Source organism: Melanerpes formicivorus, unplaced genomic scaffold (genome assembly GCF_026170545.1).
Source record: "Melanerpes formicivorus ecotype bairdi unplaced genomic scaffold, bMelFor1.0.p_v2 SCAF_49, whole genome shotgun sequence".
NCBI lineage: Eukaryota > Metazoa > Chordata > Aves > Piciformes > Picidae > Melanerpes > Melanerpes formicivorus.
The window spans coordinates 2,390,693-2,496,104 of record NW_027142401.1 but is presented as its reverse complement, the minus strand read 5'-3'; the positions used below and the strand labels follow the sequence as shown (position 1 = coordinate 2,496,104).

General features: G+C 42.8%; 2 protein-coding genes across 7 annotated transcripts; both read left to right on the top strand.

Moving 5' to 3' along the window:
- The first annotated feature begins 2,502 nt into the window (after window positions 1–2,502).
- Window positions 2,503–20,787, top strand: DTD2 (D-aminoacyl-tRNA deacylase 2). Of its 4 annotated transcripts, XM_068160336.1 has the most exons (4): window positions 2,559–2,872; window positions 3,375–3,462; window positions 9,965–10,034; window positions 13,075–13,084. In XM_068160336.1, the coding sequence occupies exons 1-3, from the start codon at window positions 2,597–2,599 to the stop codon at window positions 10,009–10,011; spliced, it is 411 nt and encodes a 136-aa protein (XP_068016437.1). In that variant the 5' UTR covers window positions 2,559–2,596; the 3' UTR covers window positions 10,012–10,034; window positions 13,075–13,084. The 4 variants fall into 4 exon arrangements, with proteins under 4 accessions (XP_068016435.1, XP_068016434.1, XP_068016437.1 ...); XM_068160334.1 differs by lacking the exon at window positions 3,375–3,462 and having other exon boundaries at window positions 2,503–2,704; window positions 13,075–20,787; XM_068160333.1 differs by lacking the exon at window positions 3,375–3,462 and having other exon boundaries at window positions 2,503–2,872; window positions 13,075–20,787.
- Window positions 20,788–24,046: 3,259 nt separating this feature from the next.
- Window positions 24,047–103,118, top strand: HEATR5A (HEAT repeat containing 5A). Of its 3 annotated transcripts, XM_068160329.1 has the most exons (38): window positions 24,047–24,210; window positions 34,870–34,953; window positions 37,373–37,644; window positions 40,333–40,544; window positions 44,685–44,793; window positions 45,326–45,475; window positions 45,740–45,911; window positions 48,190–48,350; window positions 51,257–51,512; window positions 52,698–52,853; window positions 54,022–54,272; window positions 57,736–57,847; window positions 59,375–59,527; window positions 61,867–61,966; window positions 62,786–62,895; window positions 68,684–68,847; window positions 69,741–69,916; window positions 71,285–71,390; window positions 73,185–73,375; window positions 73,814–73,973; window positions 75,296–75,485; window positions 76,055–76,224; window positions 78,725–78,751; window positions 80,642–80,780; window positions 81,887–82,066; window positions 83,069–83,308; window positions 84,492–84,673; window positions 86,415–86,483; window positions 86,881–87,060; window positions 87,540–87,774; window positions 89,319–89,567; window positions 91,215–91,342; window positions 92,411–92,558; window positions 94,035–94,307; window positions 95,480–95,704; window positions 97,765–97,916; window positions 100,333–100,546; window positions 100,820–103,118. In XM_068160329.1, exons 3-38 carry the CDS (start codon window positions 37,519–37,521, stop codon window positions 101,119–101,121), a joined length of 6,168 nt encoding a protein of 2,055 aa, XP_068016430.1. In that variant the 5' UTR covers window positions 24,047–24,210; window positions 34,870–34,953; window positions 37,373–37,518; the 3' UTR covers window positions 101,122–103,118. The 3 variants fall into 3 exon arrangements, with proteins under 3 accessions (XP_068016430.1, XP_068016431.1, XP_068016433.1); XM_068160330.1 differs by lacking the exon at window positions 78,725–78,751; XM_068160332.1 differs by lacking the exons at window positions 24,047–24,210; window positions 34,870–34,953; window positions 37,373–37,644; window positions 44,685–44,793 and having other exon boundaries at window positions 40,463–40,544.
- Window positions 103,119–105,412: the final 2,294 nt, after the last annotated feature.

Here is a 105,412-nt window from a genome sequence, read left to right as displayed (position 1 = left end):
AATGAACAGAAGGTATTTAAGAAAAAATTAGTGGAGTTTAAATAAAAACAGCTTATACTTAACAATACCCTACAGCTAGAAAAAAAAATAGCTAGTTTGTGCACTAACCAGCTCAAGTGATTCCTTCCTCCTCCTCAGAGGCTTGCTTTGGGATGAGCAAGCTCACTGAACACTCACCCAAGAGAAGCTGAATATCTCTCTATGTGTAACTCTGGCTATTCCTGAGTGCATACCGCCCTTCACTGTGCAGTAATAATCTTCACTAATCTTACTCTGTGATGAATGCCAGGTAACAAAATGTGGCTTCTTACCTCTGCTGCTTTACATTACTTTTGTGTTTGGTTTTTAAACATATTTGTAAAAGTAAAATCTTTAGTCTTAAAGCTAATTCAGAAAGATACACTGGTTTCTGCATCACCCTATCCTGCCCTTGCTGAAGCCAGTGTCCTTTGAAACTTGTATCTGTCAGAGTTCAGACAGGAGGAAGGCACACCTCTTCTAATTTCAGTGCTATTCAACGAGTATCACTGTGTTGCCAAAAACCTGAAAAGGAAGCAGTTGCAATACTTTAACTTTTCCCATTAGCAACAGAATCTAATTACAGATATAATTTCCAGGTGACAATTTTGACCTCTGGCTACCCAGAACCCCCTCTGCTGCAGTATTTCCACCTCCCTCTGATCCAAAGTTGCAGCACTGAAAAGAAATGCTCCAATCTAGTAAGTTCATCTCAGTCATAGAGCCATAGAATGGTCTGGGTCAGAAAGGACCTCCAAAGGTCATCTAGTCCAATCCCTTCTCCAAGTAAGCAGGGGCATCCTCAACTAGATCAGGCTGCCCAGAGCCCAGTGCCTTGCCAAGCCTCTCTGACTATCTGTAGGGATGGGGCCCCAACCACCTTCCTGGGCAACCTGTTCCAGTGCTCCACTACCCTCCTGATAAAGAACCTGTTTCTAACATCTAATCTACATCTACTTTTCTCTAGTTTGAAGCCACTGCCCTCCTTGTCCTATCACCACAGGCCTTTTCAAACAGTCTCTCTCCATCCTTCTTGTAGGCCCCCTTCATGTACTGGAAGGCCATTATTAGTTCTCCCTGGAGCCTTCTCCTCTCCAGGCTGCACAACCCTAGCTCCCTCAGCTTGTCCTTGCAGCACAGGTGCTCCAACCCCCTGATCATTTTCATGGCCCTCCTTGGGACCTGCTCCATCAGGTCCGTGTCCTTCCTATACTGAGGGCTCCAGACCTGGACACAGTACTCCAGGTGAGGTCTCACCAGAGCAAAGTGGCAGAATGACCTCTCTGGATCTGCTGGCAATCCATCTTTTGATGCAGCCTAGGATGCCATTGACTTTCTGGGCTGCTTGTGTCCAGCTTCTTGTCCATCAGCACCCCCAAGTCCTTTTCCACAGGGCTGCTTCTAGCACCTCATCCCTCATTTTCAGTCACCTGAAACACAAACGTTACTTGTTTTTCAAGATGCAAATGACAAACAACAGATTAATACTTTTCTTTCATGCAGAACCAACACTCTATATTATTCTTAAGCATGTAACATTTCCTCATCAGAAGAGCTGTCATTTCCCATGTAAAAAACAATTTAAAAATCAAAACATCCAACAAAAGGCCACTGACTGCTAACTATAGTGCACAAAGAGAGCTCTCTAAATACTTTCATCTTGTTCCAAAGCTTGCATCCTTCCTGCCTTCCCCCTCCTTAGAGATCACCAACAGACCACAAGCCCTGTTTTACCTTCTGCAAAAGGTATAGAGTATTTGCAGATTTTCTCTTACATTTTTAGCAATTAGTTTATTTATCGTTCACGTGTCACAGAATCACAGCACGTTAGAGGTTGGAAGAGACATCCAGAGATCATCGAGTTCAAGCCCCCTGCCCAAGCAGGGCAGGCTGCACAGGAACGCATCCGGGTGGGTTTCCAAAGTCTCTACAGCAGACTCTGCAACCTCTGCGGGCAGCCTCTTCCAGTGCTCCGTTACCCTCACCGTAAAGAGGCGTCTCCTCGTGTTGAAGTGGAACCTCCTGTGTTCTAACTTGTGCCTGTTGTTCCTTGTCCTATCACTGGGCACCTCCGAAAACAGACTGGCACCTTCATCTTGACACCCACCGCTCAGATATTTATAGACGTTAATAATCGCCTCTCAGCCTTCTCTCCAGACTAAACAGTCTTTCTTCATAGGTGAGATGTTCCAGTCCCGCTGTCAGCCTCGTAGCTCTCCGACAGACTCTCTCCAGCAGATCCCTATCTCTCTTACACAGACTACTTTCAAATACTTGCAGAGCAAAGCCGCTGCCGTCCTGCAGACCCCATCGCCGGTCTCTCCCTTGGTGCCGGCTACAGACCTGCCGCGCCGTGCTAGTCATTCCCCCACGGGATGGTGGCGCTAGCGTCCAGTCCTACTCCTCTGCGGTCCCCCCGCGCTTCCATCCGCCTCCGATCCCAGCCTGTGACGCGAGGGCTCCTCTGGAGACGGGGTGCCGAAGCCAACAGCCTGCGGCGCCGGAAAGGCGTTACCCGGCTTGAGCGACCGGCCGCAGTACCGTGCCCGCCCCGTCTGCAAGCCGCACGGGGCCCGTGATGGCGGCGGCGCGGCCAGCGCTGGCTCGGGCTCTGCTGCAGCAGTGCGTTTCCGCCCGGCTGCAGGTGAAGCCGCCCGAGCACGGCTCCGAGGCCGAGTGGGTGGAGGTAACGTCTGCCACGGGCTGCCTCCCTCTCGATCTCGACCTTTCTTCTCTCGGAGGGGCGGGAGAAGGCGGCTCGGAGCCGCTCCAGGGCGAGCGACCGGGAAACGCTCCCTCTGCTGCGCGCAGGCGCCGACGGAGGCAGTGGAAGGCTGCGCGCTGTGAGGTGGTGGTGGGTCTGCGTTTAGAGAGGGTCCTCCCAGGGACAGCGAGGGGGTGGTGCTGCCTTCTTTTTCTCAACACATGCTCAGATCGGCAGTCCCTCCAGGAATGCCTGTGGAATTTCAGGAGATCCCTGTCTGGCTTACCGTCTGTACTCGCCTTCAAAACCTGCGCTCTCAGTGCTTGGGTTCGCCTCTCGGAAGCCTGCGTTGGAGGCAGCCCCGGGGTAAAAGGGCTGGCTCCTGCGGGCAGCCAAGCGCCCATCCAGGGTTTCTCTATCCCCGCCAGGACAAATGGGTCAAAGTAAAGACAGGGAAGTCACTTATCCGTTACCATCGCTAGCAAAACGGCTTGACGTGGGGAGGTTAAGTTAATTTAATAACAGCATAAATATTTCTTTAGAGATTTGGATACTGGGAAGTGAAAGAAAAAAAAAAAAAAAGTAGCCACGTCAGCTACGCCGCCCTCTTTTTCTAGACCAAGCTTCACTTAAGAGACATCTCCTATCTAAGTTTCCATTCCAGGGCCCTCTCCTCACCCCTTTGTTGCCAGCCAAAGTAACACTGAAGCCCTTCAGCAAGGCAACGAGCAGCACAAGAGGTTGGGATCAGTGCGTTGCAGTTTCTGTCATTCTTTACCTGCAATCCAGCTTGGGAGCTCCACAGGCTTCCGCCCCCTCAGGAGCATGGCTACTCCACCCAAACATGTTATTCCCTCTTTGGTGTTAACTTGCTATCTTAAATACCCTTCCATAGAGGCGCTACAAGCTTGGCTAATGGGTCCAGCTGTATACATTGTTAATTGTGTGACAGGGTACATTTGGAGAAGGCTGGGTAGAACAACAGAACTATGGCAGCAGTAGTTCTGATTAACCAAAAATTAAATTGAGGATGCAGACCACCACACACCTTGAGGAAAACATTGTAATTTCCCCCTTTTCCTCCATGCATGTCTTCTGCTGGGAGAGAGAGGTAGGTCTGCAAACTCCTTGGGCTGTATGCTGTGCATCGAGGTCAGAGCTGTCCACCCAAGAATGAAGGTTACCCTTTGGATGTGCTGTCCTGCTCTAGTTATCACTGTTTATGGGTTACCTAGGCTAGAATAATTCATCTGTGGAACTATCAACTATTTGTTGCTTCGTTGTTGTTTTCTCTGTTGTCCTTCTTAAAGACTACTACCAAATAAGGAGCTATATATGGTCACCTGTATAACTTTTAGAAAGTAAGACTCTAACCTGCTTAAAGGGCTTGTGAGTTTGTTCCACAGACCTGGAAAGAGCTTTCTTTTTGTTTGTTTGGTTGTCTTTTTTTTAATGGGCTGTCCCTAGGTGTTTCCACAGTTTGACTTTCACATTGTTCTAAAAACATTTCTTGTTCGGAAGAGAGAGCTGGATCCACATGAGTCCAGAGGAGGGCAACGAAGTTGGTGAGGGGTTTGGAACACAAGCCCTATGAGGAAAGACTGAGGGAGCTGGGATTGCTCAGCCTGGAGAAGAGGAGACTCAGGGGTGACCTTATCACTCTCTACAACTACCTTAAGGGAGGTCGTAGACAGGCAGAGGTTGGTCTCTTCTCCCAGGCAGCCAGTACCAGAACAAGAGGACACAGTCTCAGGCTGCACCAGGGGAGGTTTAGGCTGGAGGTTAGGAGGAAGTTTTAGACAGAGACAGTGATTGCCCATTGGAATGGGCTGCCCAAGGAGGTGGTGGAGTCGCCGTCATTGGAGGTGTTCAGGAGGAGACTTGATGGGGTGCTTGGTGCCATGGGTTAGTTGTTTAGGTGATGTTGGATTGGTTGATGGGTTGGATGCGATGATCTTGAAGGTCTCTTCCAACCTGGTTTGGTTTATTCTAAATAAAGGCTTATTCTAAATATCTACCTTGAATAAGTCCAGGCTCTGTACAAGAGCTAGTTTCTGCAGCATGGTCTAGGAAGCCAGCACACTTAATTCAAAGGAAATGTGTGTCATCTCACAGATACTGTTTGCTTGAAGTGCATCTGTGTATTGGAAGGTTAAGTATAGTGGAAGTTGTTCAGCACAGCATAAATGCCATTTTGTCTTCAATCTAAAAAGAGGCTTAATTTCTGGGTTAGAGATAGTATGATAATTACAGGTAGGTTATGCTTTTTGTATCTCTTATTTGAAGTTTTGAATAGCTTAACCAATATCATTGCAAAAGTAATAGCATTAAAGGAATCTGCAAGAGATGTAGGTGGTTTCAGCAGCAGGTATTTGTCAGACATGTACTTTTGTCATGGGTACTTAGGAATCTTGCCTGCATATCTGGGGCTTTTAAAAAGAAATCTGTTTTAAGAGCAACTGCAGCAAACACCTGGCAGCATAATCCTGTGGGAAATTTGTAGGTTCTTTAATATCACTACTTTAGAGTTTATTGAAAGGAATCTTTGCTGCTGATGTTTGCTGGAAAGGTGATGTTAATATATGCATGCTAATGCAAACATAAAAAATACAGACCCCATTAAGTTATTATTTATATAAACCATTGTGTTCCTGATGATCTGTAACACCTTAAAAGTAGGTCCTCGCCTTGAGAAATTGTTAGTGTGCTATAAATAGCACATTATTTAGGTGGCTTTGAGTAGCTTCTGAGCTTTAAGAGACCCCTGTAGGTACTTGAGGCACTTCAGAGCAGATGTTCTTTGTCTGGAAGAAGGGTAGGAGTGTACTTTATATCTATCCACAAATCATTGCCTTCGTTGTGTTTTCATGATTGAGTTTTTCTGCCCTGTTGAATATTACTGGGGGTGGGATGTCTTTTTTTAATGAAGAAGTGTTGGTTAGGTAGCTTCCAGAAAAGCTTTATGTATACAGCAGAATACTTAGGAAGGGAAAAAAGGAATTCTCCTGTTAAAGACAGGGGAGAAATAAGGAGAGATTTGGTGCATTTCACAGTTGTGGGAGAAAAGAAACATAAGATGAATATTCAGCTAAAAATTGTAAGTGCAGTGAAAACTGTCTGTCCCACACATTCTTTCCCTTGATTTGTTTTCTGGTTAAGATAGCAAAAAAAGGTGCAAAGTACCAGGCACAGATTTATGCTGTGACCTCTGGCAAATGATGTAATCTCTCTTTGCTGCATCTGAACGTTAGAAAGGTGAAGAAAACTTCTCACAGGGCAGCAAATCTGCACTTGAAATGGAACTGTCAAACAATAATCTATGGAAGTTAGTTTCACAAACTGCCTTCCTCAGGATAACACAGAGTACCTGTTTTCATTATTATCATAGTATCATAGTATCAGTCAGGGTTGGAAGGGACCGCAAGGATCATCTAGTTCCAACCCCCCTGCTATGGGCAGGGACACCCCACACTAGATCAGGCTGGCCAGAGCCTCATCCAGCCTGGGCTTAAACACCTCCAGGGACGGGGCCTTGACCACCTCCCTGGACAACCCATTCCAGGGTTTCACCACTCTCATGGGGAAGAACTTCCTCCTCACATCTAGCCTGAATCTCCCCACCTCCAGCTTCATTCCATTCCCCCTAGTCCTAGCACTACCTGACATCCTGAGAAGTCCCTCCCCAGCCTTCCTGTAGGCCCCCTTCAGATACTGGAAGGCCACAATTAGGTCACCTCGGAGCCTTCTCTTCTGCAGACTGAACAGCCCCAACTCCTTCAGTCTGTCCTCATAGGAGAGGTGCTCCAGCCCTCTGATCATCCTTGTGGCATTACATTTGCCTGGGAGGGGAAAAAAACCAAAGAAACAAACAAAAAAGCTGGAGAAGAGATAATTAAATCCTGAGAATTTTAGATGATGTATTTAGTAAAGAGGGTGAGGAAGGAGTTGCTTATTTTACCTGCAAAAGAGCTTTTTGGCAGTGTTTGGAGGCAGCATTACTAAGGCTGGTTGTATGGCCATAGGGGCTGGGCACTTCAACCCTTCATGATGCAGGTTGCCTGGTCTGATGAGTACTTACATCAGCTGTATAATAAGTGGCAGTGTTGCAAAGTCACTTGCTCATATGTATGTCTCATCTTGAGATAAAAAATATATTCCAAAATAGGTACCAACTCAGGAGAGAGGCTGGGAAAATAATGAATGTTTGCAGTTAATCTCTCTGGCCTTAGGACTTGCAGATGTCACTTTATTTACCTTTTTTTGGTGTTTTCAAACAAACTCATTGCAGAATATTGCTACTTATGTGTGTGAGACTGTGCAAAGACACATTCACAAGTCTCATAATGATTTTCTGTGATGTGTACTGCATGGCAGAGTCAGTTACTTCTAATGCAGTGGTCAGATACATACAATGTCCATGTGTTTGGCCTGGTTCATCCCAAATATTTCTATTAGAAGGTATGTCTGCAGTGTTATTCTCTATTAATATCCTCACACTGGCCTGGTTTGGGGGTGAATATTTGGCTAAACATGTACTGATATTTGACTTTTGTCAGCTTGCACTTCTCTCCCTTATTCAAACATGATTTGGAATGTCATTGGAGGTTCAGGACATGGCATTTCTGACAGTGTTTATGAAATATGGTAGTCATTTGGGAACCTATCTAATATTCTGCAGTGGTCAAAAATTAATTTTGAAAGGAGTCATTTAAAGCTTTCAAAAGTTCTCAGCATGTGACATTTGGGCTGCAAGAAGCATTTTCTTTTTTCTAGAAGTTAGTCCCTTGAAAAATAGTTGAGAAGTCATAGTTCTTCTCAGTCATTGCCTTCAGCATTTTGTTTCATCTCTGCAATACCAAAGGGATAAAATCTCATGTGTATAGCTAAATTTTCCTCACCAAACCCCTTTATCTTTTGAAGAACAGAGGAAAGGAAAAATGAAGAAAAGGGGGGGAGGAGGAAAGGGTATTTTTAAGAAACTGTTCACATTTCTTATCCTGTTCACAGATTCATAGAATGGTTTGGGAGAAACCTTGAAGATCATCTAGTTCCAAACTCCCTGAAATGGGCAAGGACACCTTCCACTGAACCAGGTCACTCAAGGCCTTATCCAACTTGGCCTTGAACACCTCCAGGGAGGGGGCATCCATGACATCCCTGGGCAATCTATTCCAGTGTCTCACCACTCTCACTGGAAAGAATTTCTTCCTAATTTCCAGTCTAAATCTGCCCTCCTCAAGCTTCAGTCCATTCCCTCTTGTCCTGTAACTACAAGCCCTTGTCAAAAGGTTCTTCCTGGCTTTCCCTTAGGCCCCCTTCAGGTACTGGAAGGCCACTATAAGGTCTCCCCAGAGCTGCCTTCTCTTCAGGCTGAACAACCCCAACACTTAGAGCCTGTCCCAGGTGTTCCAGCCCTCTGATCATCTTCATCACCCTCCTCTGGACCCAGTCCATCAGTTCAGTACCTTGTTTTGATACCAGCAACGTTAATGACCCCTTCCTGCCCCCCTCTAGTTAGCATCTCCTCGGTGCCATTTCATAAACTGACATTCATTTTTCTTCTAACAAAAATACAGAGATACTCTTGACAAAGCAGTGCTGAGGGTCTTTTAGATACTGTATATAGACGACAGAGATTGGAGTCAATACAGCTGACCAATATGATGGAGTATTGTTCCTTTATTGTTCCAGTATTGTAGGACTATAGTATAGCACAGTAAAGTAAAGCAAAGAAGAAGAAGGGAAAGGAAAGGTAGAAGTGCATTTCAAGGGAACTTCTACAACTTATATAAACTCAGAGTGCCTTGTTGGCATGGCTTCATTGGTTCCCTAGGAGTGACCACACATTGCACTATTATAGATTATTGGTCCAACTACTAACCACACGCAAGGTTTGTTGATGCAGGTGCATGTCCTGTTGTCCCAAGATAACTTTCTGTGTTTATAGGTGTCCTGCTTTAGTTACATGCTGCAGGCACAGCACTGTTTTGCTACACTGCTAGCTGGCTCTGCACTTATGCTGAGCATGGCCTAGCATCATGTCAGGCTCTAGGCCTGCACTGCCAGATTGCTTACACTGCTTGTTGCTGGCATTGCCACACTGTATGCCTGTGGATATTGTGGTTGTTTTCTCATTAAATTAACTTTAAATTCCTCAGGTGTACCTGTTAGAATAGAATTAGAATAGAATTAGAATTAGAATAGAATAGAATAGAATAGAATAGAATAGAATAGAATAGAATAGAATAGAATAGACCAGGTTGGAAGAGACCTTCAAGATCATCATGTCCACCCTATCATCCAACACCACCCAACCAACTAACCCATGCAACCAAGCACCCTGTCAAGCCTCCTCCTGAACACCTCCAGCGATGGTGACTCTACCACCTCTTTGGGCAAATTGCTGTTGGCTGCAATGCCATCAGTTTGTTTTAATAAAGCACACACATTCCTTGTGAAAAGGGATAGACAAGAAAAGATAAACAAGAATATCATTGTGTTTTCTTCTCAGTGCAGACCTAATTCTTCCCTCAGATACTTTTTCCAAGTAGTCTCTCTGAATGTTAAAGAAGTGGTATATCCTTTATGCAAATCAGAGGAAAGGTCCTGTTTCACCAAAAAGATTTCCCCTAAACTGATATATAACATTCTGAACCACTTTATAATATTCTGAATAGCTTCATAGTTGCTGGCCATCATATTTAGACCATTAATTAACATACTCTGTGGGGTTTTTTCAGAGTTATCCCATGCTAGATTACTTTTGTCATCAAAACATAATTCAGTACACTGACGAGTCCTGTGGTGTTTTTCAAGTTTCATAGTGGGTAATAAACTCACAATTCACATTGAAAATTATGTTCTCTGTATGTTTAATAGAAGGGAAAAAAAAAAAAGCTTAAATTATTTCCCATGCTGGATTTAAGTAGACTAATTCATCTTGTCACCTTGTCTGTGTTAATAGTGTGCATTGTACATTCCAACTAAATTTGGCTTCACATGGAGCTAATAAATGGGCTTAATTGTGTGTAGAGGCATTGTGCACGTAATTGGTATGTATCTCATAAGCTTCCACAGTGTGGTGTGGGAACTTTATGGCTAATGCTGTACTTAATAACCAAAGCTACTCCTGGAAGCTTACTTTGTTGTGTAATTTTTTTCATGTTTTATACCAGTTCTAATCATCAGTGTGCATGGTGGACAATGAGAAACGTTGACATAGTGTTCTGTAATCTTTCCTAGATCCAGAGAGGACTTGTTATCTACATATGCTTCTTCAAAGGTGCTGATGAGGATCTTGTTCCAAAAATAGGTATGGTATAATCCTTATACACTGCACTGGTTAGGCCATGCCTCGAGTACTGTGTCCAGTTCTGGGCCCCTCAGTTTAGGAAGGAGGTTGACTTGCTGGAACGAGTCCAGAGAAGGGCAACAAAGTTGGTGAGGGGCTTGGAACACAAGCCCTATGAGGAGAGGCTGAGGGAGCTGGGGTTGCTTAACCTGGAGAAGAGGAGACTCAGGGGTGACCTTATTGCTCTCCACAACTACCTGAAGGGAGGTTGTAGACAGGCGGATGATGGTCTCTTCTCCCAGGCTGCCAGTACCAGAACAAGAGGACACAGTCTCAGGCTGTGCCAAGGGAGGTTTAGGTTGGATGTTAGGAAGAAGTTCTATACAGAGAGAGTGCTTGGCCATTGGAATGGGCTGCCCGGGGTGGTGGTGGAGTCACCATCATTGGAGGTGTTCAGGAGGAGACTTGATGGGGTGCTTGGTGCCATGGGTTAGTTGTTTAGGTGGGTTGGGTTGGTTGATAGGTTGGACACGATGATCTTGAAGGTCTCTTCCAACCTGATCTGGTCTATTCTATTCTATTCTTATAAATTGTTATATTGTTTGAAAAAGAAAAGCAGTGAAGGCAGAGAAGACAGGAAGGAATCAGAAAGTCATCAGGTATCATTATTGCAAATCAATCACCTGGCTGTAAACAGCTTGATTGGCCTTGTTTCTGCTGAGAGCTGTCTGTACAGAATCACAGAATGGTAAAAATTGAAAAATCCTCGAGTCCAGCCCCACTGCCAGAGCAGGATCATCTCAATTAGGTCACAGGAATATATCCAGGTGGGTTTTGATTGTCTCCAGAGGAGGAGACTCCACGGCCTCTTTGGGCAGCCTGTTCCGGTGCTCTGCCACCTTTTCACAGTGAAAAAGTTCATGTGGAACATTCTCTGCTCCAGCTTGCACCCAGTGCCCCCTGTCCTGTCACTGGACATTACTGAGCAGAACCTGACTCTGTCCTCCTGCCACTGCTCTCCACATATTTAGAAACATGAATGAGGTCACTCCTCAGTCTCCTCCAAGCTGAAGAGACCCAGCTCCCTCAGCCTTTCCTCATAAGGGTCACTCCCTTGATCATCTTTGTGACTAACCACTCACCCTGTCCCTCTGCTCATTATCAACCTATTAGAAAACCAGTTCCCATGATGATAATATTCTAGCAAATAAAGGAAGAACTGCTGGTTGATATATTGACAGGTATCAGGCCGCAGACTCAGTCCAGGATGGCACTGAATTTAGAGAAAAAGATTTTCAAGTAATGAGTGGCTTAATTTGAGAAATATTTTAACAGTGATCTCACTGTATGTGCAGAATATTTAAAATTACAGCCAGTAGAGGGAGTGGATACTCCCTTGAAGTGGGTGACTAAACCTTTTCCATCTCATTTCCATGATGCTATGTGCAGTTAGCATTTCAAGTGCAGTTTTCTGCTTCAGAAGTAAGCCCAACAATATCTACAGTTCTTTTCTACATGCACTTTAACATTTGCATCAAAGCAGCAAAGATGCTGTGGATAAGGTCAAATGGTAGTCATTTGTTACTTTGGCTTGAGGGTTTTTGGGGTTTGTTTTCATTTTTACTTTTATTTCATTCCTTCCACCTCCTCTCCTCCATCAGTTGCACTGGATCCCCTGGGAAATTCTGTATTCCAGATAAAAGTGCCCTTGCTCTGTGGCTGACTGACATTAGTGGTTTTGCAAAAGGTTGTGTAACAATAGCCTGTTTCAGGCTACTTGCTGGGACCAGCAGAAAGAGCTGGCAGTGCACAAGCACAGATACTACTGAAAAAGCTGAGAGCAGCTCCTGGGCAGTTCTCTCTTGGCCTCGGAGGACACAGTCTTACTGTGATGCTAAATAAGATGAAAATCTTTAGTTGTATATAAAGCTATGATAGGAAAATGGATTTTGTGCTTGTGAGAGTTTCATGAGACTGTTACTTGAGAATAAGAACCTTTTCAGCTGTGTGGCAGCTAAAACAGGCCAGAAAAAGAAAGTTCTGTTTCCCATTAGGAGATTCATGTGTGAGCATCTTCTTTAAGTTCTGGTTTGCAGAGTATTTTTTCCTAAATTCATTTAAAAGCTGGTTAAATGAAGTATTTTGGTTCCTGAATCACAACTTTGCTCCTTTTGCTCTGACCTATATTAAATGTTTCTGGCTTTGGAGACATGACTAGAATCCTCACACCTTTTTATAGGTTTGGAAGAAATTTGGGAGGAATGATACTCAGACATCATAGTTGATTAATAGGATCACAGGATGTTAGGGGTTGGAAGAGACCTCTGGAGATCATTGAGTCCAACCCCCCTGCCAGAGCAGGACCATAGAATTTAGCATAGGTTGCACAGAAATGCATCCAGATGGGTCTTGAAAGTCTCCATAGAAGGAGACTCTCTGAGGAGCCTGTTCCACTGCTCTGTGACCCTCACAGTTAAGAAGTTCCTCTTCATGTTGAGGTGGAACTTCCTGTGCTGCAGTTAACGTCCATTGTCCATTGTCCTATCACGGGGCATGAGTGAGAAGAGGCTGTTCATTCCTTCCTGACACCCAGCCCTCATATATTTTTATATATTTATTAGATCCCCACTCAGTCTTCTCCTCTCCAGACTAAATAGCCTCAGGGCTCTCAGCCTTTCCTCATAAAGCAGTGCTCCAGTCCCTTCATCATCCTTGTAGCTCTCTGTTGGACTCTCTCAAGTAGATCCCTGTCCCTCTTGAACTGGGAAGCCCAGAAGCAGATGCAATGTTCCAGGTGGGGCCTCACCAGGGCAGAGCAGAGGGGGAGGAGAACCTCCCTCAATCCCTCAAACATGCTTCCTAATGCACCCCAGGATACCATTGGCCTTCTTGGCCACGAGAATGGTATTTATTGACTCTGTATTTCATTAATTGGCACTTTCTTGTACTCAAATAGTTTGTCACACATTTCAGTGTTTGTTGAATCTTGTTTGTGATGTTCTATTAGGTCCTTTTTAGTTTGTTTCAGTTACACTAACTCTTATTTCATTTTTATTTGCAGTCAGCACACTGCTGAGTGTTAAATTAAGTGAAACTGAGAGCGGCGAGTACATCTCTGTTCTGGATTTACCAGGCGATGTGCTAATCGTACCACAAGCCACCCTGGGCGGTAAACTGAAGGGAAGAAGGATGCAGTACCATGCAAATATTGAAAAAGAAAAAGGGCTGGAACTTTATGCTCAGTTTGTGACTTTGTGTGAAAAAGAACTGGCTGTCAATGCCAGATGCAGGGAAGCAGGTGTTCTTGTCAAGCACGGTACGTATGGAAACAGGCAGGTGTTAAAGCTGGATACAAATGGACCTTACACTCATCTGATTGAATTTTGAAAAAAATAAGTGATAACCTGGATACAGAACTGGCTTGCAAGTGATGTTTGTTCATTTTTAATATCTAAGCATTAATGTACTTAAATGGTTTGGGAGATAAGAGTGTGAGAAAGATTTTTCACTCATCTGTACTGGTGTTGCCAATGCCATTAAATAGAAGGATGCCCGAGACTACTTTGCGATAATGAGTATGTGGTTTATGTACATTCTCATCTGAAGTGTGCTCCAAATAACTGTTAGTATTGATGCACAATCTGGAAGGCTTTATTAAAAAAAAAGGGGGTAATGCATGCATTTTTTACTACAAAATAATGGCAAAAGTATTACATGGACCAGCTGTTGTAAAGTGTGTTTGAAGCAGCAAAGTTTGTAGATCAACCAAAGAGAACGCTGTAGGTGTACTTACTGCTTCCCAGATTTCCTGAGTCAGACAATTTTTCCCTGTTTTCTAGCTATAAAATACCCATGTTTTCTAGCTGGCAAATCTGTTGAAAGCACAAATGCATTGGATTTTTAGCCTCCTAGAGAGTAGCTATTAAGTAAGAAAGTCCACCCCCTCATCCAGTGTGTGGGGCACTTAAGGTAGTACTACAAAAATGGTAGAGCCATGAAAATGATCAGGGGTTGGAGCACCTCTGCTACAAAGATAGGCTGAGGGAGCTGGGGTTGTTCAGCCTGGAGAAGAGAAGGCTCTGGGGAGACCTAAGTGGTCTTCCAGTACCAGAAGGGGGCCTACAAGAAGGCTGCAGAGGGATGGTTTCCAAAGGCCTGTAGTGATAGGATAAGGGGCAATGGTTTGAAACTAGAGTAAAGAGTAGATTTAGATTAGATGTTAGGAACAAGTTCTTTATCAGGAGGGTGGTGGAACACTGGAACAGGTTGCCCAGGGAGGTGCCTGGGGCCACATCCCTGCCTATATTCAAGGTGAGGCTTGACAGAGCTTGAACAACCTGATTTAGTCAAAGATGCCCCTGCTTACTGCAGAGGGGATTGGACTAGGTGACCTTTAGAGGTCCCTTCCAACCCAAACCATTCTGATTCTATGATACTAGGACTGAACATGGGCTATACAGGGAAGAAAAAGTGCCTCTAGAAACTGTGGTAAAGGCAGTACCACTGAAATGCTTTCTCAAAGTTCACACTCTGAAATCTCCTCTGATGTGTTTTGATAGGCTGCTTGCTATAGCTTAGTCTGTGTCCTTGTTACCATGGTCTTGTCTGTTCAACTCTTTCATAACAGAGCCTCAGGAAAAGGATAGAAATATTCAAATGAAAACAACAAGAAGAAAATGGTACAATGTATGCTGCCATCTCATTGTGCTCTCTGCCCCTATTGCTTCCTTCCAGATTTTTGTTAAGCAGAGACAGGCTCACACTTCTTTTTTATACAGTGTTGGCACATCTGTGGCCCTGACTGTCATAAACATTATTAAGAAGATATAAAGGGAAATTCTGCCTTGTAAGGAAGTAAGAACAGAACAGCTACATTAAAATGTGGCAAATGTAAAACTGATTCAAATCCTTTTGAGTCAAGTTCTCCGTCACTGCAGCGTCATATTTTTTGAAGTCAGTAATTTAGATGAGTTCAAGCTGCAATTAGACATTGATATGGTTTGCAGTAATTATCCAGAATTCTCATTTCAATAATAAATTCCTTTGGGAAAAGATAGAGAGGCTCATGGTTAGCAAGCATGCCAGCCTGTTCAATCATAAATTGTAGGTCAGTAGTCACAAATACTGTGCCCTTATCTTTATTTAAAACAGACAAACAAACAAATGTATCTGCAGGCTCAATCTATGCCATGAGAATCACATTTTTTGAGCACATACAAAGCTCACAGTTTTGGTGAGGGCATAATGAGATATTTTTTTTTCAGTTTAACATAATGTATGGTTAATAATTATGAAATCTCTAAGAATGTTGAAATCCTGGCAGCTAGCACTCTACAGTTGAAAATAACCATTCACATAAATGGCCTGGAAATATTAGCCAAGTCCCAAATGACATATTTATTCATTAATAATTAACAATTATGACAGATACAATATGAGTCATGTTCTAAGTCCTCACAAGCATCATTTCAGTAAGAGTGCAGTAACTAATACAAATTCATTATGATCTCTGTGCTTGAAAAACCTTTTTGTAGTCCTTTTTCTGTTGGAAGGACAAATCCTAAAAAGTGCTGAGCAGTACAACTTTCCCCTGACCTTACAGGAATTGCAAGAATTGATCCTTTGAGATGGAATACAAAGCCTGCAGGTTTTAATTTAATTTTTTTCCCCTGGCTCCAGAAAGATCCCTGGCAGCCCTTGCAATTCATTGTCCGTGTTTCCAGTTCTAAGAGGGATGAGCTTGAAAACGTGCAGTGAAAAACAGACTTGAGACCAAGCTCCATCCCACACTAATGGAATGGAATGGAATGGAATGGAATGGAATGGAATGGAATGGAATGGAATGGAATGGAATGGAATGGAATAGAATAGAATAGAATAGAATAGAATAGAACAGAACCGAACCAGACCAGGTTGGGAGACCTTCAAGATCGTGTCCAGCCTATCATCCAGCACCACCTAATCAACTAACCCATGCAACCAAGCACCCTGTCAAGTCTCCTCCTGAGCACCTCCAGTGATGGCGATTCCACCACCTCCCCGGGCAGCCCATTCCAATGGGCAATCACTCTCTCTGTGTAAAACTTCCTCCTGACCTCCAGCCTCTCATACACGTGTATGATCTCTCATACACACATACAAACTTCTGTATATGTCAGTGGTGCTTGGAACAAGACAGAACTCTGGATTTTCTGCAGAAAGGTGGCATTTTTGTGTATTACCTAGTTCAGATTTTTTTTGGTATCCATCTCAGGATACTGATTTCTCCTGTCTTCCGCTCCAACAATTGGTAGCTTGTTGAATGCTGTGCTCCTCGTGCTGTTTTATTTATGTCTACTATTGATTCACAATCCATTTACTGAAAGAAGGCATTTCTGAATAATATGATGGAAAAAATTGATTGAAATTATTTTTCAAAGCCAAAAGCTCATTCCTTTCTGCCATGAATGTATACTTTAAACAGATGACCTGACACTGCTTTAAATAGTTTCTATTCTATGACTAGACAAAAGCTCAAATAATTATCCTGTTCTATACTTAGAGAATATCTATTGGAAGATGCTTAATATTCCTCAGTTTCTTAAAATAAACTACAAACCCAGGAGTCATCACTACGCTATTCTAGTATGGCCTCCAAATCAATTGTCACAGAGTAAGTGTTATATAAAGGTTTTTGTGACCTTGTTTGCAGCATACACACCCAGTGTGTCTAAGGTGAGCCTGCATGGACTATGAACTGTGCTCATAAAATGAACGAGTTTAGGTGCAATAGGTTGTTTTCTAGTCAGCAGTATTCCTGCTTCCTTTCCATACCCTTTGTGGAATTACCTCTGCTGCTACATACAATATGCAGCATACAAATGTTAATCCAGAACTGGAAGGTAATGGGCAGATTGTAGCCCAGGAATAGTAGTAAAAAAGCTGCAACTGGATTGCTGTTGCTACTAACAGACACAGACAACAGACACAGAATGTCTTGAGGTTACAAGACCTAAGGATGGAGCCTTATCACACATGCCTTGTCTGAACTTCCCTTGATATTCTTGGAGCTTTGGTTTTACTTGATTTATCTGTTAACAACGTTTGTTTTTTTCCTAATGACAGGAGACTACTGGCTAATTTGTTTTATTTTGGCTTTGTATGGTGTAACCACAGTTGTTAGGCAGGTAGTAATAATAAGCAGTTAGTCTGTGTAGAATAATATATGACTCTTACGTAATGTTACAGTGTAGAGAAATGAGGGCTAGTTAGAACAGCAATAGCCTAGAGAAGTCAGAACACCAGCTGCAGTGTTAGAGTGGAGGAATGGGATGATATGACACAGGGCACAGGCTGGCACTGGAGATCCCAAGGCTATAAAGGACTTGCCAATGGTCAGTTAAGGACATGCAGACCTGGAGCTGGACAAAAATAGTTTTAAGGGTAAAAAAGAAGAAAGAAAAGTACCTAAGACAATTAAAATACAAAATAGACAGTTACAGACTAGTAAAGAAAAAGTAAGGTGTAAAAATTCATGAGAAAACAGAAAACAGGCTTTCTTTTTGCCTGCAACAAGATTTTGCACATAACAGCTTCTGCAGAGAGTTACTTCCCTGTGCTGAAATGGCACTCACTTGATGGGCTTCTAGATATTAGCCAGGCTTTATGGTGTTTTTCACCTGGTCCTTTAATGCAGCTGTGATGTCTGATCTCATCTCATTTACCACAAAAGTGCACAGAAGTTTCTTTCTTCATTGTGACTCAGTGCCCTCCTTGAGTTCCATCAGTATGAAGCATCTGCTTAGATTTAAAAGTATGATCTGGTAACCCTCAATCTCACCTCTGGTATAAAAAGAGCTTTTTTTATTTGCAGAAGGAGCTATGATGCTTTTAAGCTTCCATTATTTTCTGCTTTTAGTCTCTCATAGTCTCTCTACTTTGCTACATGCTCTCCTTCAAACACATTATGGTGGGTTTTTATCCCTAGGGCTGGAGTGGTCTCTACACACTGGCATTACCTGAGGTCTACTACTAAAGCCCTATGGGACTGGATTAATTTTTGAACTTCTATGTGTTTCAATTCTCATCTAATAAAAGGGTATTTACCTTTTTTTTTTTCAGTGTGTCACTGCTTAAGACTCTGCATTGAGCAAAGCAATGACTATCACTATGCTTAGTGTTTTGCATAGCACAGTGAAGCTGGACTTTCTATGAGATCCACCAGCTGCTTTATATTAGAAATCAGGGTCACAGCTGCTGGATGAGAACAGAAATCCTTAATCTTTTTCTTGAGGAAACAGCAAAACTCTCCAAATTCAAGACTTTCTCTTTAAGAATTTAGTGAATTCAGTATCTCCTATTTCTTCTTATTTGCTTGAAGTTCCTTCAAAGCAACTCATAATTTGGGAATCTCTACAAGATTCCGTTACCAGAAGTGCTATGCAACTACAGTTGAACACGACAACTGTCCAACTCCAGTGGATAAGAAACAGCAGCTAAAATAGCCTTAATAAATATGAATGTGTTGCATTTTCTATTTAAACCAATGCTGTCTGCTAGTTCAATTACTGCCAGTGTGTGGCTTTGGGCAAAGCAATTTTCTGCTCCACTTTTTCCATCTGCAAGACAAAGAAAGAGTGAAAACAGGGTAAAAAGAGGTTTAAAACTACTGTTTTGGTTTGGTTTGTTGTTTTGGTTTTTATCCCCCCCCCTCTCTTATTAAAGACACAAATTCACCTCTGTTCCTGTTTTTGCATCTAAAAGGCAGAAGGCTCTCACCTCTCTTCACCTTTACTGGAGCTACAGCAGTGTGCCTTTTACTGCTTCCTACTTTATCCTCTGCCTCACAAATGTGACTTAAGCTAATGGCCACAGAGCACTCTGAGTACCTCAAGGGACAGCATCGCATCACTACAGATAACACCTCCAAACTATTTCTAAAATAGGAATGACTCAGACAGCATGGAAAAGGCAAACAAATGGTATTCCTGATGCACTGTTCTATTCCATATGTATTTATGTATCTTGTTACTCTGAATTTAAGATTGCTTTCTGTTCACTTTCCCTTTGTCTCTGTCAGTGCCACAATATATGCCCTGTCAAAAATGTGCAGGTAAGGAGCTTAAGGCTATTTAGATGTGCGCTGTTAGAGATTGCAATTAAGGTTTTGGACTAACAGTGAAAGGAAAAAGTTCTTGGGAGGCCTTAATATTTGTCTGGCAATCCATTTTTAGATGTCAGTGTGCAGCTAATTCTTGTCAGAGTATGTTATCCAGGATTCTTCAGATTTTCATTTTAAAATGTAAAACAAATGTATTATTCATTTTTCCCACTGAAGGGTGATCATTTATTCACACATTAAACTGAAGTGTTTGTCATGGTTTCAGCAGGACTCATTTCCCTTTCTTATTTCCTGCTCCCATTTTGGTAGCTGTATTTAACATTATCTAAGCCTCCATAATACTTTTTTCCCCCTTTTTTCTTTATTTTTTTTACATTTTAAGAATAAAAATAAGAGGAGGACTGTGTAATTTCTTGGCCAGAATTCAGGCCTTGTATTTTGTGATAGCACAAAAAGCAACTGTGTTGGGAATGAAAAGGAGTCTAGCGGTATTTAAGCACGAGATAAAACCATACATTAATTTTGATATTCAATGGGTAAAGAAAGATTTGTAACTATGGGTTTGCAAAAGCTGGGACAGACCAAATTATTCAGGATTCTATATCCTTTCAGAAGGCATCCAGGGATCTGAATGTTTCACTTTGGGGATTAGAAACATTTATATTGTTACCGTCACAACCGAGGGAGCACTGATGAGCAGCCATGGGCCACGGATGCTCTGGGCTGCAGCAGTTCTAGCCATGAGCATGAGTGTTTACAGGCAGGTTAGTAACCTTACTTAACCCTACATTAATGCTAAATCTAAGTTGCCTGTTGCTGGTGGGGTAACTGTTTGCAGAATCAGACCTTAATGATCTGACTGTACTTAAATGGGCATACTGTTCAACGTAATTGCTAAAAGAAAGTAAAATTAAGTGGTTAATCTTATAAATAAAGACATCCCTCCTTACTGATTTTTAAGATATAATGGAGTTCATTTGGTTTGCTGTGCAATTATCTGGTGATGTCTCATTTGCTTTAAATCAGGCCCCTAGTCCTGCAATTCTTACCCATGCGCAGACAGTCCCACTGAATTCAAATGAATACATCCTTTTTCTTTTCCTCTAGTCACTGAGGATTATAAAGCTGTTAAGAAAGAAAATATTTAGCTCAGAGGCATATGTGACTGCACAGATATTCTGCTATGACTGGAATTTGTATGGCAGAACTGATTCATGCTCTAAATCAGTCAACCCACTTTACCAAAAGAGACTAACTAATGAGAAGTCTAATCAGTACGTTTGTGCATTGTAATTATTTGCCAGTTGCTTACTTTATTAAGTAACCTCCAGTTGCTTATTTTATTAACTAATCTGTTATTGAAGCTCAGTCAGAACTAATGGGGAATGTGGAAACTGAATTAATATATGGTGAATACATTTAATTGTCCTAATTTTTTGTCTGGTTTGGATCAGAAAACTATAAACTTGCATGACAATATTTTGTTTACTTCAGCTTGGAAAGGGGAAAGATAAAAATGGCATATATAACTGCTGAAGTAGATACTAATTTGAAGCAGTGCATGGTTAACACTTTGTTGACCAGTTTAGAGGAGGAAAAAAAAATCTCATTAAAGAATCAAGTATAAATTAATTAAACCCTCCCATAAGCACTGCTGGCACAAAGTGAACCCTGAAGCAGATGTACCTGGAGACAGGATGGACGTGAGGAGGAAGTTCTTCCCCATGAGAGTGGTGAAGGCCTGGAATGGGTTGTCCAGGGAGGTGGTTGAGGCCCCGTCCCTGGAGGTGTTTAAGCCCAGGCTGGATGAGGCTCTGGCCAGCCTGCTCTAGTGTGGGGTGTCCCTGCCCATGGCAGGGGGGTTGGAACTAGATGATCCTTGTGGTCCCTTCCAACTCTGACTGATACTGTGATACTAAATTAGAAACAGATAGAGGATTGATATTAAGTTACACTTCACTTTATTTGCTTCACTATATAGTAGATGTAATGGCCTTAGATTCCCATCTAGATCCTCATCTGAGTATCGTGCTCAGAGAGCTGAGGCTGATCAGATTTCTGTTTGAGCAGTATTTGTTCCTGACAAGGAGAGAGAAACTGCTGGAACAATGAGAGATCAAGTGTGAGAAATCTTAAAAGCAAATGAATTTGTAAGCTCATAGTTGATCTGCGTGGTAGTTTCTATTAGTTGTGCTGATTGTCCTTGGAATAATGAGTCATAAGGTGGGTTGATAGGTTGGACAGGATGATCTTGAAGGTCTCTTCCAACCTGGTCTATTCTATTCTATTCTATTCTATTCTATTCTATTCTATTCTATTCTATTCTATTCTATTCTATTCTATTCTCTTCGGAGTATCCTGCATCAGTATCTCTTGTTATTCCAACTGATTCCTATCAGTTTAGCATTAAAATAGCATTACTTGGAGCTGGCATCATGTATACTGGATCATTCTTGGGAAAAATGGAGCATGAGTGTAGTTCTTAATGAGATTTTGTCTTGCTCTGTGCTCATGTAGCATTCAGCGTTATCAGATACTAATCTCAATCAGGTCCTTGCCACAACAAAGTGAGTAATAGGCATAACAACGATAACAATAATAATCTAAAAATGACTCCTCTAGATTTGGGGTTGGTTGTTTGTTTCTGTGCTAAACCGACTCAATCCTTCACAAACGTTACCAGGTCTGTTACTGCAGGACTGTCAGTGCAGTCAGAAGCTATGGGGAATGTCATAGCACCAACAGGTTTAGAATATAAATGGTTCAGCTGACCTTTCTCACAAGTTGAATGGCAGATTGCTTTATGTTGAGCAGCAGCAACTCATTATCTGATCAGAGTCAGGTTAACTGAGGAAATAAATCTTTCCTGGGGGTGTACATTATTTTCAATGCTGGGGTTAACACCTCTACACCAGTAGGAGTTTGTGGAGTTGATTTCTGTGAGATGTAAGTATGGGAATAGTTTCCTGCTTGAGGTGTGAGGCATTTACATGTTTTTCATTACCACATCCATTGGCAGAATTTGTTTCTTGTAAAAGGCCATTGCTTCGATGCCAGTGTTTGTTTATCACAGGCTATTTAGTAAAAATGAAACCAGTATCCATATAGGGTCATGTAGGCTGATGCCCTTGGCATCTATAGCAAACTCTAACTGGGCAGTCTGCTGTGTGCCTTTTGAAATACTCCTCAGTGGCACCATCTATATCTCTTGGTCTCTTCTCCCAGGCAACCAGCACCAGAACAAGAGGACACAGTCTCAAGCTGTGCCAAGGGAGGTTTAGACTGGAGGTGAGGACAAAGTTCTTCACCGAGCAACTCGTTCGTCATTGGAACGGGCTGCCCAGGGAGGTGGTTGAGTCACCGTCCCTGGAGGTGTTCAAGAGGGGATTGGATGTGGCACTTGGTGCCATGGTCTAGTCATGGGGTCTGTGTTGATAGGTTGGACTCGATGATCCTCAAAGTCTCTTCCAACCTTAGTTATACTGTGATATTTGACTGAATACAGATGCTCGTAGGAGATCTCACCTGCACGTAAACTTTGCATATTGAGCCTATTTGAAGATGAATTTACAAGCTTATGTAAGGGCCAAATACAATTTCAGCTCTTACACATCCTAGGCATTAGTCCATCCCATGTGATGGTCTGCACCACTTCAAAGAAGACGGCCTCTGAGAACTCTATAGAGAGGAATCTTAGTTTTCCACTCAGAGGTTTAACCAATAAGCAGATAAAAGATCATCTTTAAGACTCGTGGTATGGTCAAAAAGAGTTCTTAATCCCAGAAGGCATTATTTCTTCATGAACTTTTTAGCAGCAGCCTAAAAGAACATACCAATCCCACCAAACTAAATTGTTGCCAGCAGAAACCAGACTGGATCTCTGTCTTCCAGTTTCCTCTGCTGGGTAGTTGGTAGGATGCAAAAACAACCCACACGTGGCTGGACATCAGTTACAAAACTACAGTAAGATGGTTTGTTTATTTTAAAACAACAACAACAAAAGGCTGAGAGACATGTATTTCCCCTTTAAGACGAAACTTAAATTCTGATGACAGAATTCATTAAAAAAAGGGCCCCCAAGAGGAATTTTGTGATGACTGGTGAATTGGCTCATGAAATTTTCAAAGGGCAGAAATAATTCCCAACAACAGAGCAATGACCTCTTTCAATTGGAGCAATTCTACACAGTAGAAAAAAACCTAGATGAAACTACAGCAAAGGCCATGTCTGACCTTGCCAGGAAGACACCGAATGACTCGGTGACTGGGGATCTCACCCCCATTCGGTTGTTACACTGCTGAAACACAAGGGTAACGGCTTTCTCAAATGCTGAGTTTGACAAGCGGTTAAGAGTAATAAATGGCAGGTTTCAGTTACCGTACAGGCAGAGTTCCAAGGGCCCTCTCCAGAAATGGAGTGAGTGCCTGCGGGGTGGAGTGAAGATCAGCAATCAAGACGACTCTGATCAGAACCAGGTACAAGACTCAACAGTGCCAACGGAGCTATCATAAGAACCGCTAGCTTACAAAACAAACAAACAAGCAAACCCCTAATTCCCCAAGAGGGTTTGCTGCCGTTTTCGGTGGGAGAGCGTAGCTCCTGGCCGTGCCCACCTCAATCAAGCTGCTTTCAACAGAGCAGAGCGGGAGCACAGCGGAGCCACAGAGCGACCCTCGGGGCGGTGGCTCCGTTCCCTCAGCACCACGACACCTCGCTGCGGCGGTGCTGCTCCTCGCCGCCGTCCCGGGACTCCTCGTTCCGTCGAGCACCTACCGCCTTCCGGAGCGCCGAGGTCCCCGCTGGCCACCGCGGGCGCTCGATGGCTCGGGGCCCGATTGCACAGCCCTGAGCAACGCCGGCACCCTCCTCTCCCGCCGGCGGGCGGCAGCGGCGACGGCCCGGGCGCAGGCCCCCGCCGTCCCCCCCCTCCCCCCCGCGCCGGAGGAGGGCGGACGGACGGAGCCGAGCCCCGCAGCGCTGCCGCCGCCCCGCAGAGCGGCGCGGGAGCCTTGCCGAGCCAAGCCGTGCCGTGCCGGCCAGGTACCGCGGGCGGGAGGGGCGGAGGCGCCGGTCCTGCCACCCCAGCTGCCGGAGCAGGTGAGGAGTGGGCGCCAGAGGGGGTCGTCAGGAAAGGGGCGCGAGGAGCCCTGTGGGGCGGGTGGGTCGGGGCGCCAAGGCCTGGAAGGGGACACGGAGCCGCACGGGGAGGAGGGCGCGGATGGCCCTGAACCAGCGGAGTGCGAGCCCCACCCGCCCGCACTGGGCGCGGGGTGAGGGGCTGTGTGTCAGCGGGCAGCAGGGCCGAGGGGAGCCGGGGAGCTGGCCCAGGGGCTGGGGCTGCCCGAGGCCTGCGCCTGAAAATTGCTCCATCACCCCCGGAGCAGTCTCTGTGGGTAAGGCAGAGGAGCCGGCTCTAAAGCTAGTGGCCGGGTGGCTCCCCCAGCCCAGCCCTTTCCCCAGCGTTACGGGGCAGGTCTAAGCCCCGTGGGGGGGAGCGGAAAAAGGTCTTCTCGGCGCGGGGGGCGAGGCAAGCCGGCCACACGCGTGGTGCCATCCGAGAGTCGCCCCGTTACGGGGAGGGGTGAGAGAGCCGCCGTGCCGCCGGGCTCGGGGTGAACAGGAAAGGGCTGCGGGGCGGGCGAGGGTGAGCCTCTGCCTCTTAAGGGTCGAAGCAGATCGTATGGCTGCGGGGAGGATTCGGCATTCACTTGCGGCGACGTTGCACGTGTTTAGGGTCTGGTTTTATATTTTCTTATACATTTTGCTAATTAAGAATATTCTGGGCGAAAGGCACCGATATTCGACCGTCTGCCGAAATGTTATTGCAGGCTTTTGCGGTTTGAATTCTTGTCCAGATAGGTTGACAAGCAACGCCGTATGCGCCGTATAACCGGTAAAAACTTTACACGGGGTTGTTAAAAACCAGTGAATTTACATTAGTGTTGACATTCTGGAATGAAGGAAAAAATAACAGACATTGTGAATTTAGTTAATCTTAAAGTTTCTTGAGCTATGGATCAAAGGTGGTAAGAGGGGAGCGATGCAAGATGAAGTTATGTAGAGCTCAGCTGTGTGCGTCTTTGAATGAAATTTGGAGGGTCTGGAAGTTTGGGTTCATTATTTGTAATATTTCTTCAAGTTTGGGACTTGATTTAGTAAGAGTAAGTATTTATAGGTGTGGCCATGAATTCTACTGAACTGTTATTTTAGTCTCGCATGTCAGAAATACATTTCGTGTCTTCAGAAACAGTGAAGCTATATGGTATGTTCGGGTGGTGCTTTGCTGCATGGTGTGCAATGTTCTCCACTGCTGTATGAAATAACAATTGAGACCCGGAAGATGGATTACTCTGCTTGTGTGCTGAGCGGAGTTGGAGTTTCTTTTCCTTTTCCTGATGCTTTGATACAATGAAAAGGCGATGGGGGGAGGGAGGAAGCCAGTTCAGTGTTACACTAAGTGTAGCAACATATTGAAAACTTGTGCTTGGTTCTTGAACAGAGAATTGGGTTTATTGTCAATGCATCTGAATTAACGACTACTTCATGACATTGTATCCCAATATGTCAAAACATTTGTTAATCAATGCAGGAGGTCTGCTGTCTTTACATTCAGAACATCCTAGTGAGGCAAGAGGTTAGAAACACCTCATAAAACCATTTTCAGATTGTGGGGTGTTTGTTCTGTTCGGTTTTCACTGCTGCAGTTTTTACAGGTTTTAAGGCAGGAGAGCCATTAAAAAGACATGAAGTATCCCTACATCTACATTGCCAACCAAAATAGCATCAAATCTCTTTGTGTTTACTTTCTTTGTTTTGTTTTGTGTTCTCTTTGGGGAACAGCCATTTAAAACATCTAGAATTTGAGCGAGGTATGTCAGTGATTTATGCCTGGATAGAGGTCTCTGATCTGCCAAACAAGTGTCCTGCAGAGTCTGCACCTGTGAGGGCTTCTGCTGCTGCTAAATTACAGCGCTGGTGTGTTTCAGTGCAGTTGAAGCCTAGCCATAGTACTAGTTAAGCTGGTCCTATGATGACTATAATGATTTTCATAAGAAATAAATATACTTTCCTGGCATTTCATGATACGTTCAGCAAAAAAAGTTCCTGTGGTTTAATTTAATGCCAGGATAGACTGGATTCAGCATTTACCCTAAGAGAAAATGAGTAGCTAAAATCAACCTGCAATTTGGATTATCCATATGGATATGTATCACCTCCTGGAACTCAGTTCAATGTGTTTGCAAAGAATTTAATTTCTTGAAACTCTTGTGACCAAAAAATAAAAGGAAACCCAAAACCCCACCAAGCAACCAACCCTCTCCAAAAAAAAAACCCCAACCACCATCACCACCTATCAGTATATTCACTTTGATATCTTTTGTCTATATTAAATAATGTCTGCAGCATTGTCAGGAATAAAGCTGTGTTCAGACCTACATGAAATGATGGGGTTTAGGTGGATGTTTATAGTTCTGTGGGTCTGGCCTTGCTGTCACACCAGCTTTCTAAACCTGCAAGGAAATAAACCCAAAGCATCCCATGCATTTTCATTCAGGCTGAAGCTAGCTATTGCTTTTTGACATTTGGTTAGTCAGATTTTGGGGGGAGGAAAATCTTCTAAACACACTTTGTCAGAATCAGACTTCTGGTTTTCTAACTATTGAAAGTATTTGTTAACTATTTATATGCAGCTTGTTGGGTACCCTGTCACTAAACTAATGTTCTGAGGTCCCTGTTAGGGAGCCAGCATCATCTTTTGACTGAAACTTTCAGAAATGAACCTAAAATCCAAGAGTTGTGGGGGGACAGCTTGTGCCAGTAGCGCCTGCTGTGTGGAGCTCAGGAAATGGCAGGTTTATATTTCTCAGTAACTGAATGTAACTGTTTCTTAGTTTCCTGGAATAGTTCTTATCGTGCTGAGATGAAGATTAAAGTGATAATAGGAAACATGAAGCGAAGTATAGCTACTTTTTAACACAATGCATTTATGTCTTGCAAAATCTGAGTTTCCAAACATGTTTTGGATGCTCTGCATTGCTGAAGCAGCTATTGCATTTCCAGGCACTACTCTGCTGGGTATTTTTTCAGGGTATTTTTTTTTCTCTTTAGCTTTGTCAAGCTTTGTCCTGAAGACTTGGCAGAAATCATTCAGCATCCTCAGAAGACATTGTCTCGTCATTTCTTTCACACTTCAGCAGATGTATATTGTGTTGCAGTTCCTATCAATGTGACTGTTATGTATGAGGATTGTGGGTGGTCACATTCTTTGTGTGAATATTTGGAAAACCAGCAAGCCCAGAACAAGGATTCCAATAGATTTCACTTGGATCTTTGTTGCCTATAAGCCTTGCTGCTTACAAGGTGATTCTTCTGAAACTTTGAAAACAAGGTGGCATTTTGCTAGGAAAACCAGCCATTTGGAACTGTTCTTGTGGGAGTAAGCAAGTACTTTGTATGAGCATCATTGTTCACACAGTATCAAAATACAGCCCTTCTGTTTTGCAACACAGAGGAAGGTAGCTGAGAAACTAATAAGAAACCTGTTTAGGCTGCGAGATATTTGTTCTGTAGCACAGTGTGAAATGCTGTGTGAACCTGCTGGAAGCTGGAATAGAATAGAATAGAATAGACCAGACCAGGTTGGAAGAGACCTTCAAGATCATCGTGTCCAACCTATCATCCAACACCACCCAACCAACTAACCCATGCAACCAAGCACCCTGTCAAGCCTCCTCCTGAACACCTCCAGTGATGGTGATTCCACCACCTCCCCGGGCAGCCCATTCCAATGGGCAATCACTCTCTCTGTGTAAAACTTCTTCCTAACCTCCAGCCTGAACCTCCCCTGGTGCAGCCTGAGACCGTGTCTTCTTGTTCTGGTACTGGCTGCCTGGGAGAAGAGACCAACCTCTGCCTGTCTACAACCCCCCTTCAGGTAGTTGTAGAGAGCAATAAGGTCACCCCTGAGTCTCCTCTTCTCCAGGCTAAGCAATCCCAGCTCCCTCAGCCTCTCCTCATAGGGCTTGTGTTCCAAGCCCCTCACCAACTTTGTTGCCCTTCTCTGGAAACGCTCCAGCAAGTCAACCTCCTTCCTAAACTGAGGGGCCCAGTATTGAGATGGACTTGGTTTATGTCTTTAATGAGTACCTGTGTAAATGCTGCCAAATTTTCACTGACAAAATACCGATGCGTAGCTAGAATAATGAGGTAGAAAACATAGCTTGCCTGGAGCAAAATGCTCTAGAACACCATTAAGCAGAGTGCCTGAACGAAATGCATCTTGTTTCAACATCTCTGATTTCAGAATCAGGTTCCTGAGCTGGATGGTTGCATGTGAAAATATAATGTAAGCGGAAGTTGTCCTAGTCTGAAATCTTCAGCAGCAATTAGAGGAAATGGATGGTTATGTAATAAACTGGGCTTGTTTTTTCACATTGCTCTTAGTCAAACAGATCCCTGGTTGCTTTTGCTGCTTGGCAAGTGATGCAAGTACGTATTTCTGTTGAAAAAGGAAAACAGCTTTATTTGTGAGTGGAACTGATTCCCTTCTTAACACAGAACGTGCAGTGTAACATAGAAGATTTACTATCTGGTGCATTTTTCACCTGCTAGTGCACTTGAATTCTGATATGCAGAATTACAGTTCAGCTTGATTTCAAAGTCTTAACATTTTGGATCTTCTCTGCCAGGTCCTCATGTTCTTTTTCCATGTGCTCTGGGTTTGTGGTCTTGTGAGAACTTTCTTTTGTGGCCTCTTCTTGTAAACTGCAGTCCCAAGTTTGGCTTCAGATTTCCTCACTGCTGACCAATATAACATTATGCTGCAAAAAGCCTGGCATATTCATTTTGGATAAAAAGCAGTCAAGTCTGTTTGATGCTAAGAGGTCGTTTGGTCCAAACTGATGACACCAATTGCTAGTAAATTCAAGCATGTATGTATATGCAGTTTCATAGTCCTTCTCATCAAGGGTTTAATCAATTCAGCATAGCAATGCTTCTGCTAAAGACAGAATCTTCAGGGGACTTAACTTTCTCTTTTTTTCTTCTTCCCCCCCCCCCCCCCCTCTTGGTGCTGAAATGCCCTAAATTTGCTTTTGGTTAGATTTTTGTGTTTTTGCAATACATACAAAAATGCAATGAAAGGGCACATGAAATTCTCAGCTTTTTTGTCTTTCTCAGTTGAATGAGAGGACAAGAGTGAATAGCATAAAAAACTTTTTCACTGTGAGGGTGACTGAACACTTGAACAGGCTGCCCAGGGGAATTGTGGAGTCTCCCTCTCTGGAGATATTCAAAACCCACCTGGATGTGTTCCTGTGTGATCTGGTATAGGTGATCCTGCTCTGTCAGGAGGGTTGGACTAGGTCATCTTTCAAGGTCCAACCTCTAACATTCTGTGACTGTGGGAAAAAATGTGTTCAGAGGAGCCACTGGTATGTCAGACCAGCAGTTACCTGACATCGCTTCACTTGACTCTGTGGAATGAAACATTTAAGGCTTCCATATATAGATGAAAGGCACGAGTTGAGTGAATGCTGAAGATCCTGCCACAAAGGATATTGAAGTCCTGAAGTACTTAGGCTGGCTTTTTTGTTTAGCTTTACCTTTGCTTACTGAAGGTTTTGAAGCAGGCTTTGATTCTGTGTGTTAGGTGCTAATAGTCTGTAGAAGGCAATGAGGAAACAAAGGCTGCCCTGTCTTTTGAGTAATACTAAATATTCTTCTCTTGGGTATTCTGACTTCAATATATTTCCAATGTCTAAACTCCAAGTTCATCTGAGCTGGAATTGTAGTTGTTTTTCAATTTCTTATAGAAGTATTAAGATTCTGTAATTGTGGTTTATTTAAATTAGATGATTTCTATCTGTGCTATACATTCTAGCTAGATTACAGCTGAAGATAACTCAGTCTTTCATTCCCCCTTTGTTCCCTGAGCAATCAGGTCTCCTGTTTGAAGTTGCTGGGAGTTTGATCCTGCACTTTCTGCTTCCTTTGGACCTTGTCCCTCCTTATGCTTGCCTACTAGAATAAACAACACACTCTGACTACTGGATTTTGATCTACATTTCATTCATTAGCAGCTGAATTTGGTTGGTGCCTTAAGGTGCTTTTTTTCTGACCCAGCTAGCCAAAAGAGCCTTTTGTCTTGTCAGTTTCTCTTGTCAGAAGTAAGCCCAAGGGAGCTGGGCAGGAGTTTTGTTTATGTTTAGGAGAGACTGTAAACAGGTATGGTGAAGGGCTTAACATAGGCTTGAACGTTGATTCCCTTGCTGTGCAGTCACCTCGGATACATGGGTGAAGATCATCCCATTAAGCTTTTAAAACAGTGCTGCAAGAGTAACATTGATCTGAACTGCTAATGACTAGAACTTAACATGGCAAGCTGGAAGGCTTTCTCTTAAGGATGGTGGTTCAATTTTAGACAGATGATGATAAATCTTGCTTTTTGAGGGGGATAAAAACCCCCAAAAGAATCTGAAGTCAGTTAAAATACCACTGTGATGCAGTAAAGGACAACTTGAACATGTTTCAGCTCTGTTTTGCAGCAGTGTGATGGTTATGGCATTGATTGTGTAGTCAGCCCAATAGTAGCTCTTATGAAAGCACTAGTAATTAATACTAGTGATTGTTTTAATCTTACTCATTTCTATTACTCATGACACATTTTCCTCTATTACTCATTTTTTTGCTATTGCTCATTACTGGCAGTGAGTAACAGCCACCACTTCTTAGGAGAAAAATGGCCTTTTTACTTTTAAGACCAGTCTTCTTTACCAAATTGAATCCACTGGTTTACTGTCTTTGTCCTTTTTATGCAGAATTATTTTAATACTTGTGAAAGGGCCACGAGGATGATCAGAGGGCTGGAGCACCTCTCCTGTGAGGACAGACTGAAGGAGTTGGGGCTGTTCAGTCTGCAGAAGAGAAGGCTCTGAGGTGACCTCATTGTGGCCTTCCAGTATCTGAAGGGAGCCTGCAGGAAGGCTGGGGAGGGACTTCTCAGGATCTCAGGTAGTGATAGGACTAGGGGCAATGGAATGAAGCTGGAGGTGGGGAGATTCAGGCTGGAGGTGAGGAGGAAGTTCTTCACCATGAGAGTGGTGAAGCCCTGGAATGGGTTGTCCAGGGAGGTGGTTGGGGCCCTGTCCCTGGAGGTGTTTAAGCCCAGGCTGGATGAGGCTCTGGCCAGGCTGATGTAGTGTGGTGTGTCCCTGCCCATGGCAGGGGGGGTTGGAAGTAGATGATCCTTGTGGTCCCTTCCAACCCTGACTGATACTATGATACTAAATTAGAAACAGATAAAGGATTGATATTAAGTTACACATCACTTTATTTGCCTCGCTATATAGTAGATGTAATGGCCTTAGATTCCCATCTAGATCCTCATCTGAGTATCGTGCTCAGAGAGCTGAGGTTGATCAGGTTTCTGTTTGAGCAGTATTTGTTCCTGACGAGGAGAGAGAAACTGCTGGAACAATGAGAGATCAAATCTGAGAAATCTTGAAAGCAAATGAATTTGTAAGCTCATAGTTGATCTGCATGGTAGTTTCTATTAGTTGTGCTGATTGTCCTTGGAATAATGAGTCGTAAGGTGGGTTGATAGGTTGGACACGATGATCTTGGAGGTCTCTTCCAACCTGGTTTATTCTATTCTATAAGATAAAGGCTTCGTTTTGTTTTTACTGAGAGATCATTTAGGAGTCTGCTTATTGCAGGTTATTTTTTTCCTTTAACATAGGGACAGAATATGTCATGGGGTGGGAGAAACTAAAAGTAAAACTCCTTAAGTTGCTACTGTTGCTTATAGCTTTTCATTTGTTGTATGTTAATTTTTGTCGTCTTCTTCCCTGTGAAAGAAACACAACAGTCTGCTAAGGGCGTTCCTCAGCTTTTAAAGCCTGAGGAGATTACCTATCTCAGGGCAAACTTGATACATGTAATAGATCTGTTTGTTCTTTTGGCTCTGCTGTAACTTTGTCACGGATGATCCGTCGGTTCTCATGTTGTAAAGCCAGTTGCTAAAGGCAGCTATCCAAATCAGTCTTACGGCGGTGCAGTCACCTTCTTTTTCAACAAGACTCTAAATTTGTCTTTGTGGGTTTTCAAGGGCTTTAGAACTCAATTGTTGTTGCCTTTTAATGCTTGATAAACTGTATATCCCTTCCAATTCGCAGGTCAGTGTTCCATCTATTGCTTGTGCTAAGAGCTTTGCTGAGATCTTTTCTGCCAAATGGGCAGTCAGCAGATGAAAAAAAAAACATTGATTACTGATAAGCTGGAAAGACTTCTGCCTTGTCCAATAAATTTTTGTGACCTTTTTTTGTAACAGAGTGTCAATATAAAAGAAACTTGGCTCTTTGGAAGAGCAATGTGCCCTTGTGGCCAGGAAGACCAACAGTGTCCTGGCGTGCATGAAGAGTATGTCCAGCACTCAAGGGAGGTTCCCCTCCCCCTCAGCTCTGCCCTGGTGAAGCCTTATCTGGAGTACTGTGTTCAGTTCTGGGCTCCTTACTTCAGAAGGGACAGGAAAATGCTTGAGAGGGTACAGCAAAGGGCTGCAAAGACAATTAGGGTACTAGAATATCTATCTGTTTCACCAAGAAAGGTTGAGAGTCCTGGGGCTTTTTAGGCTGGAGAGGAGAAAGACTGTGAGGGCATCTTATCAATGCTTGTAAATACTTAAAGGGTGGGTGTCAGGAGGATGGGACCAGTCTTTTTTCAGTGGCAGGCAATGACAGGACCAGAGGTAATGGGCACAAATTTGAATGTAAGAATTTTCATCTAAACATGAGGAGGAACTTATTTATGTTGAGGATGGTGGAGCACTGAACAGGCTATACAGAAAGGTGGTGGAGTCTCCATCTCCAGAATCATTCAAAGCCCACCTGGATGCCATTCTGTGCAACCTGCTCTAGGTGAACCTGCTGTGGCAGAGGTGTTGGACTAGACAATCTCCAGAGGTCCTGTCCAACTCCTGTCTTTCTATGATTCTATGAAGAGGGATTTTTGATTGATCTGTAGCATAGATGGGAAAGTAAATCTTGTAATTACTTCAGTTATCTAAAGACAAAGCCAAAAGGATGGTGCATCGTGCTAGCTAGAAATTGGAGATTTTCTTCATCAGCCATGTGTGCCTTTTCATTTTTGTTGATAGTGTAGTATGTCACAGAATCACCAAGGTTGGAAGAGACCTCAAAGATCATCAAGCCCAACCTGTCACCACAGACCCCATGACTAAACCATGGCACCGAGTGCCATGTCCAATCCCCTCTTGAACGCCTCCAGGGTGTTTCATTTAATTCAATTGCACATTTGTTCTTAGTATTCAGTATCACTAAGGTTGGAAGAGACCTCAAAGATCATCGAGTCCAACCTGTCACCACAGACCTCATGACTAGAGTAGGGAGGACACTACTGCCCACTGCAGGCTTGAACTCACAACCTTCCCATTAAGGGTCTTATGTGCTACCGATTGAGAAAGATCAAAATTCTAACACCAGGGAAAGGGGCTATCAATTCAGCATTTTAAACATGGCTTTCATGTAAGTATAGATTCCTCTTCACATGCTTAGGTAGTGCTTGCATTGATTTACTTGTGCATGATGATGTTCAAGGAACTGCAATACCTGCAGCTGCTGGTGTAACTCTTTCATCATGCTTGCCTAGCCCACCATGAGGCTGTGCCATGCCTCTAATTAGAAGAGAATTGCAATTGCACCCATGTCTGGATGATGTATGGAGGTGACCTCATTGTGGCCTTCCAGTATCTGAAGGGGGCCTACAAGAAGGCTGGGGAGGGACTTCTCAGGATATCAGGTATTGACAGGACTAGGAGGAATGGAATGAAGCTGGAGGTGGGGAGATTCAGGATGTGAGGAGGAAGTTCTTCACCATGAGAGTGGTGAAGCCCTGGAATGGGTTGTCCAGGGAGGTGGTTGAGGCCCCATCCCTGGAGGTGTTTAAGCCCAGGCTGGATGAGGCTCTGGCCAGCCTGATCTAGTGTGGGGTGTCCCTGCCCATGGCAGGGGGGGTTGGAGCTAGATGATCCTTGTGGTCCTTTCCAACCCTGACTGATACTATGACACTATGATTGTTTTTAAAATAGTATGCAACCTGTCTTTCATGTCAGAATAAATTTGGACTTAAAAAGGGGTTAAAATGAAATGGTTTTGCCCATTTGTGGTGGGTTGAAAACTGCCCCCCAACATTAAGTTTGCCAGACCAGCACAGCTGGAGCAAATGAAAGCTGTATTTAGAAGCAAAACTACAATATACAATGAAATGCAGTGAATATGTATAGAATGTGCAATATTTACAGGTATCTGGTTAGTTATGATAATATTCCAGACTAGTATAATGAATATTTTGCACCTACCTACCTTTTTTCCCCCCTTTTTTTAGAGGTATTGCTGTAATATGGGCCTTATGAAGGGATTGGAATCAGCTTACTAGAAAAGCTTTTTGAGCTTACTTGCTTTTTTCCCCCCTTGGAATTAAACTGAGTTAACAGTTTCAATAGTGGAAGGAACCAGTTTGTGTGGTGAGTGTGGTGCATCTGCCCAAGTCAAATATAACATATATAGAGCTAATAATATCTAGGAAGCTGCAGTCTGGTGCCTTTTCGCTGAGCTATTACTTAACAAAAATTGTCAGTATTTCACATTTGTAACTTGGGGATTCTTGTTTTCTGTAGAGCAGTCAGTTGTATTCCATGTGCTTTCCTAAAGTTGAGCTTTGTGTTCAATATTTTTCTAGAACATCAAGTTCTTGACATCCTGTATCCAAGAACTTGGAGCAGCAGAAAGACAGTTTTCACCATGATGAGAAGTTGTCTGCTGGGTAAGTTAAGTGCCAGTATCTGGCACCAATCTGTGATCTTTTCAGTTGGGGAAAACAGCTACCAGTTGTAATAGTATCACAGTATCAGTTGGGGTTGGAAGGGACCACAAGGATCATCTACTTCCAACCCCCCTGCCATGGGCAGGGACACCCCACACTAGAGCAGGCTGGCCACAGCCTCATCCAGCCTGCTCTTAAACACCTCCAGGGACAGGGCCCCTACCACCTCCCTGCACAACCCATTCCAGGGCTTCACCACTCTCATGGTGAAGAACTTCCTCCTCACCTCCAGCCTGAATCTCCCCACCTCCAGCTTCATTCCATTCCCCCTAGTCCTATCACTACCTGATATCCTGAGAAGTCCCTCCCCAGCCTTCCTGTAGGCCCCCTTCAGATACTGGAAGGCCACAATTAGGTCACCTCTGAGCCTTCTCTTCTCCAGCCTGAACAGCCCCAACTCCCTCAGTCTGTCCTCATAGGAGAGGTGCTCCAGCCCTCTGATCATCCTTGTGGCCCTTCTCTGGACACATTCCAGCATCCTCAGATGCACATGCCAGCTGAATGAGTTGCAGTGGTAGGGTGTGGTTTAGAGATGGTAGACATTAGGACAGGAAAACAAGAAGTGTTTGGGACTTGTACATGTAATTTCCATGCTGTGCAGTGATGAAACTCTTCTCAAATATTCTGTGCAATATGTCATCCTACTTTTTTTTAATGTTGCAGAACCCATGGGGTCAAGCCCTGTGATGAGTGTTCTAGGAGTGAGATAACTGGAAAATTGTTAACATCCATTTACTTAGGCAGGCAAAATATCTCTATGTATAATAAGCTATGTATATTTATCTCTGTCATTTTATGCTGTGGTGCCTTGTCAAGCTGCCTGGTATTTCAGGTAAATTTGAAGTAGCAGTTCATTATAGTAAATTAGATGTGACTGATTTCCTTTGTTAGTGAATTTTACATCAAAATGTGTAGAAAGTAAAAATGGTTAGCTTCTGCTCTGCATTTGGTGGCAACTGGAGTATTGAATTATTGCACTGTTGTTTTGTACCTCCATTTGCTGTTTGATGGATCATTTTACACTATAATACTGTTACTGCATGGGGGAAAAAACGTGTTCAGCAGTCTCAATGACCTCTGGAAAAGATAATTTCTCTGGCAGTTTGAAATGTGGTTGATATTTTCACCTGAATAGTCTTGACTATTTTTGTTCACAAAGCCTACAGAATATTAGATCTGTAGTTTAAATAGTAGGGGGGAAAGCCCAGCTTACCATGAGAAATATTTTTCATCTTGGTTTACTTCCAGTTACTGACAATGTGGAAATTCCTCAAATAGTCTGAAAGGCAGAAGTAAAGCTTGCCTTCTTCTGAACTTGAAGGTTTTGAAATAGGTTTTTTTTCTGGTTTCAGTTTTTGGGTTGTGTTTAAGATAGCATTAGAGGTTTGTTCAACAAGGAAATTCTGATTTGCCTTTATGCTTTTTTTGACATTCAGTGTTCAGTATTCCTAAGGTTGGAAGAGACCTCAAAGATCAAGTCCAACCTGTCACCACAGACCTCATTAAGAATACATAAACTGTTTGAATGATATGGTGGTGTGAGGCTCGACAGGGCTCTGGGCAACCTGATCTAGTTGAGGATCTCTGCTTTGCTGCAGAGGGGCTTAGACTAGGTGACCTTTGGAAGTTCCTTACAACCCAAGTCATTCCATGATATTTGTGAATGTAATGACCAGGAGTTTGTTAGTGTAGGTTGCTGGAAAGGAACTGTTAACAAAGACCTGTAGTGATAGGATGAGGGGCAGTGGTTTGAAATTAGAGGAGAGTAGATTTAGATTGGATGTCAGGAGGAAGCTCTTTACCATGAAGGCAGTGGAACGCTGGAGCAGGTTGCCCAGGGAGATAGTTGAGGCTTCATCCTTGGACGTATTCAAGGTCAGGCTTGGCAAGGCTCTGAGCAATCTGATCTAATGGAGGATGTCTATTAAATTCTATTAAATGTCCCTGCTGACTGCAGGGGAATTGAGCTAGTTGAACTTTGGAGATCCCTTCCAACCCAAACCATTCTGTGATTCCACAATTGTTGAACTGAGTTCTAGGTAGCAAAAGTCATTATGTTTGGGGCTGGCTGCTTAATACTTTCAGGCATGAACAGGTACTAGAAAACTTCACTGTATGCAAAACAAAATGAGGGAAAAATAGTTCAGTGAGAACCACTCTGATGTATTCTGAAGTATATTTAACTTTAATTAGCAAATTACATCTTATTTCCCAAAACATTAAGCCACCTAAGCTGCTATATTTCTTCTTTAGTTATTTCAACTTTTCCTTTGACAATCTAGTTTTAATAAGCCAAGCACAAATATAACAGGACTGCTCACTCTTAATATTTTTCATGTTTTGTCCTTTTTCTGTTTAGATGTTCAGACTTCTGATTTGGGCACCAGATACTCTGGTTTGGTCACCAGATACTAGCGAGGAAGAAAACCTGTCAGTTCTGGGAGCTTGTTGGATTGTTCTCTTTCTGCAGTGTTTGAGGAGAGATTTAAGGCAAAACATCAAGGAATGGAGTTAGCTCACAGTTTGCTACTTAATGAGGAAGCATATACCCAGCTTGGTGAATTTCAGAAAGCAGAGTTCATTTTTGAATGGTTACAGTTCTTGGAAAAACTTTTACCAGTGACTAGCAGAGTAAGTATAATGAGACTTGAGAAGAAAAGCACATTGTAGAGCTGTTTCTTTTTGTCATTTCTGTTACTTTGTTTAAAAACAGAGCAGCATTCACTGTCCTTCATTTCAGGTCTTTTCTGTACATACAGTGAAAGCATGTTCAGTGTTAGCAGAAGCTTTCTAAACGTTTCAAGGTTTTGATAGGATAGGATATAATAGGATAGGATAGAATAGAATAGAATAGGATATGATGGAATGGGATGGAATGGAATGGGATGGAATGGAATGGAATGGAATGGAATGGAATGGAATGGAATGGAATGGAATGGAATGGAATGGAATGGAATAGACCAGACCAGGTTGGAAGAGATCTTCAAGGTCATCACGTCCAACCTATCAGCCAACACCATGTAATCAACTAACCCATGGCACCAAGCATCCTATCAAGTCTCCTCCTGAACACCTCCAGTGATGGTGACTCCACCACCTCCCCGGGCAGCACATTCCAATGGGCAATCACTCTCTCTGTGTAAAACTTCCTCCTGACCTCCAGCCTAAACCTCCCCTGGCACAGCCTGAGACTGTGTCCTCTTGTTCTGGTACTGGTTGCCTGGGAGAAGAGACCAACCTCTGCCTGTCTACAACCCCCCTTCAGGTAGTTGTAGAGAGCAATAAGGCCACCCCTGAGTCTCCTTTTCTCCAAGCTAAGCAATCCCAGCTCCCTCAGTCTCTCCTCATAGGGCTTGTGTTCCAAGCCCCTCACCAACTTTGTTGCCCTTCTCTGGACATGCTCCAGCAAGTCAACCTCCTTCCTAAACTGAGGGGCCCAGAACTGGACACAGTACTCAAGGTGTGGCCTAACCATTGCAGTGTACAGGGGCAGAATGACCTCCCTGTTCCTGCTGGCCATGCTGATCACAGCCCTTCAAGTTACAAAGCCACTTGTCCAATGAATGGAATTTTTAACTATTTTTCAATTACTTTAAAAATAGATAAATTAATATTATTATTTTTATTACAGATTATTACTGCAAGATTTTACAACCCCATTGTGAAAAATGGCAGTCATGCTCCCACCTAGCATGGCACATTTTTGTAGCTCTCTAGCAAACATTTTACTCTGGGTTGGTTTCTTAAATTTTCCTAATCAAATGCTAAAATATTTGTTTCCAGCCAATTCCCCAGCTGTTTGGTTTACTGTTTGGTGTATATTAAGTAGAATATGTGAGTTCCAGGCTCATTTTTGTTTTAAGGAGCATTTTAAGGCCAGTCAGTAGTGGAGTCCCCCAGGGATCAGTGCTGGGCCCCATCCTCTTTAACATCTTTATTGATGATCTGGATGAGGGCATTGAGTCCATCATCAGTAAATTTGCTGATGACACCAAGCTGGGGACAGGAGTTGATCTGCTAGAGCGTAGAGAGGCTCTGCAGAGGGACCTCGACAGGCTGGACAGATGGGCAGAGTCCAACGGCATGAGATTTAACGCATCCAAGTGCCGGGTTCTGCACATTGGCCACAACAACCCCATGCAGTGCTACAGGCTGGGGTCAGAGTGGCTGGAGAGCAGCCAGGAAGAGAGGGACCTGGGGGTGCTGGTTGATGGTAGGATGAACATGAGCCTGCAGTGTGCCCAGGCAGCCAAGAGGGCCAATGGCATCCTGGCCTGCATTAAGAACAGTGTGGCCAGCAGGAGCAGGGAGGTCATTCTGCCCCTGTACACAGCACTGGTTAGGCCACACCTCGAGTCCTGTGTCCAGTTCTGGGCCCCTCACTTTAGGAAGGATGTTGACTTGCTGGAACAAGTCCAGAGAAGGGCAATGAAGTTGGTGAGGGGCTTGGAACACAAGCCCTATGAGGAGAGACTGAGGGAGCTGGGGCTGCTTAGCCTGGAGAAGAGGAGACTCAGGGGTGACCTTATTGCTCTCTACAACTACCTGAAGGGGGGTTGTAAACAGGCAGAGGTTGGTCTCTCCTCCCAGGCAGCCAGCACCAGAACAAGAGGACACAGTCTGAGGCTGCGCCAGGGGAAGTTCAGGCTGGAGGTCAGGAGGAAGTTTTACACAGAGAGAGTGATTGCCCATTGGAATGGGCTGCCCGGGGAGGTGGTGGAGTCGCCGTCACTGGAGGTGTTCAGGAGGAGACTTGACAAGGTGCTTGGTTACATCGGTTAGTTGATGAGGTGGTGTTGGATGATAGGTTGGATGTGATGATCTTGAAGGTCTCTTCCAACCTGGTTTATTCTATTCTATTCTAAAAACGTGGCTATCAGAGTAAAGGAGATGATTGTTTTTAAAGGAAGTTCTTTCTAAATGCTCAAATTCTTGAAAATCTACTATATTCCTGTGATTATTTTGGTTTTACTTTAAAACAGGCATAAAAGAAGCCAAAAAAAGGCCAATTTTGCTTTTAGCAAGTTATAACTATACAGATGCCATAGGGAAAATGCACTTGGAATGCTATTAGGAAGACTTGTGCTCTGAAAAATGTGGTGGGTGGGTTTAATTATTTCTGTTGTAAAGAAGAATAAAACAGTCCCATACTTGAGATGGCTTCTCTTTAAGTGGAAAAGTGCAGTAAAATGTTGGGGTTTAATTAAGAAGGTCAGATTATCTGAGTGGCAATAATGAAAAGTCAAGACACTTAGCCTTACTTATCATTAACCTTTAAATTGAACTGAAATTTGACTGGTTACTGATTTTTGTTTCCAGGCTGATATACGGGAAAACCAGAAGAAACTGGTTGAACAATTGACTTCTTTATTAAACAATTCACCAGGCCCTCCTACCAGAAGGCTCATTGCCAAGAATTTAGCTGTTCTTTATAGCACTGGTGACACTTTTTCTGTTTACCAAACCATTGACAAATGCAATGAACTCATTCGGAGCAAAGATGATTCCCCAAGTTACCTGCCTACAAAACTGTAAGTATACATATGTATGTATTTTAACCCAAAAGTGAAGTCCAGTGGTAACAAGAGGGACTGATAGCGTGGTGAGATGTTCATGTGTGATAGAGTAGGCTCCCACACTTCTGCCCACTGTGCTTTCTACCACATAACACAGAATTTGGGACCATTCCTGTTTGGGTGGGTTGGATTGGTTGATGGCTTGGACACGATGATCTTGAAGGTCGCTTCCAACCTGGTTTGGTTTATTCTAATAAAATGGAATAGAATTAAACAAGTTGGAAGAGACCTTTGAGATCATCAAGTCCAACCTAACATCCAACACTCTCTAATCAACCATGGCACCAAGCACCCCATCCAGTCTCTTCCTAAACACCTCCAGTGATGGTGACTCCAGGTATCATAGGTATCATGACTGTGGGTTTATCCAGCTGTAAAAAGAAATCTTTTCTTTGGTCTTACATCTTTCAGATTTTTAGACTTGGCAATTACAAAGAGAAAAGTAATTCATGAGAAACCTGCAAGCACATTCAAATTACTTCCTTCCCCCTAGGTTTTATAACAGTTTTATTTTAATCATTTAGTATATGCTGCCTTCAGGGTAGAATTATGATGAGTTAAGTACTTGTGTAGGGTTTTATTATATTCTTTTATGTCTCTTTACTGGAAAATTTTGAGCAAGAAACTCAGCTGCATGTTGGGAGGAAAAAAATCCAGGTCAGTACTTACAGCATAAATTGAAGTTTAATAAACTTCAACTATGTTTTTCTTCCTTATTCAGAAGTTTCTTGTTATGATTCACGTAAATATAGCATCAAACCAATCCCATTCCAATGCTTGAATGTCACATTACTTTCAAAGCATTTAACACACAGGCAATATGGTGGCTGATGGGCTTTGATGTAGAGTGCATATATCAGAACAAAATGTGACCTACCTAGCCAGCTAGTGTTTACTGGATCCACTGGAAAGAAATATCTTGAGTGATATGAAAGCTAACCTAAATTAATTTATTTAGGAGTATAGGAATGCTGAATTTGTTGTTTGTTGTGTTTATAATGACTGAATATGCTTTAAGGTGATAAACTGAGGCCAGTTTATGCTTTGTGGCTTTGTTCAGTGAGGGAACAAAACCAGCTTGCCATATTTACTGAACCATGCTTTACAGCAAGTCAAACAAACACTGCTTGTTACAAAAAAAAAGGGGAGTCAGAATGTTAGGGGTTGGAAGGGAACTCGAGAGATCAAGTCCAACCCCCGCTGCTAGAGGAGGTCGCACAGGAATGTTTCTAGGCGGGTTTGGAATGTCTCCAGGTCCACAGCCTCTCCGGGCAGCCTGTTCCCAGGGCTCGGGCAGCCTGTTCCCAGCGCTCTGCCACCCTCACAAGGAAACAGTTTTTCCTTGTGTTCATGTGGAATCTCCTATGCTCCAGCTTGCACCCATTGCCCCTTCTCCTATCACTGGACATCACTGAGCAGAGCCTGGCTCCATCCTCCTGACACCCTTCACATCTTCATAAACATGAATGAGGTCACCTCAGTCTTCTCCAAGCTGAAGAGACCCAGCTCCCTCAGCCTTTCCTCAGAAGGGAGATGCTTTCCATAACTAAGTTATTAAACATCAGTAAAATTAAAAAAAATGCATCTGAATTGACTGCCACAGGACACACAAAAAAAACAGTGAATGTGGTAGTGTTGGACACTCTGTGTGTACACCAGGAACCAACAGGGTGGAAGACAGTTGGTGATCTGCAGTTGCATAACTGAAAATCAGCAATGAAAAACAGAGTCAAAAGGGGCAGGTGTTTGAAAAGAAAGTAATAACAGTACTGAGAAGAGCAGTAAGCCAGAGAATTCCAAGTACAAAATACAGTTATTGAGTACACTCCTTAATCCAACTGGAAAACTGGATATAGTTCTGTGATAAATGGTTGTGTCCTGGTTCCACTGGGGTAGAATCAGAACTGGTTTTCTGTTCAGGAAAGCTGCATTTTTGAGAAGACTGCAGCACTCCATTTGATGAGAGCAAAGCTGATAAAACACTTTGTTTTCACTTGTGGCCAGCCATTGTATGTGGATCTCCATAGTGATCAAGGTCTTCATCAGTTTTGTGTTAGCCAGGTGCTAAAGCATGGAGGAGTGAAAGTCAGGTCAGTTGCCCCATGGTGGCTAATGGAACATCACACTCACTACAAATCAGCAGGTTTGCTGGGGACAGTCTCTCTTTCTGATAGCCACCATCCCTGAAGGGTCTTGTCCATTGTTCTGCTCCAGAGGTCTGCTCTCCTGTTTGCTGTGATTGTTGCATTTTTGCTGGGCCTGTGGTTTTCTCAGTGCTTGACATCCATCATTCCCTGCTGGGAGTACACAGCTCATGACCATTATGTTGACTGAGTATAATTTTCTGTTCTTTCTATTAGTGCTAGCATTAATATCACTTTTTAAAATTATTATTAAAGCTGTTTCTACTTCAACACACAAATCTTGCCTTTTCCTGATGCCCCTTCCTGTCACTGGGAGGGGTGTCATTGGGTGACATAAAACTGGCTGAAGGAAGTCAGTTTATAACAAAATTCCCAAAGCCTGGCCAACAGAACAGAGAACCATGAACTGTTCTTGAAGGATGTGAAACCAAATATTATGAGTAACTTCCCTCCTGAAACCATACAGATCTTTCACTACAGTGAAGAAAACTAAAGCTAGTCAAACATTATTGTGCATTAATGATACAGTATATAAAATAAAACAGAATCTGTTTTTCTTCTTTTACTTCAGAAGCTAATCCTATTTCTGACAACCTAAAAGCAGAGTCAGTTTTATTTTCCAATATTATGATATTATTTTCTTTTCCTGTTCTTTCCATTTGACCTCTTGTGCAGTCTTTTGAGTTAAGAATGTGTTTACTGTAAAGAGTTTTAGTCCTGCAAAGTAAATTATTGGTATACTACAGGCTCCTCAGCAGTGAGAAACATTTATGTTATAGGTGAGTCGTAGCAAGGGAGCTCTGTAGGCATTCCTTGCATCAGCTGTAAGGCACCACAGTGGAGGAAGGGGGATGGTGTTGGCAAAGGAGGGGCAATGGAGTCCATTTGCAATGAGGCAGAAGAGTAGAATCATAGAATCACTAAGGCTGGAAAAGACCTTTCAGATCATTGAATCCAACCATAACCCAACTACTGTGACCTCTAAACTATATCCTGAAGCACTGCAGCTACAGCTTCTTGAACACCTCCAGGGATGGCAGCTCCACCATCGCTCTGGGCAGCCTGTTCCAATGCCTCATCTCTCCCTCTCTCAGTAGAGATATTTCTCCTAATGTCCAGTCTCTTGGCACAACTTAAACCTGTGTCCATCCCTAGTTACTTGGGAGAAAAGAGCAATACCAGTCTCACTACAACCTTCTTTCAGGTAGTTGTAAAGAGAAATAAGAAGAGTCTGGCTCCATCCTCCCCACACTCACCCTTCACATCTTTGTGAACATGAATGAGGTCACCTCTTAGTCCCCTCCAAGCTAAAGAGCCCCAGCTCCCTCAGCCTTTCCTCAGAAGGAAGATGTTCCACTGGCTTCAGCATCTTTGTGGCTCTGTGCTGAACTTTCAAGCAGTTCCCTAAGGTCCTTCTTGAACTGAGGGGCCCAGAACTGGACACAGTATGCCAAATGTGGCCTCACCAGGGCAGAGTAGAATAGAATAGAATAAACCAGGTTGGAAGAGACCTTCAAGGTCATCGCGTCCAACCTATCATCCAACACCACCCAAAGGAGAACTTCTCTCAACTTACTAATCACACTCTTTCTAATACATCCCAGGATGCCTTCTTGGCCACAAGGGCACATTGCTGGGTCAAATGAATGAAATTCATGGTAAGGTTTAAAAGTGGATTTGAAAGATTGCATAACCTCAACTCTGACATTATGCAAGTTCCTTCCCAAGCTTTGTATCTGCATTTCTCCTGGAGCATTATATGCCACACACAGACCTCGGGCGGGGGTGGTGGTTTTTGTTTGTTGTTTTCTTGTTTTTAATCCACTTAAATTTTTGGAACATGCTGTTTAGTTGTTTTGTTGTTTGCCCACTGATTACATGAGTCATCTTAATCCCTGTCATCTATTACTGCATTCATTTTCATGCCTCTTTGGATTTGCTTTTGTTTTAGTGCTGCGGTGGTATGCTTGGGCTATTTGTACAAAAAATTGGGAAGAATTTTGGGAAACAGTTTTACTGACACCGTTGGGAATGTGCTTAAAGCAATGAAGAATGCAGAGGTATTGGAACAGCATGTTTAAAACAATGATTGGAAAAATGATAGGATGCTTAGCCTGGGAGGCTGGACCTAGGAATATGAGAAAGTGCATGTTGTTAAAATATGAAAGAGCTGTGGAACGCCACAGGATAAAAAAATCAGTGTTTGGATTCCCAAGAATTACTAGAGAGTTAATGGATTATGATGACAAAAGGATGGATCATAGCTGTTATCAGTCTGGTTTCATGAAAGAACTTGATACACAGAAAATTTAATTGCCTTATTAATAAGAACATTTTTTTGTCAAGCTTATACTTCATGCTTTGAGTTTTAAACTGCTAGTGAGTACTTTGTTGTTGTAGAATATAGACTTACTATGTTCACTTGCTTATAGAGTTATAGAGCAAGCTGTCTGCTTTAACTCACCAGCATAAGCAGATATCCCAAGTCTAAAAGACCCAAATCATTGTTTACCTGTTTCACGTAGCTGGCGTTTTGTGCTTCTCAGGGCTTGGAGTTACAAAGCTTTAACGTTTCTCTTTGCTGTTTTTCAGTCTCAAGGTCGCTATGAAATCATGCTTAGTTTGCAAAATATATTAAATGGTTTAGGAGCTGCTGCTGTCCCCTGCCACAGAGACATTTACAAAGCTGCCAGGTCCTGTATGACAGATCGATCCATGGCAGTCCGCTGCGCTGCTACGAAGGTAAAGGGCTCTGATAGCTGGTTTGATTAACTAACCCTCCCCCACATAAAATTCTCTGCTGTTGATGATGAACACAGCAGTAAATACATCGTGTGCTTATCTTAATGTCTTTGATATTGCCTTGACAGCAAAAGTTCAAGCTGTTTTAATATGAAGCAGCATGGTTATTTTGTCAGGGGGGACTCTGTGTAGTATGTAGCAGACTAAAATTTTTACTGAGTGCTTTTCCACATCAAAACATTTTCATTTCCCTTGTTTATCTAGTGTCTTCTTGAACTTCAGAAGGAAGCAGTATTTATGTGGAGTACAGACCTGGATAGTGTTGTGACCTTGTGTTTTAAATCCTTTGAAGGCTCCAATTATGACGTACGATTAGCAGTGGCAAAGCTTTTAGGCACAATATTGGCTAGAGCTCTAACATCTAAGCAGACAACAGGTAAAGTATGTACTTTGCTGATTCCCCATCTGTAAAAATCTCTCAGATAATAAGAAACTCTCAAATTATATTGAAACTTGAAATGAAATCACAATGTAAGCATCATCTGGCTGTTCATATCTCTGGTTTGGTCTCTTTTTGTGGTATTTTTCCCTGTGAAGTGCTGTGGTTTTGGTTGTGTTAATGTGTGTGTGTACATATATATATACATACACAAGCCCTATGAGGAGAGGCTGAGGGAGCTGGGGTTGTTTAGCCTGGAGAAGAGGAGACTCAGGGGTGACCTTATTGGTCACTACAGCTACCTTAAGGGAGGTTGTAGACAGGCAGAGGTTGGTCTCTTCTCCCAGGCAACCAGCATCAGAACAAGAGGACACAGTCTCAGGCTATGCCAGGGAAGGTTTAGGCTGCAGGTTAGGGGGAAGTTTTACACAGAGAGAGTGATTGCCCATTGGAATGGGCTGCCCGAGGAGGTGGTGGAGTCACCATCACTGGAGGTGTTCAGGAGGAGACTTGACAGGGTGCTTGGTTGCATGGGTTAGTTGATTAGGTGGTGTTGGCTGATAGGTTGGACACGATGACCTTGAAGGTCTCTTCCAACCTGATCAGGTCTGGTCTATTCTATTCTATTCATATATAAAATAAGGAAAAATATTTGTTAAAACTCTTTTTCTGTGTTACAAGGCTGTTGTTATATGGAGAGAAATTAATAGCCTCAAGAATTTAAAGGAAATATTAATTCCAGCAAGCACAAAAATTTGAGAGCCTGTCTCTTTGTTAAATTATAGAGTTAATGATATCTTAACTGGAGATCTTAAGGTTATCTTGAGCAGTTTTTCTGCCATCATCAATACCACAGTTGTATTGTCTAGCCTGACAGATGTGATCAGTTTTGTTCACTTACAAACCTCATAACAGATTTTGCTGACAGACATCATTGACCTACCTGAAGCATCCTGGCACAAAATCAACATCTCCCATCTTTGGTGTCATTCAGGCAGGACATTTTAAAAGCTCAAAGCTAAATATCTAACTGAAATGTAAGCAAAATGTAACAGGGTGCAGAGTCAGTGTGAGTCAGACTGCTCTGCTTTTAGTGGCATCAGAGAAGACCTTCAGTACATTAAGCAGCAAATCACAAAATTGCGTGTCTTTAAGCCCAGTTTACTGCCTGTCAGGTTTCTTGAGACTGTGTATTTGCAGTGGAATCTCTGAAGCCTTGATTTAGGAAATATTTTTCTAAGAATCTTACAGAGAGCAAACCATCATCACTTTCCCCAGTGAAGTGGAGCATAGTGACACTCTGACCTCTTTATAAACTCAGTAGTTTCCTTTAATCTTTGTAGGACAGTAGTTGTAGTTCTGAAGGGCTATGATTATATAAGAAGCTCATCAACTGGTTGTCTTTGATTTTAGTTATTTTTAGTTAAAAAGAAGTTAGAGCCAAGTGAGACAGGAGCTAGGTGGGAGCTAGAAGGGGTGGGGAAGCGATGGAGAGAGCAGTAAAGGAAGAAGTAAGGGCATAGTCCTGAAGTTTCAGCGTTGTATCCAATAACCTGCTGACATTGAGTGGGTGTGGGAGATTGACCTGGTTCTCTCAGTTCCTCTCATTCCTTTTCCCATGGTGATACTTGGAAGAGAATGAAGAGCACGGTGAGAATTTCAGCTCACTTAGTTTGTGTAATGTGCAATCATCATGCTAAGTTTTCACTCACATGCCCCAGCACGTATCTTAAATAAAACCATGAAATGGGAATTGGAGGTCAATAATTTTCCTAGACAGTAAACACTATTCGTTTGGAGGGCTGATTCAGTACCAAGGTGAGATGCTTTTGTTTCTGAGGGAGTCTGTAGCTTTGCCCATACCTGCCTAAGCATGGCAGAAAGGTAATCACTGTGGCTGGAGTTTGGAATGGAGAGTTTTCTTAGGCATCAAGCTGGAATGAGTTCGAATCAAGGCTTTCATGAAGCTCTGGGTGGTAGGAAGAGACCACACATACCTTTTTGCAATGGGGTCTTTGTTTAGCTGTTAGACACTGGTGACTTGAACTGTTTGAAGATAGATGAAGCAGAAAAACTTGACAAACAGTGTGATTTGCTGGAGCACTGAGCCTTAGCATGACAATTTCTGTTGTGCGGTTGCGCTCCGACAGTGTTTGGATTTGATCGTGCTGCTGTGCAAAGTGCTTTTGTGAAAATGGTTAGAGTGGAACTTTTTCCTCTAAAATGTAACAAGTTTTACAGAACTACTCCTCTAAAGATTTATGTCTGTTCTTAGCTTCCACCAGGCATAACATCCGTAGAATCTCTTTGGAAGAAGTGATGGAGCTATTGGGAACTGGATTTCTGCGCGGAAGCTGTGGGTTTCTTCGAGCCAGTGGCGATATGCTGAAAGGAACCAGTTCAGTTAGCAGAGATGTTAGAGTTGGAGTCACCCAGGTCTGGATTACATTAGTTATGATTTTTCTGAGGTTGCTAACCATTCCTATGATGACTGTTTTGCTCTCCATATAGGTCTTATTTCACCCTTCTTTGTACCTGTGACAAAATATGCGTGCTTCAGAATAACAGTTTACATCTTGAGTTAGGCTAGAAAGAAAATATTGCTGATGTTGCTTATTGTTTACTTGGCAGTTCGGAATTTTCAAGCTTAAATATGTGCTACTTGTGAAAGTTTCATGTGATATGAATTTCAAGCAAGTGACAGAAATAAGTACTTTCCTCAAAATACCTCATGAAAGGGAGAAGTTGCAAGTGTGGGGTGTCCCTGCCCATGGCAGGGGGGTTGGAACTAGATGATCCTTGTGGTCCCTTCCAACCCTGAATGATACTGTGATACTGTGATACTAACTTGGAATAGTTTCCTTCTGTGTGAGGATGTTCTGTTCTGAAAGAATGCTTCTGCTTTGACTAAATGCATGAAAATGAAGGGAAACAGAATTTCATGGGGAAAACTTCCAAATACTAGTTTTGCTCAGGATGCTCAGTTTAAGGACAGAATGTTGTTAACAGAGCAGGACTTAAATTAGATCAGATGATGCATGCTGGTAAAAAACAGTATACAGTTTTCAGATAATATCATATTGGCTTCTTCCTGTCACTGTTATGTTAAATTGGATTTTCATGCTAAGACCTAGATAGTCAGATGTTAAGCCTGTGAATTCAGACTAAAGGTCATGATTAAGCATCAAACAGCTGTGAGTTTTTTAATGTGTTACAGTACTCACAACTATTTGATATGCCCCCTTTGCAGTGAGGGAGGTTTTTTCAGTGCATTTCAACTTGTGCAGTGCCAAAAATTTCTAAAAATGACTGATAGAAGCTGCCAGACTTTGCAACAAAACAGCTTAAAGGTGCACAAAAATTGTCTTCTGTGCTCAGATCACGCTGAGTGCGAGCATTAGCTTCTGGCAAAGAGACAGGGAAGCTGGGGAACAATAGTATCTTGACAGCTATTTGCCTGGAAAATGCATGCCAGACTCCTAGGGCATTGTATATACATGGTGGGTTTATTAGTTTTCCAGGGCTGTGTATTTCAGTTCAGTGGTTTGACTATTTCATAGTATCATAGAATCATTCAGGGTTGGAAGGGACCACAAGGATCATCTACTTCCAACCCCCCTGCCATGGGCAGGGACACCCCACACTAGAGCAGGCTGGCCAGAGCCTCATCCAGCCTGGGCTTAAACACCTCCAGGGATGGGGCCTCAACCACCTCCCTGGACAACCCATTCCAGGGCTTCACCACTCTCATGGTGAAGAACCTCCTCCTTACATCCAGCCTGAATCTCCCCACCTCCAGCTTCATTCCATTCCCCCTAGTCCTATCACTACCTGATTTCCTGAGAAGTCCTTCCCCAGCCTTCCTGTAGGCCCCCTTCAGATACTGGAAGGCCACAATTAGGTCACCTCGGAACCTTCTCTTCTCCAGACTGAACAGCCCCAACTCCTTCAGTCTGTCCTCATAGGAGAGGTGCTCCAGCCCTCTGCTCATCCTCATGGCCCTTTGTACCATGGTTTTGGAGGCTGTCTCCTTTTTCTTGCATTTTTGCCTTATGACAGTTGTACCTGTGCTGATGGTACACTCTTTAACTGTTAACAGAACAGTTAATATAATGCAAGGTTTCTATTTGAAAAACTTGAAATGGTGTGTATGTGAGTGCCTGTGAGCAGGAAAAACTTCAAGTTGTAGAATGTATTAATTATGTCAGTTGAAACTTAACTGAAAAATAAGAAAGGCAGTGAAGATGACTTCTTACATGTGGAAGAAGAATTTATGTTTATTCAAAGACACAGCCAGGTCCAGGATGTAGTTCAAAATGTATTCATGGCATTGTGACTGTTCACAAGCCTATTTATCCTGTTACATTCCTTAGTTTTCATGTCTGTGAAACATGGGTAATGTGCTGGTAATAGTTGTCAATAGCTGTTACACGCTCACAGGATTGACTGGTACAATTTCTTTCTCTACACTGCTTCACTTTCTTTAATGTGAATAATTTCCTTATGAGGCAAATACAGAAGTTTGTTGATATGGGTAGCAGTTGTGAACTTCCTTATGAGGAATTCTGTGTATTGAGTTGCAAGTTCTTTTAAATTATCATTCCCCTTTCCTAATGGTAGCACATCTATTTGCTAAAAATCCAACACATGCCCATGGAAGGCATCTGTAAGGGAGTGTATTATGTAGCAAAATAAATGGTCTTGTGGTGATTAGGTTTGTAAAGTGACTCTGCATTTTCCCTCTGTGGTGACAAAGGTAGTCTTTTTGTGGTGCTTCCACTGCAAGGCAAGCAATTAAAATTCATTGAGATGAAGAGCAGTGCTTAAAGGCTGCAAATATTCCCTAATTCAAAGCCTATAATAACAAAGTTATCTCAGGGTTATAATTTTGTAACATAGTAGTTCTTAAGACGCATTCATACATTAAATTTGGGTTCCATGTGCAGAATGTTAACTAGCTGTGGAAGCTGTTGTTCAGTGGGACCAAACACAGTGTTTTACATAACAAGTGCCTGTGCAGGGTAAGCTGCCATTTCTCACACTCTGGGATGAAATAACATGGGCAAGCAATTTGAATTAGCTTGCAGTCAAAGCAGGCTGCAATATTGCAAGTACAGTTTTGGTGGTAATTTCAATTGCTTTGATGAACAAAATTGCAGGTGCCTGAAAGTGAGAATGTAAGTGATTTATAGATGCAGAGATGTATGACGAGGAGTCTCAGTTTGATGGCATTCTGCTTGTAACACTCTGCAGAGATTGAAAACTCCATGTATGAGATAGCTGGCAGTGCCTTTCCAGATGATTTTGCTCTAATATGTGGCTTCTTTTCAAATCTCTTCCAGGCATATGTGGTGTTTGTCTCTACCTTAGGAGCACAATGGCTTGAAAGGAACTTCTCTGCCTTCCTTTCCCATATTCTGGATCTCCTGTCTCAGTCTCACCCTAAGGCTATTCAGAGTCAGACGGATGCTATCGGCTGTCGCCGCTGTGTTTCATTTATCCTTCGAGCTACAGTAGGAGGCCTTCTTGGGGAAAAAGCTCAAATTGCAGCTGCCAAGGAGATTTGTCAGGCCATCTGGAAACTGAAGAAAGTTGTGGGTATGAATCTAACAAGATTAGCCATTTGGGCCTCTGTTTTAACTTTTTCAAGTGATTGTCCAATGTCCTAATCCATGGCCTGTAGGAACAGAATATGTAGTGCTGATTTATTACCATGATAATGTAGAGGGCTTTTGATGGACTGCTTTGGTTTTAACTTGGGCTGCTCATGTGTTTGTGTGTGTGTCTGTGTTTCTGCATGTTTGTACCCACACAAGTGTAAATGTATTTTCAACACCTCTTCCTTGGCAAAGGTAATTTTAATCAATTACAAGATCATAATAAATAACAAACAAACATAGAGACAGTAATTACAAACAGGTTAAATTGGCATTTAAAATATAGACAGTATTGTAAACAGATTAAATTGGCATTTAAAGTATAGACAATATTGTAAACAGGTTAAATTGGCATTTAGCATGTAGCCAGATTCTGCGTTCCTGTTCAGAGCAGCTGACACTACTGATGGTTCAATAAAGAAACATTTGTTCCTAATTGACAAAATGATTTTTTCCTGGAGAAAACAGATGTCTTGCATGACAAAGTCTTGAACACAACTTCCAAGAAAAGCCTCTGATCCCTCACCATCATCCTTCTAGGGGACAAGAAAGAGGATGCTGTGCATAAGCAGTCATCCCCTGGCGAACAGCAGCATGTTATATCCAGTTAAACATCTGAATGTTAAAGTGACATAACAATTTGTGGGTCAAAAGATGAACTTTCAGAAACTTCCAGACTTTTTCCACTTCCTTTATTCCTCACCTTCCTGTTTGCTTGCTCTGGCAACATTTCACTCTTTCTTTTTTCCTAATGTGTAGTAAAAATCTAGCAAGTTAGTTCACAGCGTGACCTCTTCAAGTCACTTTTGGTGAGGCTGAGAGTAGCATGCTTCTTACTACTTTCTGTTCCCCACCACTTAAAGATAAGCAATTTGGTAGTTTCCATTTTATCTATCCCTCTGCCCTTACAGGCATTACTACACTATCCATTTCAGTGTCAGAAATGGACTTGTGTCAGCAAAGGCAAACCTTTATGAATACAGTTTTGTCAGTAACAAAAAATGGTGGTGGTGATAAAAGCTCCTGTGGTAATGAAAACTTACCATAGAATAGTCTTTTTTTTTCTGATCCATGTGTTTAATTTTGGTAATGATTTCATGGGGATCTTCCTATGTTATGTTATCAGATGCTGCAGTGAGTGACAGTAACTTGGAAACCAAAATCAGTACCACAGATGTAACAGCAAGTCAGCATGTGCTTGTGTGTGCACTTCAAGAGCTTGGAAGTCTCATCCATGGCTTAGGAACTACAGCAGCACCATTACTACAAGACTCCAGCACAGGTATAAACCCTGAATTATTTTGTGAATCAGAGAACAAAATATATTCCTTTGCTTGCTGTCATCTCCTTTGATTTCTTATGTTTAGGCTGTCAATTCTTTCAATTCTTTTGGGATCCTTTGTCTGGCATTGACTACAGCAACCTTTCTTCTGGCATGCATTTTCCTTATCTGAGCCTGTTTTATTCCACTAATTGGAGAGAAAATAACAACAACAACAACAATAATAAAGGAATAGGGGAAGTTGGGCACCTTACATGCTGTAGGAAATCTTTAGACGTTGCCCAAAGGGTTCTGTATCTTCTCTGACCTGTACTAGTATGTTAATTTTTAAAAGTCTATATAATTTAACACCATTAGGGGTTGTATTTAAAGTCAGAATCACAGAATATATGTGTCTGGTTGGAAGAGACCTCCAAGATCATCCAGTCCAACCTTCAACCCAGCCCTGAAGGGTCAGCACTAAACCCTGTCCTTAAGTGTTAGGTCCACAAGCTACTTGAATGCCCCTGGGGATGGTGACTCCACCACTGTCCTGGGCAGACCATTCCAATGTTTGAGAACCCTTTCAGTGAAAAAATAGTTCCTAACACCCAGCCTAAACCTCCCCTGGTGTAGCTTGTAACCATTTCCTCAAGCCCTGTTGTTTGTCATCAAGGAGAAGAGGCTGGCCCCCTACTCACTCCAGCCTCACTGCAGGTAGTTGTAAGAGAGCAACGAGGTCTCCCCTCAGCCTCTTCCTCTCCAGACTAGAGAAGCTCAGCTCCCTCAGTCCAACACTTTGTAATGTTTTAGTAAATCAGTTTGATTGAATTTTAGATATCATCATCTATCTTTATTGTTTTCATTTAGCTGCATGTTTTTCTAGATGGATTCAAGTGGACATCTGTTTCTACTGCATGGATTTCTGCTTTCTTGAGAGTGCTTACAGATATTTTCTATGCATGTTGATGAGTAACTGCATATTGTGTTAGGTTTTTCTCTGTATTTTATTCAGGGTAAGTTTTTTGACAAGTGTTGAAGCATTTAAGTTTGATAAGAAAAATCAGTAATGGTTTTTAAAGAGAAGTACAGAAGCTGGATAATGGTGTAATCCCCAATCCTCTCTATACATTTTTGCTTGTTTGGCAATCTGCTGCCCTATTTCTTAAGAATGCTTTTCATTTTTCAGGAGTTCTGGATGCAGTAATTTCTGTCATTCATCATCCCAGCATTTCAGTCAGACTAACAGCAGCTTGGTGTTTACGCTGCGTCGCAGTAGCATTGCCCTCCTGTGTGTCCCTCCTCTTGGATCGTTGCATTGAACGTCTTAGTGCATTGAAATCCTCCCCAGAAGCATTAACTGGCTACAGTTTTGCTGTTGCTGCTCTGCTGGGTGCAGTAAAACACTGTCCTTTAGGAATTCCACATGGAAAAGGGAAGGTATGGTCTGAATAATGTACTTAGAATCAGTTCTTTGATGTTTTTGCAGTAGTATTTGCATGTATTCTTTGTGATATGATCAGATAACACAGGATACTGACGAGCTAATTTCCTTCCTCAGGAAGGGGATTTTGAGGCACACCATAGTTCAAGTGTTTATCTTACATGTGTCAGCATTGTGACTTTCTCAAGAAATGTCACTAATGGTTTTAACTACTCATACTGCTACCTTTTTCCAAGGGAGGGAGAAGTTTGTTGTTTTGGCATAGAGGTCAATTCCATGGAGCTGTAAGGACTTAAATAGGACAGTCTAAGAGGGTTACCTGGAGAGAAAAAAAAACATTTCTTGAGTGGAGTTTCCTTTTTCAGAAATTTGAACTAAATTCTTCACACAAGATCAAACCTGCTGCAATTTTGACCCAGTTTGACATCAGCTCAAATTAGAAAGCTGACATTTTAGCAGTGTTAATGAGCTAGTTGGGAGTAACACAGCTGAAATGGATCAGATTTGGCAAAGGCAAAGATATTTCTTTTACAGATATATAATTAGATGTGTACATACAGGTTTGTGGCATGGTGTGATGTTAGAAATAAGCTTTCTGGAAGGAAGCTCATTCACGCACAGCTGAAGCCAAATTAGTGTTTCCCAGCCCCATCAATGCCTCCCCAGTGCACAGTTCAGTCAGTGCTTACACCAATATTAGCAATTATATATTATCTTGAAGATATTGTACAGTCCAGCAGGTTTACAGAATTTAACAGAAACCAATTTCTTGCATCAATATAGTCCAAGATGGTTACACCAATCTCTCTGCTAGCACAGGGTGTAGCGTGCTCTGACATTTTAAGGATGTGGAGATACAGAAATATAAACCAGGAGAAGGAGCTGTTTCCTTCTCATTGAGAACTTTATCCATGGACTTACTCAAAGCTGGAAAGCCATGGTGCAGCACAAGTGTCAGCAGTATATGCCAGTTCTCTGTGTAATGTAGCATAGGATGGGATGGGATAGGATAGGATAGGATAGGATAGGATAGGATAGGATAGGATAGGATAGGATAGGATAGGATAGGATAGGATAGGATAGGATAGGATAGGATAGGATAGACCAGATTGGAAGAGACCTTCAAGACTTAATTCTCAGCTCTGAACATACCTCTTTCAGAGCCAGTTGTCATTAGGGAAGTGGCACAGTTTGACACAAGGATTGTGGGTCTTTTTTCTTGCTATTACACCACTGTAAGATGAAAGGAATGCTTCAGTACATTAGGATAAATGTCTCTTGCAGTGATTCCAGCCCACCCTTTCTGTGATGAGTGCTAACAGTTCTACACCACCACACCTTAACAGGCAGTTCTCAATTTGCAAAGTCCCAACTGCTGATGTAAAGGTTAAAACAAACCAACAAACAAAAAAACCCTCAACACTTTTTTTCTTAGCTTTTAAAACCTTTTCCTCATGATTACTGAGGGAACAGAATGGCTATTGTTTGCCCTCTTATCTAGAGAAGAAGTGATTTTCAAATGCTGTACCCCTAAGCAGAGAAACATAATTCTTAACAAAGATTTCTTTTAGAGGCATAGAAATGGGATGAAACAGGGCCTGGAGGAGGTATGGGAGGGCACTTAAATGTTTGGGAGAGACACTGCGTTCTGTACTAAGCTGGCAGTGGAAAGAACAGAGGAGCTAACAAAAGCCCTTTTCCATTCTCTCCTAGGATCACTGCCAGATTCCAGACTAGCTCCTCTTGTGAGGAGCTGAGAGAGTACAGTATTAAATAGAGCAGTTTTGAAAAGGAAGTATCAAGTGTAGACAGTAGTGACCTGGACATAAGCTGGTTTATATTATTCACTTTCCTTTGATAAAGTTGCAGGTGGAACCTGCTCAAGAAAACAAATTAGTTAGTGGGCTTATATGTATTTAGCATTTCCTGCTATTGTTTATACTTCAAGAAAGTCCTTCAAAAGTAAGACATTTCTCCTAGCACACAGAGAGAAAAAGTGGCAGAAATCTTAACATGAATTTCTTTCTAGAAGTTAAGTGATTTTTGATAGTGTAATTTAGCAAGAGTACTGTTTTGTTTTAGAATAAAATATTTCATGTCTGTCAGTAATTCATAAAACAAAATGTCTTCAGTTGCTGCCACCTGGTAGCATTATGGGATTGGGGAAACCTGGCATTCTTCTGGCTGTTAATATTTAATAAAGTTTTGGAACTGTACAAATTTCAAACTTTAATGAAGCAGACTTTGGGCATAGATGGGGTTGTTCGGCCTGGAGAAGAGAAGATTCTGGGGGGGGGCTTAGAGGTGCCTTCCAGTACCTGAAGGGATCCTACAGGAAGGCTGCAGAAGGACTTTTAAGGGTGTCTAGCAGCAGGAAAAGGGGGAATAGTTTTAAACTGAGGGAGGGCAATTTTGGAATGGATCTTAGGAAGAAGTTCTTCAGTACAAGAGTGGTGAGACTCTGGAATAGGTTGCCCAGGGAGGTTGTGGATGCCTCCTCCCTGGGGATGTTCAAGGCCAGGTTGTATGGGGCCTTGAGCAGCCAAGCCTAGTTGAGAGGTGTCCCTTCTCATGGTGGGGAAGTTAGAGTAGATGATTAGGAGCCCTGTCCCCGGAGGTTTTTAAGGCCAGGCTGGATGTGGCTCTGAGCAACCTGATCTAGTGTGAGGTGCCCCTGCCCATGGCAAGGGGGTTGGAACTAGATGATCCTTGAGGTCCCTTCCAACCCTGACAGTTCTGTGATTCTATGATCTCTAGGGTCTCTTCCAACACATGCCTTTCTATGATGCTATAAAGCCACTTGCAGAATTCTTTCTGCACCTGGGGCCACACAGTGGTAATTGCCCATGGACACAGTGTGTGTTCCTCCATGTAAATTCTACGTAGCTTGTGCTGCAGGTTGTCACCTTGTGTTTAGCCCACAATAGCAGATGTGTGCACTTATTGCAGAGAAGCTAAAACAGGATTAATTCTTACCATACTGTTCTAACTTGTCTAGTCATACAGTTAGTTGATTTTAAATCTGTCAGAGAGAATGATAGACTTCATTCTACAAGGGTAAAAAGATTATTTCCCTCCTCACTGCTTCTTCTGAGCACTAAATCCATAAGTCTTATGCCATCCTTTTTTCTACACAGTAACAAAACCAGAATATCAGAATGTTTCTGTCCTTGCAATGCATATTCCTGTGAGAACTATCAGCTGTAATTTACTGCTGATAAATGGAATCAAAGCAGCAAAGTCACTTAACCAGTACCCCACAGGTCTGTTGAAGCTGTCCCAAGCTAGTTCTGAAGTCAGACATTGCAACCTCATGAGCCTGAGTTTATTGCCATAGTGTGAGTGAAGGTGACATTTTGTTTGGGGACACTGAAAGAGGATTAAGTAACACAACAAACAGCAGTGAAAAACATTGGTTAGTTACTAAGATGCTGATGTTGTTTCTCTTTAACTTTGAAGGTGATCATGGCAGTAGCAGAGGATTTGTTGTGTTCTGCTTCTCAGAGCAGTCGCCTTTCGCTGCAGCGGACGCAGGCTGGATGGCTGTTGATAGCTGCCCTCATGACATTAGGTAGCAGCCTTCTGCAATTTTTCTTAGCTGTATTAAGTTGTTTTGTGTTCTGCCTTTAACTTTAGGTCTTTGGATGTTTCATGTAATTTACCACTGCATAATAATTCCAAAAAAACCTCAAGTCCTCATCAGAATCTTCAGGGAAAAATCTTTATAAAATAAAGATATAGTTTCTTTCACATTTGTTATTAGTTCATTGCATGGAAATCAGTGTTCATTGTCTGGAAATCAGTGACTGAGAGGTACTGCTATGAATTAAATGCAGAAGATGAAATTCAAAGTCAGTCTCACCAAATGTCTTTGTGGTCATGAAGAATTATACTAATATTTTTCAACATCTCTCCCAGCACAAAATGAGCTAATCATTTTTGTTTCCCTCTTCTTATTTCCCTCTTCTTATTTCCCTCATTTCCCTGTTACAGAACTCTTGAGATTTATTAGTGGTCAGATTGTTGCCTATGATCACTAAATCACTAATGGAGAATGCAGTTTATGTGGTTTGTTCATATTTTTAAGGCATTTTTCCTGTTTTTCAGCTCACAGGTTTTTGTTAGGTTAGGGAAAACACGCCTTGTGCATTAACCCATAACAAGGACACAGTCTCAAGCTGCACCAGGGGAAGTTTAGGCTCGAGGTGAGGAGAAAGTTCTTCACAGAGAGAGTTGTTAGCCGCTGGAATGTGCTGCCCAGGGAGGTGGTGGAGTGACCATCCCTGGAGATATTCAAGAGGGGATTGGACGTGGCACTTGGTGCCATGGTTTAGTAATCATGAGGTGTTGGGTGACAGGTTGGACTTGATGATCCTTGAGGTCTCTTCCAACCTTATTGATTCTATGATTCCAACCTTATTGATTCTATGGTTCTATGATTCCAACCTTATTGATTCTATGAAATGTTTCCTTATCTGAACATCACTACTACATCTCATTTTTTATGCTAGTGATCCACTGGGTCTGTACTTAGGAATTATAGCTGGCTTAGTGGCATACTAACAGTGGGCTTGTACTCAGGTATGAAAATGGAGTACCAAGACAATAAACCTTTATTTAGAATAAACCAAACCAAACCAGGTTGGAAGAGACCTTCAAGATCATTGCGTCCAACCCATCAACCAATCCAACCCACCTAAACAACTAACCCATGGCACCAAGCACCCCATCAAGTCTCCTCCTGAACACCTCCAATGACAGCAACTCCACCACCTCCTTGGGCAGCCCATTCCAATGGGCAATCACTCTTTCTGTATAGAACTTCTTCCTAACATCCAACCTGAACCTCCCCTGGTGCAGACTGAGACTGTGTTCTCTTGTTCTGGTACTGGCTGCCTGGGAGAAGAGATCATCATCCGCCTGTCTACAACCTCCCTTCAGGTAGTTGTAGAGAGTGATAATTTGAGAAAGAACATAGGAGAAGGCTGGGAATGTAGCATAAATTTTTGTCCACAGCTGTAAAGATTCTTTGAACATAGGAAAAAGAACCAAAGAGAGAAACTGATTTTCTGAATCCTTACGTTGTCAACGTTTCTAGGTCCTGCAGTTGTCCAACACCATCTGCCACGAATGCTGTTACTGTGGAGATGCATCTTTCCAGCATCTCCTAAAGACCTAGAAACAGAGAAGACACGAGGAGATTCATTTACGTGGCAAGTAACACTGGAAGGTCGTGCTGGTGCTCTCTGTGGTAAGTGGGTTTTGCTGTGTCACGCTCTGCATATTTATAGTTGGCCTCTTTATTCCTCCCTTTGAAAGAACAAAGATACTTCATAGTGGTTTTTTTCCACTGGATGTCAAAATATTTATTCACTTCCCAACATAGATGCTTGTATAGATCATACACATATATGGGGTTTATTTGTGTTAAAAACCAACCAAACAAAAAACCCTCACAGGGTTTTTCCTCTTCTTTTAATCAGTTGGTTTCCAAGCAGTGAATGATAGCAGGAATGTTGCTTCCCTCCTCTCTTTTAACATACATATTACAGTAATGAATGAAAACTCAAACCCCAGGGTATGCTCTGTTGTTTATACAGTCCATTAAATTTGGTAAATAGCAATGCTGTTTCCTAAGAGGTCACTTAATGTAAGCAAAACAGAAATGTCCCTCAGACACATTTGTGAGAGTGGGAAGACACAGGTAAAAATGGCAACAAGGAAGTTTTAATTCTCAGCCAGTAATTGGCTGCTGTCTGCAATTTTCATCATGATATATTGTAGAATTTGGGTTTTCAGGTGAGGGATGACACCAGTGATCTTCAAATACCTCATGTGTTTCAGTCAAGTATTCTAGAGTACTAAAAGGTCCATTGCACTGCAGAAATGTGAACCCTAGTACAAGTCATCACCACTCTCTTGCTGTTAAAATCTATCAGAATGCTTGGAGTTCAGTAGGAACCAATTAACTGTTAATTTTATTCTTTTTTGGGGGGTGGGGTGGGATAGGTCTTTAATACTATACACTCTCTAGGTGTCTTTGTAAATGAAACTCAAGTTTAATGTTCTGCAAATAGTAGAAATTGCTAGTGTATAAGTTGTTTCTTAAAGTACAGTAATTAAGCTACATTTAACTGTCTCAGGCTGCACCCGGGGAGATTTAGGCTGGAGGTTAAGAGGAAGTTTTACAGAGAGAGAGAGTGATTGGCCATTGGAATGGGCTGCCTGAGGAGGTGGTGGAGTCACCATCCCTGGAGACTCCTGAACACTCAGGAGGAGACTTGATAGGGTGCTTGGTTGCATGGGTTAGTTGATTAGGTGGTGTTGGATGATAGGTTGGATGCAATGATCTTGAAGGTCTCTTCCAACCTGGTTTAATCTGTTCTGTTCTATTCCATTCCATTCCAAAACTAGCAAAAAAGCAGTAGGTCATTTGGTCATCATCCTTTCCCTCTTATTTTTTTTTATTATTAGTATGATGATCATAGAATTACCATGAAAATGAGTCATATCTCATAACTGAGTTATATCCCATAACTCAATTCATAACAAAATGTAAAAACAAATTCTTGCACTTATATTTATTTTCATTTTTCCATTGCAGTCGTGTGTGTATATAAATATATTTTAGATGTATTATTACATTTGTATGTTACATATGCATTTATAATTTTCGCCTCAACACAAGGAGACACTTCTTCATGGTGAGGGTGACAGATCACTGGGACAGGCTGCCCACAGAGGTTGTGGAATTTCCTTCTGTGGAAACTTTAAAAACTGGCCCTGGATGTGTTCCTGTGCAGCCTGCTCTAGGTGATCCTGTTCTGGCAAGGGGTTGGACTTGATGATCTCAGGAGGTCCCTCCCAACTCTGGAACGTGTCCAGAGAAGGGCCACAAGGATGATCAGAGGGCTGGAGCACCTCTCCTATGAGGGCAGACTGAAGGAGTTGGGGCTGTTCAGTCTGCAGAAGAGAAGGCTCCGAGGTGACCTAATTGTGGCCTTCCAGTATCTGAAGGGGGCCTACAGGAAGGCTGGGGAGGGACTGCTCAGGATATCAGGTAGTGATAGGATTAGGGGGAATGGAATGAAGCTGGAGGTGGGGAGATTCAGGCTGGATGTGAGGGGGAAGTTCTTCATCATGAGAGTGGTGAAGCTCTGGAATGGGTTGTACAGGGAGGTGGTTGAGGCCCCATCCCTGGAGGTGTTTAAGCCCAGGCTGGATGAGGCTCTGGCCAGGCTGATCTAGTGTGGGGTGTCCCTGCCCATGGCAGGGGGGTTGGAACTAGATGATCCTTATGGTCCCTTCCAACCCTGACTGATACTATGACACTATGAACCCCTACATTCTGTGATTTATGCAATAAAAAATCAAAGTATAAATGTGCAAGCTGAGACTCCAAACCAGTGCATCTGTGCTTTTTACATTTGAGATTTTTATCAGGTGCTTAAATTATTCATCAAAATATTTTAATAGGATTTTTTTGCATGCTTTCTTCTATGTTATTGCTGAGTTAGTGATGTGATTACTTCACTAATGTGGTGCATTTTTCCTCTAGCTATCTCACACTGAGTTAAATTCTTTTTCTAGCTATCAAAAGCTTTGTTTCTCACTGTGCTGGTCTGCTTACGGATGAAGTTGTTCAGAGGCTTCTTCCTCCTATTCCAAGTGCTGTTGATTTGTTGACACAGTAAGTGTGGGGAAGGGAAAAAAAACCACAAAAGTTAAATGAAATTCTGGTTTTGAGTTAAATGAAATTCTGGCTACAGAGTTCTTTTATTGGATTGTATTTTATTTAATGCACTTTCTAAAGAACCTTCTTTTTGAGGCACAAAAATTAGAGTGTAAATTCATCTGTACAGTGAAAGCCTTTAGCTGGCAGATGATCTGTGTCTTGCAGATTCCTGTATCATGTAAAAAAAAAGCTGTGAAAGGAATTGTGGGTTTGTTAAATTAGTGTTTTCATCCTGCTTTTGTAATCAAACATAGGTTGGTGTAGATGATCTCTAAGGTCCCTTCCAACCTAAGCCACTCTATGATTGGTGTTTAGGCATGGTCATTTATTAATAAAAGAATAAGCTAAGTTAAATAGTAGACTTGGACAAAATGTTTTAGGCATGGGCATATTTGTGTCTATCTATTCACAGCTAAGCTGGAAAAGCTTTTATAACTTTCAAATTTCTGCCTTCTGTGTAGTGATTTAATGTATTTGGGGTCTAAACTCACTCACAGAGACATCCACAAAGTGTTAAGTGTAATACATATAGATGCAATCACAGGACATAGAAACCCTTGTTTATTTTCCTAGTGTTAGGTAAAAATGATGACTGGCAATGAAGAACAGGTGAAATAAAAGGTTTTGCTTCTGCTCTTGGCAATACAAATCAAAGCTGGGCTTAACAATATGTATAGATTTAAAAAGTACACTGTAGAGCGGTACAAATCAAACCAGAGTGCTGCATAGTGCTTCAAGTCTTTAACATCTCTGATGTGCTTTTTACACTTAAAGGCTTTCCTCAATAAACAAATCATATGGAAATGCTTTGAAAACACCCTCAACGGTTTACAGACACAAACTTTATGAATTACTAGCAGTGTTGCCTCCAAAGACCTATGAAGGTATGTATTTCCTTAAAAAGAGAAATCCACTCAAAGTACCACAAGTTCATTTTAAAGTTTATCTTCAACTTACATTCAGCCAGCAAGAATTAGTTTTGCATCTTCTAATAGACAGATTTTATTACCTTTGCTTGTATTTCATGAAATTAGAGTGAAGTCACTGTGGTTTTGAAAAGCTATTTGGCCTGTATCAGGAAAAGTGTAACCAGCAGCACCAGCAAAGTGATTGTCCCTCTGTGTTCAGCACTGGTGAGGCCACACCTTGAGTCCTGTGTTCAGTTTTGGGTCCTTCACTGCAAGAAATAATTGAGGTCCTGGGGTGAGCCCAGAGAAATGTAACAAAGCTGATGAAGTGGCCAGAGAATGTTTTTTTGCTGAGGAGCGGCTGAGGGAACTGGGGTTGTTTAGTCTGGAGAAGAGCAGACTGAGGTGAGGGGGAGAGCTTGCTCTCTACAGCTACCTAAAAGGAAGTTGCAGCAAGGTGGGTGTTGGTCTCTTCTCTTCAGTGACATTGTAGTGATAGCACAAGAGGACATTACCTCAAGTTACACCAGGGGAAGTTTGGGTTGAATATTAGAAGAAACCACTGAAAGGGTTCTGGAACACCAGAATAGGCTAAGGGTCATGGTTTATCATAGAACTTGGTAGAGTTAGTTAATCATTGGAACTGATGATCTCATCCAACCAAAATGACTCTATGATCTTTTCTTCTCCCCTGTCCCATTACAAATACAGGCATTGAATTCTAAATTCTTAGTATAGAGTCTATTGAAAGATTTTGCTTGCTTCAGGTAGACTTATGGAGAAATTAATCTGATCATGTGCAGAGAGTGGATAAGAAGTTTGTATCTGAAGAGTAATTTCAACAAAACCTGTGGATAGACTTATTTTCCTGTAGCAGAAGCAGAACATAACTAGGACTATTTAAAATGTAATCCTTTAACCCAATAACTGTCCCCTGTAGTTAGATAGGTCTAACAGTTCAACTAAAACATCTTTCTCATCTTTGAATTGTTTGCTTGGAGTATTTTATGGACTAAGTAAGGAACCAGAGTGGTTTTGACAGTTGACAAGCAGTGAATTGGCTGTGTCCTGTGTATCATGGAGGGAATCCTCACTCAAATATCTGCTCCATCTAGTGGTAACTGCTAAGTGAATCTTCCTAAGGACAAATCCCTGACCTTTGACTTAAAGCTGTTGTCACTTTAGAAGTCTCTGGGTAACATTTGAAGCATAGGGTATAATATTAATTTATGACTTGGTCATAAGAGACTGAAAATGATGCCTCCATTCCTTAGAACAAGTGGTTATTTTCTTTTTGTTGGTTTGGCTTGGTTTGGTTTCAGGCTTGATTTATAGAATACAAATATTTGGGTATGCATGGATTTGGCAGTTGGGATTTTTTTTTGCATATGGTCTTAACCACATTGAAAAATAGACAGCGTTTGCCAGTGTGACCTGCAAAGTCTGACTGCTATGACAGAGCATCCTAGCTGAAGATTCTGCACTGTAAAACAAATAAATAAAGAAAAAGCTTAAAAGGTTTGCTGTAAAGGAGTGGCCACCTTGCTGAAAGCAATGTAAATGGCCTTAGAATCAAACCAGTAATTTGACAGGTGTAGTCTCAGAGTTGTACCAAGCCGGGGGCAGGAGAAAATTAGTGATGGGGACAAATATTAGGAGTTGTAACTCAAGCTTTACTTAGCTTTTAATTGGCAATAATGTTCAAAGCTTGTTTTCCTTAGCTCAAGAAGAACAAAACCAAAATACCCAGCAAAATCAACCGTTTCAGACAGGTTCTTTATTGATAGCTCAAAGCCTCTTTCTCAGTTCAAACTTTTAGATTTTTGAAGCCTGGGATATGAGAACTTGTTTAGGCTCTGCTTGGTCCATTTTTGCTGTCTTTCTGCCTCTCTGGATTTCTCTTACTGGTTTCTATCACTCCTAAAAATCAGTATCTGCTTAAACAGCAGAAGTTTTTGAAGGCTTCCTGTGTGTCTACATGAGTAGAAGTTGGGTTTTTGCATTATTTCAGCAGTGACATGAGAAGAATGGACCAGGTTAACCTGAACACCAGTGAAATACCTTGGATGTGTTTTAGTTGCTGTCTTCCATCTGGTGTGAAAAGTTAAGACTTTGCAACTTAGCCAATCCAAAGTATGAACTTGTTAAGCCACAAAAGGCTGGCTCTGTTGCCAGGATGATGATTCATACTTGTGACCATTTTCATGTGTCATTAGGTTTTGTGTATAATGTGTTCATATTTTTGATGCAGAAACATTTATTTCCTGTGAGTCAATGTAAAAAAAAAAACTATTATTATTATTATTATGTCCCATTTGAGAATTTCACACAAATCAATTCAGCAGTTTGAAAATGTGGTTATTGAGATTATTTGACTGTTGATGTTTTCTGTGGTCTGAAATGAATGTGTTTTGTCAGGCAACTCATTAGAGTTCTTTTCATTCTTCATTCTTGTTGTGCTTGTTCTGTTCCACTCTCTAAACCATAAAATTGAAGACAAGCAATTCACTTCTCATTCTTAATAGGATGAGATGAATAGCTGGAATGCTGGAACAGCATTCTGGCTCCAAATTTTCAACTGCTTTACATTGGGGTAATATTATGTGACGTGCTGAGGATGGCCAAGTATCTTGGGCCAAAATAAATGTTAATTTGGTTTAGAATTGCTGAGTATCTTCATTCAGGTCTATTTGAAAAGCTGTTTTCACAGAAAGGGGATTTTAAATAAATTATTTATTATTAATTACTGTGATAATGAAAGAGCAATTTCGAGGCAATCCCAGGCACAAATACAGGCTGGCCAGTGACTGGCAGGAAAGTAGCCCTGAGGAGAGAGACTTGGGGTTGCTGGTGGACAAAAAGCTCAACAGGAGCTCTCAGTGTGCACTTGCAGCCCGCAAAGCCAATCAGATCCTGGGCTGCATCAGAAGCGTGGCCAGCAGGTCGAGGGAGGTGATCCTCCCCCTCTACTCAGCTCTGGTGAGACCCCACCTGGAGTACTGTGTCCAGTTCTGGAGCCCCTATTACAAGAGGGATGTGGAGGTGCTGGAAGGTGTCCAGAGAAGGGCCACAAGGATGATCAGAGGGCTGGAGCACCTCTCCTATGAGGACAGACTGAAGGAGTTGGGGCTGTTCAGTCTGCAGAAGAGAAGGCTCCGAGGTGACCTAATTGTGGCCTTCCAGTATCTGAAGGGGGACTACAAGAAGGCTTGGGAGGGACTTCTCAGGATCTCAGGTAGTGATAGGACTAGGGGGAATGGAATGAAGCTGGAGGTGGGGAGATTCAGGCTGGATGTGAGGAGGAGGTTCTTCACCATGAGAGTGGTGAAGCCCTGGAGTGGGTTGTCCAGGGAGGTGGTTGAGGCCCTGTCCCTGGAGGTGTTTAAGCCCAGGCTGGATGAGGCTCTGGCCAGCCTGATCTAGTGTGGGGTGTCCCTGCCCATGGCAGGGGGGTTGGAACTAGATGATCCTTGTGGTCCCTTCCAACCCTGAATGATAATATGATGATACTAGTCGCTATTTTTTTTATCCTTCCCACACACTATCTGTGCATCTTGGAATGTATTTGATAGTGCTAATCTTTTGCATTTAAATTTGAGTTAACGTTTTGGACTTGCTAATTAGTCAGGGGGGCAGGCAGCAAAGTAGAAAGGCTGATGGGGCCAGGAGTTAGGGAGCTAGAGGGGAGGCAACTTTCTCAGAATGGATTGAAGATTCAGGAAGGGTAAAATAGCTGGTGCAGCTACCTGCTCCAACTACGGAAGTTGGTTCTGCTGCCAACTCCAACTATAGAAGTGGTTCTGCTGCCAGCTCCAACTATAGAAGTGGTTCTGCTTGTGCTCATGAGGTGCTGCTGTTTTGTCCCACTATTTGGGACTTCTGCATGTTAAAAAATTATAAGCAGCTTTAGTGCAAACAGGTAGTTATCTGATCATCTAACAACAAAACTGAATGCAAAAGGATGGATGTGTGGAGTTAAACCCCACTGAACACTGGTATCTCCCAGCTCATGAGGACTTAACTTTGCAGTCTTAATGCTCTGAAGGCAAATTTTCATTTACATGACAGCTGGGTACATATTTTTTAACTTCAGTTCTGCAGTGTTTTTTCAACTGTCTTGTCACATGTGCTTCACCACTAAAAATGTTCTCTCGCTGCAGGAACTGTTTTAATAGCCTGAAACGGTCTGGCTCAGAAAGCCTGATGTTTAAGTACAATACACAGTCTCGTTTGAAATACTGTGTATAAATATGTGTGAAGGTTTTAACTACCAGTGTAAATTATCATAATATCATAATGTAACCTACAACAAATTTCTTGTGCTTTGTGCTTGTAAAGTCCAAGAATTCCTGTATGGCTGTGCAATACCTTCTGCAACTTTAATTTTCAGGAAATAGAAGAAAATCTGGCTGTGCCTTGTAACTGCCTTTTGCCTCTACTTTAATTGCAAACATAATTCACTTACTGATTAGTAGTTATGTGACATTTTATGCCTTCTGTAAAGGTAAAGGTCTCTTCTTGAGCTTCTAAATTGCTTCTAAAATAATCAGAGGGCTGGAGCACCTTTCTTACAAAGACAGGCTGAGAGAGTTGGGGTTGTTCAGCCTGGGGAAGAGAAGGCTCTGGGGAAACCTTAGGGCAACTTTCCAGTATCTGAAGGAAGCCTGCAGAAAGCTGGACAGGGACTGTTTACAAGGGCATATGGCAGTATGACAAGGGGCAATGGTTTGAAACTAGAGAAGGGCAGATTTAGACTGGATGTCAGAAAGAAAGCAGCTTTTTACTGTGAGGGTGGAAGAACGCTGGAAGAGGTTCTCCAGGGAGGTGAAGGAGGCCCCATCTCTGGAGACATTCAAGGTCAGGCTTGATGGGGCTCTGAGACAGCTAACACATCCAAGTGCCGGGTTCTGCACATCGGCCACAACAACCCCATGCAGTGCTACAGGCTGGGGTCAGAGTGGCTGGAGAGCAGCCAGGCAGAGAGGGACCTGGGGATACTGGTCGATGGTAGGCTGAACATGAGCCTGCAGTGTGCCCAGGCGGCCAAGAGGGCCAATGGCATCCTGGCCTGCATCAGGAACAGTGTGGCCAGCAGGAGCAGGGAGGTCATTCTGCTCCTGTACACTGCACTGGTTAGGCCACACCTCAAGTCCTGTGTCCAGTTCTGGGACCCTCAGTTTAAGAAGGATGTTGACTTGCTGGAACGAGTCCAGAGAAGAGCAACGAAGTTGGTGAGGGGCTTGGAACACAAGCCCTATGAGGAAAGACTGAGGGAGCTGGGATTGCTTAGCCTGGAGGAGAGGAGGCTCAGGGGTGACCTTATCACTCTCTACAACTACCTGAAGGGAGGTTGTAGACAGGCAGAGGTTGGTCTCTTCTCCCAGGCAGCCAGTACCAGAACAAGAGAACACAGTCTCAGGCTGCACCAGGGGAGGTTTAGGTTGGATGTTAGGAAGAAGTTCTATACAGAGAGAGTGATTGCCCATTGGAATGGGCTGCCCAAGGAGGTGGTGGAGTCGCTGTCATGGTTTATCTAGTTGGAGATGTCCCTATTTCCTGCAGGGGGGTTGGACTAGATGACCTCTAGAGGTCCCTTCCAGCCAGCGCATTCTATGATTCTATGATTCTAAGATTGTTCTCCCTTTAACAGAAGACTTAAGAAAATATTAGGTGGGTGTTACTATTTCAGTATTAACATCTTGCTCCCAGAGTTGCTTGTAGCAAGTAATTAACTGAAAATGTTGAATATCTTTTGTCTTTCAAGGAAGCTTCTGTGCTGTTCTGAAAGAGTTAGTGACTGATTTGACTGTCCCAGATAGCCAGATCGATACCTCTACATTCTTGCTTCCACCCCTTTGTCACGAGAATGATCTCCTTTTACTTGGTCCCTTACTGCAGGAGACTGACCACCGGTTTATTGAAGAGCAGGTACACTTTGATCTAATATAATGAGGATATATTTTCATACAGTTATAGTTATTTGGGTCAGTGCTGGTTTTGACCTGGTCAAAAATCTTGTGAGGATCAATAAGGCAAAGTGTAAGGCCCTGCACCTAGGGTGGGCCAATCCTAGATAGCACTACAGGTTGAGGAATGATGGAATTGAGATCAGCCCTGCAGAGAGGACTTGGGGTGCTGGTGAGTGAGATGCTGGACACGAGCCAACAAGGTGCACTTGCAGCACAGAAGGCCAATGGCATCCTCACAATGTCATCAAAAGTGTGGCCAGCAGACGGAGAGTTCATTCTGCTGCTTTACGCTGCTCTGGTGAGACCTCACCTGGAGTTCCATGTCCAGTTCTGGAGCCCTCAATACAGGAAGGACCAGGATGTGATGGAGTGGGTCCAGAGGAGGGCTGTGAAAATTATTAGGGGGCTGGAACACCTCTGCTCTGAGGACAGACTGAGGGATCTGGGGTTGTTCAGCCTGGAGAAGAGAAGCTTCCAGGGAGACCTAATAGCAGCCTTCCAGTACCTGAAGAAGGCCTCCAAGAAGGCTACAGAGGGACTGTTTACAAAGGCCTGCAGTGATAGGATGAGGGGCAATGATTTGAAATTAGAGTAGATTTAGATTGGATGTTAGGAAGTCCTTTATCATTGGGGTGGTGGAACAATGGAATGGGTTGTCCAGGGAGGTAGTTGAGGCCCCATCCGTGGAGATATTCAATGTGAGGCTTGACAGGGCTCTGAGCAACCTGATCTACTGGAGGATGTCCCTGCTCAGTGTGGGAGGGTTGGACTAGAAGATCTTTGGAGGTGCCTTCCAACCTGAAATGTTCTATGATTCTAAAAATACAACTATCATTTTTTAACTTCTTACAGCTCCTTTTAGGTAACAGCATAGCTGGTGGCAGCCTGGAGTATGACCCTTACTTAATTTATGAGAAAGCTGGAAAAGGTGATTCAGTACCAAAACCACTACCTCCTGTACTGTCTGTTATCAGTGCAGCCACTCGTCTGTTTGGAGTTATGTTTTCCCATGTAGCAGAATCTCACAGGTAAAGTAGTGACTGTATCTGTTGGGGAATTTGAGAGGTGCTAAAATGTGGTGACAGTGTTTGAACACAGAAGTAACCAATTCTGGAAAGAAGTAGTGAATTGTATAAGAAAACCAGCTGAATAAGAAAATTCAGACTACTCATGAGTATAATGGGTAACAATAATGTACAGCAGACTACTCATGGTTCAGTTACTCACAGTGAAAAGGCACATCCAGTCAGAGGTGACTGTCACAGACATTCTGTTGAACAAGAAAAATAATGTCACAGAATGGCAGTAATTTTAAGAGATACTACACAATTATAATAGTGCTTAATTACTGAATGCCTTAGAACCAAAAAAGGACAAAGGGGCTAGGAAGCTGCAGTAAAATTCAACCCTCATCCTGCCTCATAATAAAAAGTGGATGGAAGAAACAAGAGTGTGTGTCTTAACAGAGTTTTGTCAAGGAACAAGAAAGCTTGCAAGGGATCACAGACTCCTCTTGTTTTTTATGTCTATGTATGCATCTTCCTGCTGCACAAATGGCAGTTTGGTTTGTTTCACGTTTCTAAGCATGCTGGTTGCTGAGGCATGAAATTCCTCAAGATTTTTTGTGTGCTGTTCCTTATTTTGTGTGCTGCTGGGAATTTTCTTCAGTGAAGCAATAACGCAAATCAATTACTTTGAAATGAAGCAACTTTATCTTTTCAAAGCCAACTGTAGTTAGGCCTCAGATCATGATCATTGTCAGTGGTGAAGGTTTGGTAATTTCCAGTGAGGGATGAGTGCTTAGCATCTGAGTCCTGATGTCACAGGATCACAGGATGTTAGGGGTTGAAAGGGACCTGTCCTCACTGCTTAGAATGCCCAGGATGTTTGTAATCCCAAGACAGCTTTTTGGGGTGGACATACCTGCCAATAAAATTGCCACAAGCTTTATGATATATTCTTCTGACCTGCATTTAGTTCCTTATTCTATCTTCAGTGAGTGACGGCTCTGTTTAGGCTTTTTGTGCCTGCTGTCAGCAGGTTGCTGGTTGGTTTTCTTCACTTGTTCCTCAAGATCTGAACTAATTGCTGCAGACAACTGCATTTTGCTTTTTCTTTTCCTTCCTCCTTTCTTAATTGTCAGTCAAAATGCATCATTGCCATACACATCTAATGTACTTAGCTGTGAATACATGTTATAAGGAAACAAAGGCAAAAAGTTTGTGTTCACAGCGTAATTACTTATTCTAATAGGAATACAAAGGTGGTTTGTAGGAGACAGACCAGCCACTTGAAGGAAAATGCTCAAGAATTAGGATAATCTCTTTGTCCCACCCTTGTTTCTCTGTTTCTTTGATTTTTTTAATTCTGTGGTTTATTTCTTGGTTTTCTTTAAGGCTCCAAGTGTTGGAACAGTTGTTGAATTCCATAAAGCAAGCAAAAGGATCGCGGCAACAGATAGTACAACTGAATGTTGTGTCAGCCTTTTCCATTTCCTTAAAGGTAAATCCCTCCTCTGTTTCTCTCTTACTTACACCTGGCATCTGTTGGTTCAAACACAACTGAAGAGTTGTTTTTCTTGTTTTGATGAACAGTCAGGGTGAAGATCAGTCCTGTTTCCTGTGATACCCTGTTGTTTTGTGATGTTACTTTTTTCTCAGGTGCTGAAGAGTCACAGTTTAATTATTCCTTTTGTAATATTAAAGGGCTTGGGAAACCCCTTCTAGTAGACTGTCATCCACACTAGTGTATGTAACTGTAATTCAAATAGGAGAGAGATGGAAAAATTCTCTTGGTATCATTTCTGCCTTTATTATTGTCTCTCTCATATTTCTTACTGTATAAATCAGTAATGACTGGTAAAACAATCTCACACCTATGTGCCATTTATTGCTTTGCTCTGATGCTTTACTTGTATTTTTCTCTGTTCCTGTGCAGTTTGCATTCCCCCTTTCTTAGGCTTTCTTAAAACTAAGGCAAAATGGTTTTGGAATAGACAAAATCTTTCACTGTAAAACATGGGCTGGAGGGAAAGTTGTATGAGGAAAGGCTGAGGGAGCTGGGGTTGTTCAGCCTGGAGAAGGGGAGACTTAGAGGGGATGTTAGAACTCTACAATTGCTTAAAAGGAAGTTGTAGCCAAAGGGGTGGTCAGGCTCTTCTCCCAGGCAACTTGTGACAGGACAAGAGGGCATGGTATGAAGCTGCACCAGGGGAGGTTTAGATTAGATATTAGGAAGCACTTCCTGAGAGAAAGGCTGATTGTGCACTGAAACAGACTGCCGAGGGAGGTGGTGGAGTTGCTCTCGTTGGAGGACTTTATGAAAAGATTGTATGTTGCACTTGGTGGCATGGTTTAGCTGATGTGGTGGTGTTAGGTCATAGCTGGACTTGATTATCTTGGAGATATTTTCCTGCCTCAATAATTCTGTGTGATTCTGCATGTGATTTATATTTGGGGTGCATTTTGGGGTGCATTTAATACACAAGATATCCAGACAGACTGAGAGAGTTGGGGCTATTCAGTCTGGAGAAGAGAAGGCTCTGAGGAGACCTTATTGTGGCCTTCCAGTATCTGAAGGAGGTCTACAGGAAAGCTGGTGAGGGACTTTTTAGGATGTCAGGTAATGATAGGACTAGGGGGAATGGAGCAAAACTAGAAATGGGTAGATTCAGATTGGATGTTAGGAAGAAGTTCTTCACCATGAGCATGGTGAGACACTGGAACAGGGATGTGGTAGAAGCCTCATCCCTGCAGGTTAAAAACCTTAAAAAGGCCTGGCTGGATGTGGCTGTGAGCAACCTGCTCTAGTGTGAGGCGTCCCTGCCCATGGCAGGGTGGGTTGGAGCTTGATGATCCTTGAGGTCCCTTCCAGCCCTGACAACTCTATGGTTCTATGATTCTGTGACTGCTGTAGCTTTTGCTCATGATCTTTTTCAGTTGCATAGGGATTTTTTGTGTGTGTGTCATTACCCTTTTCACTGGTTTTCTTCTAGTTACTGGTTTCTGAATTGATGCTATTGTGTTGATCTGTTGGGTTCTACTGCAGTTGGTCCAGTATGTCTTTTAAGATTTTATGATTTCAATCAGACTGTAGATATTATAATGTTACACTGTGATGTACACTCACATGGAATTAGACTTCTAGGTCTCAAAACAGCAAATTAAAATAAAGAATTCCTCATATAAAAGGTGATGAAAATCGAATACCCTCTTCAGGTCTTGTAGTTTTTGCACAAGTGACAGAAAACCACTTTCTGATTACTATACTCTCTTCCTATTTAATATATATTTTTAGCACTTGGCGACCTGCAAAGGAAGTTTAGGTCCAGAAGAAGTGCGAAGGTCTGCCCTGACATTGGTAATGGGTGCCTTGGAAAGCAATAATCAGCTCCTAAGGTGTGCTGCTGCAGAGTGTTGGGCCAGATTGGCACAGGTGGTTTCTGACAGTGCCTTCACTGCTGGCTTAGCACAAGTCAGTTTTGACAAGTAAGTACAAAGAAGTGTGGTAAGTGACTGACTTTATAGCAGTGTTTGAGAAATCTACCTGGCCCTTATGATGATAATTTTTAAAAGCTCATTTTCTTCATTAATTTGGTGTCACTTCAAAATAAGCATTAAAAACCCACACTGCCTGACTTCTGCACTTGCTTCTTAGTTTTGCTGACCTGTGAGAGGGTTTTTGAAGCAAACAGGTAGGTTTTCAAGCAGACTAAACTGTCTGCTGCTCTAGCAACACAACTGAAGTATATCTAAAATATTTTGAGTCCTTCCTTCAGCTAAGTTATCTTAGACTTAGAATTTTGGCAATATAAGTGTCTAATATTTTGCTCATTATATTCTAGAAATACCATTTGTAGATGTGCTTGCTGTATAGTATCATTCTTGGTGATTACACTAACAGCTTTGTTTCCTCATGATTAATAGGTTAAAATCTGCCAGGGATGTGGTATCAAGAACAGGTCATTCTTTGGCTCTGGGATGCCTGTATAGGTACCTAGGAGGAATAAGTTCTACTCAGCACCTAAATGCATGTGTTGGAATCCTATATACTTTATCTCAGGACAGTACTTCTCCTGATGTGCAGGTACTTGCCACTTACCTAAAAATGTTATGTTACAAATAAACTGCTTTATACTCCACAGTATAACTTTTTTTCTTCTAAGAATACCACTTCACAACCTCTTGGGCATACTGTACAGGTGATGGGCTGTAAATACCACAGCCTTTGCTCAAAATCCATCTCCCAAGGAAGAACTATGAAGAGATATGGGAGGTTCTTATGTAATGAGGCTGATAAATATATTCTGACTTTAAAACCAGTATTTTTAGTGACTGGCTATGCAGTCAATAACAGGGATTGGTAGACTGAGTGCTGTAGAAATCGTTCCACATACTTCCTTGAATAAGACAAGCTGTGACAGGTGATTGGCCATTGGAATAGGCTGCCCAGGGGGGTGGTGGAGTCACTACCACCGGAGGTGTTTAGGAGGAGACTTGATAGGGTGCTTGGTTGCATAGTTTAGTTGATTAGATGGTGTTGGGTGATAGATTGGACTTGATGATCTCAAAGGTCTCTTCCAACCTGGTCTCTTCTATTCTATTCTATTCTATTCTATTCTATTCTATTCTATTCTATTCTATTCTATTCTATTCTATTCTATTCTATTCTATTCTATTCTATTCTATTCTATTCTATTCTATTCTATTCTATTCTGTTTTGCATTTCTGTGTGGCTAAAACTGTTATCTATTAGAATAACTTTAAGAGACATTGATTGTATTGCACATAATTGTCTAAATCTCAGTTAAAGAATTTTTTTAAGCTTCATCTGCAGTGTCTTTACACAGAGAACTCTATGTTGACATGGAACAGATGTGGTTATTGGTGCAAAGCATCTGAGCCTAAACCAAAATGTTGCTTTAGCAGCTCTGTAATATTTGTTCACAATTCTCTTGTTCTTGCACATGGAACTACAACAAATTTTACAAGTAGAATAGACTAGACTAGACTAGAATAGAATAGAATAGACCAGGTTGGAAGAGACCTTCAAGATCATCGCGTCCAACCCGTCAACCAATCCAACCCACCTAAACAACTAAACCATGATACCAAGCACCCCATCAAGTAGTAGAATGTATCTGAGGAGTAATAATCTCTAATTAATTGGATGATTATTTTTTTAATCAACAATGACAACTTTTAAATGGTTCTTTCATTGAATGGCTTGTTAAGTGTCAGGTTATTAATTTTGCTTCCTACAACCTTGCCGTTTGTTGCTTTGGAACTTCAGAGCAGCACTTTTATTACTCTGAATTACTGAATTTCACCAGGACAATCAAATTTCAAGAACATCTGGGGTTTATTCTATCACACAGATGTTACATAACTGCTTTTCTTATTTTACAGGCATGGGCACTACACTCTCTGTCCCTAATAGTAGATTTAGCTGGCCCCTTGTACCATGTGCACGTGGAACCGACCTTATCTCTTGTTCTCATGTTATTGTTGACTGTGCCTCCTGCTTATGCTGAAGTTCACCAAAGCCTTGGTCGGTGTTTAAATGCACTAATTACCACACTGGGCCCTGAGTTGCAAGGTATGCCACGTACAGTATCATCAGCTTTGTTTGGTTTAGCCACAAAATCACTAGACATTGAATATGTAATTCACATTTCTGTCAACAAATAATTGCGTGCTATTTTTTTTTCCTCAGAAGACAGTATTTTGCAGGCCAGGAGTTTTTGCAACCAAGATTACAGGACTGGTAGTTTTCCAAAAATAGTGTCTCTTTTTGACATCTTTTCCTTTGTTTGATCTGGTTCTCTAAGCCTTGCCTTGAGCTGAAAATTCTACCAATTAGCATGAAAGCAGAAGGTATTCATATTTTAAGAGCTAGGAACCAATCTGTGTCTTAATTGTGCTGCAGACATTTAAGATTTGCATCTAAATCAGCTTTACGTAAGTGGACACTGAAATTTCCAGAGCACAATGTGACCATTATTCATTGATAGCTGAGTATAACACAGTTACAGAAAGTGTCCTTCAAGAAGATGAGAGTTAGGGGTGGCTCTGGAGAAAAACAGATTATCCTGTCTTGAACAATAAAGTTGGATGTTTTAAAAACAAATAACATGTTGGGGTTTATTTTTCCCTCCCAATGTATAGGCAGCGGTACAACAGTTTCAGCCTTAAGAACTTCCTGCCTCCTGGGCTGTGCAGTGATGCAGGATAATCCTGACTGCCTTGTTCAGGCTCAAGCCATCTCTTGCCTTCAGCAGCTTCACATGTTTGCTCCTCGACATGTTAACTTGTCTAGCCTTGTAAGCTGCCTGTGTGTGAGTATCCTTTTTACTGGTCTGTATCCTCCTCTCTTAAAACCTTTTGTTTAGAAATGCTTGAAAATGCAGATGCTTCTTTAACCAAAGAAAAAGTGCTCCTTGTGTAGGAGTGAGCTTTTCCATATTCTCCTACAGGCAACTCTTCTCTGTTTGTATAGAGGTTTTTTTAACTCCCCATTGACAAGATGGGCACATTCAGTAGAAACCCTGCCTTTTGAATTGCTTACATATGCATTCTGCTGCTCTTATTAAGGCCAGCTGTCTGGCAGGATATACCATCCATCACAACCTTGTGTTGGGTTTTTATACACTACTTTATGCTGGCCTTTTTGTCTTTTCTTCTGCTTTGTGTGTCTTAGGTGAAGGCTTGATGGGGAAACAAAACAAATCTGTTTTAATGAATTACTGAGAAAATTTTTGTTTGGGTTTGTAGATTTCTCTCTTTTGTGATGTCTGTAGCAGTAATGCTTCGGAGTACTGGCTTCTTGGCAGTCAGCATAAAAATTCCTGACGCACAAATAATAGTCAAACTAAGCCTCTGGCAGAAATACACAAAACTCTTTTTCAGCCCTCCCTGACACATAGGTGGGAGTTTTTGTTTGTTTGCTGGGGTGTTTTCTTTCTTTTTTTTTGTTCTTTCTCTCTGTCTTTGAATAAATGCTGTTCTGAAGCACTTACTGCTACAACCAAAGCCCTTGGTGGGTTTTCAGGGGCTACTTAGGGAGGTTTTTTGATTGGTTGTTTCTGATTTTGGTTTTTTAAGTAAGGCCATCTAGTCTCCCTGCAAATCACAGAAAAAAAAACCACAGACAATAAAGTTTGGAGGTTGTTGGGTTTTTTCTAATCTCTCTTATCTGTGTTAACACAGCTCTTGGGCACATCTTCATCTGTGTACTGATAGTAACCATGTAGCATGGTTTAGATTTTATATAGTATGGAGTAGATTTTACACAAAGTTTAGATTACTGCCATTTATCTTTATTCAGTTTGACTAGAAACAGGATTGTGGGAGACAAGAAAAATGGAAGGAGAAGCTGTTTCAGCCCTACATTGCGTTATGCATGTATTTACAAGCTAAAGAACTGAAGCTCACATGTAGTGTTCTTTCTTTCAACATAAACCAGCTATGACTTTTCTCTTCTCTGGGACAAACAAATCTCACTCTTGCTCAGAGGATATATTAGCATTTGAGATCACATATAAGTCTGCATACAGTCTGCTTCCACATACAGTAACTACTAGCAAGAGGATGAAGTGATAAAGTTGTTTTGTCTATATAGTATCATAGATTTTTGTTGGTTTAGAAATTGTCTCTTAAGTACTTTATACAGCACTTTGTGAGCTTCATAATATTAAATTACTCAGTTAAGAAGAAGCATGGTTCATGGCTTGAGTGTGTGTGCTTGTGCATCTGTGTATGAATGTGTTCACCTCTACCCCAGAAATGATTGTGAGCTTCACAGGGAAGGAATCCACCAAAGTCAGTGGCCTTACATGATGAACTTTTCTCATTCGCACGAAGTTGTTGCAGAACTTTGGCCAATGCTGCTGATATTTATGATTCACTAAACATCAACACATCTCTCCAGAGTGTCATAAACAAAGAAGGTTTGAGTGTGTGCTTTGCAGGTCTGTGAGAAGATCCCTGTACAGGCAGAATTCTATGTTTGTTAAACTCACCATCTATCCATGTAGCTTCCACCCTCTAAATCACTAGAGAAGCAGAAAAAAATACTGGTCTGGGCCTTAAGTCTGCTCTTAACAGTATTGTTTGAACTCTCCATGGAAAACAAGGTGTGACTGTTCTCCTTTGCAATGCATTTTTAAGTCTTAAGGGGAAGTAGAGTCTAAAAGCTGGGCACTGAATATTGTGGCTATGCACCACTGCATTCTTTATTAAAGGCATAAAAATGGGAGAGGCAAAAAGTCTGTGGTTAGATAAGTAATCTTGTCCCCTTCTGTCCATAGAAATGTGAATTCCTGCTCATAAAATCTTCTATTCTTTCTTTGTCAACTGAATCTTTTTAAAAAGGGCTTTGCATTTAATGGTAAATATCCTGTCAGTTACAGCAGAACAGAAATCATATGTTTTCAATCATATCTACCATAAACTCTAAAGCTAACTTATGTGAGCACAGGTTTCTAAAGAGCTTACCTGTGTAATCTCATGAGGTGGTGGACACCAGTTTTCAGCTGCAAGACATTAAGGATATATTGAAACATGAGAAGTGTGCAATGCCCATAACTATGCTGTGCTGTTGTCTTGGTACTGTTGAAGTACTCATTTTAAAGGTGGCTGGCTTGCAAGTGAAGTGTATTTGACGTCAAATATAAGATACATGAACTATCAAACTAGATTTTTGGTGTGTTTGAGATAAGACTCTGAATTTCAATCTCTGCTGAATTTACCTGTGAGGGTCTCCATGTGTGGTTGCTCTCACTGCGATACCTATATTTTGGTTTTGTCGTGACTGGTTTGTCATTTGTTTTTGTGCAGGAAATCTTGTTGGATAATTCTGTGTTGGTAGGTCCCTGTGCCTTGTTAATCCTAAAGTTTTGCAGTTTGCAGTGATGTTTTTAATTTCAGCTTCTTATCTTTTCCTTTTAACCATTTTAATGTGACTTCTTTTAGCATGTCAAGTGGCGTTTGAGTGTCATGCTAACCAGACCCTTCATAACTCTCTGCAGATGGCAGCCATACATTTCATTTGTGTGCTTACTGAAGCATTATTTTGTTTCTCATGTGCTGAGCACAGGAAGGGAACCATTCATTTATTTAAGCTTGTATGTGATGCCTGCATTTTGTGTCTGTTATTTAGTCCTGTCGTCCTCTGCTTAGAATGTGGGAGAATGAGAGAGATGAAAACTGCATCTTGCATTATTCAGGAGCCTGAACTGGATCCTCTGGGGTTTTTTCCCCCCTATTAAAAATGAGCACAAAATTTATGCATGTCCAATTTGAAGTAGAATGTGTAGCCTGCTTGTATAAATGTTGCATTACAAGCCTCACTTGCTTTTAAAGTTTCAATTGAAGTGTCTTGCAGACATACTGAGTGAGTTAGATTTCTTTTAAAAGAATTATGCAGAGAGTGTATATTTGTGTGTATTAAACACATATTTCTGAGTACTGTAGATCCACACCCATGCACAGAAATTCAGAAGAGAAAGCTTAGTGTTGTTAATGTAACAAAGCTGAAATTCTCTTGTTGTCCTTACCTTGTTCTTTTTACCTGTGTGCTAACTAATCCTTATTAAGTCATTTTGACTAACATAGATTGACCTGTGGCTGACAAATAGGGACCATGACCTTTCTACAAGGTTTCCCTGCAGCTCTATTTTAGGAATGGTGACAGCTAAGGGTACACAGCTGCTTAGCTGCAGATGACAACATTTTGATGATTACCTAAGCTTAATTTAAAAGAAGATGCATGAATATTGGTGTAGCTCTCTTGCCTGGGCCACACATCTAATTCATCGTGTCTTTGGGATCCCCTTCTTAAAATTGAAACCAAGCAAACAAAAACCATGAAGTTCCACTTCAAAAAAACAACCCTTGAGGCTATGTCTTGGCTTTCTAAAGTGTTTTTCCTTCTTCCTGTAATACTGAATCTGTTACCATGCATTTTTCAGTACGAAAAACCAAACACTGGCCTAGTAGTGTTAAAATATGTTGATGCTATAAACCTTTTTTGCTAGAAGCTGCACAGGAGAGCTGACTTGTCTCGGTTGACACATTCACCAGTAACTCTCACCTTTCCTCTCACACTCTTTAAAACATAATTTAATATAATTAGAGTATGTCATATTTTGGGGGATGAACTTGCAGCAGTGTTCTTTTGGTACTTTCTTATAAACTGCCTTTCATGCATGGAGTTCCCATTTACTAAAGCCCTATTGACTGTCTCACCCTTGGTTACACTGGTATTTCTCTAGTTACATCTGATGATGATTGGAGTAATTTTCTCTTGCACTGAGTTTTAAAGCCCATTATATATACCCTGTGGTCAAAGAATAGAATTAATTGTTCTCTAAGACCACAGTTCAGCAGTCACAGAAGCTATTGGTCTCTCTACTGATATTGGTGGGTGTTGGATCCAGCCCCAAACCAGTCTTACAGGTTACCTTTGGAGAGAAAAATGTTACAAGTACTGGTATGCTAAAACTGGTTCCAGGAGTTGCAACACTTTTCTGTCAGAAATAGAAAATAAATAAATACATTAATTAAACAAACAAACACAACAAAAAAAACCAAAACCAAACCACCAAAAAGCAGCTGAGCCAAAATAGCATCAATGCCATGCTTACTGACTTCACAAATTTGGCGTAGCTGCCATTGTTCAGCATATACCAGCCCTGCTGAGCTAAGCTGTAAAGCTTGCTTAGACATCTCACTGTTTCTCCTTGCATGTTTCAGGTGAATCTCTGTAGCTCATACTTACTACTGAGGCGTGCAGTGGTAGCTTGCTTACGTCAGCTTGTGCAAAGAGAAGCTGCTGAGGTCTCAGAATATGCTGTTGCATTAGTTAAAGAGAGCAGAGAAGATTTTACTCCAGGTAATGTATTGAAGATTGGAGATCAAAGAGCTTGCCACCTTGATAGTGAATTTTAAACACACTTTGCTAGGTTCTTGGAATTTTTAACTCAAAAAGGTTTCAGTTCTCTCTGTAGTGCTGAATTATAGAAGCATCCAGACCCTTTCCTTAGTGATAAAATGAAGATAATACTGCTTTTTATCTATTGTAGACAGTGGGGTCACTACCTGAGAAAACCTATGTGGTGTTCCAGAGAAACCTAAGCCTGTCTAGTTAGTAGCTGTTGTAGTAACTGCTTCAAAGGCCTGCACTTTACATGCATATTCATAACTTTTTTCCACTCTTAAATCTCTTCTTACATAAAAAATCTGCCATTGTGGGGAGGTGTACAAAACCTGTTGAAGAAAGTTTCTGTTTACTTAACTAGTTCTTCAGAGAGGTAGTGATCAGCTGGAGTCCCTGGAATTCTTAACTTCCTAAAGGTTTGGAGTGTTTGCTAAAAGGCCTGAGAATGGTCACTAGTTCATCCTCTTGTGTCTTTCGGTGAGGGGACAGTGGTGATACATGATGTCACTTTGGATTTCAATCCAAGCTTATTTGTAAATGTTTAGACATGATAGTAGGCTGCAGTCATTTAGCAAAACTGCTAGGGTTTAAAGTTGCTAATATTGGGCAAATTAAAATTGGTCATATTCACTTAACAAATTATTTCCACATGTCTGGTGCTGAGAGTAATTTAAACTTCCCTCTCAAGCAAAAGCTGCTGTTTTAGAATTACCTGATGAGTCAGTGTGAAGAATCCAACAGCCAAATACACTTTTTTTCAGGAGCTCAGATGCTGTGGTGATGGCAATGCTGAGAAAATCAGAGTAGGAGTCTCTTTTTTTTCTCCCCTCAGGTAGTTTTCTTCCTGCTGTTAGTATGTTTCTGTAGAAGTCCAGTGTTTGGTTTGTACTCAGATGATAAAAGATATGATATTAATGAAATTCATAGTTCTTTCAGTGATATTTCAGGGCTAGATACTTGTTCACAAGATAGTCTTTGTGAAGTCTTCAGTGGGATTTGTGTGGTCATTACTGCACTTTTGTGATGTACAGCACTTGGCTCACAGACTTTGTTCTTGGCAGATGTTAACATCAGAGAAATAGGCCTGGAGGGGGCATTGCTGGGCTTGCTGGACAAAGAACTGGATCAAAGATTGTGCCAAGATATCAAAGAAACTCTGACTCATATGCTTACTTCCATGGCAGTTGAAAAGCTCTCTTTCTGGCTGAAGCTTTGTAAAGATGTTCTTGCTGCCTCAGCTGGTAAGTTCTAATGCACAATAGTTGAGCACACAGTGAAAACAAGGCATACAGCAGCACTGGGTAGCACTGAGGGGGAAGCATTATTATTACTTCATTTTGTTGACATTTATGAAATGTGTCTTTGTCCTTCCTGTTGAAACACTGGACACTTAGTTCTTTCAGAAGGAATATGACTTACTCCCTTCTGATTGCCTTTTCCTCTATTGAAGCGGCAGAGCTACAGGCTGGGTTTGGAGTGGCTGGAGAGCAGACAAACAGAAAGGGACCTGGGGATGCTGATTGACAGCTGCCTAAACATGAGCCTAGAGTGTACCCAGGTGGCCAAGAAGGCCAATGGCATCCTGGCATGCATCATGAATAGTGTAACCAGCAGGAGCAGGGAAGCCATTGTGCCCCTGTACACTGCACTGGTTAGGCCACACCTCAAGTACTGTGTCCAGTTCTGGGCCCCTCACTTTAGGAAGGAGGTTGACTTGCTGGAGTGTGTCCAGAGAAGGGCAACGAAGTTGGTGAGGGGTTTGGAACACAAGCCCTATGAGGAGGGACTGAGGGAGCTGGGGTTGCTTAGCCTGGAGAAGAGGAGACTCAGGGGTGACTTTATTGCTGTCTACAACTACCTGAAGGGGGGTTGTGGACAGGCAGAGGTTGGTCTCTTCTCCCAAGCAGCCAGCACCAGAACAAGAGGACACAGTCTCAGCCTGCGCTAGGGGAGGTTCAGGCTGGAGGTCAGGAGGAAGTTTTACACAGAGAGAGTGATTGCCCATTGGAATGGGCTGCCCGGGGAGGTGGTGGAGTCACCATCACTGGAGGTGTTCAGGAGGAGACTTGACAGGGTGCTTGGTTGCATGGGTTAGTTGATTAGGTGGTGTTGGATGATAGGTTGGACGTGATGATCTTGAAGGTCTCTTCTAACCTGGTCTGGTCTGGTCTGGTCTGGTCTATTCTATTCTATTCTAATATTTTACATTTCTTCTTTCCTCCCCCAACATGTCCTAAATACAGATTTCAATACAGTAGCTTCAGTAGATACCACTCAAGAAGAGGAAACTGCCAAAGTGGACGACGCGTCGATACTAACATCCGACAGCGATGAGAGGTTCCATCCTTTCAGTAATCCACGATGGTCTACCAGAGTGTTTGCTGCAGAGTGTGTTTGTAAAATTATAAGCCAGTGTGAAACTGCAGGCAGTGCACATTTTGACATAACCCTGGCTCAGGAAAGAAAACAGCGTGATTCAAGAGGTATGTGTTAAGCACTGGAAGAATTTCACAGGATGCAAAGTATGCTTAAAATAAACGTTAGCTGTTTGCATCTTAATTGAGTCAATCATAAATCAGTGGTTCATAACCATTGAAAGTTTTAGTTACTCTGATTAGAAGCCTGTATTTAGTAAAGTACAGAGCAAGTCTCATCTGCCAAAATGTTGGCGTATCACTGTAGCATTTACACTTGGTTTTCCTTTACAGTACTATGGTATATGCCTGGGAAGTCATTGTTTCTGCACAGGCATTGGCAATCTGAAGTGGTAGCTGGCACCAGCCTACAGCATCACAGTTTGGTGGCTCTGAGGATGATTAAAATACTCCACACTGTAATTGGCAAAATTACCAGTAGAAACACAGGGCAAATTTTCAGTGCCTCGCTATGTTTATCTGGATATGTTCTCCTCAAAACTCTGCTATTGTTTTTAATAAAATCTGCCTCATAAAGATATTTGTGCTCTATTCTAAGTACCTTTCCTTTACCTTCAAATGAAAAGGAGCCTAGAGCAGCTAACATCAAGTGTCCAGCTAAGATTGTTGTATGTTTGAAACACATGAACGTGTCCAGAGGAGGGCAACAAGGCTGGGGAGAGGCCTTGAACACAAGCCCTATGAGGAGAGGCTGAGGGAGCTGGGATTGTTTAGCCTGGAGAAGAGGAGGCTCAGGGGTGACCTTATTGCCCTCTACAACTACCTGAAAGGTGGTTGTAGCCAGGAAGGGGTTGGTCTCTTCTCCCAGGCAACCAGCACCAGAACGAGGGGACACAGTCTCAAGCTGCACCAGGGGAGGTTTAGACTCGAGGTGAGGAGGAAGTTCTTCACCAAGCGAGTCATTCGTCATTGGAACGGGTTGCTCAGGGAGGTGGTGGAGTCATCGACCCTGGAGGCGTTCAAGAGGAGATTGGACGTGGCACTTGGTGCCATGGTCTAGTCATGGGGTCTGTGTTGATAGGTTGGACTCGATGATCCTTGAGGTCCTTTCCAACCTAAGTTATACTGTGATACTGTGATGTGTAAACTGCCTTAAGCGAGTCCTTGGTGTGTGATAAGGTAAAATGTAAAACAGGCATTTTGAAAACATTGGGAGCAGTCTTATAACAAAATGCATTATGTCTAAATTGAACAAAACCATTTCCTGTTTTAACTCCTGTCTTCTCCTCAGATGACTTTCTGGTACTGCATTTAGCTGACTTGATCCGCATGGCTTTTATGGCCGCCACAGATCACAGCGATCAGCTTCGTCTTTCTGGGCTTCAGACGCTGCTGATGGTGGTTCGGAAGTTTGCAGCTGTTCCAGAACCAGAGTTTCCAGGCCACGTTATTCTGGAGCAATATCAAGCCAATGTAAGCACTATTGCTAATAGCTTAGAAAAGTTTGCAGTTAATCACTAAAGGGAATTTGGGGTTTGGTTGGCTTTTGGGGTTTTAGACTAGACTAGAGTTTCACTTAGTTTGTTGCTCAAACTACTAATTTCTTCAGATTTAACTTCCTTAGAAGTCATCTTTTCAGTTGGAATATAATGCTTTAGACCCAAAGTTTTTCAAGTTTCAGCAGGTTTCCCTTTTCCCTTTTTGAATGCAGCAAAAGGAACATTGGTGGGTTTCTCTTTGTTTGTTTTTGTAGTGGGTTGAGCCTCAAATGGTCACAGTTTTTCCTAAAGCATTGATTTGAAAACAGGGAAGAATTGCAGGAATTATTAGGAGCAGCTAGCATCTAAAACCGTGCTCAGACATAAGAAGATTTGTACACTGGATATCACACTAGATCTTGGTCGATAGCTAGAGGAGGTAAAAGCAGAGGTTGTACCTTCAATGTCTATTTCAGTTAAGACTTACAGAAAAGATGTCCTTATGATTTTGCAGTGCAGGCTGCCCTTGAGTTAAATACATAAGGCAGCTGTGTTAGGCCTCATCTGGCTCCCATTCTTCAATTTCCAGCAGGCATTGAGTGTCAGATCATTTTCTGGCATATAAATGAAAAAATCCTGACACTGAAGTCATCCTAACCCACTGTGATCTTGCTTTTGCTGTTAGAATTCTATTCTACTGGCAGTCCTTTGTAGGAAAGGAGAAGTGCCTTGATTTAGTCCAGAACTACCCAGGGGAAAAATACACCATCTGTCCTAGCTGTTCAAAATGATCAAGCAGGTCACAAGCAGAGCTAATAATTCTTCTTTCAAAGTTCACTATCCTTAAAGTGGTTTTGCTAATACTATGCACAGATCTTCTCAGAAGATTAAGTGATGTGAAACAGTTCAATAGCTAGTCTTCTCTTTCCTGTTTGTTTTTTTTCCCCATAGCTATCACCAGAAATAGATTAATATAGATCTTCTGGACTCAAGTAATGGTTTTCTGAAATCTTATTCAGAACTTCCTTAAATGTGCTTTAGGAGTTCTTAATGCATTGTCATTAATAGTCATTAAAAGCAAATCCTTCCCACAGTTTGTATTTGTAGTACTTGTACTACCTCTTGTACTTTCATCCCAAAGAGCATCAGATTTAAGTCTGAGTTTTCAGGTATCAGCTCAAGTAGCAGGGAATCTATCATTAGCCTTTAGTGAAATAACTTTCAACAGTGAGAGTTGCAACCTGGTAAGTCTAAGTTTGTATGTTCTTTATTAAGCAAATGGGGTTTGTGGTCTACCTTTGGTTCACTTTGCAAAGCTGACCAACTTCAGTTGTTTGTTTTCTTAAATCTGCATTCTTGCTGAGGAAGGAAATGTCACTCATTAGGTGTCTTGCAAGCCTTTCATGGCTTGGAACATTGCTTTTTTTCTTTTGAGAGCTGCTCATCAAGTCTAGGGTTCAGGAAGGAAGAGGCTTCTGTTTCAGTTTTAGGCTGTGCAAAAAATAGAATCATCTTTGAAGACCCCTCTCAAAGAGAACCATGTAAGCAAAACCAAACAATGAAAGTATGACTGCAACTGTCTTCCTGCTCTTTAGCCTCACTGAAACAGCCTGTGGGAAAAATGAAAAGGAAACTATGGTTTATAAACTATGGCTTATGCAACAAAGCTGCTTATGGAAAGTAATGTTTTAGTTAATTGTTTGCTATGTATTAAATGTTGGATAACTTCTCTTCAGGTTGGAGCAGCACTTAGGCCTGCCTTTGCTCCTGAAACTCCTCCTGATGTCACAGCAAAAGCATGTCAGGCAAGTGTTCAAAGTCAGAATTCTTAGGTAACAGACCCTCTGAAATTTTCTTTTGTCTTGATACATTGCATAAGAAAAAGGAAATAAATCATCTAGCCTCAAACCTTCAGTGCACAGAAATAATGTCACCCATGTTACCACTACATTGTAACAACTCAAAGATTTTATGCACTCCACAGTCTTTAGAGAAATGTTGTAGTGTGACATCCCTCTAATGTTTCTGGTGCTCATTACTTATGCATACTGGACTGCAGTGTCATTTAACATTGATTATCACTGGGGGGTAAGTGTATCTCAGTAGAAATTAAATCTGGTTTCCATAATTTCACAGATAGGAAAACCAGCATCCAGTATTGTTTGGCTCTTGTTTCTCATTATTTTTGTTTCACAACACTAGGTGTGCAGTGCCTGGATAGCAAGTGGTGTAGTCAGTGATCTTAATGACCTTCGGAGGGTTCACCAGCTGCTTGTTTCCTCTTTGGTCAAAGTGCAGGCTGGCAAAGAAGCACAAAGTCGACAGTATAATGAAAGCACCTCAACCATGGAGATACTGGCTGTGCTTAAAGCTTGGGCAGAGGTTAGTGTAACAGCTCTGTAATGAGAGTCTTGATATCTGGTTAGGTGAGTTGGAACCTTTCATCCAGAGTAGCTTCAGGAATTTCTTAGCTGCTTCATTAAACAGAAGTGCTGGTCCCTTTGCTTTGCTTTGGTGCCTCCAAACAATCCATGAACTTTATAAAGCTGACAAAAGCACTGCTGGTTATTCTGTACATGAAGAAGTGTGTCTAGTACTCAAGGAATAAGAATTTCTTAACATATTCTAATATTTCAATATTCATTTTTAATTGGCATGTATGAAAGGCTGAGGTGTACCCATGTACCATTTTACTTAAGCATTGTTTTTCTCATTGTCTACTGGCATTTAATTTCTTACAGGTAGTTGCTTTAAGTTAACAATGCCAGTTCCATACTGCGTTGGTTAAGTGCCTGAAGTCAACTCACAGTAGTTTTCCAAGTGTTAACCTTTGTAAATCTCTCTCCCAAATCTATAAACAGGTTTACATAGTTGCAGTTGAAAAGCAGAAAAATCAAAATGAGGCCCACAATCACTGTCTAAAACTTGCAAACTCTGCAGAAGAAAGCTACAGAAACGTGGCAGCTTCCGCCACTGGGCTTCTGGATTTAGTACAAGCAGATCTTGGAACACTAAGCAAGCTCTGGCTTGCTGCACTCCAGGATTTTGCTCTCTTAATTCTGCCTTCAGAATATGCATCACAACTCCCTGCTGAAGGTAAGAAGGCAACTGTGTTTTCATAGGTCACTTATAAGTGCTCAAGAGGAAGGGGACAAGGTCTATTCAGTGGCACCCAGTAATAGGTCAAGGAACATTGGGTACAAGCTAGAACACAGAAGTTCTACCTCAATGTGAGGAGAAAGTTCTTTACTGTGAGGGTGACAGCAGTGGAACAGGCTGCCCAGAGAGGCTGTGGAGTCTCCTTCTCTGGAGACTTTCAAAGCCAACCTGGGTGTGTTCCTGTGTGGCCTGCCCCAGGTGATCCTGCTCTGGCAGCGGGGTTGGACTGGATGACCTCTGAAGGTCCCTTCCAACCCCTAACATTCTGTGATTCTGTGATCATTAAATGTCCTAGCTTACTTGTGTTAGGATCACAGCAAAACCAAACTATATGGAGAAAATGCACACTCCTGTACCTGTCTAAAGACTGCTCTTGAGAACAGGTGTGAAAAGCAGTTTATTTGGTATTCTTGTTTGTTGGCTAATTTTGAGGTTAGTAGAGGCCTTATGGTTGGATGTCACCTTGAGTCTAGTTGAGAGGCATCCCTGCCCATGGTGGGGAGGTTGGAGCAAATGACCTCTGAGGTCATTTCCAACTTAAGCCATTCTGTGGTTCTATGGAAAAGGTAATTGTATTGAATTCTATCCCAATAAACCTAAATGAAGTGCCCTCATTAGCCTGAGCATTGAACCTTTATGGTTTTGGTTGTGGTTTTATTAAGATAAATGTAATTTAAAATAAAAGAAGAAGAATCCCTCTTTATAAGAATAAGACAATATGGTAGTTGAAAATAAATTACATCTATCATAGTATCAGTCAGGGTTGGAAGGGACCACAAGGATCATCTAGTTCCAACCCCCCTGCCATGGGCAGGGACACCCCACACTACATCAGCATGGCCAGAGCCTCATCCAGCCTGGGCTTAAACACCTCCAGGGACGGGACCCCAACCACCTCCCTGGACAACCCATTCCAGGGCTTCACCACTCTCATGGTGAAGAACTTCCTCCTCACCTCCAGCCTGAATCTCCTCACCTCCAGCTTCATTCCATTCCCCCTAGTCCTATCACTACCTGAGATCCTGAGAAGTCCCTCCCCAGCCTTCTTGTAGTCCCCCTTCAGATACTGGAAGGCCACAGTTAGGTCACCTCAGAGCCTTCTCTTCTCCAGACTGAACAGCCCCAACTTCTTCAGTCAGTCCTCATAGGAGAGGTGCTCCAGCCCTCTGATCATCCTCGTGGCTGGACACCTTCCAGCACCTCCAGATCCCTCTTGTAATAGGGACTCCAGAACTGGATGCAGTATTCCAGGTGGGGTCTCACCAGAGCTGAGTAGAGGGGGAGAATCACCTCCCTTGACCTGCTGGCCACACTTCTCCTGCTGCAGCCCAGGATCTGATTGGCTTTCTGGGCTGCAAGTGCACACTGAGAGCTCCTGTTGAGCTTTTTGTCCACCAGCACCCCCAAGTCTCTCTCCTCAGGGCAGCTTTCCATGCTTTTCCATCTATGAATCCTTAAAACTGTAACTTCTCTTCTTGTAGGTGGTACATTTTACACAGCAGAGACCATTGAAAATGCCAGACCTCATTACTACAACTCCTGGGCACTGATACTTTATGCTACAGCATTATGGCTCACTAGCACAGGTTTCATCGTTGTTGATCCCGATGAAGGAGTTACTAACCTCTCTAGACCTGTCACCCCAACCACAATGTGTCAAGATTCCTCTACCAGGCCTTTGGTGAAATCTCCTGAGGATGTGAATACTGACAGATTCCATCTTATCTTGGGTTCGTGAGTACATCATCTGCCTAGATGCTTAACCCAAAATGTTACTTTCAATAGATAAACCTCTTAGCAAACAAAGACTTAATTATTCACTTTTAACTGCATCAAGGAATATTGCATCTCTTATTAAAATGTACAGTCAGAAGAATTTTAAGTCCTAGGGAGAAAATTGTAGAGCTTTTTCCTCAAGGTGGTAGCAAAAAAACTCAGGGTGAGCTAAGTCAGTCCTGAGCAAGTGCTTACTGCTCTGCTTATAAACATGCAGGTTCAAGGATGGATTTTAAGGCAGTGGTAGCACTCCAATTATCAGAGTGTACTGCTTAGCATTGCTGAAATACAGCTTTACATCACAGAATAATGTGTAGGTTGGAAGGCACTTGGCACCTGTGGAAGCCATCTTGTCCACCACCCTGTGCTCAAGCAGGGCCATGTAAAGCTACTTGCCAAGGACCACGTCAGACAGCTTTTGAATGTCACCATCAATGGAAATGCCACCCCTCTAGACAACCTGTGCCTGTGCTTGGTCATGCTCATGGTAAAAAAAGTGTTTCCTTGAGTTCACATAAAGCTCTGTTTAAGCCCCCACTATTGCAGAGGGTAATCAGGCAGTTGATTTCAGTTGCAGTTCTCTACATTTACACAATTAGGCATTTCTAGTTGATTTTTTTTGCTTTGGTCTCTCTTTTGTATCCTTGTTATGTAATCCCTTCTTGGAATGGGTTTGTATGACCCAGATGCATAGGACTGGTTTTGAATCCCAGTCCTTCTGCACTCAGCCCACTTCCTTTGGAACTCTTGGCTCCAGTAAAAAATGGCACCTCTGATGCAAAACCTGCTCATTTCCCCTGCTTCCTGTACTACAGGGTTAGTGCTTCAATTTTCATACACTTCAGCCTGGACACCTGAGTGGTTTATTCTGCATCTAAACATGTTCCACTCCCTCGTCTTCACTTCCTACAGGGAAGCTGAGCAAACTGTAAAACAGGGACATTTTCTGTTGCACAGCTGTTCTTCCAGTGCACATTGATCAGTTTCCCAAGTCATCACACATTTGGGAGTTACAGCTGAGATCTGAGAACATGGATCACAGTTGATATGAAGTTTATCTCCAATGTTATAAAATGTCATCAGAAGAGTCTGGAAAGCTCAGAAAGCAGTGATTGTTTTTATCTGCTCTAGGATTTGGAAGCTTAGCCTTCATGTTCTGTACTTACTTCTGGTGATCCAGTGGTGGTGGCTGCAATCTTCAGCATTTTTGTAAAATGGGAAGACAAAGCCTTTGTGCTTGTGAACTATTATTACTTCCTCTGTTATTTCCTTCTCTTCCATAAATCAACATGATTAGTCAGATGTTCTGCTGTATACTCACTGTGCCTATTCACTGGAGTTAGACTCCAGTGATGTACTCAGAAATTGCTCTGTTTCTTAATTTGTATTAATAGCCAGTGCCTTCTGCTGTCTAGAAGCTGAAATTCTTTCATTATATTGAGGGAAATAAAAGTTCTTGCCACAAGAAATTAGGAACAGAAGGTGACTTCACTTAATATAAAATGCAAATGCTCAGCCTACTGTTAGGTTACTTAGTAACTGACAACATTGCTTCTTAAAGTTTCAAGCACATATGGGTGTTCTTCTTCTGATGCTTACAGGAATTAGTGTGGAATTTCTCTGTTCCCCTGGATCAGATGCAGCAATGGAGAACATAATTGCCTGCCTACATGCCCTACAGGCACTCTTTGACATTCCATGGCCAAGATCTAAAATAGGTGGTGATCAGGTAATGTCTTAATGATTTAACCCCTCCAGAATTAAGTGTCTCTACTTTCTATTGTATTGTATTCTCTATTGTATTCAACACATAAGTAGTAGATGAATTATATGCTCTGTGTAAATCCAAAGTTGTAGAGGGAGGAGGGGAAAAGAGCCACATCCAGCCTGGCCTTAAAAACCTCCAGGCATGGGACTTCTACCACCTCCCTGGGCAACCTGTTCCACCACCCTGATGGTGAGGAACTTGTTCCTAACGTCCAGTCTGAATCTACCCATTGCTCCATTCCCCCCAGTCCTATCACTCCCTGACATCCTAAAAAGTCCTTCCCCATCTTTCCTGTAAGCCTCCTTCAGATACTGGAAGGCCACAATAAGGTCTTCTCGGAGCCTGCCCATGGCAGGGGTGTTGGAACTGGATGATCCTTGTGGTCCCTTCCAACCCTGACAACTGTAGGATTCTATGGTCTCTAGAATACTGTGATTACTGATTTGTTCAGGGCACTGTACTGGGAGCTAGGATCTGGATGTGGCAGAAGATGCCAACTCCTGCAATTGTATCCATCAATGCATTCCTTACTGAGATTAGCAAAAGCAATGCTGTTGGCTTTGACAACGTAGTAAGTTTAAATGGAGATATATTAAAGCATTTTACAAGGCTGGTGAGAGGCCTTGAGGAGAGGCTGAGGGAGCTGGGATTGTTTAGGCTGGAGAAGAGGAGGCTCAGGGGAGACCTTATTGCTCTCTACACTTACCTGAAGGGTGGTTGTAGCCAGGAAGGGGTTGGTCTCTTCTCCCAGGCAACCAGCACCAGAACAAGAGGACACAGTCTCAAGCTGCAGCAGGGGAAGTTGAGGCTTGAGGTGAGGAGGAAGTTCTTCACTGAGGGAGTTGTTTGTCATTGGAATGTGCTGCCCAGGGAGGTGGTGGAGTCCCCATCCCTGGAGGTGTTCAAGAGGGGATTGGACCTGGCACTTGGTGCCACGGTTTAGTCATGAGGTCTGTGGTGACAGGTTGGACTTGATGATCTTTGAGGTCTCTTCCAACCTTGGTGATTCTGTGATTTTCCTCCCTGTAGGAGCTGGGAGTGGAGCTGCTGAATGTTTTGCATCGGCTGATCCTGACCAGAGAGTCGCCTGGGATTCAGCTCGCTGCCCTCGAAGTGGTTCGGCTGATCCTTTTTGCAGCTCAGGAGCATGTGAAGGAGAAGCGGAGAAGTGCTGAAGGTACAGGAATGTAGGAGATGCTGAATGCTTACTAATAGGGTTAAGGAAATTCTTGCTTGCAAAACTGCCCTCTTGAAGGGGATATTCCAAGGTGCATCTCAGTTGAAGTGTTTTGCAGTTGGTGACTAACCCTAGTTTAAGTCAGTCCAGGTGCTTGACATAGGAAATTGGGGTGGTATGACAGATGAGCAGGTGGCTGTGATGGTGACCAGAGAGCGTGAAGTGAGGAAGAAAACTGGAGAAATTGCAGCAGGGATACTGTGGTGTCAAGAGGAGGGTTCAAGAGGAGATTGGACATGGCACTTGGTGCCATGGTCTAGTCATGGGGTCTGTGTTGATAGGTTGGACTCGATGATCCTCGAGGTCCTTTCCAACCTAAGTTATACTGTGATACTGTCAGGAAGGGAGGAGTCTCTGTGGAAAGCTGGGATCAGCTGCAGCAGAGAGCCACAGTGAGCACACCCAGCTTACAGCTTACTCGGGACACACAGCTGTTGCAAGCCAGGCTCCACTAGGTACTCTGACTGCAGCTTCCTGAAGTTTGTTTTACATATATAGAATTAGAATTACACAGAATAAACCGGGTTGGAAGAGAGCTTCAAGATCATCATGTCCAAACTATCAACCAATCCAACCCACCTAAACAACTAACCCATGGCACCAAGCACCCCATCAAGTCTCCTCCTGAACACCTCCAATGATGGTGACTCCACCACCTCCCCGGGCAGCCCATTCCAATGGGCAATCACTCTCTCTGTGTAAAACTTCCTCCTAACATCCAACCTGAACCTCCCCTGGTGCAGCCTGAGACTGTGTCCTCTTGTTCTGGTGCTGGCTGCCTGGGAGAAGAGACCAACCTCAGCCTGTCTACAACCTCCCTTCAGGTAGTTGTAGAGAGTAATGAGGTCGCCCCTGAGTCTCCTCTTCTCCAGGCTAAGCAACCCCAGCTCCCTCAGACTCTCCTCATAGGGCTTGTGTTCCAAACCCCTCACCAACTTCGTTGCCCTTCTCTGGACACGCTCCAGCAAGTCAACCTCCTTCCTAAACTGAGGGGCCCCGAACTGGACACAGTACTCAAGGTGTGGCCTAACCAGTGCAGTGTACAGGGGCAGGATGACCTCCCTGCTCCTGCTGGCCACACTGTTCCTGATGCAGGCCAGGATGCCATTTTCTGTAAGTAAAAAACCCCCAAAAACTAGGAGAAGAATCAAAACATTTTTATCAGGTGAGATGGTATCAGCATGGTGCCCCAGCACCCTGTGTGTCTAAATGTGCTGCACACATTTATCACAGTACCATTTATCAGTGCATATATTACTTATTCCGAAGGATGGGTGCTTGCCAGCAGAGCTTTGACTACAAATGCATGCACACAGAGAGCAAGATTATCACTTCATGACGGAACAGTCTTGAGAAGTAAACTCTTTGGAAGGTACAGCCTGCAGATTTGTGCCACATTTCTTCTTTTTGTTTCAGTTGATGATGGTGCTGCAGAAAAGGAAACACTACCAGAATTTGGAGAAGGCAAAGACACAGGAGGATTGGTGCCTGGGAAATCATTAGTCTTCGCGACACTGGAGTTGTGTGTTTGTATTCTTGTCAGACAGCTTCCCCAGCTCAACCCTAAATTAACTTGTAGCCCTGCAGTTCAATCTGGAAAACATCTGTTATTGTCAGAAGATGGGAGCAGACTGGTAGCAGCAGCTTTAGTTATTCTCTCTGATGTTCCTGCAATCTGCTCTCCTGAAGGTATGCTGTTTCATCACAAGAAAAAATTGACAAAAGACTCTCGGGCTCCTCTGAGCCCCCTTGGTATTACTTAATTTTCTCAGCTGGATAAACCTGGCAGCAAGTTTTGTGATTTGTCTGTGACAATTTCCTGCCCTAATTATTATTTGACTGTCAGATTACAAACCCAGTTGCAAAACTGAAGCAATTAAAGGAGCAGTTTTGTCTTTCACTCCCAGGGGTAGCACTGCAGCTAACAGACCCATTTTGTAGAGGGAAGTATGTGACAGTGGTCTGATGATCTTCTGCTTGAATGGTGTCTTTTGGAATTTATAATGTAGACATAAACTAAAGAGTCAAATGTATTATGTTACCTTTCCATCATTTGGACATCAGGAAAGCATGGTAGAAGTTGGGGTTGATTTCTCAGATTTGTTGACTTTTACCCATGGTTCATTTTATATTTGCTCCAAGTTGTAGGATGATGCCCCCCTCCTACCTCCCAGTATTATATTCCTGTGTATGATCTGGGGAGACCTCGGAGCTGCCTTCTAATACCTGATGGGATCCTACAGGAAGGCTGCAGAGGGACTTCTCATAAGGGTGCCTAGCAATAGGACAAGGGGAATGGTTTGAAGCTGAGGGAGTATAGGTTTAGACTGGATTGTAGGAAGAAGTTCTTCAGTAGGGGGATGGTGATGCTGTGGAATAGGTTGCCCAGGGAGGTTGTGGATGCTTCCTCCTCTGGGGTGTTCAAGGCCAGGTTGGCTGAAGCCTTGAGCAGCTAAGTCTAGTTGAGAGGCATCCCTGCCCATGGTGGTGAGGTTGGAGTAGATGGAACTCTAAGGTCCTTTCCAACCTAAGCCATTCTATGATCTTCCAGTACTGTTAAGCCACACCTAGAAACCATTTCTGCCCTACTCCCTTGTTGCCATCTTAGATATCTGTGCCTCACCTTAGGCCATGTTTTGCATTTACCAGCCTGGAAATACTACCTTTCTTCTTAGTTTGTTCTCTGTTACAAGGTTCTTCCTTGGGGATTAGCAGACTCCAAGTGGAACAGTAGGCAGTTCTTGCTGGTGATGGTAGGGTTTTTCATCTGCAGCTCATTGTGTATCAGTTCAAAGCAAAAAGAAACAAACCTAGCATCAAATTTGATTCTTTTTTTTCATGTCATGTTTCATGTTTTACAGGAAGTGTTTCAGTCCTTCCTACTATCTTGTACCTAATTATTGGGGTACTTAAAGAGACTGCTGTGAAAGTGCAAGGTGGTCAGCTGCCTTTGACTGTTGCTGCATCTCTTCAAGCTCTGAAAGGACTCTTGTCTTCTCCAATGGCTCGAGCAGAGAAGAGTCGAACTGCTTGGACAGATCTTCTACGCAGTGCTTTGGTCACTGTGCTTGACTGCTGGGACCAAGGTAAGCATCCATTTGGAGTCTGTATGATTCAAAAACATCATCAAGAAGAAGCTTGGTTGAAAGGTGGTGTGCTTTTATTTCAAATAAATTAATTCACATCTTAAAAAAGCTCCTGTCTTAGTCACAGGAGAATTAGTTGGCCACCAAGTAGCGCTGAAACAAAACTGCAATCTTGTATCATAGTATCAGTCAGGGTTGGAAGGGACCACAGGGATCATCTAGTTCCAACCCCCTGCCATGGGCAGGGACACCTCACACTAGATCATCCTGGCCAGAGCCTCATCCAGCCTGGGCTTAAACACCTCCAGGGACAGGGCCTCAATCACCTCCCTGGACAACCCATTCCAGGGCTTCACCACTCTCACGGTGAAGAACCTCCTCCTCACATCCAGCCTGAATCTCCCCACCTCCAGCTTCATTCCATTCCCCCTAGTCCTATCACTACCTGACATCCTGAGAAGTCCTTCCCCAGCCTTCTTGGAGGCCCCCTTCAGATACTGGAAGGCCACAATAAGGTCACCTTGGAGCCTTCTCTTCTCCAGCCTGAACAGCCCCAGCTCCTTCAGTCTGTCCTCACAGGAGAGGTGCTCCAGCCCTCTGATCATCCTCGTGGCCCTTCTCTGGACACATTCCAGCACCTCCATATCCTTCTTGTAATAGGGGCTCCAGAACTGGAGGCAGTACTGCAGGTGGGGTCTCACCAGAGCTGAGTAGAGGGGGAGGATCACCTCCCTCGACCTGCTGGCCACACTTCTCCTGATGCAGCCCAGGATCTGATTGGCTTTGTGGGCTGCAAGTGCACACTGAGAGCTCATGTTGAGCTTCTTGTCGTCACTACAGCTCCTACAAGAAGTCATCATCTGTGAAGGTATTGATGGGGGGATTGCAGGCTTACCCCTGTGTTATGCAGAGTCACAATGCAGTTACATGGTGCAATGAAATAAACAGGAGTTAGGGCTTCAGTGTGGAGCTGAGCATAAGGACAGCTGTACTGCATGCAGGCTCTCCACAAGGAGTTAATATCTGTTGAAGCTATGAAAATGGCCTGATTTGTGGTGTGCTGCTTCTTCAGCTTCCCATGTTTGTAGTATTTTTAGCATGCCTTGCATTTAATGCCTAAGTTGTAATTTGTTGTTGGAACTTCTGTTTACAGTGCTGGGTTTGGGTTTGGGGGTTTTGGGTTTTTTTTTAAGTTATACCCCAAAAAAACATTTGTTCTTGATGCAGATTTTATATTATTCTCAAAATAGATTGTACCCTGCTGTGCCATACCAGCTCTTCAAAGGTCTTCATTGTGCTTTCACAGAGGAACAATAGGAGTATGCTATTATTTCTAAACATGCTACTTTATTCTGCCCTGGTGAGACCTCACCTGGAGTACTGCCTCCAGCTCTGGAGCCCTCAATACAGGAAGGACATGGACCTGATGGATTGGGTCCACAAAATGATCAAGGGCTTGGAACACCTCTGCTATGTGGACAGGCTGAGGGAGCTAGGGTTGTTCAGCCTGGAGAAGAGAAGGCTCCAGGGAGGCCTAATAGCAGTACCTGAAGGGGGCCTACAAGAAAGCTGGAAAGGGACTGTTTACAAAGGCCTGCAGGGATAGGACAAAGGGCAATGGCTTTAAACTAGAGAAGAGCAGATTTAGATTGGATGTTAGGAACAAGGGTGGTGGAACACTGGAACAGGTTGCCCAGGGAGGTGGTTGGGGCCCCATCCCTGTGGATATTCAAGGTGAGGCTCGGCAGGGCTCTGAGCAACCTGATCTAGTTGAGGATGCCCCTGCTGACTTGCACGGGGGGTTGGACTAGATGACCTTTAAAGATCCCTTCCAACTCAGATCATTCTATGATCTGTACAACCACCCCTGAATTCCCATCTTGGCCTTGGCTTTTACACAGTGAATGTCCATATAAGTGCACAGAGTATGTCATGCATTTGAACAAAGAGATTCCTCCAGAAACACAGGCATAGATGCTTCTATTCCATCTCCTTTGTAACACTTCATAGAATGACTTTTCGATGCAAATCTGATGGAATGCTTGCTTTATTGATTGTAGATGGGCACCACCAAGAACTCGATGAAGTTAGCCTGCTTACTGCTATTACAGTATTTGTGATGTCTACCAGTCCAGAAGTGACTACTGTGGAGTGCCTTCAAAAGCGTTGCATTGAGAAGTTTAAAGTAACACTTGACTCCAAAGACCCTCTTGTAAGTACTGGTGAAGTGGTAAGCACCACACTAAATGGATTTTAGATTCCTGTCAGTGGTTTCACTTCTCCTGTGTGCTGATGCCAGTTAATTCTGGCCTGACTGTATCTCTTGCATTCCAAGACACCGTTTGAAGAAGTTAGCAAGAACATTTTGTCACTTTTATTCTGTACACTCTCCTATATTCTTGTTAGTTTTGATTCTTGCACCACACTCAGAGCTTTATCCATTGATAAGTACATGATAGTTGTGTGGGTTTTCAGGCACCTGCTGCATTTTGTTGTTCCTTTAATCATCAACACAGAGATGCTCTTTTTTGCACAGGAAGGCCCTCAGCTGTGGGGTTTTGGGAGCTGGAGCAAGTGCCACCACACTTTTACTATCCCATCAGCATCAGCTCCTGACCACTGCTGGAGGCAGCATCCAGACCTACATTAATGCTTTGTTCTGACCTAGTAGAAATATTTTTACAGAGCTGCTTCAAGATCATAATAGTATCATAGTATCATTCAGGGTTGGAAGGGACCACAAGGATCATCTAGTTCCAACCCCCCTGCCATGGGCAGGGACACCCCACACTACATCAGCATGGCCAGAGCCTCAGCCAGCCTGGGCTTAAACACCCCCAGGGACAGGGCCTCGACCACCTCCCTGGACAACCCATTCCAGGGTTTCATGCCACAGCTCATCCTTTACTCCTCATCTCAAAAAAATATATACTGGAAAAAAATAACTCAATTGTATTTATTATCCCTGTAAGTACAAGTGGGTTTCCAGGAGGTGGGAATTGCTCACTATGGAGGGCCCAGCTCTGAAAATCACATGTACTGGATTTTAAATGGGGCTGTGAGAACTCACTGTAAATTGGTTTTCTTGCATCTTCTTCCCTTAGAAACAAAAACTGCAATTAAGTTGCCTGTCCTTGAGAAATAGCTGTAGGGAAGTACTTTTTTATATGTTAATGTGAGGGTGGCAGAGTAGTGGAACAGGCTGCCCAGAGAGGTTGTGGAGTCTCCTTCTCTGGAGCCTTTCAAAACTCACCTGGATGTGCTCCTGTGTGGCCTGCCCTAGGTGATCCTGCTTTGGCAGGGGGGGTGGACTCGATGATCTCTGGAGGTCCCTTCCAACCCCTAAGGCTCTGTGACTCTGTGACACATGTCTAATATTACAAACATTGCTTTCCACTGATGGAAAACTTGGGATGCCAAACACAGCTGCAACAAAAGATTGGGTAAAATTTGCAATTGCACACTAAGTGTTTTGGCATCTGAGCCTACCAGAAATGTAGGAGCCTGACAGCTTCAGTCCTGTTTACTCTCAGTGACCTGCAAGCTCCTGCACAAGTTGGGGTGTCTTAAAAGTGTGCCTATACTTTGGCAGAGGCAATGCTTACTTCTTAAGCACCTGTCTTCAGTCAGCTGTATTTTCAGAACAGTACTAAGGCATAGTCTTCACACACAGATGTTTTTTCCTTAGCTCAAAAATGCAGGAAGATGTAGGACCTATGAGGAGCAGCTGAGGGAGCTGGGGTTGTTCAGTCTGGAGAAGAGGAGGCTGAGGGGAGACCTCATTGCTCCCTACATCTATCTGAAGGGAGGTTGGAGCAAGGAGGGGGCAGCCTCTTCTCCTTGGTGTCAAGTGATAGAAGAAATGATTTCAAGCTGTGCCAGGGGAGGTTCAGGCTGGATGTTAGGAAATAATTCTTCACTGAAAGGGTTCCCAAACATTGGAATGGTCAGCCCAGGGCAGTCATGGAGTCACCATCCCTGGAGGAGTTCAAGCAGCATGTGGGCCTGGTGCTTAGGGATATGCTCTTGTGTTGACCCTTCAGAGCAGGGTCAAGGGTTGGACTGGATGATCTTTTGAGGTCTCTTCCAAGCAGATGTATTCTGTGATTCTGTGACTTTGTAGACAGAGACAGGAAGCATGATCTACAGTCTCTTGGTGATTTGATTACAATTCATAATGCTCCTATAAGGGATAATGCATTAGCACCCTGATCATAGTATCATTGTATCACAGTATCAGTCAGGGTTGGAAGGGACCACAAGGATCATCTAGTTCCAACCCCCCTGCCATGGGCAGGGACACCCCACACTAGAGCAGGCTGGCCAGAGCCTCATCCAGCCTGCTCTTAAACACCTCCAGAGACGGGGCCCCAGCCACCTCCCTGGACAACCCATTCCAGGGCTTCACCACTCTCATGGGGAAGAACTTCCTCCTCACATCCAGCCTGAATCTCCCCACCTCCAGCTTCATTCCATTAAATACTGATACTTGATAAACTTTCAAGCTGTGAGACACATTTTTTTCCCCCTCCCTAAAATTTTCTCTGACAAGCTCTGAGTTTTAAAATTCCCTGACATCTATTTCAAATACAACCCTTGGTAACTGCAAGTTTGGTTCTTCCCTCTAGGTACAGCATAAGTGCTACCAGCTGCTGCACTCCATCTTCCAGCACCCAAACAAAACCGTGTCATATCCTTACATTCATTCTCTGGCACCATCCATTGTGGCAAAACTGCAGGAGACAGAAAAGGCAAAACCTGAAAATGCTGCTGAGCTTCAGGTCATTCAGGAGGGCATCAAGGTGGTTACAGCTCTTACAGCCACTGCTGAGGAGGAGCACCGTAAGTTACTTCCATTGCAATAGCCCAAAGCATTCCACGTGCTGAAAGTTGCCATAATCAACAAATTAAAACAAAGCAGCCACTAAGAATGCAGTCATGAACACTAATTACAACATTGCTAGGAAGAATCTTGGTTCTTTTTTCTCTGCAGTTCAGATGACATTTCCAGCTTTATAGTTTCTGTCCTGGGTTAATTTAGAGAGGTACTTCTCGCTGGAATTTGAAGCTGGCTTTAAAAAGTGCATGCTTAAGTTGTGCTTTCCCTCTTTATAGGTGCTCATTTGGTGGCCTGCCTTCTTCCCATCCTTATTTCCTTTCTCTTGGATGAAAATGCCCTGGTTTCTGCTACCAGCTCAGCAAAAAACCTCCACGAGTTTGCTTTGCAAAACCTGATGCAGATTGGTCCACAGCACTCAGCAGTTTTTAAGAAACTAATGGCTTCCTCTCCAACTATGAAAGCCAGGCTGGAGTCAGCTGTGAAAGGCAACCAAGAAAGCATCAAAGTGAAGACTGCTAAGCATGCAAAGAATCCTGGGAAAAGTTCAAGCATTCAGCTCAAGACCAATTTTTTTTGAAGTCTCATGGTGTCCTTTCATGCACTTTGATACCCACAGCAAAAACATCTCCCTTCACATTTCTCATCAGTAGCATTGCTGGGAGTTGATCTCATCTGTTCTGTAGCATCACAGAATGCCTTGGGTTGGAAGAGTCCTCTGGAGGTCAACTACTCCAACTCCTCTGCAGTAAGCAGGGACATCCCCAACTAGGTCAGACTGCTCAGAGCCCCATCAAGCCTGACCTTGAGTATCTCCAGAGCTGGGGCCTCCTTTGCACTGAAGAATTACAGAAGTTTTTGGAGAGGGCAAAACTCCTTAGCTAGTGTAAGACTTAAACATCTCTAAACACTATGAATAAATCTAGCAGGGGTCATCTAAGAAGTATTTTGGGATTATTTTGGAGTAAAATACCAGAAATGCAGCCCTCTCTATGAAAAATTACAGTGAACTTTACCATAGATGTATTTAGGAGCAGCCCATGTTTCAGTGAAATTACTTTTGTTTTCAGTCAATGTGTGTAAAAACAAGTTCATAAAATCACAGAATGGCTTAGGTTGGAAGGGACCTTAGAGATCATCTATTCCAGCCTCCCTGCCATGGGCAGGGATGCATCAACTTCACTCAGCTCTTCAAGGCCTCATCCAACCTGGCCTCAAACACCCACAGGGAGGAGGCATCCACGACCTCCCTGGGCAGCTTATTCCAGGATCTCACCACCTTTGCACTGAAGAACTTCTTCCTAAGATCCAGTCTAAACCTACTCTCCCTCTGCTTCAAACCATTCCCCCTTGTCCTACTGCTAGACACCCTCATGGGAAGTCCCTCTGCAGCCTTCCTGTAGGATCCCTTCAGGTATTGGAAGGCAGCTCTGAGGTCCCCCCAGAGTCTTCTCTTCTTTAGGCTGAATAACCCCCAGCTCCCTCAGCCTGTCCTCACAGCAGAGGTGTTCCAGCCCTTGGATTATTTCTGTGGCTTCCTCTGGGCTCGCTCTAACAGCTCTGTGTCCTTCTTGTGGTGGGGACACCAGAACTGGACCCAGTTGTTTTTTTGGATTTAAGTAGGACATAAATTTACTTACAGGCTGTAATCTACCCTAATAACTAATTTAACACACTGCATCATTAAGTAAACAGATTAAATATCCTCACAAGCCTTACAATAGACTATTGTTGATCTCAAAACCTCCAAGTCAATAAAGGCAATATTCAGAGCTTTAAACCTAACAACTTCTGGAGCTGGCTGGGATTTAACAGATGCAGTTAAATGCAGCTCTACCCTGCTGCTTCCTCACTGGGGACTCCATAGTGCTTTAGACAGTGGGACTGTGGTGCATGGTAAGCATTTGCAGGCTTGGTGCCTTGCTGCTAGCCACAGTCTCATTTTTCAGGATCTACACTCGTGTTAATTTTGTATTAGGCTAGCCAGGCAATTGAAGCCTCCATATCTTGTCCAGGCTAGGACAGCAATTATAATACACTGTGCCTCAATTCAGACACCTGCTCTATCTGGATGGACATTTCCTGATCTTTCAATGATCAGTTATATCTACACCTAACTCACTTAGATTTCTGTCTCTCTGTGATGGACAGACCTGAAGTCAGCTTATCTCGTGTCAAACAAAGGGCAACCAACTCCTAGCAAGGAATATTTAATTAACATTTTAATCCAGGAGCATATTTTAATATAGAACTATCAGAATTGCAATGACTGTAAAGTATTTTCTACACCTAGTGTACTGACTTTCTTAACACCAGTATTATCTAAACCAAATGCTATCACACTGTGGATAGTATTTCCTTCTGGAAACTAATTACTTTAAAAGAAAGAAGGAAAACAGCAAAGATTCACAGAGCTGAGAAACACGCTGGGACTCAGGAAAAGTGGGATGTACTGTATTTTATTATAAGTTTTGTACATAAATGTAATTGTAAATTGTACAGAATTAACCATTTGACCAAAGTTCTAACAACTCATTTTTCTAATTGACAGAAATAAAGCTAATTTTCTTCACCTAAGATTTGTCTTACTCATTTTACCCAAAAGCAGAGGAGCTCGAAGGACTGTGGTAACAGAAAGAAAAGGTTTGTATGCTGCCAGAAGGAACCTAGTAAGAACTGTTTGAGCTGGATGCACCAAGGTCTGGGACTTGGCATTGCAGGTCTTCCTCTGTTCTGCATAGCTCTAGGGGTAAGTAAGTGGGAGCAGGAAGATGTCTCTGTGCCAAGGGCTGAAATGTTTGAACTATGGGAAGATGGTTGAGATGCCATCAGTCTGTCCTGAGAGAACCAGGAGTTCCTTGTTCCACCTTTTCCTTGCAGTCAAATCTGTAGTTGTTGGCTGTGTTGAGAAGGAGTTCCATTAAATTTGGAAGTTCATAGTATCATAGAATCAGTCAGGGTTGGAAGGGACCACAAGGATCCTCTAATTCCAACCCCCCTGCCATGGGCAGGGACACCCCACACTACATCAGGCTGCCCAGAGCCTCAGACAGCCTGGGCTTAAACACCTCCAGGGATGGGGCCTCAACCACCTCCCTGGACAACCCATTCCAGGGCTTCACCACTCTCATGGTGAAGAACCTCCTCCTCACATCCAGCCTGAATCTCCCCACCTCCAGCTTCATTCCATTGCCCCTAGTCCTATCACTACCTGAGATCCTGAGCAGTCCCTCCCCAGCCTTCCTGTAGGCCACAATGAGGTCACCTCAGAGCCTTCTCTTCTCCAGACTTTTGCTGCATTAGAAATTCAACTTTGCTTCATTAACAATTTTTTAATCTCTATTTTCCCTTCAAGCTTTAATGGGGACTTTTTTTTTTTTAATGTTTGGGTTGGGTTTGTATTTGGTTTTTTCCCCCCTCAAAACTGCCCCTGGAAAAGCATGTGGCTTGCCTGCACCTTTGCTTTCTATGTTTATAATGTTTATTTCAAAAGTTTACTATTGTTGTGTGACAAAAGGTCCTGCCTATGTCTAATCTTAAGTGTATATATAAGAGTGTGAGTACACCCAGCATGGGCTATTTGAATACCCCCAGGGATCACCAGCAGGCAAGACATGCAGGCTGGGGGAAGCCTCTCCCAGCTTGACAGGTCAGTCAGTCCTAACCAACTCCTCAGGCAGCAGGGTGAATAGTCCGCAGCCAGCAGGGGCTGCAAGGGGATACACACCACCCACCCTTTGGTCCTGCACTGATGCCTCCACCCAGAGGTGCCAAAGGTAGAAACAGCTGTGCAGAACTTGAGCTGTGGGCAGTGCCTTGACCCTTCTCCTGGGGTGGAAATGGGGCAGCAAACATGATTGCAAAAGGTGTGCTCAATGGAGGACCTTCTGCAGCAGGTAGGATGATCAGAGGGCTGGAGCGTCTCTCCTATGAGGACAGACTGAAGGAGTTGAGGCTGTTCAGTCTGGAGAAGAGAAGGTTCTGAGGTGACCTAATTGTGGCCTTCCAGTATCTGAAGGGGGCCTCCAAGAAGGCTGGGGAGGATCTCAGGTAGTGATAGGACTAGGGGGAATGGAATGAAGCTGGAGGTGGGGAGATTCAGGCTGGATGTGAGGAGGAGGTCCTTCACCATGAGAGTGGTGAAGCCCTGGAATGGGTTGTCCAGGGAGGTGGTTGAGGCCCCGTCCCTGGAGGTGTTTAAGCCCAGGCTGGCTGAGGCTCTGGCCATGCTGATGTAGTGTGGGGTGTCCCTGCCCATGGCAGGGGGGTTGGAACTAGATGATCCTTGTGGTCCCTTCCAACCCTGGCTGATACTGTGATAGGTATCTGAAGCTATACAGGAGAATCAAAAGGTTGCACAGTATAAGGAAGGCAGAAATGGAGACAGACAACCAGATTCAATTGCAGTCTACACTAAACCCACAGCCTGTGGCCCAAAACTCCCCACCAACCCCCAGTCAGAAACAGGGTAAGCCAGCAAGAGTGGGGAATGGCAAATCACAAAGGCTAGAACTAGTGTGAGGAAGAAACCTCCATCAAGGCCTGAGGTGACCCTGCAGACCTGATTCACAGCTCTGCAGAGGGAGGAGGACAAGGAGCCTGCATCTGTTATATTCACAGAGCCCAGCAAGACTGGCTCCCTACTGTATAACTACTGCAGCCACAGAGACAAAGCACAGGGTGATAAAGATCTTTTCTGGTTGTTTTCCTTACGTTCAGATAGCCAACACCCAGCCAGGACTTGCCAGGTGACTTCTGCTGGGGTACAAGTGCTTGAAGGCAATGTGCTCCATACAGTGAACCAAGAGAGAGTGCTGTGAAGATGGAGCAGGCTAGAGGGAAAAGCAGCAGTAAAGCAGCACATACAAAAG

What these genes read in the sequence shown, in the direction of transcription:
- DTD2 (XM_068160333.1), top strand. Translation starts at nt 2,597, where the DNA reads ATGGCGGCGGCGCGGCCAGCGCTGGCTCGGGCTCTGCTGCAGCAGTGC. An exon ending in CTGCGCGCTGTGAGGTGGTG is followed by an intron (nt 2,873 to 9,964) that starts GTGGGTCTGCGT and finishes AATCTTTCCTAG; the next exon opens with ATCCAGAGAGGACTTGTTAT. An exon ending in GGATCTTGTTCCAAAAATAG is followed by an intron (nt 10,035 to 13,074) that starts GTATGGTATAAT and finishes TTTTATTTGCAG; the next exon opens with TCAGCACACTGCTGAGTGTT.
- HEATR5A (XM_068160329.1), top strand. Translation starts at nt 37,519, where the DNA reads ATGGAGTTAGCTCACAGTTTGCTACTTAATGAGGAAGCATATACCCAG. An exon ending in AAGCAATGAAGAATGCAGAG is followed by an intron (nt 44,794 to 45,325) that starts GTATTGGAACAG and finishes GCTGTTTTTCAG; the next exon opens with TCTCAAGGTCGCTATGAAAT. An exon ending in TTCCACATGGAAAAGGGAAG is followed by an intron (nt 54,273 to 57,735) that starts GTATGGTCTGAA and finishes TTAACTTTGAAG; the next exon opens with GTGATCATGGCAGTAGCAGA.